The sequence below is a fragment of the Helianthus annuus genome, chromosome 12 (assembly GCF_002127325.2).
Source record: "Helianthus annuus cultivar XRQ/B chromosome 12, HanXRQr2.0-SUNRISE, whole genome shotgun sequence".
In the NCBI taxonomy this organism is placed as follows: domain Eukaryota; kingdom Viridiplantae; phylum Streptophyta; class Magnoliopsida; order Asterales; family Asteraceae; genus Helianthus; species Helianthus annuus.
The window spans coordinates 44668453-44812631 of NC_035444.2; the positions used below are offsets into that span (position 1 = coordinate 44668453).

Sequence of the window (144179 nt, forward strand, 5' to 3'; positions counted from 1 at the left end):
ACGCTTTGGGGTATTTTTTGGAAAACAACGCTGAATCACGCCCAAGGCGGTGGGGGCTTGGCGTTTTTGATCTAGGACCGCCATGTTGCGACGAACTTGTCATAAATGGAAAAATAGACGCGTTGCAATGGGTCTGTTAAACGGGAAAAATAGACGAAAAAACGTTGAACCCCACGGACACGTTCCGGGGTGTTAATTCGCAAAATTTTGAACAAAAAATAGAACGAAAAACTTGCAAAAGGTGAAAAGTATGGAGGAACAAAGTTGAAAATAGAAAATGTAAAGGTTAAATTGAAAAAGATAAAAACTTTTAGGTTAAAAGTGAAAAAATCAAAAGGGTTTTAATGTAAAAGTTGAAAACCTTTAACTTTAAAATGGAAAATCAATTTTTTTTGAAATACACCCAATGCTTGGTGTAGAACTCTTTATGCCTAAATTTGTTGCTTATTTATAGTAATATAATAAAATAAATTCAGTTTTTTCAATGATAAAACGTATAACAAGTCTTGTAAAAAAGGAATGTTTTTTTATTCAGGAACATGTGATAGTGCAACACGTCGTTGCACCTGCTACAAGAAGTGTTAAACTTGAAAACATACATCATTTTTGCTATGTATCTTATGTTTTTTGAAAGTTAGTCTCACATTTGTAAGCCTGAAAATATATTTAATATGATAAATGAAGTAAAATCTCCTTTTTAAGTTAACATGTTTAATTTGTAATATAATAATTTTTTGTTTGTTTTTTCAAAAAAACTACATAAAAATATAAAATTAAATACATTATATGAAAACTAAATACAAAATATATATAATGTTAGATATAAAAATCTTTTGCAAAGGCAAAGCCTTTAAAACACCTAGGTTGGGAAAAGGGAAGGTTTTGGGTTCAAGTCTCACAGACGACAGGGAATTAAATAAATTAGCCGTTAAAAAAAAGATATAACAATCTTTTGCACTAGTCAGGAAGGAAAACTGAAAACTAAGAATTTGAAACTAGATATCAATTTCCTAATTTCTACTTTTGGGAGATGGTGATATTTAACCGAAAATTTGGCCACCTAAGTTTGTTTGCAATTTTGATTACGGTAGGAGTGGTATATCCTAAATGTATAGTTTTTGAGACTTTCAAGATTCTTAATGTAATAAATGTGTCTAAATTTTTACATGTTGTATTTTAACTAGAATTGGCGTCCGTGCTTTGTGGCAGGGTTGTTGGAGGTTGCTGGCGAGTATGTACTTGTTTCATGATATATCGATGAGTTATTGTCTATGATGCAGAGATGGTAAAAGTAAGTAATAAACACGGTTAATTGAACATGTCCAGAGTTAAAAGTTAGCTTGAACTATAATAAGGTAAATAAAAAAAATTATATTTGTTACCTGGTGTATTAAATGGTTAATATAGATCATGTAAGCTTTAATCTAAACCACAGTAAAAATAAGCAAGTAACATGATTAAGTAAATATATCTAGAGTTGAAAGTTAAAAGTTAATTTTAATTATAATAAGTTAAATTAATAATAAGTAAAATAAAACATATAAAAGAACAAATATTTGTTAAAAAATGAAAAAAAAAAACTAACTTTATTAAACTTCAAGGGTCGTATGATAATTCTATTAAAGTTCGGGGGTCAAAACGTAATTTATTTATTGAAAAAAGAATTGTTATTAAACTTTCGTGTGACAAATATATTAAGGTACAAATGTATATGTAAATCGTTTATAAAAAATCCATTAGGGTTCAGGGGTCGGGGGTCATATGATAAATCTATTAAATTTTAGGGTTAGAAACGTAAATTAATTATAAAAAAATATATTATAATATTATAATTTTTAATTATTAAGAGTAAAGTTCCCGTATAAATAACTTTAACGTACTAAACGTACGGATTGCATGAAAAAGGCAAAAAAACGCGGTGGCATTTTCGTAACTATTTGCTCGTAGGGTAATTATCAAAATTACTCTACAAATGATCCTCTAGAGTAATTTTAATCTTGTAGAGTAATTTTGTAAAATGTTTTTGTAGAGTAATTTTAATCTTGTAGAGTAATTTTGTAAAATGTTATTATAGAGTAGTTTTGATAAAAAAACTATACCTCAGCAAAAAAAAAAAAAAAAAAAAAAAAAAAAAAAAAAAACCCAAAAACCTAACCCCCCAAAAATCTTAAAAAAAACCTAACCCCCCCCCCCAAACCAACACACACACACCCAAACTAAATGCTAAAAACTAAACCATAAATCCAAACCCCATAACTAAATGCTAAAAAAAATTTACAAAATTACTTTACAAGATCAAAATTACTCTACAGGAACATGTTACAAAAATTCACGCAATCACTTATCTATAATCTATAATACTATATAATACATTTCCCTAGGACTAAGATGTAATTTCACCCCTAATTTTTAAGACGTCAATTGGAGCGTCATAGCGACTTTCCCCGAGTTTCATCTCACGCTTCCAAATATGCCCCCATTCAATTTAGGTTTTAATGATTTCTTCATCATTAAATCAAAGGTTTATCGGTTATGCCAATGAAATTGTCAGTGGTTGATGATCAATTGAAACCTATAACAATTGATTGAAACCGTTGATTGAATGCTTGCAACAAATTGAAGAGGGAAATTGATAGGGAACAACCTTTCTTTCTCTCAGTTGTATAATTGAAAGTTAAAAGCTTTGATTTCATGATGAAGAAATCATTAAAACCTAAATTGAATGGTTAAAGAGGGTGATGAAGAAGGTGGAAGGATTGCAGAGTTGGTGTCGTCGACTGGGGCTTTGACTCGTCGTCGTCGGTTTACATGATGCTTAATTTCATGATCATTCAGCTTTCTTCAGCTTTCTTCAGCTCGGCTCGTTTGGTATGTAACAACGCGACTCAACCAAGTGACCCTATCACCACCTGCTTAAGTAAAATATTCACAGCCAAAGTAAAACTTCACTGAACTTGTTTAGATTAATCCCAAATTCACAAATTTATAAAACAATTGCTTATTACATGTGAAAACGGATACTTGAAATCACGAATTATTTAAAGAGAATACATTTTTTTATTTATTTAAACAATTATGGTTGATAATTTATAGGATCGTTTTTGGTTGTTTGCGTGTTATGCAGGTTGAGAGTGAGTATCTTCCTCTATACAAAAACCATGGCATCAGACTTACAACATGGAGTCCTCTTGCATTTGGAGTTCTGACTGGAAAATACAATTTCGGGGTTCCACCGGACAGTATATTTGTGGTGGAAAATTATAAGGTAATCTTGAAGTTTACTATCTAACATTCAAGCTCTTTGATTACTTATTCTTAAAGTTATATTCATTATGTTATAATTATGCTGACTTTGAAATCGTATTGTGATGTTAAACTGTTGCAGAATCTGTCGAGTCAATCATTGATGGATGACGTGCTGAAGAAAGTGAGGAAGCTACAACCGATTGCTGATGAACTAGATGTGCCAATGTCTCAACTTGCGATCGCTTGGTGTGCTGCAAACTGTCACACTCTTCCAGGATAAATTACGAATTTTATACAAAATTTCTTGCATTTATAAAGTTTATACAAGATTACATTAACAAACCATCAAGTTATCAAAAGTGTTAGTGCTTAAAGACAGTAACTAAACATTTACGGTGTTCGGTTTACGTAAAACCATTAAACAAAAAACGGAAGCTTCACTTCAATCGTGTTCGGTTTATGTTCGAGCTTGATCTTCATCCAAAGTGAGATTTAATATCACCTACAAATCAAAATTCTATTACATGTTAGTTAAACGGCAATTTAAAAGCAACCGGTAACTCGTATGGGTTATGGCAACTGATAGCCCAGATGACCAGATAACTCGTATGGGTTATGGCAACTGATAGCCCATACGACCAGATAACTTGTCTGGATTATGGCAACTGATAACCCAGATGACCAGATAACTCGTATGGGTTACAGAACTTGGCCATTTTTCCCTTTTTAGTAAATGCTGAGTAACTTCTCCGATATTTGTCCGTTTAGCTTGAAACTTGTTTCTAATTGATCGTAATACATTTGCCTACATTATTAAACCAGAATCCTCAACCCCGATTCATAACTTTCATGAATTACACAACCATTACCCGGTTTATGCGCATTTTCATTTTGACCCGTTATGGATTGTTTATGTGAAATCCATCACTTCGAGACAACCCAAACGTCGTCATCCATTATTGTTAGGCCGTTGTAAATCAGGATATGTTCATCTCGAACGTGGTTGGATCGATCAGGATCAAGGTGCGGAATCCCTTGATTGTGTCACAGAATCAACAACAACAGATTCAACGTTTAATCTCGTCTGGTTTTCTATTAGAATGATTGTGAAAGTATAATAGCACCAGTAGAATCTCAGACTGGCAGAGGTTCCTTACAAGATTAGCAAAAAGTTCTAAATGACAAGTCCTAGCTTGCTATTTATAGACAAACATCAGGGAGGGGAAGTGATGTGTTGCAAACGCATCTTATTTTCCTTATGTATTTTGTACATTATTTTAATAGTTTAGAGTCATCTTTATAATATTTGGATATATATTTTATTATTTGTTATTATTACAGGTCCCGGTGCGAAAAGAAATAAAAACGAGCTAACACGATTAATGAACAAGCATTGGGGGGTTTGGAATAGATTCAAGGGCTGAAACTGAAATTTATGGAAAACATAATTAATTAATGAAGTTGGAGGGCCTGATTTGCAATAAGCTAAAAGTAGAAAATTAGTTGTGATATTTACTAAAAGATGAGGGGCTAAAGTGCACATTTTTCAAACTTAATTAATTCATAACAAAGGAATCTACGAGAATATGTCAAAATCAAAAAGAATATAAAAGAAAAGATTTTGATGGCATATTAAGTTTGGCACAAGAAAGTCGTGATATTATTTTGGTCCTTTTTCTACGACAATAAATGAAAAGAATGGGGCACAAGAAACACTAAAGGCCAGCCCATAGGACTCACATTGTCAAAGATATGATAAAACCTAGGGGGTGTTTGGCCTAGCTTTTATTTTTTTGGTCTATGCTTATATTTTAAAGTAGCTTATGCTTATTTTCTTTCATTTGATAAGCTATTTTTAAGTGTTTGGATTAGCTTATATTCTACAAGTTGAGTTAATCCATTGTGTATTATGGGAAGGGGTATAATACCATTGTGTTTATCATATTCAAATGAGTTAATCCATCATTTGAGGGCAAATGAGTAAAAAACCTTCTTGTTCAAATAAGCTTATTCAAATAAGCTAAAAAAACCATCAACCCATAAGCTTCTTCAATTAGCTTATATAAGCTAATAAGCATAAGCTTAAAAAGCTCAACCAAACACCCACTAGTGCTTATTTTGTAAAAATAAGCTAAAAAGCTATAAGCTTAGATAAAAAAGCTAGGCCCAACACCCCTCTAGAGTACGAGGAATATATATTTGAACCCTACGGCAACAGAGGGGAGGAACGAACAGAAAACAACCATTTATATTCATTGGACGGCTGGAAAAGGCTACGAACAGAAGGAAAAAAAACACTAGAGAACAAGGTGGCGAATTTTGGTGTTTGAAGTCAAAGAGAAAGAGGAAGAAAGAAGCGATTAGCTTAAAGTTCATAGCTTGTTTGGTTAGACTTTGTTTTTATTGTTTTCAAGTTTATTTAGACTCGAATACTTGAACAATGTTTTCTGAATTTAATTGCTTTGAATATATTTGTGTTTCGTTCTTAAATATGATTGGCTAAATTTCTTTGTGCTACCTAGGCTATGGATAATTGTTAGTTTATTAGATAAATTACACTTTTCGTCCTTTATGTTTATACCGGATTGTAACAACGGATAGCCTTTAACTTTAATAATTACAGCCACAATCCTTTATTTACAAAACCCGTTACACTCTACGTCCTTTAGCACTAACCAGATTAAAATTTTCAGTTAAGTTTATTCATTTAAGGGTATTGTGGTCTATTCATGCTTTTATTTAAATGTTTAATAAATAAAACCTTGCACATACACATCATCTTCCCCAATTTACAAACCCTAAACCTTAACCACCACATCCTACCACCACCAGCTCATCCTGCTGCCACCACCTCATCTTGCCACCGTCTTCACAAACACATCGCAAATCTTGTCACCACCACCACCACTCATCATTCACGGATCTGCAACCCAGTTGCCCGCCATCATCAAATCTCGTCACCACCACCACTCCGGCCACTGTTCACCAGTCGGGCCATCACCACGTCACACCCATCGCCCCTAACCCTTCGCAGATCCTCAACCTAGTTGCTTCGCAGATCTGCAACCCATCTAATTTCAAAGAACATAACATATAAAACATCAATTTAGACACAAATAACACCAATCATCAACACCAGCAAACAACCTACATCAAACCACCACAACTAACTATTCTACAATCTGGAACTTTTAAACCCTCTCAAAATTTGAAAACCCTTCCTCTTACAATTGCCGCTGCTACCACTACGCACCACCACCAAATCTCCGGTTAAATCCACAACCCCCACCACCAGAAGCCTCCACCGTACCCGGAAAACACCACCACCACCAGAAACCTCCACTATATCCGAAATCCACAAGACCGGGTCTGAATTAAAAGACCAGGATAACGGCGGATCTGAATCCACAAGACTGGATCTGAAATCTGAATACGGCTAGGGTTCAGGCTGGATTTTTTGACTTACGTGTGCGTTTTTTAGTCAGTGGATTTAGATAGGTTCCAGGTAGCTGGAAATGATGTTGATTGTGGCCGGAAATGATGTTCTGGTACCGGTTGGTTGTTATGAAGAAGAGAGAGAGATATGTAGTGTGTTATGAGAGAGACGGAGAAACAAGGAATGCTTTTAAATCATGTATTATTTTGTTTAAATAAATGTTTTCTCAAATAATAAGGTTAAAAAGACAATTATACCCTCATGTGCAAGACATGTGATTTGATTTAACGTTAAAAACAAATCTGGTTAGTGCTAAAGGATTTAAGGTGTAATGAATTATACAAATAAAGGATTGTGACTGTAATTATTAAAGTTAAAGGCTATCCGTTGCAATCCGAGATAAACATAAAGGACGAAAAGTGTAATTTACCCTAGTTTATTTACGGTTTCTTGGTTGGTTAATTTATGTTTTGGCTTAGTGTGATGGTAAAAGTGTTCTAATCTAGGTTCTAAATGTATATGCATATTTAATAATTAATGGTTTATTTTTGTTCCACCTTTTCTTGGTTAAAAATTAATTGCGTATTAATTAAAGCTAGGGTTAGGTGATTTCGTTAACTTTGTGTTTTCGACTAAATCTCGTGGTTGCTAGACGTAGTAAACCCTAGGAACAAATTAATAAACTATTTGGTAATTAAATATTCTACCATCTTTGAGACCGAGAGGAGATTAGATGTCGGGTTGTCTTAATCATTAGACGGGTTAGGTGTTAATTGCACGAGAGTGAATTACCCTAGGTTTTCTTGTGATTTTTAGCAAACCGTGTTAGAACCTAATTAGAGTCACCACCCCGTACATCCCTTACACTTCTCGGATGTACCGTTTCTATTGAGACCGAGAGGTAATCTAGATTTAGGGTACCATAACCTAGTTAGAGAGACTGGGAGGTGATCTAACATTAACTGGTGAGTTTATACAATTTTCTTGACCCTAGATTGCGACCTGTTTGGAGAATGATCTGCCAGCCAGTTTAGGTCTTGTTTAGTGAACTTTAAGATCCCGGTAGCCAAAACTTAGTTATTCCATTCCAAGAACCGTGAGTGAATTGACATGCATCTTGCCTAGGTAGCCACTTTTCCATCATCTGAATTCACCTAAATTTGTTATCTGTTTGCTCTGCTTTTGTATTTGCTTTCTCATTTAATTTTAGTAGTTAATATAAATCAAAACACTCATTAAATATTATTAGACTAGGACTCAACAAAAGTTTAGTATCGAGAGCCACGCCATTGTGTCCACGGATTGATACTTGGTCATACCGACTTGACTACATAACAACCGATGCACTTTCCGATTATGTGTAATTAAGCTAGTTTGACCATTTAATTTGGTGTTTTAAAAATATATTAAACATTTTACATATCAAGTTTTTGATAAGTTTAAGGATGGTTTGTGGAATGCGATAGAGAAAGACAAGTGGGATGAGCTTTGTTTGGATATTGTGAAAGAAAATAAGTGTGGGGATGGTATTTTAGTGTGTAATTCGAGATATAAGTCCCCCACGAGTGAGTATAAGTTGAGTTTATTTGATAAAGATTTTTGGAAAAAGAAGAGTTTTGGTATGAGTGATCTTGATAGGGGACTGAGTGTTAGGTTCGGGAGAGAGCTGGATCTTAAGGATCCCCCGTAGAGTGTGGAGAGGATAAGAATACTTGGGGATTTGACCCAAGTTGTAGAGTTTGTATTTGATTACGTGTTTTTTTATTTTATCTATTTTGAGTCAGTTCGAGTCAGTTAGTTTTGAGTCGGTTTTTATTTTGAGTCAGTTTTACGCTTGGGTTTGTTTATGTTTATTTGTGCAGGTTTGTTTGACCCGTCCGTACTCAATCTCCATTCAGGCGGGGATTTCGAGCTTACATCATTATGTAAAAGACAACTCAAGTACACCAATTTGTCAGACGGTTGCGAATGAAATGCTATACAGTCGCGTCCGCTTTAGTTTGGAATTCGAAAACTTTTGCTACCAGGCGAGTTTGTTCCATTATATGTTTTTAGTTTATTTTTCTTTCTTTCTTATTTATTTTTAGTTGTCTTTCATCCTACATTGAGGACAATGTAAATTTTAAGTGTGGGGATGGGAGACTATGTCTTTGTAGGTAGATTTGATTAAAAAAAATAAAAAAAAAATAGAAAATAAAAAAATGTTCCAGAATTTTTTTTTTTTTTTTTTGCAAATAAATGGATAATGATAGAAAATTTGGGATTTTTGGTTTTCAAAATATTATATATAAAAATAAATTAGATAAAAGACGTATTTTCTAGGATGTACCGGTAGGCCCAGCCGACTTAGAGAGTTCCCTAGATTGCTTTTAATATACCTTATAAAAAAAATCATGATATCTTGTGGGTTCTCATCTTAGGAGAAATAGAAAAACTGAAACTGTTGAGAGTATAAAAGGTGCCACTATAAGTAAATAACCTATAAGTATTTTTAATTAAATTGGCACACCTTATCCTTTTTATGAGAATAAATCTGGATTCTGGTGGCGCCTACAAAAAAAATTCCATCATCCATTTAAATGAGCTAGTAAAAAAAACTGAAGCCTATGGTATTAACCACTGGGATGGTGACTCGGGTGGGGTATACCCGCTAGGTTGAAGTTAAAAGAGAAAAATGTGAGGCTCATGGTGTTTCCCACTGGGATAGCTACTTGGTGATAATGCCCTCTGAGTTAAACATGGAAAAAAATTGCTAAAGCTCATCTTCATCCATCATTCCATCAAAATTTAATTTTAAATACATAAGGGTTATTTATATAAAGTGGTAGATTTTTAATCTTTACCTTTTAAGTTTGATATGAGATTAGGTGGATTTGTGGATCTTAAGTGTGAGACCCTTAGATTGATTGTTAACTTGAACATAATGCTAGCTTGAAAAGGGCTTGATGGGTTGGCGGTTGGGTTTAAGTGGATAACAATACCGGTAATCATGGTTAAACATTTTTATATCTTTTAATTAAATAATCTAAAGTTTTTGAAACTATCTATCCTAGTTATGATTCCATTGCATATTTTTCGGGACGAAAAATGTTTAAGTGTGGGGATGTTTGATGTGTTGCAAACGCATCTTATTTTCCTTATGTATTTTGTACATTATTTTAATAGTTTAGAGTCATTTTTATAATATTTAGATATATATTTTATTATTTATTATTATTACAGGTCCCGGTGCGAAAAGGAATAAAAACAAGCTAACACGATTAATAAAAGAGCATTCGGGAGTTTGGAATAGAGTTCAAGGGCTGAAACTGCAATTTATGGAAAACAGAATTCATTAATGAAGTTGGAGGGCCTGTTTTGCAATAAGCTAAAAGTAGAAAATTAGTTGTGATATTTACTAAAAGATGAAGGGCTAAAGTGCACATTTTTCATTTTCAACATATACAATTCCCGTGGGCGGGAATAGTGCTTTGCAGCCATTGGCTGTAATGGGCGGCCGCCCCTTTCTTATTGGATCAACCAATTTATTATTTTATACACGCTTTAAAATTACGCTTTTGCCCTGGAATAGTGTTTTTTCTGCCATTGCTTCAAATAGGTGGCGAGCAATACCCATTTGACCAACCACTTTATTATTTTAAACCCACTTTAAATTTAAAGTTTTGCCCCCCGTCAAAAAATACGCTTTTGCCCCAGCTTCAAAATACATTTACCCTTTTGCCCCCAGCTAAAAAGTACGATTTCGCCCTCGGTAAAAAAATACGCTTTTACCCTCAGCCTAAATTACGTTTTCGCCCCGGTTAAAAATAAAATTTTGTTTTCCCCCAGCTCAAAATTACGAATTTACACCAGTTTATTATTTTATACTTACTTTAAAATTACGGTTTTTCCCATAGTTTAAAATTACGTATTTGCCCCCAGTGCAAAATAAATTTATGCTTTTGCCCCGAGCTAAAATTTACGAATTTCTACTCGGTTCAAAATTACGATATCACCCTCAATTCAAAATTACGTTTTTGCCCCACGTGAAAAATAAAAAAAATGATTTTTCCCTAGCTAAAAATTAGGATTTTACCCTCAGGAAAAAATGATTTTCCGCCAAGTAAAAATAAAAATATAACTTTGTCCTAGCTAAAAATCGTGTTAAAAAGCTGCTTAACACTCTTTTTACTTTTTATTTATATGAGAACTATAGTACTGTTTTTTTAATTGATTGAGAATTGTTCAGCCATCGCCCCGCAACGCGAGCGGGGCATCACCTAGTTCATAACAAAGGAATCTACGAGAATATGTCAAAATCAAAAAGAATATAAAAGAAAAGATTTTGACGGCATATATTTTTTTTTTGAACGGCAAATTAAGTTTGGCACAAGAAAGTCGTGATATTATTTTGGTTCTTTTTCTACAGCAATAAAGGAAAAGAATGGGGCACAAGAAACACTAAAGGCCAGCCCATAGGACTCACATTGTCAAGATATGATAAAACCTAGAGTACGAGGAATATATATTTGAACCCTACGGCAACAGAGGGGAGGAACGAACAGAAAACAACCATTTATATTCATTGGATTCATTGGACGGCTGGAAAAGGCTACGAACAGAAGGAAAAAAAACAGTAGAGAACAAGGTGGCGAATTTTGGTGTTTGAAGTCAAAGAGAAAGACGAAGAAAGAAGCGATTAGCTTAAAGTTCATAGCATGTTCGGTTTGACTTTGTTTTTATTTTTTTCAAGTTTATTTAGACTCGAATACTTGAACAATGTTTTCTGAATTTAATTGCTTTGAATATATTTGTGTTTCGTTCTTAAATATGCTTGGCTAAATTTCTTTGTGCTACCTAGGCTATGGATAATGGTTAGTTTATTTACGGTTTCTTATTGGTTAATTTATGTTTTGGCTTAGTGTTATGGTAAAAGTGTTCTAATCTAGGTTTATATGTATATGCATATTTAATAATTAATGGTTTATTTTTGTTCCACCTTTTCTTGGTTAAAAATTAATTGCGTATTAATTAAAGCTAGGGTTAGGTGATTTCGTTAACTTTGTGTTTCGACTAAATCTCGTGGTTGCTAGACGTAGTAAACCCTAGGAACAAATTAATAAACTATTTGGTAATTAAATATTATACCATCTTTGAGACTGAGAGGAGATTAGATGTCGGGTTGTCTTAATCATTAGACGGGTTAGGTGTTAATTGCACGAGAGTGAATTACCCTAGGTTTTCTTGTAATTTTTAGCAAACCGTGTTAGAACCTAATTAGAGTCAACACCCCGTACATCCCTTACACTTCCCGGATGTACCGTTTCTATTGAAACCGAGAGGTAATCTAGATTTAGGGTACCATAACCTAGTTAGAGAGACTAAGAGGTGATCTAACATTAACTAGTGAGTTTATACAATTTTCTTGACCCTAGATTGTGTCCTGTTTGGAGAATGATCTGCCAGCCAGTTTAGGTCTTGTTTAGTGCACTTTAAGATCCCGGTAACCAAAACTTAGTTATTCCATTCCTAGAACCGTGAGTGAATTGACATGCATCTTGCCTAGGTAGCCACTTTTCCATCATCTGAATTCACCTAAATTCGTTATCTGTTTGCTCTACTTTCGTATTTGCTTTCTCGTTTAATTTTAGTAGTTAATATAAATCAAAACACTCATTAAATATTATTAGACTAGGACTCGACAAGAGTTTAGTATCGAGAGCCGCGCCATTGTGTCCACGGATTGATACTCGGTCATACCGACTTGACTACATAACGACCGGTGCACTTGCGGATTATGTGTAATTAAGCTAGTTTGACCATTTAATTTGGTGTTTTAAAAATATATTAAACATTTTACACATCAGGAAGTGTCACCCAATCAGACGGTCATCCGATCGGATGGCCATCCGATCGGATGGCCATCCGATCGGATCGGATGACATCAGTCGTCCGTCGGATACACTTTTACATTATCGCACTGATCCCTGAGTTGTCGTTATACAAACTTACATACATTTACATACATATACACAAAAGACATACACAGTACAAAATAAGACTCAATGCTGACGGAAGCTACAGACATATGAACTAATAGACTCCCCATTGGATGTAGTTGTAGTTCCTTCCAGCATAGTCTTCAATCTTTCCTGCTGCGCCTTCGTTCTTTAGCTCTCTGCCTTCTCTGTTCAGCCTTCTCTTCAAGCATCTTTCTTCTGAGTGGCCTACCAACTTCATTCTAGTACTTTCTGTACTCTGGATCACCGTCACGCTTCCTATCCCATCGTGGGATATTGTTTTCTTCCTTCTCAATCGGTGTCTGGTCAGTTGGAGGAGGTTTCACAAGCTTATACCTTCCAAGCCTTGCAGCTTTCTCAGCAATAGCCTTGAATCTCTGTTCGTGCATGTACTTCTTCAAGAATTCATCAATCTCTAGATCTCTCCACTTAGATTTCCAATACCTTCCAGAGTTGATGTCTTTCGCGAAGCACACATCTACTATCTTCTGATACTGCATCGCTTGAACTTTGTCTCTCTTCTCGTACACAATCTTGCTATAGAATAAGCAGTCGATATCCTTTTTCGAGCAATTCACAAGCCACATAGGATCCAACACGCTGATCCTTTTTGATTTTCCAGTAGACTTGTCGAATAGAGAGATTACCGCTTCCGTTGTGCTTTCATTATACAACCAGCCATGAAATTCTTCATAGAAGTCTTGTTCCATTGCGCGTAGAGGCATATTCTTTAAGCACCTTGGAGGCTTGACATCCAAAGTAATATCTTTCTCACCATTCTCCAAGATAGTAACAATCTGCTTTGGATACTGAGGCTTCCAATCTGGATATCTTTCCTTTGCTTGTTGCTTTACATAATTCCACAAGTGTTGGTCGTGTTGTTTCACATCCAAACCATAATAAAACTGCTTGATGTTCTTTGTTTGGACCAATTCACCAACATCCCACCACGGAAAAGTCTTTGTCTTACAAGAACCCAAAATATTGTACCCCCTGCTCCCGTCTAATAGCATACACTTGTAAATCTTCCAGATAGCCCCAAGACAGTATATCTCCCCATGAAATATTTTCATCATGTGTAAAGTATTGTAGCGGTCTTATAAACTTTTTTTCTTTAGGCATCACTTTGAACCACTTCTTCCTTTCTTCAACAAGATTTTCTCGTGGAATGGTTCTCGATACACCTTCAGTTGTTATCTTCTCCACAATCTTCCTTCTAACTTCGTCTTCATTCTGATCTTTAAACAATTCAGCAAGTGAAGGAAACGTTTCATCAATACCAGCATAATGAAAATCCGTTTCTTCATCAGACGAATCAGATGCATCTTCAACAATCACATCATTATACTTATCAGCTTCTTGAGCATACTTAAACTCATACTCTCTTTCAGGTGACGAAGGTATCTCATCTTCTATATCAAACTTAAATCTGCCAAATTTAGCATGTAAGTATATGACAGTTGGTATATGACACCTCTAACTTTAGCATGTAAGTATATGACAGTTGGTTGTGTGAGGAATACCTGGTCGACATGTTTTCCTGACGAAGAAGACTCTTGATGATGATCCTCCTCCTGTTCGTTGATTTCATCATTCATAAGATCATCAATCTTCTGTTGAACTGAGGGGTTCATCATCATCTTTGTCATTCTGAGGATCGTAGTTTTCAATTTGATCCATCTAATAGTCCATCCCATCGTCCTCTTCTTCTTCTTTTTCTTCCTCTACAACTACTTTCTCTTCTTCTTTCCATCTTAACAATAGCACTTTATGTTCTTTCGACTTCTTTTTCCTTTGAGCAACTTGCACTCGGCGAACAATATCTTCATATTTGTAAGATAGATGAGTAGAATTACCAAGTACGAAGCTTTGATCATGATCAGCTTCAACATCAACCATATCAACATCAGCTTGACTCGAAGATCCACCAGCTTCTTGAGTCTCAACGATAACATCTTTCTTTCTTTGTGTAGCTTCTTCAGCCAACCTTCTTTCTCTTTTGATCCTTCGCTCTTCGGCCTTTTTGATCTCAATGTTGTTGCAGACAGAATGAACATCGATGCCCAAATGACTTTCCATCACTGTATATAACATTGTAAGTTGTTCATCCTTCATTGCTTTATCAGCCTTCATTGCTTCCATCTCAAGCTTCATTTCTTTCATGTCATTTGAGGTTGCTTAATGAAGATCACTTAATAAGCTATTCACTGTCTGATCACCTCTTGCAGCTTCTTCATTTTCACATGCATTTCAGGATTTTCTATTGATAAAAGCTCAAATAGTGAGTATTGTCATGAACATCATCTTCCATTTTCTTTAACTTCTTTGCTTGTTTAATCATGACGCTCTTTATCTCCTCATTTACTTTCGTCAACTCCTCAACTTTTTTCTTCAATGCATCACGATCTGCTTCAGCTTTCTCTTTTTCTTTCTGCCGGAAGCTCATTTTCTTTTTCAGCTCTTTCACCGAAGTATCATGAAACATATCAAATTCTTCACCAATAATAAAGTCATCTTTGAATTCACCTCGAATGTTAGGAAAACCTTCAAATATATCAGGAAGAACTGTATTCTTTGGCATTGAAGATTCAGGAATATCAAGGTTTTCTGGTGGTGGTGGTGGAGGAACATTCACTTCAACATAATCATCAATACTAGCTTTCTTTTGAACTTCAGCTTGAGGCTTATCAACGCTTTGCACCTCTGGTTCTTTAGGAACTTCAACATGTTGTTCTTTTATTGCTTCAGGACCTTTTGAAGATGCCATGTGCTTTTCAGTTTTTCCACTTTGACTTTTAGGCATCGAAGCACCTCCTTTTCTTGCCCTGATGTTCCTTGGAATGATGCCTGTTTGCACTGCTTTGCGCTTTATTCTCAACTTCTTTTTCTCTTCACCAGTTGGCATGTAAGTAGAATCTTCATCGTCAGATCCTTTCTTCTTCTTTTGAGGCTTCTTTTTCATTTGAACCTTTCCACGACCAAGTGTTGCCATATCAATTTATGTCTCAGTATCCGTTGATTCATCGTCAGCCTCACTTGAATCATCACGAACAACACCTTCAGGCTCTGTTTCTTTAACACCTTCACCTTGAATACTTGCACTTTGATCTTTCTGAGTAGACACTTCCTCATTTTTCTTTAGAAAACTTTCAAGTGAATGTTTCAATAAATCAGCTCCTTGTTGAATAACTTCTGATGGTTCCAACACTGGTTCATCAACTAACCTTTGTTGTGATTCTTTTGGAGGCCCTGCAAAACAGACATTGAAGTATTCATTAGAATAATAATCAATTTAAAGTTCTATCTTCTCTTATGACTCCCCCTTTCACTATACCCTTAAAGGTGTTGGCTCCTTAGGAATAGATACAATAGGAGATGTCTTCGGAGTTCTCTTTCTTTTGCCATCTTTCACAAACCAATAAAGAAGTTTCTTTTCAACCATTTCACTCATCTTGTCATCTTCATTCTCAGAGTTACTATTGTCATGTCTCCATGCGTCATTCTCTGGAGCAACATAAGCTGGATTGTCAATACTGCATATCATTCTCCTTGTTCTTGGTTTAGGACCATTAGCTAATCTGCTTATAGTATCAGCTGTCATGTTTCGCAGTCCTAGAATGTCATCATCATCCTTCTGAAGATCTTTGAATTGATCATCAATCATCATCTGTATAAACCTAGGATACATGATGTACTTTCCACTTCCAGCTCTCATATTGTCTACCAAGTGATCAAATATCACTTTAGATACATTGTAAGGCCTATTCAATACTAAACAAGCAATAATGTTCATGATATAATCAGAAGTTTCGTCATAAGCTCCCTTCCTATGAGATAAAGCATGCACTACACAGTGGATCATGAACTTATAAGGTTTGCTGAACATGGTTTTAATCATTTTCCCATTTAAGTGTCCTGTAAAACCCATTTTGCGCCATAAACCCTTGCACAAACGTTCAGGAATAATGGTAGGCTCATCATCACTGTCTCCTAACTCCAGAACACGTCTTAAATCACCAACTTTAAACTTAATTTCTAAGTCTACGTCCTGACCATTCTCGTCCTTCGTTCTAACAGCAAAACATATCATCTTTTCATTCTCCTCATATCTCACCAAACTCCAAAACCTTCTAACATGTGATTCATAAACAATGGTTCTATTGGTTAGTGCCTTATGAATCTTGCTTTCTCTTAAAAACTTTGCAATTACTTTGAAAGGAGTATTGTCTGTATAATGTTCGTCCAACGGACAATAGATGTTGTGAGATTTGTCCCAATCTGATGCTCTTCCCTACAATAGTATACAATATTAGCATTTGCACAAAGTTTGAGACATAAAGTGACAAGCATCAAAAATTTTGAAAATTTCAAAAATTTTTCAAACACTTTGAACTTCCACTCTATACAGCACTGAGGATCGGATGGTCATCCGATCGAGTGAACCATTACTCATAAAAAAAACTAAACATTCAAGTCATGTGCATGTGGATCGAATGCCCACCCGATCGGATTGCCATCCGATCGAGTTGCCACTCGATTCATGTGACAAGCAGGTAGTACCTTTGACAAGTCAACCTTTGAGAGTGAATGCCATGGATTGGATGACCACCCGATCGAGTTGTCACTCGATTCTTGACAAATTTGAAACAATTGAATTTTGGTTGTTTTGCGATGAAGATCGGATGGCGACCCGATCGGATTGCGATCCGATCAGATTGCCACTCGATTTATGACAAAGTAGCATATTTCCCAAAATATAGTGATGAGGATCGGATGGCCACCCGATCGGATTGCCACCCGATCGAGTTGCCAAACTTTCCAAACCACCTTGTGAACAGTAAAAGCACGGAAATCAAGGTAAATACTTAGAACTTTCTACAATTATGAAGTGTCATGGATCGGATGACCACCCAATCAGATAGCCACCCGATCGAGTTGCCAAACTATCCAAACAACACTGTTTAACAGGTAAGGCACAATAATCAAGACAAACACTTAGAAAAAGATTCAACATCTACCATGCAATGAATCGGATGCCCACTCGATCGGATTGCCACCTGATCGAGTTGCCACTCAATCCCTTAACAATGAAGAACAGTTTGAATGTTTTATGAACATCAAAATTTTTTCTAAGTTAAACATCAAATTGAACATAGATCCATGTAGAGAATTCTAAGGCGATCAAAACCCTATGTTCATTGTTCTCTAATTCGGCTTAATCTGGGTTTAATTTGACAATAACAGGTTCGAAAGCCGACACTTACATTCATCAAATCTATGAATTCTAACATATTATAGCACAAATTGAAACGGTAAATCTGTAGATCTAAGGCTCGTGAACGGAACCCTATGCTTGATTTCTATCAAAACATCCTAATATTACCTGGATCTAAGATTAAAGGACCGACAGTCACCGACACTTGAGCAATCATCAAAAACATCAAATGTGACAGTGAAAATCAGAAATCTTACCTTGCCCATTGTGAAGGTTGAGTATGCCAACAATCCAATGAAATGCGGAAGGAAAGATTGAAGAATCAAGATCAGAAAATTGAGTGTGTTTGAGAGAGTATCGGATGGTTGTCCGATCGAGTAAAAGCTTAACTAAAACCATTGACCATCTATTTATAGGGTGACCATGTATCGGATGGCCATCCTGTCACACCCCAACCGATGGCGGAAACATCGGAGTGAGACGAAAACTAGATTGCAAGAGACTTGATAACGCTATTTTGTGTCATGTATTTTAATAATTACATTTTACATGGTTTGAACTAGAATACCACAAGATTGAAATAAATAATGCACAATTAGTATTCAAATAATTTAAATTTCCTTTCATTGACAATTAATTATTACAAGTATTGAAAACAGAATACAACATGTTTGAAAATAAAGTACAGTCCAACAAGTATTAAAATCTAAATGCGTTTCTAGGCCATCCTACTAGATTCCTTGCATCATCCAAATCCTGCAATACATGTTAAAGCATAGATCAATACAAATAGTATTGGCGAGCATACAAGTTTGAGTATAAGTATAAAAATGTTTTAAATAGATTTTTTTTCATGGCAATAATTAAGTTAAGCATATAAATTTAAACACGTATGATTGCAAGTATAACACGTATGTTTGCAAGTATAACACGTATGTTTGCAAGTATAACATGTATCAGCATATATAGAGATTATTTGTATGAAATTCTAGCAAGTATGTGTATTTGATTCAAAGTACATGTATTGCATCCCAAAGATAATAAAGCGTAAAAAGGGATCGAGTATGCTCACATTGGTTGCGTATAGGAATCTCTTGAATTATCGCACGAGTAAAGATTGAGAAATCCAAGAGAACGAAACGGTTATCCTAAATATTTAAATAACACACAACGAACTTGTTATTAGAAATTAACTCGTTGTTAATATTAATATTACAAAATAAAATAAATAACGAAAAATAAAAGAGTTAAAATAATTTGCTAGTTACTTGGGTTCTAAATAACATTGAGGGATTTTATTAAAAGTAGAATGAATTATAAAAGAAAACTGGATTTTAAAAATTAACACTCAAAACCTATAACAACGTATTGTCTTAAATTATATAACTTTAAGACTTTGGCTTTATTTTATTATGAACTATATTTCAACAATAGAGCTATATATATTTTTTTAACTGTGATTTAATAATGTTCTCAAAATATACTTCAAATGTGGTTAAAATAAAATATGTCAATTACATTCATCACATGTTCTGTTAAAATAATAATTAACTAGTACATTAGTTCAATACTTTAGGCAAACCTAAAAAGTAATTTACATTACAATCAACCCAACATTTTTCTCAATAAGATATAAATATTTCATTTATGAAGTTGCAAAGCATTAGTAAGATAAGCGGTTAAGAAAACAAAATAATAATATACTTCAGTTTTATAAAAATAATGGATTTTATTACGTTTAATCATATATACTTTGATTAAATAACAATGTGTTTTGTCATAATATACTATATCAAAAAAACAATAAATGTAAAGAAAATGCTTAGTTGAGTCTCTGTTCAAAACCAACACATTCATATATCCCTTTTTTTAGAGGAAATCAGTTCAATCCGTACCGAACAAAATATTGGACAAATACAATCTCATAACCATTTAACACGGAATTATGCTTGAAATGTTTCTAAACCATTAATTAAACTTAAGTTTTATAAAAAAGGAAAAAATAAATAAAATAAATAAATAATTAAAAAAACACAAAAGTTCCATCCATCCCTACGTTTACACTCTACCATGTGATGTTATGTTTTTTTTATTCTTATTTGAACACAAACACCATAGTCATCTTCTTTATTAACTTCTTCAAATAAAAAAAAAAGCATCAATCGAACAGTATGATCAAGGAAATATAACTCAGTTATATGAACCATGATTTCTACTGATGTAAGTATACAAAATGAAAAAAAAGAAGATTGATATGACAGAAACGTATACCGAAATGAGGTGACGTGACGTGACTCCCGTCGTGAAACTCCGACGCGGTTCCGGCGACGTGCTCCAGCGTGTCGCTTGCTTTTCTTCGAATGGCCTAAAATTCTATGTTCATACCAGAACCCAGCCGTGACGGAACCAAAACCCCACACCAAAAACCATCACCTCTGCCGAGACCGGGTTTGACGAACCCGAGCCATGAACCACCACCTCTGTGCCCGTTGATCACCGCCGCAGACGGCGTCGACGTAGCCGCCGTCATCACCATCGGTTAAATTCATCGGACCGAGTCTCCGATTCACCACCGCCATAACCGCACCTCCGCTCCCCGTCCGTACACCGCCGAGCACCACCATCGCTGCAGACGGCTCCACCGACTTTGGTCGCCGGCCCTCTGTCGAGGGGGAGGGTGACCGAGAGGGTGTTTGGCTTGTGGAAGTGTATGTATAATTGAGAGATGAGTGTGATTTGGTTTTGGGTTTGTCTGTGAATATAATCGAGAGGATGGGTAAGGTACGGAAGATCCTTGTATGTGGGTTTAGAGATTGTAGACAAGGGATTGAGAGGGAAAGAATGGATAAAGTATTGGCTGATATCAAATGGTAGATTTTAGGGTTCTCTTTTCTATTTATATGTAGGTTAGATTTTGTTTTAGGTGGGCTTGGGCCCAAGGCCCACAAGCCCAATCCCATGTTTAAGTGGCCCGTAATTCCTACGAGACCCGTTATCAAAACTTAACATTTTGTAGCGTGTCGTGTAACATTATAGAAGTTAGAAATGTTGGTGTCGGTAGTCGATATAGGCGCGTTCGTCCTCGGTTGCGTTAAAAGTGCGTAAAATGCGCCGCTTGTTGTTTTAAATCTGTTTTTCGATCCGATTTCGACTGCGGATATTAAAATGGAAAGTGAATACGAATTTTCTAAAAAAACATGGAAATTCAAAAATACGAGGCGTTACAGTCTCCCCTACTTTAGGGTAACATGGTAGGAACACTTATATATAGGAAGTACCAGCGGCGTATCCACCATGTTCATACCATGTTACGTCCGTTTCGATATTCGGTGTCATGTTACGTTCCGTGTTATGATACAAAGTAGAACCTACTATGGTTTTCATGCATCTACCAATATAATCATGTATGCATCCGTGATTATTTTGGTTTGTGCATGATCTGAGTAGTTGGTATTAGTAGTGTATGGGTCAGGGTTTATTAACGTATTACGAGTGATAACGATAGCGTATAGAATTTTAAGTATGCATGCATGATTGTATTTAAGTATGGGAGTATAGAGTTTAAGTATGGGTATGATTAAAGTCTTTGAATAGTCCACACGAGATACTTAGTTAACTAGATTAACGCATTACTGGCATGTGATCTCACTGGTCAAACCATCGTGTCCGCAAGTATGTGTGAATGTCTTAACATGACCGCAAGTCCATGCGGCGGGCGTTACTCCTATAGCGCTACACAAGCGCTATATATGTTAAGGTGAGGCTTCATCCGAAGTTAATGACAAAATGTCAACCCAACGTTTAATGCAAGCGTCATCTAATCATAGCACATGTCATCATTTCGTTACTATGAAAAGATCCGTAAAAGTTTAACTTAACATGACCCCAAGTCCATGAGGCGGTGCGCTACTCCTATAGTGCTTCACAAGCACTATATATGTTAAGGTGAGGCTCGAACAAATCGAACCAACATGTCCGCTAGTATCATCTCTATAGCACATGTCATCATTTCGTTGCTATAAAGACCGTAAAAGTTTAACTTAATGTAACCACAAATCCATGTGGCGGTGCGCTACTCCTATAGTGCTTCACAAGCACTATATACGTTAAGGTGTGGCTTCTTACGAAGCTAATGGCCAGTTCATCACATAAAGAATGTCCAGTAATCCCGAATCAAGTATAACGTATAAGTATGCGTGTATTAATTTATTGTGTAAAAAAGATGATTAGGTAACAAGTATTAAATCGCATAAAAGTTAAGTTAATATAAAAGAGAGGCTTGATAAGTATTGGAGTGCTTCGGGTTTAGAAACTTCGACTATTCCAAAGTGAATCGCAAGTCCTTCCGAATTAGGGAGACACGCTTTGGCCTAATAGGTATAATACTCTCGTCGCCAGGCGATTAACGATATTTTACCCTTCCGGTTAGTACATGTCCCTAATTTGATTGAAAATACGAAACTTTGACGACATTGAAAATCGTAGGGCGGGACCAGTCACCAAGGTGTGGATTGTGACACTCTAGGTTTTTCCGAACGAACACCTTGTAATATTTTTGTGTATACATATGATATTAAATGAAAACGTGATCTTTGTGCATGATATGTGTGATATGTATGTAATATATATATATATGAGAGCCGAGACCATGACTCGCAACCACTCGGTTGCGAGTGGGCCACTCGGTCTCGAGTGGGCCTCTTGAGCCGAAACCGTTTGGGCCGAAACCCCCAAGCCCAACCCGAGCTCCCTTGTATATAAACCCAACCTCCCCCTCATTCTTCATTCTTTAGTTACCAAACACATCCACACACTTCTTCTATTCTCTCTCACTAGAAACCTTCAACAACATCCCATCTCTTCCAACTTTCGGTTCAAGCTCAAGGATCTCGGACAAGAATCTCGGTCAAGACCATCATCATTCGGACACTCTACTTTCTCGGTTCCTTTTCTTTGTTTTCGGCTCCTCCTTCTCAACCGGTTAGTGTTGTTATTATGTGCATAGGATTTATGTGGGTTAAATGAACTAGAAATGCTTGGTTAGTAGTGTTATACATGATTTTTGGGTGATTTGTGAAGTTGGACTATGTGTGTTAAACCTTATGTGTGAATACTTGCTAACATGCTTAAAGATGGCTAGATAATGGTAGTTTAAGAGTACTCATGGCTAACCATACTATGCTTCATTATTTCTTGCAAAATGATGATGTTAAACTTAAGATTTCGGATATATATTGTATGTTTCTTTATTCTTACATGTTGATCTTGATGAAATATGTGATTTTCGGTCCAAAATGTATGGCTATGTTGACATGAAAACCCTAGAAAAACTATGAACTTGTGATGAACTTGTTTGAATATGGTTTGAAGATTTCAAAAATGGCAAAGTTTGATCTATTTTTATTAATGGTCAGATTAGGAAAAATGTTAGTAAAACCTTATTGGCTATTACTTGATTTGGGCCTGATTACATAGTACAATGTGGACTGATGTATCTGAATCTACACGTGAACATGAAAGAGACAGCATTACGACTCGCAACCGCACCGTTGCGACTCGCAACCATGGCATGACAACTCGAGACCACGCAGTTGCGACTCGCAACCATAGTGTGACAACTCGAAACCACACGATTGCGACTCGAGACTACGACGGTTGCGACTCGCAACCACAACGTGACAACTCGAGACCACACGGTTGCGACTCGCAACCACAGCGTGACAAGCCGAGACCTCCTGGTTGCGACTCGAGACCATCTAGTTGCGACTGGGCTGTCCACTTTGGTTATTGGGCCATAGTATGCTTGATATGGGCTACCTGTTGACTGATCTGCGTGTTACTGTTTGACTGCTTAAATGCTAGGGCCGGCCCAATAACCCACTGTCTATATTTTTATGCATGCAACGTGATAGTTATGTGTAGATTTTACGTGATTGCTTGTACACCAAACCTGACCTATACCGGTAACCATGTTAGGACGTGGTGACCAACGTGTTTGACAAGTAACCCAATCTGCCGAGCAACCCAAGGTGAGTTCACACACTAAAAGCATGCGTCCCGCGGAGGGACACGAACAAACTACCAACTTTGGGAAAAATACTTTTGACCCATTACTCCGGGGGAAATCAGAATGAGTAATTACTATCTCCGGGGGAGATACGTTTGGATACTATTTATAAATCACAACTAGCCATGCTAAACGAAACTCTATCACCTTAAGTCCCTGCTTACAGTACCGATTAATCGCCGGGGGCGAACGGGTTATTAGTTGATAGCGCTATTAGGTTTGACAACCTCACACCGTGACCGGGGGAGATCGGGCGTGAACTAGTAGACCTTGCAACATGGTCAATGACGATAGACATTGACTCGGGGCACGAATTTATATTCCGTCAACAGTTTCGGTATCTACAGTTTAGTGAGCTTACAGATGGGGTAGCTCCCCACAACGTGATTATAAATGCTTTATCTAAACAACTTAAGTTTTTGGTAAACTAAAACTGGACAACTAGTGAACTCACTCAGCATTATTGTTGACCCCTTACTGCATGCTTTGCAGGTAACCAGTGACTCAGGAGCTGCTGCTTGGGGGATGTGTAGTGTTCGTCAAACCCGTGTGTTGGGTTAATTATTTTGAACTAAGAACTATCTTTAAAACTACTTTGGTTTATGCTTCCGCTGTTTTGTTAAACTAATTATCGAACTTAAACTACGATGTTGCTAACTACTTTGGATATTAAATATTTCTACTATTAATTCAATGCTCAGTATAATTGGTGGCTGGATCCTGGTCAGTCACGCCCTCAAAGCGGGTGTTATCCGCAGGTGGATTTTGGGGGTGTGACAGATTGGTATCAGAGCCATTGGTTATAGTGAACTTGGTTTTAAAAAGGGGAAAAATCTTTTTGAGAAAAACCAGACTATAACCTGTGACTCGCGACGACACCACACTCCAAGTGCAAGGCTCAACACTTTTGACCTCATAGCTCGGACCAGTGTTTACTTGTTTGCTTACCTTATGTTTCCTGTTTTACTATACGTACTGGTGTGCCTAAATTAGATAGATACACCTCTCTCTTCTATCTCATTCTCGCTACATTACGACATCACACTCATACTGTGTTTTCTGGTTATGAAGACAATGAGTGGACGTGGAAGAGGAAACATCAACATGACTCAGGCTCAGTTCACTAACCTGCTCAACACAGTGGCTGCAGCTTTCGCAGCTCACCCTATAGGTCAGCATGCACCTGCGCAACCACCCGTGTGTACTTTCAAAACTTTCATGGATTGCAAGCCTCTCCCTTTCAACGGCACTGAGGGTGCCATAGGTCTTCTGCATTGGATTGAGAAAGTTGAAGCTGTCTTTGCTGTCTGTGAGTGTCCCCCTGCGAATTGGGTGAAATTTGCTACTGCTACGCTTGAAGGAAACGCGCTTTCTTGGTGGAAGGCGCAAATTCAGATGTTTGGATTGGAAACTGCTAATGCTACGGCATGGGAGGATTTCAAGGACATGATTAAGGAGGAGTACTGTCACCGGGATGACATCCACAAACTTGAGAACGAGTACTATGCGCTTAAAATGGTTGGGTCAGAGATTGAGACCTACACCAAACTGTCCAATGACTATGCTGCTCTTTGCCCAAACATGTCTCGACCTATGTATCGAAGAATCGAACTGTACATCAAGGGTTTGGCTCCAGAAATTCGAAGCCATGTAACTTCAGCCAACCACACTACCATTCAGCCGATCGTTCGACTTGCTCACAAACTTACTGATCAGGCCGTAGAAGAGGGCAGGTTGCCCAAAAGGATCAGTGCTACTGTCGGAACTTCTAGTGACAACAAGCGTAAGTGGGAAGGAAATCAAAGCAAGGATGCTAACCCCACTCAGGCCCCAGCACAGCAAAGGAAAACTGAAAACAACAAGGGCACTTAACAACAGGGTGGCTATCGCGGTAACCACCCCAAGTGCAACAAGTGCAATCGACATCACAGCGGGCCGTGTGGGAAAGGTCAGTGTCAGCGATGTAACAAAATGGGGCATGAGGCCAAGGACTGTAGGAGTCCACGTCCCGTGGGGCAGAACCAGCAGCAACAACATCACGGGAATGCCAAGGGTTGTTTCCAGTGTGGAGCTGAGGGGCACTTTAAGAAGAATTGCCCTGAACTGAACCAGAACCGCAACAACAATCAGGGAGCTGGAAACAACGATCAGAACAACAATGCTGGGAATGGTGCTAGAGGAAGGGCTTTTGTGATTGGAGCTGGAGAAGCAAGGAATGACCCCAATGTCGTGGCGGGTAAGTTCCTACTCGATGATCGTTATGTTTCTATATTATTTGATTCTGGAGCCGATGCTAGTTATGTGTCCCTACGTATTAGTAAGAAGCTTAAGCATCCGCTTTCGTTACTAAGTTCGCATCATATCGTCGAGTTAGCTAATGGTAGAAACATCGAGGCCTCACATGTTATCAAAGGCTGTAAACTAGAGTTGTCCGGTCAGACATTTAGTATCGATCTTTTCCCTGTTACTCTTGGAAGCTTCGACGTCGTTATTGGTATGGATTGGTTATCCAAGCATCGCGCTGAGATCCTCTGTCAAGAGAAAGCAGTTCGTATTCCCCGTCGTTCTGGCAAACCCCTCATTGTACAAGGTGGCAAAGGCGGAGAAATCTCCGGCGTTATCTCTTTCTTGAAGGCCCAGAAGTGTTTACGAAAAGGGCACACCGCTATCTTAGCACTTGTCACCAACACGCAGGAAAAGGAAAAGAGGATTGAAGATTTTCCGGTAGTGCGTGACTACCCCGAGGTATTTCCTGAGGAATTACCTGGACTCCCTCCCCACCGTCAGGTCGAATTCCAAATCGAGCTAGCTCCCGGAGCAGCGCCTATAGCTCGAGCGCCTTATCGACTAGCCCCCGCAGAATTGAAGGAACTCTCTACTCAACTACAGGAACTATTGGATAAAGGGTTTATTCGCCCTAGTTCATCACCCTGGGGAGCACCGGTACTCTTTGTTAAGAAGAAGGATGGCACATTCCGAATGTGCATTGACTATCGTGAGCTGAACAAGGTTACCATCAAGAATCGTTACCCTCTCCCGCGAATCGACGACCTATTCGATCAGTTGCAAGGATCGAGCTACTATTCTAAAATTGACCTGCGATCAGGCTACCATCAGCTAAGGGTCCGTAATGAAGACATCTCCAAAACTGCATTCAGAACTCGTTATGGTCATTATGAATTCCTCGTTATGCCCTTTGGAATGACCAACGCGCCTGCGGTATTCATGGATCTCATGAACCGAGTATGCAAACCCTACCTCGACAAGTTTGTGATCGTGTTTATAGACGACATCCTGATCTACTCGAAAAGTCAGGAAGAGCATGAACAGCACCTGCGCCTTATCCTCGAACTCCTTCGCAATGAGCAACTGTATGCCAAGTTCTCGAAATGCGACTTCTGGCTTCGAGAAGTCCATTTCCTTGGGCACGTGGTTAACAAGGATGGAATTCACGTCGACCCTGCAAAGATCGACTCTATAAAGAATTGGCCTACCCCTAAGACTCCGACCGAAGTCCGCCAATTCTTGGGACTGGCGGGATACTATCGAAGATTTATCATGGGATTCTCCAAGATCGCTCAGCCTCTCACGGCTCTTACTCAGAAGGGTATGGTTTATAAATGGGGTGAAGCTCAGGAAACCGCGTTTCAGACACTAAAGGATAATCTCTGTAGTGCTCCTATTCTCTCGTTGCCTGAAGGCACTGACGACTTTGTGGTTTACTGCGATGCATCCATCCATGGGCTCGGTTGTGTGTTAATGCAACGCGACAAAGTTATTGCTTACGCCTCTCGACAACTTAAGACTCACGAAAGGAACTACACTACGCACGACTTGGAACTAGGAGCAGTGATTTTTGCGCTTAAGATATGGAGACATTACCTGTACGGTACCAAGTGCACCATTTACACCGATCACAGGAGTCTCGAGCATATCTTCAAGCAAAAGGAATTAAACATGCGACAACGTCGATGGGTCGAACTTCTGAATGATTATGAATGCGCCATCAAGTACCATCCGGGCAAGGCCAATGTCGTGGCAGACGCCCTCAGCCGAAAAGACACTACGCCCAAGCGCGTGCGAGCATTGCAACTTACCATCCAGTCTAATCTCCCTACCCAGATTCGAAATGCTCAGACCGAAGCTCTGAAACCGGAAAACATCAGGGCTGAGTCCCTGCGAGGATCGAGACAACGATTAGAGCAAAAAGAAGACGGCGCCTACTATGTGGCAGGGCGCATTTGGGTCCCACTTTACGGAGATCTACGAGAACTGGTGATGGACGAAGCCCATAAGTCCCGTTATTCAGTACATCCTGGTTCAGATAAGATGTACCACGACTTAAGGACCACTTACTGGTGGCCTGGCATGAAAGCCCACATAGCAGCATACGTTAGCAAATGTTTGACCTGCGCAAGAGTCAAGACTGAGTATCAGAAACCAGCAGGCCTACTCCAGCAACCCGAAATCCCGAAATGGAAATGGGAGCAGATTTCCATGGATTTTGTTACAGGGCTACCTAGATCCCAACGCGGGAATGACACTATTTGGGTGATAGTAGATCGATTGACTAAGTCTGCACACTTTCTGGCCATTAAGGAAACAGACAAGTTTTCTACCTTAGCAGAAATCTATTTAAAGGAAGTAGTCTCCAGGCACGGGGTGCCAACTTCTATTATTTCCGACCGAGACGCTCGTTTTACTTCCGAGTTGTGGCAAGCTATGCACAAATCCTTTGGCTCACGTTTGGACATGAGCACCGCTTACCACCCACAAACGGATGGGCAGTCTGAGCGCACCATCCAAACCCTGGAAGACATGCTTAGAGCATGTGTGATCGATTTTGGCAGGAACTGGGAGAAGCATCTACCGCTGGTGGAATTCTCCTACAATAACAGCTACCACACTAGCATTCAGGCGGCACCTTTTGAGGCATTGTACGGTCGTAAATGCCGATCACCTCTCTGCTGGGCGGAAGTCGGTGATAGTCAACTCACAGGCCTAGAACTGGTGGTAGATACAACGGAAAAGATTTCCCAGAAAAGGCAACGCATGGCGGCAGCTCGTGACCGTCAGAAAAGCTACGCTGACAAGCGTAGGAAACCGTTAGAATTCCAGGTCGGGGACCGGGTTCTACTTAAAGTCTCACCCTGGAAGGGTGTGGTTCGTTTCGGTAAACGAGGCAAGCTGAATCCACGATATGTTGGACCATTCGAAATTACCGAGAAAATCGGTAAGGTGGCTTATAGATTGAACCTGCCTGCAGAGCTGAGTGCAGTGCACAATGTCTTTCACGTGTCTAATCTGAAGAAGTGCCTGTCAGATGAAACACTCATAATTCCTTTCAAGGAACTCACTATTGATGAACAGCTACACTTCACTGAGGAATCGATTGAGATCACGGATCGAGAGATCAAAACCCTCAAACGTAGCCAGATACCTCTCGTGCGAGTTCGTTGGAACTCACGGCGTGGCCCAGAGTTTACCTGGGAGCGGGAAGACCAGATGAAGTCTAAGTATCCCCAGTTGTTCCCAAACGAAACCCCCAGCACTGAAGCTACAACTGAATTTCGGGACGAAATTCCAAACTAACGGGGGGATGATGTGACACCCCGTTGAAACACGCTAGCTTGGCAGTGGCTGCCTTAACTTTCGGGACGAAAGTTCTTAAAACTTTGGGATAATGTGACACTCTAGGTTTTTCCGAACGAACACCTTGTAATATTTTTGTGTATACATATGATATTAAATGAAAACGTGATCTTTGTGCATGATATGTGTGATATGTATGTAATATATATATATATGAGAGCCGAGACCATGACTCGCAACCACTCGGTTGCGAGTGGGCCACTCGGTCTCGAGTGGGCCTCTTGAGCCGAAACCGTTTGGGCCGAAACCCCCAAGCCCAACCCGAGCTCCCTTGTATATAAACCCAACCTCCCCCTCATTCTTCATTCTTTAGTTACCAAACACATCCACACACTTCTTCTATTCTCTCTCACTAGAAACCTTCAACAACATCCCATCTCTTCCAACTTTCGGTTCAAGCTCAAGGATCTCGGACAAGAATCTCGGTCAAGACCATCATCATTCGGACACTCTACTTTCTCGGTTCCTTTTCTTTGTTTTCGGCTCCTCCTTCTCAACCGGTTAGTGTTGTTATTATGTGCATAGGATTTATGTGGGTTAAATGAACTAGAAATGCTTGGTTAGTAGTGTTATACATGATTTTTGGGTGATTTGTGAAGTTGGACTATGTGTGTTAAACCTTATGTGTGAATACTTGCTAACATGCTTAAAGATGGCTAGATAATGGTAGTTTAAGAGTATTCATGGCTAACCATACTATGCTTCATTGTTTCTTGCAAAATGATGATGTTAAACTTAAGATTTCGGATATATATTGTATGTTTCTTTATTCTTACATGTTGATCTTGATGAAATATGTGATTTTCGGTCCAAAATGTATGGCTATGTTGACATGAAAACCCTAGAAAAACTATGAACTTGTGATGAACTTGTTTGAATATGGTTTGAAGATTTCAAAAATGGCAAAGTTTGATCTATTTTTATTAATGGTCAGATTAGGAAAAATGTTAGTAAAACCTTATTGGCTATTACTTGATTTGGGCCTGATTACATAGTACAATGTGGACTGATGTATCTGAATCTACACGTGAACATGAAAGAGACAACATTACGACTCGCAACCGCACCGTTGCGACTCGCAACCATGGCATGACAACTCGAGACCACGCAGTTGCGACTCGCAACCATAGTGTGACAACTCGAAACCACACGATTGCGACTCGAGACTACGACGGTTGCGACTCGCAACCACAACGTGACAACTCGAGACCACACGGTTGCGACTCGCAACCACAGCGTGACAAGCCGAGACCTCCTGGTTGCGACTCGAGACCATCTAGTTGCGACTGGGCTGTCCACTTTGGTTATTGGGCCATAGTATGCTTGATATGGGCTACCTGTTGACTGATCTGCGTGTTACTGTTTGACTGCTTAAATGCTAGGGCCGGCCCAATAACCCACTGTCTATATTTTTATGCATGCAACGTGATAGTTATGTGTAGATTTTACGTGATTGCTTGTACACCAAACCTGACCTATACCGGTAACCATGTTAGGACGTGGTGACCAACGTGTTTGACAAGTAACCCAATCTGCCGAGCAACCCAAGGTGAGTTCACACACTAAAAGCATGCGTCCCGCGGAGGGACACGAACAAACTACCAACTTTGGGAAAAATACTTTTGACCCATTACTCCGGGGGAAAACAGAATGAGTAATTACTATCTCCGGGGGAGATACGTTTGGATACTATTTATAAATCACAACTAGCCATGCTAAACGAAACTCTATCACCTTAAGTCCCTGCTTACAGTACCGATTAATCGCCGGGGGCGAACGGGTTATTAGTTGATAGCGCTATTAGGTTTGACAACCTCACACCGTGACCGGGGGAGATCGGGCGTGAACTAGTAGACCTTGCAACATGGTCAATGACGATAGACATTGACTCGGGGCACGAATTTATATTCCGTCAACAGTTTCGGTATCTACAGTTTAGTGAGCTTACAGATGGGGTAGCTCCCCACAACGTGATTATAAATGCTTTATCTAAACAACTTAAGTTTTTGGTAAACTAAAACTGGACAACTAGTGAACTCACTCAGCATTATTGTTGACCCCTTACTGCATGCTTTGCAGGTAACCAGTGACTCAGGAGCTGCTGCTTGGGGGATGTGTAGTGTTCGTCAAACCCGTGTGTTGGGTTAATTATTTTGAACTAAGAACTATCTTAAAACTACTTTGGTTTATGCTTCCGCTGTTTTGTTAAACTAATTATCGAACTTAAACTACGATGTTGCTAACTACTTTGGATATTAAATATTTCTACTATTAATTCAATGCTCAGTATAATTGGTGGCTGGATCCTGGTCAGTCACGCCCTCAAAGCGGGTGTTATCCGCAGGTGGATTTTGGGGGTGTGACATGGATATCAATCTTAGCTTGACAATTTCGTCCCCAAAATGTGGTTTAATGAACGAAACAAGATAAAATCTCGACTCGTCAATAAGGAACCACTAGAGTATGAAATGGAAATTCCCATTAAGATACGGGTATCACTCCTGACTTGATAGTGTAATCTCGTGCAAAATAACATGTATGGTGGATTGAAATTTGTCACCAAAGGCGGGAATCACCCCTATTATGGGGAGTCGTTTCGATTGTGTGATATGAGTATCTTCAAGTATATATTGTGTGAAATTTTTTAGAAAGGACACATTGTATATTTAGACAAAAGAAGAGGTAGAAGCAAATAGGAAGAATTACATATTAAGCAAGAATAAGGAATGGTCAAGTTTTGGCACTTAGACTATAGACTAGGTCGAACATGTCAATTCTACCTAATTCTCTATAGTTATGGCTCTGATACCAATCTGTCACACCCCAACCGATGGCGGAAACATCGGAGTGAGACGAAAACTAGATTGCAAGAGACTTCATAACGCTATTTTGTGTCATGTATTTATTAATTACATTTTACATGGTTTGAACTAGAATACCACAAGATTGAAATAAATAATGCACAATAAGTATTCAAATAATTTAAATTTCCTTTCATTGACAATTAACTATTACAAGTATTGAAAACAGAATACAACATGTTTGAAAATAAAGTACAGTCCAACAAGTATTAAAATCTAAATGCGTTTCTAGGCAATCCTACTAGATTCCTTGCTTCATCCAAATCCTGCAATACATGTTAAAGCAGAGATCAATACAAATAGTATTGGCGAGCATACAAGTTTGAGTATAAGTATAAAAATGTTCTAAATAGATTTTTTTTTCATGGCAATAATTAAGTTAAGCATATAAATTTAAACACGTATGATTGCAAGTATAACACGTATGTTGGCAAGTATAACACGTATGTTTGCAAGTATAACATGTATGAGCATATATAGAGATTATCTGTATAAAATTCTAGCATGTATGTGTATATGATTCAAAGTACATGTATTGCATCCCAAAGATAATAAAGCGTAAAAAGGGATCGAGTATGCTCACATTGGTTGCGTATAGGAATCCCTTGAATTATCGCACGAGTAAAGATTGAGAAATCCAAGAGAACGAAACGATTATCCTAAATATTTAAATAACACACAACGAACTTGTTAATAGTTATAGGTTAACATTAATAACCCTAATATTTAGGATTTGCATATTAGGTAATTATGTTATTAGAATTTAACTCGTTGTTAATATTAATATTACAAAATAAAATAAATAACGAAAAATAAAAGAGTTAAAATAATTTGCTAGTTAATTAGGTTCTAAATAATATTAAGTGATTTTATTAAAAGTAGAATGAATTATAAAAGAAAATTGGATTTTAAAAATTAACACTCAAAACCTATAACAACGTATTGTCTTAAGTTATATAACTTTAAGACTTTGGCTTTATTTTATTATGAACTATATTCCAACAATAGAGCTATATATATATTTTTTAACTGTGATTTAATAATGTTCTCAAAATATACTTCAAATGTGGTTAAAATAAAATACGTCAATTACATTCATCACATGTTCTGTTAAAATAATAATTAACTAGTACATTAGTTCAATACTTTAGGCAAACCTAAAAAGTAATTTACATTACAATCAACCCAACATCTTTCTCAATAAGATATAAATATTTCAATTATGAAATTGCAAAGCATTAGTAAGATAACCTGTTAAGAAAACAAAATAATAATATACTTCGGTTTTATAAAAATAATGGATTTTATTACGTTTAATCATATATACTTCGATTAAATAACAATATGTTTTGTCATAATATACTATATCAAAAAAACAATAAATGTAAAGAAAATGCTTAGTTGAGTCTCTGTTCAAAACCAACACATTCATATATCCCTTTTTTTTGAGGAAATCAGTTCAATCCGTACCGAATAAAATATTGGACAAATACAATCTCATAACCATTTGACGGAATTATGCTTGAAATGTTTCTAAACCATTCATTAAACTTAAGTTTTATAAAAAAAGGAAAAAATAAATAAAATAAATAAATAATTAAAAAAACACAAAAGTTCCATCTATCCCTACGTTTACATTCTGCCATGTGATGTTATGTTTTTTTTATTCTTGTTATTATCTACATATACAATTACAAGATGGGGGAATAGTGCCAGACAACTGCCTGACACTCCCCCATTGGACCAACCTAATTTTCAATTAATTTTATTTCCAGTTTAAAATTACGCTTTCGTCCTTTGTTTAAAATTACCGTTATGCCCCCAGCTCAAAATAAAATTATAATCTTGCCCCTAGCTCAAAATTACGCTTTTGCCCTCGGGTCAAAACCTAACTTTTACTTTTGTTCCCAGTTTCAAATTACGGTTTCGCCATCTGTTTAAAATTATGTTTTCCCCCAGCTAAAAATAAAATGTTGTTTTTCCCTCTAGCTCAATATTACGATTCTGCCCTTAGCTCAAAATTACGCCTCTGCCCACCGTTCAAAATGAAAATATGTTTCCCCCCAGCTAAAAATTATGATTTTCCTCTCAATTTAAAGTTTACCCAAATGGGGGAATAGTGTCAGCCAGCTGTCTCGCACTTTGCCATTGGACAAACCTATTTTTAAATTAATTTTATTCCCAGTTTAAAATTACACTTTCCTCCTTTGTTAAAAATTACCTTTTTACCCCCAGCTCAAAATAAAATTATACTCTTGCCCCCAGCTCAAAATTACACTTTTGCCCTTGATTGAAAACCTAACTTTTACTTTTGTTCCCGGTTTAAAATTACGGTTTCGCCCTTTGTTTAAAATTACGTTTTCCCCCAGCTAAAAATAAAATGTTGTTTTCCCCTCTAGCTCAAAATTACGGTTTTGCCCACCGTTCAAAATGAAAATATGTTTTTCCCCCTAGCTAAAAATTATGATTTTGCTATCAGTTTAAAATTATGATTTCGCCTCCGGTTCAAAATATATTTATGATTTTTCCCTATGTACAACCATACAGAGAGAGGCCCAAACGTTTTTTCCCCATAGAAAAATTATAGTAGTCTTTTTGTAATTGATTGAGAATTATTCGGCTATCGCCCCGCCTAATCGCCCCGCAACGCGGGCGGGGCATCTACTAGTTTGAACACAAACACCATAGTCATCTTCTTTATTAACTTCTTCAAATTAAAAAAAAGAGCATCAATCGAACAGTATGATCAAGGAAATATAACTCAGTTATATGAACCATGATTTCTACTGATGTAAGTATACAAAATGAAAAAAAGAAGATTGATATGACAGAAACGTATACCGAAACGAGGTGACGTGACTCCCGTCGTTAACCTCCGACGCGGTTCCGGCGACATGCTCCGGCGTGTCGCTTACTTTTCTTCGAATGGCCTAAAATTCTATGTTCATAGCAGAACCCAGCCGTGACGGAACCAAAACCCGACACCAAAAACCATCACCTCTGCCGAGACCGGACTTGAGTTGTACCAGGTTTGACGAACCCGAGCCATGAACCACCACCTCTGTGCCCGTTGTTCACCGCCGCAGACGGCGGCGACGTAGCCGCCGTCATCACCATCGGTTGAATTCGTCGGACCGAGTCTCCGTTCACCACACCTCCGCTCCCCGTCCGTACACCGCGGAGCACCACCGTCGCTGTAGATGGCTCCACCGCTGCCGCTAGTCTTTGTGCACCACCGACTTTGGTCGCCAGCCCTCTGTCGAGGGGGAGGGTGACCGAGAGGGTGTTTGGCTTGTGGAAGTGTATGTATAATTGAGAGATGAGTGTGATTTGGTTTTGGGTTTGTCTGTGAATATAATCGAGAGGATGGGTAAGAGCATTCACATTCTATCCATCAAAATATGCGAGGGAAGGTTTTTATATTTTAAAGGGTATAAAAAGTGGTTGTGAGTGGAGGAGAGAGAAAATGTTACTGTTCATCTGTATATTTGAGGGGACACTGTTCACCCACTATAATTTTTTTAATATATATTGAAAGTGGTTGTGAGTGAAGGAGAGAGAAAAATGTAATGATAATATTATTTAATTGAAAAGGAGAGAGAAAAATATTTGTTTTTAGTGAAAATATATTGATATAGGAGTTGTTTTTTAGTGGAATGTATGTATAATTTGATGGATTGGATGTGAATGCTCTAAGGTAGGGAAGATCCTTGTATGTGGGTTTAGAGATTGTAGACAAGGGATTGAGAGGGATAGAATGGATAAAGTAACGGCTGATATCAAATAGTAGATTTTAGGGTTCTCTTTTCTATTTATATGTAGGTTAGATTTTGTTTTAGGTGAGCTTTGGCTCAAGGCCCACAAGCCCAATCCCATGTTTAAGTGACACGTAATTCCTATGAGACCCGGTATCAAAACTTAACACTTTGTAGCGTGTCGTATAACATTATAGAAGTAAGAAATGTTGGTGCCAATAGTCGATATAGGCGTGTTCGTTTTCGGTTGCGTTAAAAGTGCGTAAAATGCACCGCTTGTTGTTTTAAATCTGTTTTTCGATCCGATTTCGACTGTGGATATTAAAATGGAAAGTGAATACCAATTTTCTAAAAAAACCATGGAAATTCGAAAATACGAGGCGTTACACATCCGATCGGATTGCCACTCCATCCAAACACTCCTCGTTGACTTTTTTGTGTTTTGATCTTTTGATCTTTTTGTTGTTTTAATCAATTTTGTCCAGTTTTAGAAATCCACTTAAGTATCAAGATACAAGTTAATGACCTAGGTACTTAATTTGTCTACCAAGTCCAAGTTAATGACCTTGATTGACCCGGAACGAATCAAACTGACATTTTGTTCAAATTTTTCAAACACATTTTCATGAAAAATGTTCAAGTATCAAATTAATGAAATTGATTTGACTTTTGAATTTCTCAAGATTTTTCAAGATTAGCTCCCAACCCAGTTGTCCAGTTCAGAAACTTCCCTGCTCCGCTTCACTTCTCAGAGTCTAAAGATCCACTTTCCACCTCGGTTTGTCGCAAAAACTAAAACAGAAATGTAAAATCTTTTTGGGATTTTGAAGAGAGTTAAAACTAGAAAACTATGAAATCTTTTTGGGATTTTGAAATTTAAACATAAAAGTAATGCAGTAAAGGTAAATGTAGTAAATGTAACTATTTACAAACATATTTTTGGTGAGCGTGTTAGGGGATCATATCAGCTACCGACAAATTACAAGTACCGTTGAGCTGATTACACACTAAGAATTAAACAATTCGCTTAGATTGCCGATATACTGATCCATTTTAAATTTTCACACAAATTTCAACTAATCAGGATACGATTTAGTGTTTTAACATCTTAACTTATACGTGTGTCCCACCTCAGAATATACTCTCGTATCCAGACTCCTATATTCAGTCTTACAGGTGAATGTACACTATTGATATCTGTAACGGGTAATGCGAGGCCATGAGAGCTCAGGTTAGAACTTCCGTTCAGACAAAGAGACAAAGAGATGATGGCTCGACTTTCGGTGTGTCCCGTTTGGGGATCTTTTCTTCAACAACACATGATTAGCATTTTGCAATGTTTCATCATTTTTTATGCTGAGGGTAGGCTTTAATATTAAAGCAGTGTAGAGTATTATACGAGGACTAGGCTATTGCTTCCGCAAAATCAGAAGTCCCGGTATAATACCCCAGATATCATCACGCACAAAGACCTAGTATGTTAGAAATAGAAAGCTGTCACACCCCGACCGTGTAAAACAACAAATCGCGGGGGAATCGTCGGGGAGTGTTGTAACAGAATCATTGTTTCATAACACATGGAAATTGAAGTTTTGTTTTATTTAATTAAAAAAGGTTACAATGTTTTAAAAACAAAGAGACATAACATAATTAACTAGTCTTGCATCTTTTATTGTCACTAAGGCCCAAGTCCGCCTAAGTGTATCTTGATCAATCCTATGCATCGGTTCCTGAAAACACATGTGAAAATAGGTACGTCAACATAAAAATGCCTGCGAGATACATAGGTTTTATTAAAATAGGATTCATGACTTGTAAGTTAAAAGAATGTTTAACAAAAGTTAGTCATGAACCTAAAAATGTTTTCTTTTATAAATCATACAAAAATTTCTAAGAAATAGATGATATAAAAGAATAATGCATAGTTAAGTAAATAACTAAGTAAAAATGAATTTGTATAAAATATGTTGTTTGTAAAACAATGTTTATGTGAAAATATGTTATCTGTGTAAAATGTAACATGTCTAATTTGAAATGGTTTAAATAACACTACGATATGTAATATCATAAAAGCACTTATATATAAGAAGTACAAGTGGTGTATCCACCATGCTTTTATCATATTACATGCGCCTCGTTATTTAAATCACTTACCCAAACAAACCACCAATGTAAAAATGTTCATGTATAACCAAATGTAATGTATAGTGAATAAAAGCATTTACTCAACCCTATAAGAAAGAAATGTACAAAACAATGTATTTGATAAATCATAATTTAAATCAAAAGTTATGTTTTGTAAAATAAATGCATGCTTTACTGATACAAACATCTATGCGGTAATGTTAAACGTCTACATCCAAGCCTTGCGACTGAAGAGACAAACCCTTAACAAGTTAAAGGTTTATCAAACTTATGAATATCGAATTCGGTCATTCCTTCCACCCAAACAAACCTAGGATTTCAGGAATGGGAGTTGTCAATTCCTATGGTACCACTACCTACTAACGGACGACATGATCGGTGTTAATGAATGTATTTATGACCCGTTAAACAAACCAAATGTCATACCAAATGTAAGCATGTTATATGAAAATAATGTACTAAATATGCTAAATGAACATACAAAGTAGAAATGCAAAACAATGTGTCCATATGCCGGGTGAACATATGCAACAGAAATGCAGTGTAAATCAATGTGTCCATATGCTGGGTGAACATATGCAACAAAAATGTAATATATAAAATTCAATGTGCTAGCATGCTAAGTGAACATACATAGCAAAACATAATGGAAATCATGTACTATATGTGTACTAATGAACATAGCAAGTATATGACATGAAAGCATGAAAAGCATGAAAAGCACGAAAGTAACAAGTGGGCACATGTGTTTCACCCCAAAACAGTTTAAAACAATAAAAGAGGGGAACTATGTACTCACTTGAGAATGCTTAGAAGTCTTGAATAACAACCAACCAAAGCTAGAGGGATCACGGAATCAAACGGCACCTAATATAGGTAACTATGTTAATAAACCAGACCTAAATCGGAAGATCGGATAGAATGAGTTTTCGTAAACCAAATGAGTATAGGAACTCATGTAATATGGTTTAACAAAGCCTACATTCTAAAACGAAACCTATCCTAAGTGCTTTCGACCCATTACGACTTGTTAAGGTAGCTTGTGCTACTTTAATGCGTCGTTCGCGTAAAACACGTTCGGATCGTCTAACTAGTCCTATGACAAGTATTATATGCCCCAACATGTCTAATAATCGGTTTATATGACAAAAATTAAGCTTCGTATGCTTAAAATGAAGTTATGCGCAAAAAGGGCATTTTGGTCATTTTCCTAAGGCATATAAATTACCTATCATACAACTAACTAAACGAAGTGATCATAAGGTATAACCTCGAAAGGTTATTCCCTATACAACTATGGTCATAAAACATGTTTGGTGGATCCTAAAGATCGACCAAACGAGTCGGGTTCGAAAGTCTAAGCAGTTGTTTAGACCGCTTATCTTACGACCCTATATAAGCACTAAACTAAAAGTGACGAGTTAAACATGTTAAAACATGTTTAACGAAGTTAGAAAACAAGTTTGATATCAAAACGAAGGGTTTTGATACCCAAGAATAGTTTGGTTGCAAAATACGCATAAACGTGCATTTTGACCGAAACTATGACTCATCACTATGCCTAAATAACGTGGTAATCAGTATGTATAGTCACAAAGGACTATGATCATTATGATTACGCTCACGTTGCGAAGTTCAAACGAACTTCGTGTTGACCATTGACTGGTCAAAGCAGAAAGTCAAACACTGTTTGACTTTTATGCTTGAAAATACATAAAAGCATGAAAGAAACTTACAAAAGGTCCAAGCTTGAAGATTTGAACTCAAATTGCTCAGGTATGAAGCTTGAGAGCTTCAACTTAGAGCAAAAATGAGAACAAATGTGAAGAACCAAATGAATCAAGGTGGGTATTTATAGGAATTCAAGAACCGTGATCGTTTCTCGAACTTTGAGCTTCAATCTTGGCCCTCCATGTGTGCCCACTGATTTACAATACTAGGGGAGTCCAAAACAAGTCCATAGATTGAAGGAAACCATGTACAAAACAAAGGAATAGCTGGGTTTTGCAGGAAATGATTTCTGCTAACCTGGGAGCTTCTTATGGACCGTAAAGGACCCCATACGGTCCGTATACCCTTTGTTGCTGGAAGGAACTTTCACTAATTGGCAGAACAGGCCCCTAAGACTCCAAACTTGATTTTTGATGCGTGTTGGCACTTCTAACACCCGTCAAACCCATTTTCAAGCTCCATAAGGATGTTAAAACATAGGGAACTTGAAATATGCTCAGAAATGTAATGAATGTCGGTTCGTTTGGCTGTACGGTTACGTTGTTCGGTTAATTACGACAGAAATCGTAACAGACGCGAAAACGATCCAAATTGCGAAACGAACGAAGTTTTAGCATTTAAATCACTAAAATAAAATATTTTTCTGTTTAAAATTTTTTTTGGATGTCCAGAACGTAAGATATGCGTGTAAATGCAAATTTATGCACTTTTTGACGCTTTTAGTCCCTATTTGACCAAATAAGTTCATTTTAGCATACCGAACCCCTCAAAGCCTATTTCTAAGCTATGTAAAGGATATTTAAGGTATGTGTAACTTATGATCATGTTCGAAAGATACGTTACTATTCGATTTTGATATACTTTTGTAGTTTGACGCAAATAGTCCCTACGATCGAATAAACTTGATTTCGACACACCAAACCTTCCAAAACTTATTTCTAAGTCATGTAAAGGTTATTTAGGGTATGTTAAGCCCATGTCACTGTTACGGAGTGTTTGTCGTGTTCAACTGATTATGTTTACGCATCAGTTCGCGTATAACTTTCCAGAAAGCGATTTAGAGCTCGAAATCGAACGAGAATTGATATGTGCGAATGATACACATATTTATACAAATCCCAAGTATGGAACACAGTATTTCATTGATTTTTGTATTTGTTTGATGGTCGAAGAGGCACAGATGTCACAAAAGCCCTTCAAACAAGATTTCAGGGGTTACCTATATATCCTGGAGATGTTCCCCACGGATTAAGCAAGTTGTGATTTAGGTTTATATCCCGAAAAATCTACTAAGTGTGCAAAAACCTATCAGCATATCATCGGCAAGACTGCTTAATGCTTTTAAAACATTACATATCTTTAGCATACCGTAACTTTCTAGCTGATTTACTATCATTTCCCCTTTTTACACAAACTCTTTTTGGGTTTCTATTGTTTTTGGATTTCTGAAAATATCTCATGTTTTTGGATTTTTTTCGTTTTTTATTGTTTTTGTATTTTCTGAAAATATTATCTATCTCCCCCTAAATACTAAAACAACTAAAAATGCGACAAACCAAAGCAGTCTGCTTCTCAACATCATCTGCCTCGGTTTCCTCATCAACACCAACAATTTTCTCCGCATCCGACAACAATTTCATACCATTTAGTTTTAAAGGTATTGAAAACGAGCTTTATCGAAAGCTTTGGTATGTAAATCTGCCTTTTGTTCGTCGGTGTGGATTTATCAATTCGTATCAACTTCTTTTCATAACAATCTCGTATGAAGTGATTACGAATTTCTATATGTTTCGTTTTAGCGTGATGTACCGGATTCTTTGTTATGTTTATTGCTGTCTCATTATCAACAAAAATAGGTGAAGTAAGAAATTGCAAACCGTAGTCGCGCATCTGTTGCTGAATCCACAGGATCTGCGAGCAGTAGCTGCTGGCAGATACGTACTCTGCTTCACATGCTGATAGAGCAACAGAGGTTTGCTTCTTACATTGCCATGTGACCAATCGGGGTCCAAAAAATTGGCATCGTGAAGTTGTTAATTTAGCATTAACTTTGCAGCAACCGAAGTCAGAATCAGAGTATCCTTCAAGCGTGAAGTCACCGTCTTTGGGATACCACAACCCAAGTGTCGGAGTTCCTTTCAGGTAGCATAGGATCCTCTTGACGATAGACATGTGTGAAGCTCTAGGACTCGATTGAAATTGGGCCACGAGGCAAGTTGGGTACATGATATCGGTTCTGGATGCAGTCAAATGCATCAGCGAACCTATCATTGAGCGGTAAAGCGTCTTGTCCACATTCTCTCTGGTGAGATCAGGGTTTATGCCATGATTAGTTGCTAATGGGGTGGATATTGGAGTAGTCTCAGACATCCCGAACTTCTCCAGAACATCATAAACATACCTTGTTTGATGAATGAAAGTTCCCTTGGGCATTTGGTTGACCTGGAGCCCTAAAAAGAATTTCATCTCACCCATTGCCGACATTTCGAACTTCTGCTTCATTACCTTCTCAAAGTCTTTGCAGAGTTCGTCATTTGTTGACCCAAAGATTATATCATCAACGTAAATCTGTACAATCAGTAAGTGCCCATCGACTTCTTTTGTGATGAGGGTTGCATCCACTTTTCCTCGGATAAAGCTGTTGGTAAGCAAATGTTAAGAGAGCGTCTCGTACCAGGCTCTCGGGGCCTGATGCAAACCATACAACGCTTTGTCAAGCAAGTAGACCTTGTCTTTGTGGAGTGGGTCGGTGAAGCCAGGTGGCTGACCGACATATACTTCCTCTTTCACCTTGCCGTATAGAAATGTCAATTTGATATCCAATTCCATGAAGCGAAAGCTAGGAAAATTCTCATAGCTTCAAGTCGAGCAACTGGAGCATACACCTTGGTAAAGTCTATCCCCTCCTGCTGACTGAAACCCTGGACCACGAGTCGAGCTTTGTTACGAACAATAACCCCTCGGTCGTCTCTCTTACACTTAAACACCCACTTCGTTTTTATTTTCCTATGTCCGTCAGGTAGGTCCACAAGCTTCCATACACCAAGCTTTTCAAACTGACTCAAATCCTCCTGCATTGCGTTGACCCATGAATCTTCAGTCATTGCTTCCTTATAGGTTTTCGGCTCAATCTGCGAAATGAAACAACTGAGTGAAAATTCAGTTTGTAAAGGAGCAATTTTAGTATAAAAACAAGTAAGGCCATGGTCAATCTGGCTTCTGGTGCGAACGCCTGACTGCAGCTCTCCTATTATCAACTCCTCTGGATGATATGAAAGAGTTCTCGACATCACTTCGCCAAGAACATCCACCTCGCCTTCCAAATTTGTAACGTTCTGATCCGCAACTTCTTCATTTTTAAGAATTGTCTGATCTGAAGATTGGATTTGCTCCCCCTCAGATTCTGAATCACCACGATCAAATGTTGGCTTATTATCAGAATCTGAATTATCATCATTGACCACCGTCTGATTTTCAGGAGTAGGTTCACGTTTCGAAGCAGTCGGAGTTTGCTGAACTTCATCATTATCTCCAGTGTGACTTGGACCAGCGTCATCATCATTGGAAGTTTGACGTTGACGTGTAGAAGACCTTTCTGGAAACCTTCCCTGAGATGCTTCATATTCTCTTAAAATATCCAAATCATCAAAGAACTCTAACTCTTCTTCTAACTCGAATGAATCCCATAAGGTATCGTAGTTAAATCGCCATGAGTCTGCGGGCTTTTGTGAAGGCATTGTATAACCTTGACATTCAACATGCTGTGCTTCGATGATCCTCTTCGTACTTGGAACAAAGTCTCTTCTGAGTGGACTTGGATACCCCACGAAGATATCTTCAATGCTCTTTGAACCAAATTTGCCATCAGGATCTAGAACGGTGCAGGGTGACCCGAACGGCTCTAAATACTCGAGATTAGGCTTGCGATTGTTGATCAACTCGAAACATGTCTTGTTGTGCTTCTTCACAGTAAGAACCCTATTGAGTGTATAGCAAGCGGCTGATACTGCTTTTGCCCAAAAATTTATCGGTAACTTGGAATCAGCTAGCATCATTCCCGCTATTTCGATCAGCGTTCTATTCTTTCTTTCTACGATTCCATTTTGTTGCAGAGTATAAGGTGCGCTGGACTCTTGCAGTATACCTCTTCTATCACAAAATTCTTCCATCTTGTTATTCTTGAATTCCGTATTGCTTTATAATCTACGAATTCGAGTTCGGTACAAATTCTCTATCTTTCTGAATAGTCTCAGCAAACTCTCAAATGTTTCGTCTTTTGACTTCAGGAACGTCACCCATGAGAATCTCGAATAGTCATCAGTTACCACTAGACAATAAAGATCTCTTGTTATGCTCTTGACATTCACAGGACCAAAGAGATCCATGTGAAGTCTCTCCAGCGGCCTTGAGATTGAGTTCATCTTTTTACCAGGATGGGATTTCTTTCGTTGTTTTCCTTTGATGCAATTAATACACTCCCCCTCAAGATGAAAACTCTTCTAGTGAACACCTTTTACCAAATCGTTATGCACCAGGTGATTCATCTTGCGTAGGTGAATGTGGCCCCTCTTCTGGTGCCATAATTGCGACTCCTTTTCAGTGGCTTTTGACATGAAGCAATGAGTTTAACCCGTGGTAGTCGTAGCTACGCTCATATCTAACACGTACAGATCATTAACTCGTGGTGCTCTCATGATGATCCACTCCTCGGGGATGACAAACCCCGGCTTCAAGATCAGACATTCCTTATCAGTGAAATGTGTCGAATACATTCTATCACAAATTTGAGAAATGCTAAGAAGATTATTCTCCAGCTCGGCAATGTAATTGACTCTTTCAAACATGATAACACCATTGGATAATGTTCCTTCACCAATGATACGTCCTCCCTGATTACCAGCAAAACCGACGTAACCACCGTTAAACCCTCTAACATCGTACAACCGGGTTTTTCTCCCCGTCATGTGCCTGGATGCTCCGCTATCTATAATCCAACGTGATATAAATCTTGGGAGCTCCTGCATATTTCAAAGTATTTAGTTAGAAAATGAAGCAACCCAAGCCTCCTTCGACTCAGGTAGCTTGATGTTTAGGTGTGTGATTTTGGTGTACAATGGCGGGAAATTCTTGTCATTCATTTTCAAGCTTTCTTCAGACCTAACCTCAACCTCTTTGTATAAGAAAAATTCTTCCTTTTGAGGTTGACCAGATGGTTGGTCTTTCTTTGGAACATACTTCTTCCCTGGTGGGGTCGAAGTTTGTTTCTCCAACTTCTCAAAATAATCCAAAGGTACATTCATCTTCTTAGTATAAGATGATTGTTTTGCAGATTCATAAACCTTTGGTTTTTGAACATTTGATGTCTTCTCTTCAGATTTTGGCTTCCACGTTTGTTGTGAAGAAGGGACCCATTTGTAAAATTTGTCAGTTTTAGTTACCGATTCTTTTACGGGTTCAGTTTTAACTTTGATGTTTTCCTTTTTCAAAGGTTTTTTCTCAACAAACATTGAAGCATGTGCGGGTGTCAGCTTCCCGACTTGTGCCTTCTGTCTGAGGATGTGAGGCCCTTTTCTCAAAGAATTCTTCATTTGATTTTGAAAAAATTTCAGATTCTTGCTCGGAATGTGAACTCGAGCTTTTCACAAACACTTTCTTTTCTATAAACTTTTTGTTTTGAAAATTCCTTTTTTGATTGTTCTTACCACCCTGATAACCTCCCAACCATTTCTTTTGGTTGTTGTTATTAAAACGTGGGGTTACAGTAGGTTTCTTGTAGTAAGATTTATCTTTTTCAAAGTTCAATTGCCTTTTGGACCTCTTTAAACCCTCAATTTCAGAAACATCGATTGTCACACCCCAACCGATGGCAGAAACATCGGGGTGCGAGCACTATTGCTCGTGAGATTCCATAACACTATTTGTTTCAATAGAAATTAGATCAAATTCATCATAACATTGTCTAAAAGCAAACACAACCAACACAAGTATCAAATACAGACCAAAATGAATATTGTTCAAATTGTTCAAAAGATTCTAAGTTTAACTAGGCAACGTTTCTAAGCATCTCCTAGCTGAATTCCATGCATTCCAAGCATCCTATCAGCCTGCAATATGTATTAAAATATCAATACAAAAGTATTGGCGAGTATACAAGTTTGATAATAGAGTAATAGATTAAAACAACTCATATCCATAGTGTAAGTAATAAAATAGTTTCAACTGTGCTAGTGTCGCAGTCCACACAGTGATAGCCCAAGTATCCCGATGCTTTAGTGTTTACCCAAGACTCAAGGTAAACTAGAATCCTCCTAACAATAACCCCCCCTCGAGAATAATGGGAGAGGTGCATCTCCTATAGCGCTACTATTGTTAAGGTGGAACTACACACTCTGGATTAAACGTCACATAGCACAAAGAGTCAAGAAAAATCACAAGTTTCATGTTCACGTAGGATACAGTATAAGTTTCAAACGTTCAAGTTTAAGTTTCATAGAATACATGTTACACCCCAAAACTTTAAAGTAAAAAGGGGATCGAGTATACTCACAGTGATTGCTTAATAGTATAAACTGCTATTGGATCAAAGGGAGCTCTTTTAGAATTAGCCTGATTAGATCATAATAGGATAAGGGTCGAGCAGAGTAACGAGATTGCATAAGTGTCAAGTTGGTCACTGGATCGGATGGCTGTCCGATCGGATGGTCAGCCGGTCGGGTGACTCATGAGTGTGAGAAGACAAATAGCTGCCCGATCGGATGGCCATCTGATCGGGTTGCTACTCGTGTAAAAAACATAAGTGAATAGGGTTGTTGTCCGATTGGATAGTAATTCGATCGGATTACCATTCGATCCGAATGGTTAGCACCCTGGGTCACCTCAATCGGACGGTTGCTCGTTCGGATGGCTGTCCGATCGGGTTGTCATCTGATCAAGACTTCCAAATTTTGAAAAGTTATCAAGTGTTTAAAGGATTCCAAAACAAGTGTCACCTGATAGGGTGGTTGTCCGATCGGACGACTGTCCGATCGGGTTGCCGCTCGATCGGGCGACCCTTGTTCTTGGCTACCAATTTTGTGAAAATTCTAAGTTTCAAGTTTAACGGTGACGGTACGACACGTATTAAGACAACGGTAAACCTATCAGTTCACAACCGTTCTGATCGGTAGGAACCACCCCTGTCCGGTCAGTCGCATGTCTCTAATGGGTTTATGTCGGAATTCGTGCTTTGCTTGTCTTTTCCGGTAAGGACTTAGATCAACACCAACTCTAGACTATTCATCAGATCTACAGTTAGTGTAGACCTGGTTCCCTCCGAATAAAGTAAAAGTTTTGAGGAAAAAATGATGATATTCAAGTTTTATAGGAAAAAGTCTGTATTTAGATTAGATTTAGTGTAAAACGCATGAATCATCTTAGATCTGAGCTAGATCTTGCTTAGAATGACATTACATGTTAGTTTGTACAAACCTCCATGATGACATCACCCTCAAGAACTCAATCCGAGATATTTCATGGTGAAAAGTGTGATTTCAAGTGAGAATCACGAAGTGAATGATGTGTAGATCAAGAAAGTACAAGAATCTAGCCTAAAACGTACTGAAATTAGCAAGAAAATGGGGGAGAAAGGTGTTTGCGTGTGTCTGGTCGAGCAGAGCTGTCACATCACTCAAAATGGTGATGTGACAGGTCTATTTATAGTGAGAAAGGGTGTTAAGGCAGTGCAAGGTGGATAGGGTGGTCAGTCGTTCGAGTGGTCACCCGATCGGATGGCCACTCTGGCCAATCCACCTTTTCCGCGTTCCCGATTTTGATTCCTTTTGCGCGTTAGGTTAGGCGTTGCGTTGAGTATAGCTTAGGTGAAGTATCTAGATTATATTACGAACCAAAAGTTTTCAAGTTTCATAGATTCTGCCAGTGACAAGGCTCCAGTCTCACGTTCAACCAAGAATCAAGTTTCACGAGTCTAAGGAGTCAAGCACCAATTTAAGTCTCAAGAGTCAAGAATCATCGTTTCTCAAGCATCAAGAATCAAGAGTCCAAGTATCAAGTATCATCAAGAATCAAGTATCTAGTTTAATCATCAAGAATCAAATGTGTAGATTAAGCATCAAGAGTCAAGTATCTAGATTAAGCATCAAGAGTCAAGTATCAATATTAATAAGATTCATGCCAAAAGTATCAAAGTATTAACATCAAATAACTACAGGGACCAAAGCTGACAACTAATTAGAAGTTTAGGGACTGATCTTGCCAAGTGTCTAAAGTTTAGGGACGCTGGGCGTTACAGTCTCCCCTCCTTTAGTAGATTTCGTCCCCGAAATCTTAGAAGAAGACTTCTCGAAGAGATGCGGGTACTCAGCCTTCATATCACTTTTCAATTCCAAAGTGAATTCGGCGCCACGCTTTCCTTCCCATTGAACCTTAACAATGGGAGTTTTGCTGCGCCTCAGACGCTTGACAATTTGATCCATGATTTCGACCAGTTTCTCCACCAACTGAATAGCTTCGTTTATTTGCAAGTCTTCAAGGGGAACATGCAGTCCCTCGTTGGCTAGGCATTTACGTAGATTGGATACGTGGAACACTGGATGCACGTTATTTAGTTCCTGTGGCAAGTCGAGTTCGTATGCTACCTTGCCAATCCTTTCAAGCATCACGAAAGGACCCACATAGCGAGGAGCAAGCTTTCCCTTCTTCCCAAAACGAACTACTCCCTTCCAAGGAGATACCTTGAGAAGAACTCGGTCACCAACAACAAATTCCAGAGGCTTTCGCCTATTATCAACATAGCTGTTTTGTCTGCTCCTAGCCTTGATCAAGTTATGACGGATCTGAAGAATCTTATCCGTTGTCTCTTGAACAATCTTAGGGCCAGTGAACTGCTTTTCCCCAACCTCATGCCAGCTGAGAGGAGATCGGCATATTCGCCCATATAAAGCTTTGAAAGGAGCCATCTGAATACTGGAATGGTAGCTATTATTGTACGAGAATTCTGTCAATGGTAAATGTACATCCTAGATACCACCAAAGTCGATGACACAAGAACGGAGCATATCCTCTAGGGTTTGAATAGTACGCTCAGTCTGTCCATCTGTTTGATGATGAAAGGCCGTGCTAAGATTCAAGTGTGAACCCATAGTGGACAGAAATGTTTGCCAAAGACGCGAAGTAAAACGACCATCACGGTCCGAGATTATGTCAAGAGGTATGCCATGACGGCATATAATCTCCTCAGTATAGACTCGAGCAAGTTTCTCCACTCTGTAATCTTCACGAATAGGAAGAAAGTGAGCGGATTTGGTTAAACAATCAATAATCACCCAGATACTATCTTGACCTTTAGAGGTATGGGGTAGTTTGGTAATAATGTCCATAGCAATGCTATCCCATTTCCAAATAGGGATCTTGTGACAACTCGAGTTTCCGACTTTCACTTTCGCATTAAATGCACGTTGACTTTGACTGTTTAGTTGTTTGACTTATAATGTACACATTGTGTTATGATAAACGTATTGTATTGCATGCTTATGTGTTTGGTATTATAATGTGGAACTTGTTGAGAAAGGTAGAATATTAAACCACGTATAGGCTCGACGAAACACAAGAATGTGTTTCGCCAATAACCGTTCGACGAAACACAATGTGTCTCGTCACCACACTTCGACGAAACAAAGTGTTTCGCCGGCCCGTTAGTTTCGCCAAGCTCAGTAAGGGCCCAAAACACTTAGACGCATATAAGTTATACGTAACCACTCCATTTGTCACACTTTAGCAAACACAGAAAAACCCTAGAGCTTCCCCTTTGTGCGACGACAGCTTTGCATCCTTCCAGACTTCACATAGCGACCGAACCATTCTTGTTAATATTCCGGTTAGTGTGATTAGTTCCGTAATTGTTTTGTGTGTTTATGTTATTGATGACATGATAAAGTGTGTATGATTGATGACGTTCTTGTGAATCGGTTATGAATGATAATGATCGGCTATCATGTCTTGTTTTCGGATTGATTGCATGATGTGTTAGTGATATCTTGTAACTGAGTGTGGATTAAATCATTAGTCATTGGTGTGTATGAAATCGGCAAGCATATGTGAACCAGATAGCGTATTCTGTTAATTGGCTAAACTAGGGTTCGGGATAGACACGAATAACAAATCGTAACATGATGATTAGGTGGTTATATGTTGAACGATTTCTGTATGAATACCGTGTGATGATTACTGTGTGGTGATGATGAATGATCGATAATATTCATGACGGCTGATTAGGGTTTCCTGTGATTTCTGTGTAACTAAATAATTGACGTAACTGAATTAATGACGAAACGTATGGTTTGACGAATCGGATGTTAGACGAAACGGAATTGTTGACGAAACAGATGGGGTGTTTCGCCAAGGGGTAACTGACGAAACAGGATAGTGTTTCGCCAAGGGGTAGTTGACGAAACAGAACATGTTTCGCCAATCTGTGTTTCGCCGACTTGGATGATTTGCACAGTAACCTGAATTAACTCGGTTAGAAGTTAACTGGATTGATTAACTGCTGTTAATTGTTATGCCTGACTCCTATATGATATTGAATACATGTTTAGTACTTCTGTGATTATACTTACGTGCCAACTTCATGAATACAAACTGATTATGTATACGTGCGTACCATAGGACGTGATTGATTAACTGTGAGCACATACTTAACATACCGAGCAAACCAAGGTGAGTTCACACAGCCAAGGCATGGGTTTCCAGGGTGGGAATGGGTTGGATTATTTACTGGTACCTACCTAGCTTATGGAATTGAGTAATTTAGTCCTCGGGCGAGGAAGGGTTAATGATGAGATACAACTGGACTAGTGATACCTGATTGAACTGATCTTCGCACACATGCCAGGGGTAGGCCGCGATAATATGACTAATCTTCGCACACATGCCCGGGGTCAGCCGCGAACTATACACTAACTATCGCACACATGCCGGGTGGCCGCGATACGAATATACCTAGTCTAGAATACTTGGGGAAAACCTCCCCTAGTCATCGCACACATGCTTAGAGGGCCGCGATATGAACTAATACGATACATGACCTAACGAACGAACACAAGGCTTACCTACTATTACTATTACTGAACTGTTTACTGTGAACTCGCTCAACTAGTTGTTGACTCTCTACTGCATGCCTTGCAGGACCTTAGGTACATTTGGAGCTTGCACAGGGAGGAGCAAGTCATTGTGGAGTATGGATCGTGGATGCCATGTTAAACGTTTAAACAATTGAACTTATGATTTACTTTGGGTTTACGTTATGCTTCCGCTACACTTTAAAACTATACTTATGTTTTGAACACTTATGGTATCGAATGATTGGTTTGCATTTACTATTACTTGTTATTAATTACATGTTCGATATGATTGGTGGCTTGATCCTGGTCATGTCACGCCTCCTAGCGGTGGTACTCCGCAGTGTGGGAGTTTGGGGGTGTGACAGATTGGTATCAGAGCCATTGGTTATAGAGAACTTGGTTTTAATATGGGAAAAAACGTTTTTATTAAAACCAGACTATAACCAGAACAATGCTCTCAACGATCCACAACGACGCTTCGCTCCACGTGCAAGACTCAACATTCTAGGTAATAAGGTTTATGTTTATTGCCTACATGCTAGAACTACATAGAACTTTGCTCGTAGTATGCTTAGATTACATTGCTTACTATTCGTTATTACATGAGAACACCTACGTGCTTACACTCTTCTGTCATCGCACTACTTGCGAACCATTCTCACTTATTCTACTTGTACTATGAAGATCATGTCTGGACGTGTGAACATGACTCAAGCCCAGTTGACGGCTCTCATTGTAGAACAAGTAGCTGCGGCACTTGCAGCTGCACAAGCAGGTAGTATATCCTGCGGATGGAATACACATTAGGATCTTTGAATCCTACATTCCTAACTCAACCTTTGTATTTAATATTGTCCTATTCTATGCACAATAGGTCAACACGCACCGCAACCTGTCTGCACATTCAAGAACTTCATGGACTGTCGTCCAAGCACTTTCGGTGGCACCGAGGGGGCAGTGGGACTCCTCCATTGGTTTGAGAAGCTAGAGTCAGTATTTGAAATGTGTGAATGCCCTGAGGCTCGCAGGGTCAAGTATGCCACTGGCACGTTGGAAGGGATTGCGCTAACCCGGTGGAACGCGCAAGTACAGATCTTAGGGTTGGCCGCTGCTAACGCCACACCTTGGGAGGATTTCAAAGAACTGATCAAACGAGAATACTGCACGCGTGATGACATCCACAAGTTGGAGGTGGAACTGTATCATCTGAAAATGACGGGGTCAGAAATCGAAGCTTATACGAAATGGTCAAACGAACTGGCCATCTTGTGTCCAACGATGGTGGACCCTCCAGTTAAGCGCATTGAGTTGTATCTCAAGGGGCTTGCGCCAGAGATTCAGAGCCACGTGACATCGGCTAACCTCAACAACATCCAAGACATTCAGCGTCTTGCTCATCGGCTCACCGATCAGGCAGTGGAACAGAACAAGCTGCCAAAATGCATCAATGCTACCACTACTGCTGTCACTACTTCTGCTACTCCCAGTGACAACAAGAGAAAATGGGATGGGGATTCCAGCAAGGGATCAGTTTCTGTTCAGTCTCAAGCACAGAAGCGCAAGACGAATGACTACCAGAGTCCGAGTCAGCAATCGTCTGGCAGTCAGGGGCAGGGTGGATATCGGGGAAATCACCCACTATGTAACAGGTGCAACAAACACCACAGTGGGCGGTGTCGCAAAGAACGTTGTCAGAGATGTCTCAAACTAGGGAATGAAGCTAAAGACTGCAGGAGTGTGCGACCTGCGAATCAGAATCAGCAACTCCCACTACCAGCTCCTCAGAACCCGCAGCAGCAGCCACAGCGCGGAAACCGGGGGTGTTTCCAGTGTGGGGCTGAAGGTCATTTCAAACGTGATTGCCCTCAATTGAACCAGAACCAAAACTGCAACAACAACAATCACCAGGGAAATGGGAACAACAACAACGGGGGAAATAACAACAACAACGGCAACGAAGCTCGGGGTCGTGCTTTTGTGCTAGGTCAGGGCGACGCAAGGAATGATCCCAATGTGGTTATGGGTAAGTTTCTTCTCGACGATATTTATGTTACTGTTTTGTTTGATTCGGGCGCAGATACAAGTTATATGTCTTTGAACATGAGTAAATTGTTAAAACGTACACCAACACCCCTAAACACCAAACATGTCGTAGAGTTAGAAAATGGTAAAAGTGTAGAAGCCACGCATGTAGTCAAGAGTTGTAACCTCGTTCTAGCGGGTCAAACCTTCCCGATTGATCTCATTCCCATAGTTTTGGGTAGCTTCGATATAGTCATTGGGATGGATTAGTTATCCCAACAGCAAGCAGAAATCGTATGCAAGGAGAAGATAATTCGCATTCCTCGTTCTGGCAGAGAACCTCTTAAAGTTCAAGGTGACAAGAGTGGTGCTGTGGTTGGCATCATCTCTTTCTTGAAGGCGCAAAAATGTTTACGTAAGGGCCACGCTGCCATTTTGGCACTTGTTACCGATGCATCTGCAAGAGAAAAGAAATTGGAAGATATCCCAGTAGTTCGCGATTATCCTCAAGTGTTTCCTGAAGATTTACCTGGCCTACCGCCTCATCGCCAGGTCGAGTTTCAAATCGAGCTAGCTCCAGGAGCAACACCCATAGCTCGAGCACCGTATCGTTTAGCTCCAACTGAACTGTAGGAACTGTCAAAGCAGCTACAAGAGCTCTTGGAAAAGGGCTTTATTCGTTCAAGCTCTTCGCCTTGGGGAGCTCCAGTACTATTCGTGAAAAAGAAGGATGGCACCTTCAGGATGTGCATTGATTACCGTGAACTTAACAAGGTGACGGTGAAGAATCGTTATCCTCTTCCGCGAATAGACGACCTATTCGACCAGTTGCAAGGGTCGAGCTACTACTCCAAGATGGACCTGAGGTCAGGCTACCATCAGCTGAGAGTCCGGGATGAGGACGTCTCCAAAACAGCATTTAGAACTCGCTACGGTCACTACGAGTTTCTAGTCATGCCATTTGGACTAACAAACGCACCGGCAGTTTTCATGGACCTTATGAACAGGGTGTGCAAGCCGTACTTAGACAAGTTCGTCATCGTTTTCATCGACGACATTCTGATTTACTCCAAGAGTCAGGAGGAACACGAGCAACATTTACGATTGATTTTGGAACTCCTTCGAACAGAGCAGTTGTACGCCAAGTTTTCAAAATGCGACTTCTGGCTTCGTGAAGTTCATTTCCTAGGCCACGTGGTAAACAAGGATGGGATCCATGTTGATCCATCCAAGGTAGATTCGATCAGGAACTGGCCTGCACCGCGTACACCAACGGAAATACGCCAATTCTTGGGTTTGGCGGGTTACTACAGGCGATTCATCAAAGACTTTTCGAAGATGCACAACCGCTTACGTTACTGACACAGAAAGGTGTCACCTACCGTTGGGGAGATTCCCAGGAAACCGCTTTTCAGTACTTAAAGGATAGACTATGCAGCGCACCTATCCTCTTATTGCCAGAAGGCACGAATGATTTTGTGGTCTATTGTGACGCATCGATACAGGGACTTGGGTGTGTATTGATGCAACGAGATAAAGTTATTGCCTACGCTTCTCGTCAACTCAAGATTCACGAACGGAACTATACGACGCACGGTTTAGAGCTGGGAGTTATTGTTTTCGCGCTTAAGATATGGCAACACTACCTGTACGGTACCAAGTGCACTATTTACACCGATCACAGGAGTCTCGAGCATATTCTTAAGCAAAAGGATTTGAACATGCGTCAACGAAGATGGGTCGAACTACTGAATGATTTTGAATGCGCCATCAAGTACCATCCAGGCAAAGCCAATGTTGTGGCTGACGCTCTCAGCCGGAAAGATATTACACCTAGGCGTGTATGAGCATTACAGCTCACGATCCAGTCTAGTCTTCCTGCACAGATACGAGATGCTCAGGTGGAAGCATTGAAACTAGAAAATGTCAAGGCTGAAGCCTTACGCGGTTCAAGGCAACGATTAGAACAAAAGGAAGACGGTGCTTACTATGTAACGGGGCGTATTTGGGTCCCACTTTATGGCGGTCTACGCGAACTTGTGATAGACGAAGCGCACAAGTCTCGCTACTCAGTACATCCAGGGTCGGATAAAATGTACCACGATCTCAGAGCAACGTATTGGTGGCCAAACATGAAAGCTCTTATCGCAACTTACGTCGGCAAGTGTTTGACTTGTGCGAGAGTCAAAGTTGAATACCTGAAACCTTCAGGCCTACTTCAGCAACCCAAAATACCGCAATGGAAATGGGAAGAAATTTCCATGGATTTCGTTACAGGCCTACCTAGATCCCAGCGTGGGAACGACACTATTTGGGTGATCGTGGATCGACTCACCAAGTCTGCTTACTTCCTGGCAATAAAAGAAACAGACAAGTTCTCCACCTTAGCAGACCTATACGTAAAGGAAGTAGTCTCGAGGCACAGGGTGCCCACATCTATCATTTCGGATCGCGATGCACTATTCACATACGAACTATGGCAAGCAATGCACAAGGATTTTGGCTCTCGGTTAGATATGAGCACGGCTTATCACCCTCAGACGGATGGGCAGTCTGAACGCACGATTCAAATCCTAGAAGACATGCTTCGGGCATGTGTCATCGATTTTGGCAACAGCTGGGAAAAACATCTCCCTTTAGTGGAGTTTTCGTACAACAACAGTTATCACACAAGCATACAAGTCGCTCCATTCGAGGCATTGTACGGGCGTAAATGTCGGTCACCTCTTTGTTGGGCAGAGGTGGGGGATAGTCAGATCACGGGTCCAGAACTTATAGTGGACACCATGGAAAAGATTGCACAAATAAGGCAACGCATGGCGGCAGCACGCGGCCGTCAGAAAAGCTACACGGATAAGCGTAGGAAGCCATTGGAATTTCAGGTCGGGGACCGGGTTTTACTCAAAGTCTCACACTGGAAGGGTGTAGTTCGCTTTGGCAAGCGGGGCAAACTCAATCCGCGGTATGTCGGACCATTCGAAATCGCAGAAAGAATAGGCACCGTGGCCTACAAACTGAACTTACCAGCAGAACTCGGGGCAGTTCACAATGTCTTTCACGTGTCGAATCTGAAGAAGTGCCTGTCAGATGAGACGCTCATCATTCCTTTGAAGGAACTCACTATTGACGAGCGGTTGCAGTTCGTCGAAGAACCTGTTGAAATCACGGACCGGGATGTTAAGGTCCTAAAAAACAAGAGAATCCCTCTTGTTCGAGTTCGTTGGTACTCCCGTCGCGGCCCAGAGTTCACCTGGGAGCGTGAAGATCAAATGAAACTCAAGTATCCCCAGTTATTCGGAACCAATGCAACCACTACTGAGGCTGAAGCTACTACTGAATTTCGGGACGAAATTCCAACTCAACGGGGGGATGATGTGACACCCCAGGAAAACCAGTAAACGATACAACTTACCTAGCTTCCCCAGTAATCGCATGCTAAATTTCGGGACGAAATTTCTTTCAAGTTGGGGATAATGTGACAACTCGAGTTTCCGACTTTCACTTTCGCATTAAATGCACATTGACTTTGACTGTTTAGTTGTTTGACTTGTAATGTACACATTGTGTTATGATAAATGTATTGTATTGCATGCTTATGTGTTTGGTATTATAATGTGGAACTTGTTGAGAAAGGTAGAATATTAAACCACGTATAGGCTCTACGAAACACAAGAATGTGTTTCGCCAATAACCGTTCGACGAAACACAATGTGTCTCGTCACCACACTTCGATGAAACAAAGTGTTTCGCCGGCCCGTCAGTTTCGCCAAGCCCAGTAAGGGGCCAAAACACATAGATGCATATAAGTTAAACGTAACCACTCCATTTGTCACACTTTAGCAAACACAGAAAAACCCTAGAGCTTCCCCTTTGTGCGACAGCAGCTTTGCATCCTTCCAGACTTCACATAGCGACCGAACCATTCTTGTTAATATTCCGGTTAGTGTGATTAGTTCCGTAATTGTTTTGTGTGTTTATGTTATTGATGACATGATAAAGTGTGTATGATTGATGACGTTCTTGTGAATCTGTTATGAATGATAATGATCGGCTATCATGTCTTGTTTTCGGATTGATTGCATGATGTGTTAGTGATATCTTGTAACTGAGTGTGGATTAAATCATTAGTCATTGGTGTGTATGAAATCGGCAAGCATATGTGAACCGGATAGCGTATTCTGTTAATTGGCTAAACTAGGGTTCGGGATAGACATGAATAACAAATCGTAACATGATGATTAGGTGGTTATATGTTGAACGATTTCTGTAAGAATACCGTGTGATGATTACTGTGTGGTGATGATGAATGATCGATAATATTCATGACGGCTGATTAGGGTTTCCTGTGATTTCTGTGTAACTGAATAATTGACGTAACTGAATTAATGACGAAACGTATGGTTTGACAAATCGGATGTTAGACGAAACGGAATTGTTGACGAAACAGATGGGGTGTTTCGCCAAGGGGTAACTGACGAAACAGGATAGTGTTTCGCCAAGGGGTAGTTGACGAAACAGAACATGTTTCGCAAATCTGTGTTTCGCCGACTTGGATGATTTGCACAGTAACCTGAATTAACTCGGTTAGAAGTTAACTGGATTGATTAACTGCTGTTAAGTGTTATGCGTGACTCCTATATGATATTGAATACATGTTTAGTACTTCTGTGATTATACTTACGTGCCAACTTCATGAATACAAACTAATTATGTATACGTGCGTACCATAGGACGTGATTGATTAACTGTGAGCACATACTTAGCATACCGAGCAAACCAAGGTGAGTTCACACAACCAAGGCATGGGTTCCCAGGGTGGGAATGGGTTGGATTATTTACTGGTACCTACCTAGCTTATGGAACTGAGTAATATAGTCCTCGGGCGAGGAAGGGTTAATGATGAGATACAACTAGACTAGTGATACCTGATTGAACTGATCTTCGCACACATGCCAGGGGTAGGCCGCGATAATATGACTAATCTTCGCACACATGCCCGGGGTAGGCCGCGAACTATACACTAACTATCGCACACATGCCGGGTTGCCGCAATACGAATATACCTAGTCTAGAATACTTGGGGAAAACCTCCCCTAGTCATCGCACACATGCCTAGAGGGCTGCGATATGAACTAATACGATACATGACCTAACGAACGAACACAAGGCTTACCTACTATTACTATTACTGAACTGTTTACTGTGAACTCGCTCAACTAGTTGTTGACTCTCTGCTGCATGCCTTGCAGGACCTTAGGTACATTTGGAGCTTGCACAGGGAGGAGCAGGTCGTTGTGGAGTATGGATCGTGGATGCCATGTTAAACGTTTAAACAATTGAACTTATGATTTACTTTGGGTTTACGTTATGCTTCCGCTACACTTTAAAACTATACTTATGTTTTGAACACTTATGGTATCGAATGATTGGTTTGCATTTACTATTACTTGTTATTAATTACATGTTCGATATGATTGGTGGCTTGATCCTGGTCATGTTACGCCTCCTAGCGGTGGTACTCCGCAGTGTGGGAGTTTGGGGGTGTGACAGATCTTAGGTTGTTTCGAGAGTCTAGAAGGACGTTGGTGTTCATCCTTTACCTTCGAGCAGGTAAGGCACTTAGACACATATGTAGCAATGTCCCTCTTCATACCAGGCCACCAATAAGTCGCACGCAGATCCTGGTACATCTTATCGGCGCCTGGATGGATAGAGTAACGGGATTTGTGGGCCTCGGTCATAATGAGCTCACGGAGATTATCGCGATCTAGCACCCAGATGCGATTTAGATAGGACTGAAGACCATCAGATTTAGTTTCGAGCTGATTCACATTAGCGCCATGTACATCAACAGTTAGACTTCCTTCATTTGCTGACGAAAACTAGAGATACGAATAGCCTTGAAATGGGTCTTACGACTAAGGGCGTCGGCTACTGCATTCGCCTTGCTAGGATGATAACGAATTTCGCAGTCATAGTCCTTAAGAAATTCCACCCAACATCTCTGTCACATGTTCAGCTCTTTTTGGTCAAAGATATGCTGAAGGCTCCTATGTTCGGTGAAGACCACACACTTAGTACCATAAAGGTAGCGTCGCCATATCTTTAACGCAAAAATAACCACACCAAGCTCCAGATCGTGAGTAGTGTAGTTTTTCTCGTGTGCTTTGAGCTGACGAGAGGCCTAAGCAATCACCTTGTCTCGTTGCATGAGCACACAACCCAATCCACGGTTTGAGGCATCACAATATACCACAAAATCGTCGTTGCCGTTAGGTAGAGTTAACACAGGAGCATTACACAAAAGGGTCTTAAGAGTTTGAAAGGATTCCTCTTATTCGGGACCCCAAACGAAAGGTTTCTCTTTTTGGGTTAGCGTAGTAAGAGGAACAGCGATTTTAGAAAAATCCGCGATGAATCGGCGGTAATAACCCGCCAATCCTAGAAAAGAACGAATCTCAAACACGGATTTAGGAGTACACCAGTTCTTAACTGCCTCAATCTTAGAAGGGTCAACATGAATACCCTGACTACTAACAATATGACAAAGAAATTGTACTTCATCAATCCAAAACTCACACTTAGAAAATTTAGCATACAAACGTTCACCACGCACGAGTTCAAGCATAAGACGTAAGTGACGAGCATGATCAGCTTTAGACTTAGAATAAATAAGAATATCATCAATAAAGACTATCACAAAATGATCTAAATAGGGTTTACAAACACGGTTCATAAGGTCCATGAACACTGCAGGTGCATTGGTCAGGCCAAAAGGCATGACTATGAACTCGTAGTGCCCATATCGAGTACGAAACGCAGTCTAAGGAATATCATCTTCGAGGACATGTAGTTGATGATATCCAGAGCGAAGGTCAATCTTAGAGAAGCAGGACGCACCTTGTAGTTGGTCAAATAGATCATCAATACGAGGGAGCGGATAACGATTCTTCACGGTAAGCTTATTCAGTTCGCGGTAGTCGATACACATACGAAACGAACCATCCGTCTTCTTGACGAATAAAACGGGAGCACCCCACGGAGAGGTACTTGGATGGATAAAACCCTTATCGAGTAGTTCCTGCAGTTGGCTAGATAACTCTTGCATCTCAGAAGGTGCAAGACGGTAAGGAGCCCTGACGACGTGAGTCGCACCAGGTATGAGATCAATACGAAACTCAACAGATCTGGGAGGAGGAAGACCAGGAAGATCTTCAGGAAAGACATCAGTGAAGTCGCACACCACAGGAACGTCGCTTATATTCTTCCCCTAGCCTTTTTGTTCCACCACGTGGGCCAAGAAGGCAGGGTTCCGTTTATGTAAGCTTCTGTTCTCTTGTGTGCATGACATCAATCTCAGTCCTTTTGAAGGTCGGTCCCCATAGACGATCAAAGTATCACCAAAGGAAAGAGGAAGATGAACAAGTTTCTCGTGACACACAATTTCCGCTTGGTTCTTACGCAACCAATCCATACCGATGATAACATCAAAACTACCCAAACGCATGGGTATGAGATCAATAGAGAACACGTGATCGTTAAGAATCAAGGAACAGTCACGCACAATAGAATTTACAAAAATCGACTTACCGTTAGCGACCTCAACAGAGAACGACTTAGGTAACTTGAAGCGTGTACACTTTATCAAAAACTCAAATTCCACGGACACAAAGCTTCTATCGGCCCCAGTATCAAATAGAATCTAAGCATATAGGTTATTAACAAGGAACATACCATTGACAACGTCATTGTCATTACAAGCCTGATTCGCGTTAAGGTTGAACGCTCGTCCACGAGCGGCTGGATGCTGGTCCTGGTTCAGCTGAGGACACTGGTTACGGAGGTGGGTAGTATCTCCACACTTATATCATGCATGAACAGCATTGACTGGCCTAGGATTCTACAGAGGTGCTGGAGGTGCTGCTAGAGCTGCCTGAACCGGGGCTTGCTAAGCTTGTTGTGCAGGGTTAGCTTGACGACAGTAAGGAGTCGTGTGACCATAGCGATTACAGTTGGTGCACAGACGACATGTAGAAGCAGCAGGATGATGGTAGTAGCAAGTTGCACACTTGGGATGAGACCCAGTGTATTGCTTCTTAGCCTCTGGGACAGCAGGGTTAGCAGCAGCAGTAGCAGGAGCAGGTATAACAGCAGGGTTTGCAGCAGGACTAATAGCATTACATCTGGAACCCTGAGCTTTCCTTTTCTTGTTCTTGTTGCCGCCTGTCTGCTAGGTAACTTGATTCGCAGACTTAGAGGGAGTAGGAGTAGTGAACTGTTTATCACGCACACGGTTGTTGTTCAAACTTGCTGCCAAACGATAGACTTCTTCAATAGTTTCCAGTTGAGCTGCTGCAATAGAATCACGCATTGCAGGAGGTAGACCATTGATGTACTTGGTTATCATTCGCTTAGGAGTCGAAATCAAGTGTGGAACGATAAGACTCAGCTGCTTAAAACGGGTAGTATAAGCCAGATTGTCATCACCAATCTGCTTCAGATGCCAAAACTCTTCTTCAAGCTTCAGTTATTCATGAGGAGGGCAGAACTCAAGCATCATTAGTTCTCGCACCTCAGCCCATGGAAGAGCATAGGCTTCTTCATTAGAACGGATGTTTCTCTCATTCGACCACCACTCCAATGCTATGCCTTGGAACATTCCAGTTGCACTCCTAGTCTTTAAGTGATCTGGGCACTCACTGTTAATGAAGGTAACCTCGATGCTGTCGAACCACTCGAGCATAGCAGTCACCCCATCACTGCCCGTGAAAGACTTAGGGTTGCAAGAGATGAAATGCTTATAGTTAAACTTTGTAGGCTTTTGCTTCTCGGCCTTTGAGTCCATAGAGGATGGAGGAGTGTTTGATCCTTGGAGCTCAGAGACCATCTTTGGCACGACTCGAGCAATCTGGTCGGCCATAAATGACATCATCTTTTTCTTTTTCTGAGACTTCTCCCTGGATTTCCTGAGAGTGTTGGATAGCTTTCGAGAAGACATCTTAAAGATCCAATAAGAGGATCGTATAAGTCTAAATTCACTAAGCCTCACAATATAGATTTACACACAATAGACTAAAACTTAACAAGATTCACAAGATTCAAGTTTCCACATAGATTTCAATACCGCAAAACCCACGACCTTCACATGGCACGTTGTACGAAGTTTGGCAACATGCCTGAAACACTTATATATAGGAAGTACCATCAGCGTATCCACCACGCTTCAGGCACATTGCTTCCACCCCGCATTCGGGGTCATGTTACGTGTCGCAATCGCCAAACAATACACTCATCATTATCACAATACACACGTAGACTAAACCAATAGATTCCAATAGATTACACACTACAATCCACTACCCTCACATGGCATGTTGTACGAAGCTTGGCAGTATGTCAGAAGTGCTTATATATAGGAAGTACCAGCGGCGTATCCACCACGCTTCGGACACAATACTTCCACCTCGTACTCGATGTCATGTTCACATGTCGATATCCACACTTATCCAAGATCAATCCAAATAGATTCAAATAGTCTCAAGTAGATTCCAATAAATTTCAATAGTTTCAATAGATCCCCTTAGATTCAATAGATTCAATAGGTTCAATAGATTCACATAGTTTCACATAGACTCATGCTAACAACCCACAACCAACGAAATCCCGCATGGCACGTGTTATGAAAGTTCGACAACATGACGGAAGCACTTATATATAGGAAGTACCAGCGGCGTATCCACCATGCTTCAATCACGCCACGTCCGTCTCGTTATCGGTGTCATGCCTCGTTAACCACTGCTTTCAATTTCACCATTTCTCAAAACATAGTTTAACCAGATAGATTCAACCATATAGATTATCAAGGGAGATCCAATATCTCAAACCTGAGCCTACAAAACTACGAATTTCACATAGCGCGTGGTACGAAGGTTTGGTAGCATGCTAGAAACGCTTATATATAGGAAGTTCCAGCAGCGTATCCACCACGCTTCGGACATGCCACTTTCCCCCTCGTCTTTGGTGCTAGGCTACATTTCGTATTTTGTTTCTCCATCTATACATACGTACGGCTTACACGTAGATTACACATAGATTACACATACGTAGCTTACACATAGATTTTATGAGAGTATACGACAGATCTCACATAAGTTTCTCATAGAATACACGAATAGACCTTCTATAGCTTTAGAATTCCACATCGGACACTAAATTTCGCATGGCACTTGGTACGCAATTTGGTAACATGCCAGAAACACTTATATATAGGAAGTACCATGTTTGTGCATATTTAGTGACAACAGCTTAGATTTGGTCTTTGGATATCTTGTAATTAGTTAAACGATAAACAGTTAGCGGGTTTAGCTTTGTAATAGTTAGTTGTAATATTTTGGCTAACCAAACCCACACATATTGGGTGTATGGGGGCGGATTGGGCTTTGACCAATTCACAGTCCATGAGGTTTTAACCTTGCCCAAGTAGCAAACCTTGTGTTATATAAACAAGGTTATGCTTTAGGGTTTAGGTTAATCAGCCAAAGCAGAGTTTGTGAGAGATTTTGTGAGAGCATTACAGCTTGGACGAATTGGAGAGAGTTAGGGTTTTGATTGATTGTAATTCTTGTGATTGATAATCAATAAAAACCTGGTTGATAAGTAATTTCTGTTTCTACTCATACTGTGATATTCTGATCAAGAGGATTCCGCACTCTTGATTGGATTGACAATTCTGTGAAAGATCCATACATCAAGGGGACCTACAATTGGTATCAGAGCATTAGGCTCTCGAAGGCTCGGTGAAGAATTGTGCTTGGCAGAAACAGGGAGTTTTTTTCGAATATTTTTTTTGAAATCTGACAATTAGGGTTTCGAAATTATTGGCTGGTTTGATAAAAATTTTCGAAATTTTTTGGCTGTTTTTGATCTTCTACATTGATTGTTTGCTATTTTGCAGGTTTTAGGGTTTCCAGGACAGTTTTTGGTTGATTGTTTTGAAGAATTTTGGCTGAAAGACTTGAAGATTTGAAGACTGTACTTCGTGTTCTTTGTGGTTTTCCATCTGTTCTTCATATTTTTCGAAAATTTTGAGCTGATTAGGTTGTCTGATTTTGCAGATTTGTGTTGGAGAAGGGATAAAATCTTCAAGAATTACGAACAGATTAAGTTTCCAAAGTTACTTGAACAACGAATTTGACTATAGGCGATTTTAATAAATTCGCAGACTGGACTAGCATAATTATCTGATCAGCGAATTTGGGACTTGATATCTCGGTGACCGGCGAAGTTAAATCCAAAGGCGACTTTGGTAACCGTATAATTTTCCTTAGCGAAATTATTACGGTTTTCGGCGACTTTACTGGTCGTCGTAATTGCGAAATTAACCAGCGAAATTAACTGATCAGCGAACTTGAACTTGCCAGCGAAATAAACCAGCAAAATTAACTAACTGACCCAGCGAAATTAACGAAGGAATTAAAACCAGCGAAATTGACCTGTAATTAATAGCATAATTAAAGTGGTGGAAGATTTTTTGGCAAGCGTAAGGAAAAATTAACGTTTTCGTGAATAGAAAGTGATCTGTAGCTCGTTAGACAAAACCGTTTGCACCGTTGAAATCCTTGCATTTGCTCGTTAGACTCTGGAAAATTCTGAATTCGGTTTTCGACATTATATATCATTGGATTCGTCTTTTCGAGACGATTCTAACGGTGTAATTTGGTAACCACTGTTTTCGGAGATATTTTGTGTGACAACCCGGATAATTAAGGTTACGCTTACTTGAAATCCCACAACCTTTAGCGTGTGCCTCTATGTTTATTCGCCTATCTCGTGCACCACTAGAGGTTCGCGTGTGTTTGACTGATTAACTATGCAAGAAATTATTAAACGCTTTTATATGTCGTTCAACTAATTTAGAGAAACAACTTGGTTGGGCCACAAACTCGCTTAACACTCATACACGCTTGGGCCTGAGGCCCAACCCAAAATTGCATACACTTATTTGTATCATAACTGTTCATGGGTTAAGTGAAGCCCAAGAAGGAGATGAGCTTGGGCCGGCCAATGGTGAGGTGGTTTATGTGCGCACACTTATAGGCAGATTGTACGTGGATTTCATAACTAGCAATCACATAACCACAAACCCTAAACCACCCTCATTAACCCTTGAAGGCGACGACAATTTCATCCGGGATGAAGCTCTCTCCTTGTTCGCCGTCCCTCCCTCTCTCGCGAATACGGTACGTGTTGCGGTTATGATAGGGTATGTGATCATGTGCTTAGCGATTAGGTTGTACATGATGGATATGTGTTCGATGTGTATGTGTGTTAACAAGATCCATGATGACTAGTTATGATTACGTAAAGTGTTATTTCAACCATGATATGTCTGATTATGTGCAATGCTTATTAGATTATAATTAATCTGAAATTTCGTGGGAACCATATTTGATTGGATATGTTATGAAAACAACACAAAACCTAGGAACTGTTGGTGATAGTAAATCGATGATGTTGTATTGTTTGTATGATGTTGTGTGACCTTGTATGATGATATGTAATCAATTAACCAGTCGATATGATGTTAATGATTAGTGTTACATGATGATTATGATACGAAACAGTAGGGTTTGCCGGCCAAGTCTCCGCGACGAAACAGTGGGATCTCGTCACTAGCTGGCCACGACTCGTCACCAATTAGCTTCCACGAAACCTTGGGGTTTCGTCACATAGGAAATTCACGGGGAGGCTGCATGGGCCTTTTGTCGAGGCGGAGAGCATGTGGCCGATGTGTTGTAAGCAAAGATAAACTAAGATGGTGAATCAAGGATATAGCTGACAACATATAAATGCTTCTATGAATATTGCAACTAAAAGGAATATTATTGGGGCGATTAATGTTTAAACGTGAAATAGCGGCTGCATGGAGTATGGGTTGTGGTGATGGAGAGTTTGACACTTGGACATGTCGTGGCATTAGAGTAGACAAGACACCATTTGTTTTGACTTTTCGGTAGTAGCATTTGGTATTCATTTCCTTTTTGTAGTATTCAATATTTGGTTTGGCTTTTCGGCAGTAGCTTATGTCAGTACAATATATGTATGTATGTAATCGGTCATGTGATATTAGGATTTATGTTTATTATGATGATAAGCTAGAACCTTGATTGTGTGTGATTAAATAATGATTGTTGTGAACGTATGTAGGCATCGCATGATATGAGCTTATGGTTGGATCTGAATGGTAGTTAAATAGGGTGTTAACTTTTGCTAAACGAATTGGTGGAGTAACTCAGTTAACTGTTGTGTGTAATACTCAACTGTTGTAGTATGATACGCATAGGATGTGAATACAAGTGTGAACTGAATAACTGTTTATGTGCTACTTGCTAATTGTTGCTTGAACACAATATGATTACAATTTATACGCAAGTCATGCGAATGTAAACTGATTACGTGTACCTGAACATCATAGGCTTTGATTAACTAAGTGTGAACAAGTAATATAACATACCGAGCAATCTCAGGTGAGTTCACTGCACTTTTCTAAGCATGCGTCCCGGTGGTTTGGGACATCTGGTAAACATTTCTGAAGGGAATACTGGGTAAACTGTTATCTGGGATGTTGGTTATTGAACACAGTGTAAATCATGTAAGACCCCATACATCTACCGTGTTGCTGAAGAAGCAACGAGGTACTTAGTTGATAGCGCTATTAGGTTTGGCACCCTCACACCGGGCCGAAAGGACGGGCGTGAACTAATTACCTGGACCTCATGACCAATGCCTAATTAGAGGCATTGGGGTTGGGCATTCACATCGTGTATAGATATAAGACCCCTTACATCTATTCAAGGTTGTTTGATACCTTGGCAACATGACCAATGCCTAATTGGAGGCATTGGGGTTGGGCATTCACATCTAGTCGCCACATACGGTAATCGAGTAATAACAACATCAAATCAAATTGTTAAATTGTTTTACACATGTATCTGGTAATCAAACTCGGTAACAAAACTTTGAACTCACCAGCGTTGTCTGACACACTTGTTTGCATGCTTGTAGGTCGTTAGCTGTTTTGTATTGGAACTTGCTGTTTGGAGTAGCTGGAGTGGTCATGGGTCGTCTGGAAGGATTTATTTTTGATACTATACATTGGTTTTGAAACTGTTTAATTTTGCTTCCGCTGAATACTTTGGTTTTCACTTAAACTTGTTGATGGTATTTTATTAACAATTAAGGACTTGTACGCGTTCAATGTAATTAGTGGCTCATTATTGGTATGTCGCACGCCTAACAGGGACATTCCCTAGGTGGTATTGTGGGGGTGTGACAGTTTGGTATCAGAGCCACTGGTTATAGTGAACTTGGTTTTAAAACGTTTTTAAAACCAGACTATAACCGAACAGTTTTGACAACAAAGAATACGACCATGACACTCAGCTCCAGATTGCAAGGTTCGTCTCTCGTATACCCATTGTACTGCGTAACTAGAGAACACTTACATATGATATTGCATGTGATTGCACGTTTAACACAACAGTATGAACTTACGTATTACTTCCACGTGTTATATGACTGATAGGGTGGTATTTCCCTAAACATTCGTGACTCACGTTTTCTGATGCTCTTTGTTTGCTACTCGAGTTTGAGGAACCATTTGACATGAGTTAGGAGGAGCTGAGATGAGCATGCAAATCACAATATTATTGTGGGTGCACACATAATAATAATGTGGGGTGCATGTGAGTCCCAGTGAGGCTTAACAAGTGAAAAAGGGGTTCCGCTCTGTTATTTGATTGATGTGACACACAATAGCCTATAGGATTCATAGCAGTGATTGACTTTTACTTGAACATGAACTTTTCACTTCTCACTGAACCCTTACGAATCCCGATGTTATTGTATATTACCCGAACACCCATCAGAACGCCTAGCAAACTGTGTAGAATGTTAGGTGCTTGTACGAACGTCCCTAAGTTGGATGTTGTAGCATCGAATTATTGGTTATTACCTACCTCACTTATCTTTGTTTGTTGGAACCTAACACTAACACCCTAAATCCCGATGTGCGATCACTTCTGCAACACTCTTGAAACATACTGTGTATTACCCGAACAACTTGCTGGAATGATGGACAAGAGGATGAGTGTAGTACCTTACTGACTTCAGTATTTGGACGACCCCGATTACCGGCAACGAACACCAGCAAATTGACTCAATCGAATTTTTAACCCTAGTCAGCGTGGGAGTCAACTTTTATGAATCAATCGGGACATTAGCAATGATAACATATTATAGTATGGAATGTGTGACCACCGACACAATGGACGGCACCTTAGGACGTGGCACAGAAATGTGAAGAGGTGAACCCTGTTGTTGAAAGATCGCAGGGCTCCGTTTTAAGCAACGATAGTAGGGGCAACAGTCACGCAACATCAAGGAACTCACAATCGTAGCTTTCACTATGGAAACAAAGGTAACTTCGGTATGGATGGATTGTTATTAAGCCCAAAATGTCAACAATCAAGGGAACGACGACAGAACTGGAAATCCTGGTAACGGAAACAACAACACAGGAAACAATGCTCATGGGAGTGCATATAGGATTGACGTGAGCAACGCCAGGAGTATAGCAGCATGGTAGCTTGGATAGTTCGCATCGTCTCTACCCTGTTTAACTTGGATGCTTTTTGAAACCGAACCTGCTGTGGAATCGACTGATGGCAAGATAAATAGAACCGCATATGTTAGTTGAGATGCAAACTCGACCTTGTGGGGGCAGGCATTTGACACCGATCTTCTTTCTAATATCCTTGGTGGTTACAATACAGTAGTTAGTGCGGATGGGTTATCCAGAAACCACACGGACATACCCTGTAAGGAGAAAATCTTGTGTGGAGAAACATTATTTGTTCCAAAGCATCAGAATGGCACAAGGGTTAGCGCCATCTCAGCTGTGAAAGTTTGGAAGCATCTACGAAAAGATTACCCCGCTATGTTGGCAGCCGTTATTAATATTAAGGATAAGGAAAGGAGGATCAAGGATCCACCAATGGTTCGTGACCCATCTCAGTGTATTATTCGAGGGACCTTCAGGTTTACTTCCACAACTGCTAGTCGGAATCTCAGTTGATCTCACGCCAGAGGCAACTACGAACACTCATACTCTTACCGTCTTGCACCAGGAGGGTTGCTAGAATTGTCAAATCAACTACAGGAATTGCAGGGCAGGAGCTTTGTCGGACCTAGATTTCTTTTCGCTTTGGGGAGCCCTAGTTATAACCGTGAAGATAGGCCTTTTTCCCGTATGTGTAATGACTATCAAGAACTCAACAAGGTGGTAGTCAAGAACTGTTTGCTTCGACCATGTATTGTCAGCCTGTCGACCAGTAGTGAGGGTCAAGCTCTCATTCGAGGATTGATTTTTTTCGAACGAACTATTATCAGATGGAAGTCCAAGGGGAGAATGTTCTTAAGGCGGCTTATCAAACGCAATTCGGCCATACGACTTTGCATTCCAAGACCTTCGGGATAATCAACACACCAACAACTTTATGGATCAAATGAATCGACCGTGTTTATTGATGGCATTTTGAATCATTCCAGGAGAAGGGAACGTCATGGGTGGTATTTACATTCTATTTAGAGCTCCTGGGGGAAGGAGCCACTCCGCGCGAAGTCTTGTTAAAAGTAACTTCTGGATTCGAGAGGTACCTTTTCGGGCATATAAACAACGAAGTGGGAATACGCGTGGATCTCGCCAAGATCCATTTTGTTAGAAACTGATCAACACCAAAGATCCCTTTGAGGATACATCATTTTTTTTTGGTCTTGCTAGATGCTATCGTAGACTCATCACTTGATTTTCGAAGATCGCGCAGCTTGAATCTCTTTAACACAGTAAGGTGCTGTGTTCGTGGAAGACAAAACAGGAAAACGTCTTTTCAGCTCTCGAATCCCAACTCTACAATGCACTGAGCATCGTCTTTACCCGAGGGTGCGGGTGATTCAGTGGTATACCATGATGACTCGAATCAGAGTCCCATTTACACGCCGATACAATGCGAGAAAGTGATGGCTTACGTAGTGGAATTACAAGAAGAGTTGCACAAACCACAACCTGCGATGGAAACCATGGTCTTTGGATTTAAGATTGGAGGCGTTACTTGGACGGTACCTGATGCGCTACTTAGACCGATCACAAGGGCCTCCAATGTACTGTTGTTTCGAAGGAGCTAAAACATGTAATGACATCGCTGGATGGAACCTTGAATGATTTCAACTGTGAAACCTAGACATGTATGAGCCTCACAGCACACCATCGACTTTAACCTACCTGATCAGATTTACCCTGCTCAAACCGAAGCATTAAAGGGAGAAGAATTACGAGTTGGGTCCATGCGGGGCATGGAAGAGCAACTTTTGGCAAGTTGAATGATATTCGCTACTTCATGGAACGAATGTGGACCGCATTATACGACAATTTTAGGAAATTTGTGTTGAGCAAGCGCATCGGCTTCGATATTCTAGTCGTCTGGATTTCGGTGAGAGATATTAGAATATATAAATCTTGCACTAGTAATCGGGCATGAAGGCCTACCTAGCTATGCATGTGAATGATGTTTGACTTGTGGGAAAGTCAAGGGGAAGTATCAGCAACCAGAATCAACCATATGGAAATGAGAACAGACTGCCATGGGTTCTGTCACTAGCCTACTTACAACTTGGAACGGAAACAATATCACCTGGGTGATTGTTGATCGTCTCACACAACCATCACACACTCTCTTGCAATCAAGGAAACTGACGAGTCTTCCCAAACTGTGAATGTTCCTCTGAGAGAGGCGGTCTTAGGCACGAGGTGCCAACTCCCGTTACCTCCGATTCTGAACTATACCTGATTATTGCAGACAAAACACAACACCCTTGGCCCACGTCTAGTCACGAGCATTACTTATCACCGTAGGACAACCGGACGAAGCAACGAACCATTTTGACACACGAAGACATGCTGCGAGCATGTGCGTGATTGACTGTAGCAAACATTGGAAAGGACACTTATCTTTAGGCATACAACTGTTACTGTTTTAGGATGCATACGGCTCTGTTTGAGGCATTGCATGGATGATAATGCCCACCTTCTTGTTGGACTGAGGTAGATGACAACCTAATCGCAGATCCAGGACTTGTACTCGAAACTCTTGAAGATTGCTTGGATCGGAAATTGTTTGACGGCAACGCGTGACTGCCAGGAAAACTGATAAGCTTAGGAAACACTGGGAGTTCGCTGTAGGCGTACGTTTCATGTTGAGAATCTCACCCTGGGAGGGTGTGGTACGCTTGGGAAGTGTGGCAAGCTTAATTTTTGTTACATTGAGTTATTCAGGATTCTGGAAGGAGTCGGCATGAGGTGTACAAACTCGAATCACCTGACGAATTAGGTACGTTCACGATGTCCTTTATGGCCCGAGCCTAAAGAAGCGCTTGTTCGATGAAACGCTTGAGGTACCTGGTTGAGGAACACATCGTTAACAAATTCGACTTTCAATCGTGAGAGTTCGCTGGAACTCAAGACGTGGACCGGAGTCCACGTGGGAACGTAAAGATCTGATAAAGCTTTGGTATCCTCAATCATTCATGCGGTTGAACCAACCTTTGCTATCACTAGCGAATTTCGGGACGAAATTCCCTTTCAAGTTGGGGATGATGTAGTACCTGCAGAAAATCCACAGTCATCCTGAGTTAATAATTTGCTATTTTGGATTACATGCCAAATTTCGGGACGAAATTTCTTTCAAGTTGGGGATGATGTGACAACCCGGATAATTAAGGTTACGCTTACTTGAAATCCCACAACCTTTAGCGTGTGCCTCTATGTTTATTCGCCTATCTCGTGCACCACTAGAGGTTCGCGTGTGTTTGACTGATTAACTATGCAAGAAATTATTAAACGCTTTTATATGTCGTTCAACTAATGAGAAACAACTTGGTTGGGCCACAAACTCGCTTAACACTCATACACGCTTGGGCCTGAGGCCCAACCCCCAACCCAAAATTGCATACACTTATTTGTATCATAACTGTTCATGGGTTAAGTGAAGCCCAAGAAGGAGATGAGCTTGGGCCGGCCAATGGTGAGGTGGTTTATGTGCGCACACTTATAGGCAGATTGTACGTGGATTTCATAACTAGCAATCACATAACCACAAACCCTAAACCACCCTCATTAACCCTTGAAGGCGACGACAATTTCATCCGGGACGAAGCTCTCTCCTTGTTCGCCGTCCCTCCCTCTCTCGCGAATACGGTACGTGTTGCGGTTATGATAGGGTATGTGATCATGTGCTTAGCGATTAGGTTGTACATGATGGATATGTGTTCGATGTGTATGTGTGTTAACAAGATCCATGATGACTAGTTATGATTACGTAAAGTGTTATTTCAACCATGATATGTCTGATTATGTGCAATGCTTATTAGATTATAATTAATCTGAAATTTCATGGGAACCATATTTGATTGGATATGTTATGAAAACAACACAAAACCTAGGAACTGTTGGTGATAGTAAATCGATGATGTTGTATGGTTTGTATGATGTTGTGTGACCTTGTATGATGATATGTAATCAATTAACCAGTCGATATGATGTTAATGATTAGTGTTACATGATGATTATGATACGAAACAGTAGGGTTTGCCGGCCAAGTCTCCGCGACGAAACAGTGGGATCTCGTCACTAGCTGGCCACGACTCGTCACCAATTAGCTTCGACGAAACCTTGGGGTTTCGTCACATAGGAAATTCACGGGGAGGCTGCATGGGCCTTTTGTCGAGGCGGAGAGCATGTGGCCGATGTGTTGTAAGCAAAGATAAACTAAGATGGTGAATCAAGGATATAGCTGACAACATATAAATGCTTCTATGAATATTGCAACTAAAAGGAATATTATTGGGGCGATTAATGTTTAAACGTGAAATAGGGGCTGCATGGAGTATGGGTTGTGGTGATGGAGAGTTTGACACTTGGACATGTCGTGGCATTAGAGTAGACAAGACACCATTTGTTTTGACTTTTCGGTAGTAGCATTTGGTATTCATTTCCTTTTTGTAGTATTCAATATTTGCTTTGGCTTTTCGGCAGTAGCTTATGTCAGTACAATATATGTATGTATGTAATCGGTCATGTGATATTAGGATTTATGTTTATTATGATGATAAGCTAGAACCTTGATTGTGTGTGATTAAATAATGATTGTTGTGAACGTTTGTAGGCATCGCATGATATGAGCTTATGGTTGGATCTGAATGGTAGTTAAATAGGGTGTTAACTTTTGCTAAACGAATTGGTGGAGTAACTCAGTTAACTGTTGTGTGTAATACTCAACTGTTGTAGTATGATACGCATAGGATGTGAATACAAGTGTGAACTGAATAACTGTTTATGTGCTACTTGCTAATTGTTGCTTGAACACAATATGATTACAATTTATACGCAAGTCATGCGAATGTAAACTGATTACGTGTACCTGAACATCATAGGCTTTGATTAACTAAGTGTGAACAAGTAATATAACATACCGAGCAATCTCAGGTGAGTTCACTGCACTTTTCTAAGCATGCGTCCCGGTGGTTTGGGACATCTGGTAAACATTTCTGAAGGGAATACTGGGTAAACTGTTATCTGGGATGTTGGTTATTGAACACAGTGTAAATCATGTAAGACCCCATACATCTACCGTGTTGCTGAAGAAGCAACGAGGTACTTAGTTGATAGCGCTATTAGGTTTGGCACCCTCACACCGGGCCGAAAGGACGGGCGTGAACTAATTACCTGGACCTCATGACCAATGCCTAATTAGAGGCATTGGGGTTGGGCATTCACATCGTGTATAGATATAAGACCCCTTACATCTATTCAAGGTTGTTTGATACCTTGGCAACATGACCAATGCCTAATTGGAGGCATTGGGGTTGGGCATTCACATCTAGTCGCCACATACGGTAATCGAGTAATAACAACATCAAATCAAATTGTTAAATTGTTTTACACATGTATCTGGTAATCAAACTCGGTAACAAAACTTTGAACTCACTAGCGTTGTCTGACACACTTGTTTGCATGCTTGTAGGTCGTTAGCTGTTTTGTATTGGAACTTGCTGTTTGGAGTAGCTGGAGTGGTCATGGGTCGTCTGGAAGGATTTATTTTTGATACTATACATTGGTTTTGAAACTGTTTAATTTTGCTTCCGCTGAATACTTTGGTTTTCACTTAAACTTGTTGATGGTATTTTATTAACAATTAAGGACTTGTACGCGTTCAATGTAATTAGTGGCTCATTATTGGTATGTCGCACGCCTAACAGGGACATTCCCTAGGTGGTATTGTGGGGGTGTGACATTTTGTACGGTTTTCTCATTCTGCAACGTTTAAAACGTCGAACATGTCTACTTTGAATGAGCTTTTGAAAATGAAGCATGAGGTTGGCAATACCAACAAACCGCCTAAGATGATGAAAGTGGAAAATTATTTGACTTGGAAGGATCGCTTTCAATCCTTCATTGAATATCAGGATACTCACATGTGGATATGTATTGAAGATGGGTACACAAACCCAACACACGAATTTGAGGGCATACCACGTAGAACAGCCTATGTGAACATGCAAGAGGCTGATAAAAAGATGTATGAGGCTGAAAAGAGAGCCATGGCTGCTATAAAAATGTCATTACCTGATAGCATCAAGCATACCTTCAAGAAGTATACTAATTCAAAGGATATGTGGGATGCATTAGAGAAAAGATACGCAGGAAATGCAGATGTCAAGAAGAGCAAGATTGATCTACTGAAGAAGCCGTTTGCTGTTTTCAAGTACATGAAACATGAGTCACTTGAGGACATCATCACTCGTTACTACCATCTGATGTCAGAAATGGAAAATTATGAGATCGATTGCTATTCTGACGTAGAGAAGAATGACAAGTTGCTCGATGCCTTACCTACTAAGTGGGATATCTACACTCTCATGATCAAAGGAGAAGCAGATTATGAGATAAAGGAGTTGGAAGAAGTAGTTGGCAAGCTGGGAGCTTATGAGCTTAGTATGAAGAAGAAAGACACTGGATATGATCAGGTTCAAGATCCAGCGATTTAAAATGGGCTTACATCTTCTTCATCTCACAACGCTTCTAGCGACTCTGCTACTGCGTTTCTATCGTGTGAGAATGAGCATGTCACAGTAAATGAGGATGGTGATGTGTGTTTTGTAGCTACTTCAGGAGGATCAACAGGAGCAAAGAGAACATCAGCTTCTAAGCAGAGTAGTAGTGCTAATCGATGCCTATGAGTGTGAAGTCTGCTGAAGAACATCTTGCTCTACTTGCCTCATTTGTTGCTTCTTATGAGAACTACATTCAGGGGAAGATATCTAATCCTGCTACTTTAGATGAAGATTATGATCAGATTGACCCTGATGATCTTGAAGATATGGATTTGCAATGGCAAATGGCCATGATTTCTAGGCGAGTGAAGAGATTCATGAACGGAACAGGAAGAAAGTTTGTAGGGAGGACTGTTGGTTTCGACAAGACAAAAGTAAGGTGCTTTAACTGTCAAAGTTATGGGCATTTCGCTAGGGAATGTCAAAAACAAAAGCAAGAGACTTCGAGTCAGAGTTCAAACAACAGGAATGCATCAAACAATTCTAGCTCAAAGGCTTTGATCTTTATAGCAAGAGAAGGTTCATATGATTGGAGTATTCATCTAGAAGATAATGAAAATGCCACACAGGCATTCATGGCCGAGATAGTGCCAGTTGATGATGTTGAAGCTACTTGGGGAGATGCTGAAGTGAAAGTGGGTGTTGAGGTGAAGATAGAGAATAAAGCTGAAGAAGAGAAGGGTGATCAGACAACAGAAGCTGAAGAAGAAAAGCAAAAGTCTGATCATGAAAGGGAAGCTGAAGAAAAGGATGCTAAATACAAAAGAATGGAAGCAAACAGGAGATGTAAAGTCTAATTCTGTGTGTTTAAAATGTCGTGAACTACAGGGTGAGGTTGACATGTTGTCAACACAAAATCAAAGTTTGGTAAGTGAGATGTCTAACATTAAAGAATCAAACTTTTTTGCTAAAAGAAATGAACCCCCCTATACTTGAAGAAAATAAAAGGTTATGAAAGTGAAATTGAAGCTGTAACCTGCAAATTAAATGAAAAACTTCAAGTCATAAACTTAGCTCATGACATGATGGCTGAGAAAACAAAAGAGATTTCTGAAAAATGCAAAGAGTAGATGCACAACTCAAAATTGTTGAACTTGAAAAGAAATTAAGTCAATTCAGAGATTCGTCTTTTGTAATGAAACACATGATGGGTGGGTTAAAGAAGAGTAATGACAAGACTAGTGTGGGATTCAAGGGCTTTAATGAAGTCGCACCTCCTCTTAGTCATGATTATTCATTCCTACCTAATGAAGATGAGCTAACAAATTTTATGTCAAAAACACCAAGTAGTTCCACATCACGTCAAGGAAACGTGTTTGAGAGAGATGATGCTAAGAAGGATAATAACAGCAAACCTGTTTTGAAAAAGAAAACTTCACATCCTAAGAATAACAATCCAACTTTTGTTAAAAAGATTAATTTTGTTCAAGGAAGTGACATGAAAAATGAAACAGATGTTACTGAAGACGAATCTAATATAGAGTTTGCTAAAAACAAGAACATAGAAAAATTTGAAATTAAGCAAACTGAAGAAAATCCTAACAAGTCATCATCATCATCATCTGATGAGGAATCTGGTTCAAAGAATTTCAGCTAAGAAGTCTTCGAAAAGGAGATCGTGCTTCAAGTGTCACACAAAGGGACATGTAGCTAGTTGTTGTCCTAACAAAAAGAATGAAGCACAAGGGAGTGAAAAACAGAGAGGGGAATCACCTGAAAAGAAAGGTGATAATGAGGATAAAGTTGCAAATTCTCCAAAGAAATCTACTCCTAAGCAACCGGAGAATGTTGTTGTTGGTGTAGATAAGGCTGAAAAAGGAACTCCACAAGTTCCCCGTTTTCAAAGAAATCAACCAAGATTTCAGCCTAAGTCTCCACCAGGCATATATGAGAGACCTAGAAGCAGTTCACCAAGAATGAACAATAATAATTCAAATAATTTCAGGAGTCAAGGTCAATATCAAAATCGATACCAAAATAACGGTGGTCGAACTTTTTATAACAATGGCTTTAGAAATTATAATAATCAAGCTTCTTGGAATCAAAATTAAAGGTATCAAAATCAAAATTTTCAAAGGTCAAATAGTCCAAACACATATAGGAACCCTCAGGACCATAGACCTAGTGGAAATCAAAATCAAATTCCATCAACAGGTCTGAGATCCAAGACTCCAGTTAGTAGTAAAGGATATTGGATGGATGTTCCAGTAGTTGGTGAATTTGGACGACCCAAGACCATTAAGGCTTGGGTCCCCCAATCTAACTAATTTCTTGGTTGGTGTGTGCAGGAGTTGCTAAGGAGGATTATCAACTTATGGTATGTTGATAGTGGTTGCTCCAGGCACATGACGGGGGATGCGAGATTGTTAACTGAGTTTGAAGATTATGATGGTGGACATGTGAATTTTGCGGGTGCTAAAGGTGGTAGAAATACAGGACGAGGAAAAGTGACCAATGGGAAGATCACACTCGACAAAGTGAACTATGTGGAGCAGCTTAAACACAATCTGATGAGCGTGTCACAAGTCTGCGACAAGGGTCACTCGGTGCATTTTACCAAGAATGAAGCATTAGTGTTGAAACCAGGTTTGGTGATTTCGGACGTTTGGATAGTGATGAGAGCGCCAAGGAGAAATGACACTTATGTCATGGACATGGGTGCTAAGGATCCGACTGCTGTGGTGGCGTGTTTACTATCAAAAGCATCTGAAGCTGAATCGATGTTGTGGCACAGACGCATGGCCCATATTCACTATCGCAAAATGAATTATATTATTAAAAATGAGCTAGTGAAAGGGGTTCCAATGCAGAGGTTTCATGTGGAAGATAAATGTCTTCCATGTCAAAAGGGAAAACAACATAAGAAACCTCACAAATCAAAAACAGTAAATTCCATAGATACCCTTATGAATTACTTCACATGGATTTATTCGGTCCAGTGAACGTGAGGAGCATAGGTGGAAAGTACTATTGTTTAGTTGTCACAGATGATTACTCTCGTTACTCATGGGTTTTCTTTTTAGGTACAAAAGATGAGACAACAAAAATGTTGATAGATCTTTTTACAAAATTAGAAAACGTCTATGATGCATCAAAGATCAAGAGGATAAGGAGTGATAATGGCACGGAGTTCAAGAATCGGATTCTGGATCTCTATTGTCTTCGCAAGGGAATTGAACATCAATATTCTGCTCCTTATACGCCTCAACAGAATGGAGTAGATGAGAGGAAAAACAGGACGTTGATTGAAGCCGCTAGGACTATGCTTTCAGATTCAAAGCTACTAGTTCTTTTCTGGGGAGAAGCTGTGAATAAAGCTTGTTATGTCCTAAACAAAGTTTTGACCGTTAAACGTTTTAACAAAACTTGTCATGAATTAATGTTTAATGAAAAACCTAACTTGAAAGGCTTTGAACCATTTGGATTACCCTGCACCATTGTGCGAAACAAAGATAAACAAAAATTCGACGAGGTGGCTGACGAAGGCTACTTTCTAGGTTACGTACCTGGCACACCGAATAAAAAGGTTCTTAATCTAAAAACTGGTAAAATTGAGGTTGTGTTTTATGTTGAAATTACTACATACACCTCAACAATCAACGAATGGACCAGCTATATTATATGATTATGAAAGCATTTTTAAATCATTTAATATTCCTGAGTTTTCTGATGCAGATGATTCTCAGTTGATTCAAACAGTGATAAGTGAAGACGATGAAGGCGAGTTCATGCCTAGATCGAATGTTGATATGGCAGATGCTCCGAAACTTCCCAAGGTGCTGTTGATCCTGATTCAAGCGATAGTGACTCTGAACCCATTCAGGGGGAGGATTTCATTAATCCGTTTGCAAATCAAAATATTCAGGGGGAGATTGGATCAAACCTGGGTGATAACTTAGAAGTGGATACTGTTGCTACTACACGAGCAAATAGAGATCATCCAGTTGACATGATACTTGGAGATCCTACTGCAGGTGTTCAGACTAGAAGAAGCATAGCAGCGAATACAGGTTTATTTGTGTCGATTGAGAAGACTGGGATTGTGAACGAGTGCTTGTATAGTTGCTTTATTTCCCAAGAGGAGCCGAAGAACATTCATATGGCTTTTAAAGACAATTCATGGGTTGAAGCTATGCAAGAGGAATTGGCCCAGTTTGCAAAGTTGAAGGTTTGGGAGTTAGTTGACCTTCCTAAAGGTGAAAGAGAGATTGGCACGAAATGGGTATTTAGGTGCAAGAAGGATGAAAGAGGAATAGTGACGCGAAACAAGGCTCGATTGGTTGTCAAAGGTTTCAATCAGCAAGAAGGGATTGATTACAATGAAGTGTTTACACCAGTGGCAAGGTTGGAAGCAATTCGTTTATTCCTAGCCTTCGCAACATTCAAGGGCTTTAAAGTTTACCAACTAGACGTGAAGAGTGCATTTCTTTACGGGAAAGTCCAAGAAGTGGTGTATGTCTCACAACCAGATGGGTTCATTGATCCAGATTATCCAGATCGTGTGTACAAGCTTGATAAGGCTTTGTATGGATTACATCAAGCTCCCAGAGCGTTGTACGAGACACTGTCTACACATCCGATTAAGAATGGTTTTGAAAGAGGTCAGATTGACAGTACACTATTCATCAAGAGAAAGAAGGAAGATTTTCTGTTGGTACAGGTGTACGTGGATGACATCATCTTTGGGTCATCTGATGAAAACATGTGTAAAGAGTTTGAGAAGGTGATGAAGAGCAAGTTCGAAATGAGCGCTATGGGTGAGCTGTCTTACTTTCTGGGATTACAAGTTGAACAGAAGGGGGATGGGATGTTTATTCATCAAACAAAGTATGTGTATGACATTTTGAGTCGGTTTAAAATGAATGATTGCTCTACTTTCAACACACCCATTTGCGAAAATCACAATCTTGGCCCAGATCATGAAAGTACTGAAGATGTTGATCCAACTCAATACAGGGCAATGATTGGTTCTCTAATGTACTTGAATGCTTCAAGACCCGACATCATGTTTGCCGTATGCTTGTGTGCCAGATATCAGGCTAATCCGAAAGAGTCACACACGAAAGCAGTGAAGCGTATTCTTCGTTACTTGAAGGGGAAACCTAAACTTGGGTTGCGGTATCCAGCTGATAGTGATATGAATTTTGTTGCTTACACTGACTCAGACTTTGGAGGATGCAAGTCAAACAGAAAGTCTACAACAGGTGGTTGTCAGTTCTTAGGAGGCAGGATTGTCTCTTGGCAATGCAAGAAGCAATCTTGTGTGTCTACCTCTACGTGTGAAGCTGAATATATTGCTGCTGGTTGCTGCTGCTCTCAGGTTCTCTGGATACAACAGCAGATGCGCGATTACGGTTTGGATTTCACTCGTACTCCTATTATGATAGACAATAATGCCACAATTCCAATGACAAATAATCCCGTGAAACACAGTCGCACAAAACATATTGACATACGTCATCATTTTATACGGGATTGTGCTGAAAAGATACTAATTGAATTACATCGAGTCGACACACTAGATAACCTGGCAGATCTTTATACTAAAGCATTTGACAGGGCTCGCTTTGAACATTTAGTCGAACTCAACGGGATGAGGAATCCTGAATAACTGGTTTTTCATAAGAATTTTGTAAATAGTTTACCGTTTTCTTAAAAATCAAAAATAAAAAAATAGAAAACCACAAATATACAAAAACATTTAAAAATCAAAAATAAAAAAATAGAAAACCACAAAAATACAAAACATTGAAAAATCAAAAACATAAAAAATAGAAAATCAAAAATGAGATTTCATTGTGTGAAAAAGAAGAAATGATAGTACATCAGCAAGTTAGACTGTCACACTCAAATGAATTAAATTGCTTAAAGTGTGATAGTAGCTTCATCATATGATGTACCAGTAGGCAAAAAGCATGAAATAATCAACTTACCAATGTGATATAAACCTAAATAAACTGTGTATGAATGGGGAACACATCAGTGGTGTATGGTTTAATGACCTTAAATCTTGCGTTGATAGATTGCCAAAATCTGAGGTTTTGGGTCTTTATACTATTATTTCATCTGGGGATATCAGGGTTGTCCTTCTGCTGAATCCAGATACATGTTGACCTAGGCACAACCAGGATATCTTAAAAGGGCAAAAAATGCCAAATCCCATAAATGAAGAAGCTCTCCTAGAGAGTCATTCAAAAAGTGCTAAATGCATAATTCGTACCAAAAAATGGTATTTGTCATAGCCCTCGTTAGATATTTTGGTCTCTTTGTTGTACGGAAGTACTGACCTGATCACCAATTATCTAAACGTTGAAAAACAAAACGGATGAATTCAGTATACTCACCTACTACGGTGAATCTTTGTGCATACCTTGATCGCCGGGGTATATCCTGAAGTGGGACACACTAGTATATCAGTAATAAAATTACTTTAACGTATCATATGGTAATGGTACTTGAAATGTTCATGCATATTGTTTAAGTGGACAAACAATACTGGTAATCGTCTTGGACTGCTTTTCACGAGAAATTAAATAAAGAATAATCTAATAGTGTGAAAACAGTTTGATTGTGCTGATATGATCTTCTTACTAGTGATTCTCACAAAAATAGAGTGTTTATTGCTTTTGTTATTTGCTTTTGTTATTTACTTGCTTTCAGAAAATATAAAAATCCAAAAATGGTGTCTTTTTCTGTTTAAAATTCTTAACGTACGGAAAACTGTTATTCTTGGAGGAATTGTTACTGATAGGGGGAGACGGTGTTAGAAAGTGAGTTCAAAATTTTAAATCATGCTGGTTCTTGTGTGTTGGACAAAAAGTTTTGCGTGTTGGTGATAAGTTGAAAATGCTTAATCTGTGTTACAGTTTAACTATCTCTTGAATAATAATAATTTATTTAACTTTGTTGAAAAATTCTTATGGTTTCTCGAGATGTTTGTTTTATAGTATACAGATTGAAGCGGTATGATGCTGAGAAGTAGCTGAGAAGATGAGAGTTTGATTGGATGCATGGTAGAACCTCCTTTCTACATTGCAAACAAAGTTGAAGAGTTTGAAGATTACTATGCAAATGCTGAACTAGAGTTTACTCAAGTGCTAACGTTTTGAAGATTTGGTGATTGGATGCATCAGCTTAGGGGGAGTCTGTTGCTGACAGAAGCTATTGAAGCTGAAGCTGTCCAGAGATTACATGAAGATTGCAAGATGACTGAAGACAAAGTTATTTTATGAAGCTATTGTCAAGGGGGAGTTTGTTGGTGCATATTTAGTGACAACAACTTAGATTTGGTCTTTGGATATCTTGTTAGTGCATATTTAGTGACAACAGCTTAGATTTGGTCTTTGGATATCTTGTAATTAGTTAAACGATAAACAGTTAGCGGGTTTAGCTTTGTAATAGTTAGTTGTAATGTTTGGGCTAACCAAACCCACACATATTCGGTGTATAGGGGCGGATTGGGCTTTGACCAATTCGCAATCCATGAGCTTTTAACCTAGCCCAAGTAGCAAACCTTGTGTTATATAAACAAGGTTATGCTTTAGGGTTTAGGTTAATCAGCCAAAACAGAGTTTGTGAGAGATTTCGTGAGAGCATTACAGCTTGGACGAATTGGAGAGAGTTAGGGTTTTGATTGATTGTAATTCTTGTGATTGATAATCAATAAAAACCCGGTTGATAAGTAATTTCTGTTTCTACTCATTCTGTGATATTCTGATCAAGAGGATTCCGCACTCTTGATTGGATTGACAATTCTGTGAAAGATCCATACATCAAGGGGACCTACATACCATCGGCGTATCCACCACGCTTCGGACACGTCACTTTCCCCTCGTATTCAATGCCATGTTACATCTAGTGTCTTACAATCACATTATCACATAGATTGCTCATAGAATAAAGCTTCATAAATTTATTCTGATCTGAGATTAGAATTTTCGTTTCTGATTACGGACATCGTTTGATTCATGTAAAAGCGTACCAAATGATCGAAGAATCGAGTTTAAAACCACATGCATAAAATCGAGATAACATAAAAGCAAAAAATAGGCTCATAAAACATAGGATTGTTCTGGGTAGAGGAATGGCGACTAACCAAAGTGATTCGAACCCATTTCGAATTGAGGTAACGTGTCTTGACTTACTTAGACAAATACGTCATCGATGTTAGGCCTACGATATTCGTCCTTTTAATCATTCCATATCCCTAATTGATTGGAACTTCGAGACTTTGGCGAGACATATAAAAATCAAGGAGTGGGACTAGTTATCAAGGTATAAGCTTCACCTCTAACTAGACAACATCGTACCCTGAATAGCATCGGTACTTATCTGCATAAGACCTATTAGAATAGTATGGAGATTCCCCATCAAGGTTTGGATGTCACTCCTGACTTGAGGGCAAATCTCATGCAAAATACAAACACTGATTAACAGCGTGTCCAAAGCATCAAGTGTATATTATGTTAGTCTTAGGAAAGGCATGTAAGTTTAACAGAAACAAGTGTTGTTAGGAAGCAGATTCGGTAGAATACATAACTCTTAAAGAACAAATAAGAGTCAAGATTCCTAGAACTATAGACTAGGGCAAGTATTCCTACTTATCCTAATTCCCTATAGTTATGGCTCTGATACCAATCTGTCACACCCCAACCGATGGCGGAAATATCGGGGTGCGAGCACTAAGCGTTCAGATTGCTCATGAGATTCCATAACACTATTTGTTTCAATAGAAATTAGATCAAATTCTTCATAACATTGTCTAAAAGCAAACACAACCAACACAAGTATCGAATACAGACCAAAACGAATATTGTTCAAATTGTTCAAAAGATTCTAAGTTTAGCTAGGCGACATTTCTAAGCATCTCCTAGCTGAATTCCATGCATTCCAAGCATCCTATCAGCCTGCAACATGTATTAAAATATCAATGCAAAAGTATTGGCGAGTATACAAGTTTGATAATAGAGTAATAGATTAAAACAACTCATATCCATAGTGTAAGCAATAAAATAGTTTCAGCCGTGCTAGTGTCGCAGTCCACGCAGTGATAGCCCAAGTATCCCGATGCTTTAGTGTTTACCCAAGACTCAAGGTAAACTAGAATCCTCCTAACAATACCCCCAAAGAATAATAGGAGAGGTGCATCTCCTATTGCGCTACTATTGTTAAGGTGGAACTACACACTCTGGATTAAACGTCACATAGCACAAAGAGTCAAGAATCAAGAATCACAAGTTTCATGTTCACGTAGGATATAGTATAAGTTTCAAAGGTTGAAGTTTAAGATTCATAGAATACATGTTACACCCCAAAAGTTTAAAGTAAAAAAGGGGATCGAGTATACTCACAGTGATTGCTTAATAGTATAAACTTCTATTGGATCAAAGGGAGCTCTTTTAGAATTAGCCTGGTTAGATCATAATAGGATAAGGGTCGAGCAGAGTAACGAGATTGCGTAAATGTCAAGTTGGTCACTAGATTAGATGGCTGTCCGATCGGAGAGTCAGCCGGTCAGGTGACTCATGAGTGTGAGAAGATAAATAGCTGCCCGATCGAATGGGCATCCGATCGGGTTGCTACACGTGTGGAAAACATAAGTGAATAGGGTGGCTGTCCGATCGGATTACCATTCGATCCGAATGGTTAGCACCCTGGGTCACCCAATCAGATGGTTGCTCGTTCGGACGTCTGTCCGATCGGGTTGTCATCCGATCAAGACTTCCAAATTTTGAAAAGTTATCAAGTGTTTAAAGGATTCCAAAATAATGATATTCAAGTTTTATAGGAAAAAGTATGGATTTAGATTAGATTTTGGTTAGATTTAGAGTAAAACGCATGAATCATCTTAGATCTGAGCTAGATCTTGCTTAGAATGACATCACATGTTAGTTTGTACAAACCTCCATGATGACATCACCCTCAAGAACTCAAATCCGAGAGATTTCATGGTGAAAAGTGTGATTTCAAGTGAGAATCATGTAGAGAATTGTAGATCAAGAAAGTACAAGAATCTAGCCTAAAACGTATCGAAATCAGCAAGAAAATGGGGGAGAAAGGTGTTTGCGCGTGTCTGGTCGAGCAGAGCTATCACATCACTCAAAATGGTGATGTGACAGGTCTATTTATAGTGAGAAAGGGTGTTAAGGCGGTGCAAGGTGGATAGGGTGGTCAGTCGTTCGAGTGGTCACCCGATCGGGTGGTCATCCGATCGGATGGCCACTCTGGCCAATCCACCTTTTCCGCGTTCCCGATTTTGATTCATTTTGCGCGTTAGGTTAGGCGTTGCGTTGCGTATATCTTAGTTAGAGTATCTAGATTATATTACGAACCAAAAGTTTCTAAGTTTCATAGATTCCGCCAGTGACAAGGCTCTAGTCTCTCGTTCAACCAAGAATCAAGTTTCACGAGTCTAAGGAGTCAAGCACCAATTTAAGTCTCAAGAGTCAAGAATCATCGTTTCTCAAGCATCAAAAATCAAGAGTCCAAGTATCAAGTATCTAGTTTAATCATCAAGAATCAAGTGTCTAGATTAAGCATCAAGAGTCAAGTATCTAGATTAAGCATCAAGAGTCAAGTATCAATATTAATAAGATTCATGCCAAAAGTATCAAAGTATTAACATCACATAACTACAGGGACCAAAGCTGACAACTAATTAGAAGTTCAGGGACTAATCTTGCCAAGTGTCTAAAGTTTAGGGACGCTGGGCGTTACATCGATTTCTACCAATTTGAAAACATTCTTCAACTTGTCAACATTCACGTTCTTAAGTGGAAAGTCAAGATCCGAATACAACTTATCAGAACCAGACATCTTGTACATCACAAGAGTAGGTCCATCACTTGAGTTGTTTTGGGATTTTGATTTTGGAATGTAGTTATTCAGAAAACACTCTTCGTCTTTAGTCGAATCACTGTCAGATTTTAAACCATTTTCAATCACATTTTTACGACTTCAGACTGAATACTATCTCCATCTGATGATGAAGTGAATATGACATCCATTGTTTCTGGAAGTTTCTCAACATCTGATTCATTTGTCTCAGAAATTTTATCCAACCCGGACTGTTTCTTTGAAAAATTGTTTAACACGGGCGGTGGAACTTGATGATACCCAACCCCTATTCCGTCTGAGTATACATCTTCACCAGCTTTGTTCTTTCCAATGGGTTTAGGAACTATGTGTTGAAGACAAAGCTCGCGGAGCTGTAACTGTTCAGTTTCAAAGTGATTCTTTCATTTTCAATCTTAGCTTCCTGAAACTGAAGCTTAAGATTTGCAATCTCATCCAACTGCTGGTTTATTTGTCTTTCTTTTGCCTGAAGTACTCCAGACAATTAAAGATTTTCTTTCAATGTTTTACCATTTCGCTCGTCAGAATCTTTCACTGTTCTTTTTAACTTTTCAAAATTTTTAGAAATGTTTCTATTTTTATGAATTAACTTTTCATTTTCTTTCTTAAATCATTCTACGTCAGTTTTATCTTTTTCAATCTTCTCAGTTAATTCTTTTATTCTCTCATTTGAAGCTCTTATTAGTTTATCTCTACTTAAAACTTGATTTTCAACCATTTTGACTTTCTCAACCAGTTCTTCGATTTTTTTCGTTGTGAGATATGCATTTGTGATGCAAACTTTGCATTGTTTCATGCAATTTTTGCAATCACTTTCTATTTTAACTCCATCAGACTTACCTGATTCATTTGTTGTACCACTACAACTGACCTTGTTGTTGACTTAGACGCAGATTTGGAATCTACCTCTAGTTCCTTTGCCATAAGCACTTTGTCTGCCATCTTGGTTAAGTTTTCAGCGGTCATTTCTTTTGTTGTGTCGATTATCCCATCGTCGACTTTTCTTGACTTTAACTCTTCCTCTTCAGCTTTCTTTGCTAGATCTCTCTCTCTGTTCATCTTCTTGCTTTATGGATTCAATGAGAGTCTCAACTAAGAGTGTTGATGGTTCAACAAGTATGTTTCCTTTTGGGTCCAAATAGCACTCACTAACAGGATCCCATCTGTTTGCCTTCTTGGCTTCTTTCCATGCTCGATAGTGTCTATCCTTCATGGTTTGAGCTATCAACTTTCGATAAGTGTATTTTTGCTTTTCGGTTCGTGTATCTTTGTATGGTTCCACTTTTGCCATGAGAGCAAAACCTACAACATCATCTTCTAGTAAAAACTCACTCCAGTTTGAGCTAAGCCCCTTGATTTCTCCTTAGGAGTCTCTTCGATTTGTTTCATTCTTGGCGGTTCTTCACAATTCTTGTGATAAACAACAACCTTTTTATAGTAGTCGTCATGAAACGGATTTGTTGTTTCGTCTGATGTTGCGTTCCTGCATTCCCTCTTGAAATGCCCTTTCTGTTTGCACTTAAAGCAGATAACCTTTGACTTATCGAAACCCAGCTTCGTCGAAGGTCCACCGATAGAATTTCTTCCAGTTATCTCCATAAACCTTTGCGTTCTCCTGATTACGCTAGCCATGCACCAGCATATATCAATTAATTCCATCTCTTCGAGGTCAATCTGATCATTGTCTTCCTTTGTCAGATTCGTATTCCCGATTTTCCCAGTGACTAGGCTTTCATATGATTCCAAGATTGAAGCGAGAAACACCATCTGTTGTTTTGCAGTTTCTTCATTGAAGTTCTGAGCATTGTTCAAATTCACTGCAATGTTACATTGAAACACGTTTTTAGGAACGGTTTGCTGTTGTTGGCTTGGTGCGGATGAAGAAGAACCCCCGTGATAACCACTACTCGGTGTTGAACTGCTGCTTTGTCTTTCTTGAGTGACTGTGTTCGAGCTCTCAGCTGAGAATGCAGTCTTTGGTGAAGTAGTTTTCGGAATCATGCTTCCCTTGTAGTAAAGATCAAAGTTTTGTTGATACGGGGTGTTGTTGGCTTTGTTTATATTTTTAATTTCAATCTCATGGATCTCAATCCATTTAATCAGCCAATCAACATTCATGTCCGACATTTTGATGGTGTTCTTCAGAACCAACCCATAATACTGCCAATCCTTTTCTTCAGGTAAAGATTCAAGCAGTTTCTTGACCATTTCTTCTTCAGTCACTGCGATACCGTATCTTGCAAGTTCTATCTTCAGGTGCAGAACCTCTCGACCATCTTCAACACATTCTCATTCTTCATGCATGCAAACAAATCAAACTCTTTCTTCAGCAAACGTTTATTGTTCTTAACGATATCTGCTCCTCCAATACATTTCTTCTCTAACTTGGCCCACAAATCTTTTGCATTTATGTAACTAATCAACGAAATAATATCATCTCTAACAGATTGAGGCAACAAAGCTATACATTTTTGTTCGGCCACAAATGTTTCTTGTTCAGTATCACTTAGATTTTCATAATCATGTTTTCCAATATCGAAACCGTTTCTCATACATTTCCAGCTTTGATACGCAAACGCTTTCAACCAATCCTCGAATCTGCTCGCCCACCTGTTGTAGTCTTCGATCTCCATAAGCTTCAGCGGCTTGTTGTAAGTACCGTAAGCGTTGTCTACACTGAGCGAATCAGCGATCGCCTTCTTCGGGTTTGGATTTGCGTTGGAAGTATTTGTTGATGTGTCCCCGGTTTTGTATGCAAACACATCACTGAACGGATTAAGGAATTTGTCTCCCATTGTTGAGTACCTGAAAAAGTTTCAAACACTTAGAAAAATTTTCACAAGTTTAAAAATTTTCAAACTGATGCACTTAGATCGGATGGTGATCCGATCGAGTGGTGATCCAATCGGGTGGTGATCCGATCGGACAGCACAACCAAGTACAATCAACAGACAAGCTCAAGTATCGGATGGCGACTCGATCGGATGGTGATCCGATCGAGTGGTCATCAATCAAGTGACACAAGAGCTATGAAAACTTTAAACCTCAACACTTCACCGATCGGATGGTGATCCGATCGAGTGACATTGATGACATCAGCAACTAAAGTTTCAAATAACAATGCTACACCGATTGGATGGTGATCCGATCGAGTGACACTGATGACGACAGCAAGCAGTTATCTAGAACAGTCTATGCCAATCCATCGGATAGCTATCCGATCGGGTGGATGACGTCAGCTAGAACGAAACTTTCAACATGGTTTTTTGCTTGATTTGATTCAGTTTTAGTTGGAATTTTTCTATGAAAATTTGAAGGATTGATCTTTGAACAATTCTGATTCTAATGATATGATTTTTAGCCAATTGTATCCGTGAATTCAGGTTCAATTTTGAGTTTTCTCAGTTTTAGATGTGAAAAAGCAAGAACAGCAAGAAATGAGGTAGAAGATGAGAGATTTGTCAAAAATTCCGGTGAATTTTCACAGAAATCGGCTGAAAAGTGTTGAAATTCCGGTGAATTTGCAGTTGTCGTCTCCGATTCAACCTCCTGTGGCTCTGATACCACTTGTTAGGCCGTTGTAAATCAGGATCTGTTCGTCTCGAACGTGGTTGGATCGATCAGGATTAAGGTGCGGAATCCCTTGATCGTGTCAGAGAATCAACAACAACAGATTCAACGTTTAATCTCATCTGATTTTCTATTAGAATGATTGTGAAAGTACAGTAGCATCGGTAGAATCTCAGACTAGCAGAGGTTCCTTACAAGATCAGCAAAAAGTTCTAAATTGATAAGTCTTAGCTTGCTATTTATAGACAAACATCAGGGAAGGGAAGTGTCACCCGATCGGATGGTGATCCGATCAGATGGCATCAGTCGTCCGTTGGATACACTTTTACATTATCGCACCGATCCCTGAGTTGCCGTTATACATACCATTTTTTTTTTTTGCTTTTTATGTCATTTTGTTATCTTTAATTGTTATTATTATTATTAGTATTTATTTTTAAAACGTTATTTTTAGTTAAAAAATAAAAAATGGTTATTTGAAAAAGTCGTTCTTATTTAAACTGAAACAAGTCATTTTAATTTTGAAGTGGGATTTTTTGTGCATAACGACTTGAAGTGGGTATTCGAATGCAGTTTGTATAACCAATAATACACAAAAATTTAAATGAAGCTTTAAAGCCAGCCAAGTTAATATAGTTTTTGGAGTTAAAAGAAGAGAAATATATTTGAGAATCGCCACTGTCAACAATTTGTAGATAATGATTTTGATTAGTCAATAACATACCCTCACAATAATTAAATTTTAACTTATATTGATTATTAATTGATATTACATGCTTTGATCAAATCATTTTACTACCTAATGTGCTAGTTAACGTTTTATTTTCTTTTTGCATTTTATTACTTTTAATAAATAAAAATTGTTAATTATATTTGAAGACTCAAATATCAGCTGCTCGAGCTAAATGGAAACAGAGTCTCAGAGTGTTGAGCTGCAGCCTATAAAGATCACAATAGATAGAAACACCGTTAGCCTTGTCACAGGGAAGGGGGCCTTTGTTAGGATCTGAGTTTAACTGTTTGTGTTTGTTTTATAAGATGATTAATGAAAGAAGATAATCAGAAGAACAATTGCAGCGGAATGAAGAAAACTTATAACACAAACAATGGTAGAACAACTTTCATCATAAATACTTTAAGTTGAATGATTGTATTACACAATGATTCAATCGCGTATGCATGAATTGCTATCTCCCCCTCAGCCTAAGATCACAAGTGATTGTTCGTACAAATGTAAGTGTGTGAGAAGTGATCTAATAGAACAGTATAAACACTGTCTATTTATAGTACAGACCTAACTACTGGGGTATCTTTGCTGAAATCACCAAGACAATGACATCTAACAGTACTAACTGACTCAAAACATTGCTAATACTAAAACACTGTTACATTATTATTACAAACTCTGTTGATGCTATCCTCTGATGAGCTCAACCGCTGATGAAGCTTTAGAAGTGCTTTACTCAAACGGTGATTAGACCTTTGACTTCCAGCAGATCTTTGACTTCTTTAGTGGTTTAGTCTTCAATAGTCTTTACAATCCAGCAGTTGAAGCAGCAGTTGTTAGATATCTTGCCATTGAAGGGAGTAGGAATCCAAAGCACTGTTATTGATGATCAGTTGTTGCAGAAACTGTTTTGGCTTTGTATCACCTGTTCTCAAGGAAGTTTCACATGAGCCAACAATCTCCTGTAACACCCGTCTCAATTAATCAAGATTTTAATAATAGAATACGCATTTTAATGCTAAAAATGCGACTTTACAAAAACTTGTCATGCCTACTGTGACACCTGTGTCACTTCAGCCATCAAACAAATACCAAACCAATGAAATATTGTATTTCATACTTGGGATTTGTATAAATATGTGTATCGTTTGCACATATTGATTCTTGTTCGATTTCGGGCTTTAAATCACTTTCTGGAAGGTTATACGCGATCTGATTCGTAAATATAACCAGTTTAATGCAACAAACACTCCGGAATAGTGACATAGGCTTAACATACCTTAAACAACCCTTACATAACTTAGAAATAAGTTTTGGATGGTTTGGTATGCCGAAATCAAGTTTATTCGCTTACAGGGACTAATTTCGACAAACTGCGAAAGTATGCCGATTCGTACTGTAACAAACATTCCAGAACTTGATCATAAGTTAAACATACCTTAAATATCCTTTACAAAGCTTAGAAATAGGCTTTGAGGTGTTTTGTGTGCTAAAACAAACTTTATGCTCATTTAGGGACTAAAAGCGTCAAAAAGTGCATAAGTTTGCATTTCCACGCATATCTTACGTTCTGAATACCTCCGGACATCCAAAAATTTATGTAAGCATTAAAATATTATGTTTTAATGTTTGGCATGAGAAAAATCCATTCGTCGCGCAATTTGGATCGTTTTTCGCGCTTATGCGCATTCCGTCATAATTAAGCGAACATCGCGATCGTACGACCAAACGAACCGACATCCGAGATATTTTTGAGCATGTTTTGAGTTCCCTATACTTTAACTTCATCTTAGAGGCTTGAAATGAGGTTAACGGGCCATAAACGTGTCAAAAATGGGCTTAAAAGCATGCAGGGGCTGAAACTGCCATTTCTGAAAAGATAGGCTGATCAGACAACCTCAGGCGGCCCGCCTGAGTTTTTGTAGATCCTGATGCGGGCCGCATGGCCTCCCCAGATACACAAAAATGTTTCAAACAGCTGTTTGCAGCTGTTTAGCACCTCCAAACCACTTGCAAATTGTTTTTATCAATCCTAGGGGCTCCCATGGGTTTATATTTTCAGTGGGTATGTGTTGTACGGCCAAGATCGAAGCACGTTTGTCGAGGAACGATCCTAACGGTCTTGGTTTTCCTTTAAATACCCATCCATCCCCATTGCAAAACCCACTTGAATTCTGAGGTTGTTCTCTAAGTTGGGGTGCTTTGACACTTCATACCTGAGAATACTCGGAAGTTCAATCTTGCGGGGACCCTTTGTAAGTATTCCTTGGTTCTTTTATTGCTTTTCGAGTTCGAAAGTCAAACTTTGTTTGACTTTCTGCATTGACCAGTTTATGGTCAGTGCGAAGTTCATTTGAACTTCATAACATGAGCGTAATCGCGATGGTTATAGTTCCTAGTAACTATACCTACTGATTACCACGTTATCTAGGCTCAGTGACGAGTCGTAGTTTCGGCCAAAATGCGTTTTCTCGCGTATTTTGTAACCAAACTACTCTAGGGTATTAAAACCGTTTGTTTTAATACCAAACCTGTTTTCTAACATTACTAAACATGTTCTAGCATGTTTAGCTCGTCGCTTTTAGATTTGTGCTTGTTTAGGGTCGTAAAGGTAAGCCATCTAATCAATCGCTTATGCTTACGAACCCGACCCATTTGGTCGATCATTAGGATCCGACCAAACACTTTAGGTGACCATAGTTGTTTAGGGAATAACCTTCTGAGGTTATGCCTTATGGTCACGTCGTTTAAGTAGTTGTATGATAAGTAATTCTTATGCCTTAGGAAAATTTCCAAAATGCCCTTTTCACGCATAAATTCATTTTAAGCATATGTAACCTAAATTTTGACATCTAAACTGATTAGACAATAATATTAGACATGTTAAGGCATATAGTACTTGTCATAGGACTAGTTAGGCGTTCCGAATGCGTTTTACGCAAACGACGCGTTAAAGTAGCGTAAGCTACCTAAACGGGTCATAATGGGTCGTAAGCACTTAGGTTAAGTTTCATTTTAGTATATAGGCTTTGTTAAACCATATCATATGAGTTCCAATACTCATTTGGTTTACGAAACCTCATACTATCCAATCCCCCGATTTAGATCCGGTTATTTATGTAGTTATCTATATAGGGTGCCGTTTGATTCCGTGATCCCTCTAGCTTTGCTTGATTGTTGTTCAAGACTTCTAAGCACCCTCAAGTGAGTATATAGACCCCTCTTTTACTGTTTTTCAAACATTTTGGGGTGAAACACATGTGCCTACTTGTTACTTTCATGATTTCATGCTTTTATATCATATACTTGCTATGTTCATTAGTACATCGTTCTACATGACATTTTATGCTACGTATGTTCGTTTAGCGCATACTTAGTACATTGTTTTACATTATCTTTTCACGCTATGTATGTTCATCATACTTAGTGCATTTGTTTTACATGACATTTTCATGCTATGTATGTTCATCATACTTAGTACATTTTCATTTCATCACATGTTTATATTTTGGGTATGACATTTGGTTTGTTTAAGTGGGACCATATACATTCATTAACTTTGATCACGCCGCTCGTTAGTAGGTAATGGTACCATAGGAATTGACAACTCCCGTTCCTGACATCCTGGGTATGTTTGGATGGAAGGAATGACCGAATTCGATTAAAAACATTTAGACAGATAGACCTTTAATTTGTTTAAAGGTTTATCACCACAGTCGCAAGGCTTGGATGTATGCATTTTAACAATACCGCATAAATGTTTGTATTCAGTATAGCATGCATTTCCACAAAACATAACATTGATTTAAACCAAGTTTTACTTCAATACATTGTTTTGTGCATTTTTACCTATGGTTTAGTTGATACATATATCACTTGCCATACATGACATTTTGTTTACATATTACATGATTGACATTTGACATATACATTTCACATTCTGACATAAACATTTTGACATGGTTTTCACAAAGACATTTGACAAATGGTTTAGATATGGGCAATTTACACTGGTGGTTTGTTTGGGTAAGTGATTTGAGTAACGAGACGAGTGTAATGTGATACAAGCATGGTGGATACGCCGCTGGTACTTCCTATATATAAGTGCTTGTATTATATTACATGGTGTAGCGTTATTTAAATCATTCAATTTGGACCTATACATTTTATACAAATAACATATTTTTCACAAGACATTGTTTTACAAAACAGTTTGTTTTATACAAATTCATTTTACTTGGTTATTCGTTTAACCTTACATTATTCTTTTAAATATATATATATCTATCATCGCTTTTCAAATGATTTGTAAAACAAAACGTTTTACAAGGATCATGACTAACTTTTTGTTAAACAACTTTTTCTAAACCTATAAGTCATGAATCCTAAATCAATAAAACCTATGTACTCGCCGGCATTTTTATGCTGACGTACCTATTTTCACATGTGTTTCAGGAGATGATGCATAGGATTGGTCAAGATACACATAGGCGGACTTGGGCCTTAGTGACAATAAAAGATGCAAGACTAGTTAATTATGTTATACTTATTTGGTTGTTAAGACATTGTAACTCTTTTAATCAATAAAACAATATTTCAATTTTCCGTGTGTTATGAAACAATGATTCTGTTACTACACTCCCCGACGATTCCGCCACGTTTTGTTGTTTTACGTGGTCGGGGTGTGACAGAAAAGTTGGTATCAGAGCCCATGGCTATAGGGAATTAGGTTATTAGTAATGCTTTGACCTAGACTATAACCTTCCTAGGACCCTAACGTGAGTTTACTTGCGTTTAGTCATAAAACAATACCGTCACTTATCCTTAGGTGACAACCACAACAAGAACATAAATTTGATCCGCTTTGAAAACTAATCATCTGTTCTAGGATGATTGATTACTAGGTTTTGAACCCTTTGTTATAAGGTTTTGAACCCTTCCAGTTTAACTCATATTTGGCTTAGTGCCTTTCGAGTTTTCAAACTCCCGTCAAAGTTTGGGTCTAAATGATGTGAACACGTGCAAACTGGAAGAGTGAATGCCTGTACTCTGAGTTTTCTGTCTAAGGCTAGAGTGTTCGTATAAATCCGCAGTATCGGACCAGTCACTCTTACCTGGGAACTCTTGGGGTGAGTGTTCACTTATAGGCGAGCATGTCTTCAGCGATACATTATTATGACCCGCTTACTTTGATTCTTCACCATCTCATTTGTTTGCCTTAGGTAACAAACAAATGATCGCAATTTCTATGCGTTGTCATTTTGTTTTGATCATCCGATAACCTTTCACTTGATTCTTCCTATGTCTTTCATTTTCTTCTAGAATGTCTCTTTATCTCAGCAACGGTCAGATGTCCGAGCAAACAGCCAAATTTGCCCAGCAAATAGGCGAGGTAATCTTGAAGTCTGTGGATTTAGGTATCGCCATGTCTCGTCTCAAAAATGGAGCCACTCAAGAGTCACCAAAGGAAGCAGAAGTCAAGCCTACACCAAAATCAAGGAAGCGCAAGGCTTCAAGGAAAACCGCAGCAGTTACACCTAATCAAGCGGGACCTGGCCAAGTGGCAGCACCACCAGCTAGGAAGCCGTACACAGGAACTGCCCCATGGTGCAAACGATGCAACCGTCATCATTCAAACCCCACACCCTGCTCCAAATGTACCAACTGTGGACGGTTAGGACATTTGATTAACATATGCCGCTTTGTTATCCAGAACAAAGCTGTTGCAAATCTTGCTGCTACCCAACTCCAAGTCAACCCTACTCAAGCTCGTTTTCCGTCTGGTACTTGCTACAACTATGGCGAAACGAGCCATTTCAGGAGCAAATGCCCGAAGATTGTCAATGCAAATCCAACCCTTGGATGAGCATTTGACTGAGCAAAAGATATTGCTGTCTTATGCGTTTGTTTCTTTTGTTTTCTTGTACTGTGAAACAATCTGCCTTATTCATAAATAAAAGTTGTTATTTGCAATTCTGATGTACAAATGTAGTTACATGTGTGTATGGCATTTTCCTATGATACCTACATCAAGGAACTATGTTCCTTACAAACTACTCTTGTGATTCTCCCTTTCAAGTGATCGCTCATGATTTCCTCAAAATTTTAAGTACTCGTTTCATTCTAGGAGACAAAGTACAAGAAATAAAGCAAAATTACGAGTAATCGTGCTTCTGCACATTTGTGCCTTTGAAACCCTGGTTAGATAACTAAGGGTATTTTCAAATCTCATACTCGTTACATTCTGATTTTTTTCAACATGCATAACATGAGTTTTCAAAACAACCTTCATGATTTCAAAAAAAAAAAAACATTTTATATATAGTTCAAAAACGTTTTTAATATAGTGTATTTACTTAACATATCATATGCATGATTTCAAAAACAATGTCTACGTTTTAAAAAACGACCTTCATGATTTCAAAATATTATTAATACAGTATAATTACTTATATCAAGTGCATGATTTCAAAAGCATCACTCATGTTTTCAAAAACCTTATACATAATTTCAAAATTCATCCCGCATGATTTTTAAACATTTTTATAAATATACCTACCTAATACACCTACTTTATGATTTCATAAGTATTATATATAAGGTTTCAAAAACATTGAACACATTTTTTTAGAACCTCATGCATAGTTTTCAAAAATATTTTCTTCATTCATTGACTTAACCTTCAAATCCTGCTTCATATGTCGCCTTGACATATCCAGCATCTCAACTTCATAAGCATTTTTACTTCATGTTTTGACTTAAAGCACATCCAGTGCAAGGTTTCAAAACATATTCAACTTCTAAAATCCATATCGGATCTTTTTATCTTTACAATTAGACCCTTGTGGTTAATTATCATTCAAATCAGAGTCCTTAATTGGATTCCTTGTGTATCTTAATTCGAACATTTCGGTTCCTTACAATCGAAATCGAATTTCCTATTTAAGATCTTTCTATCTTCATAGTTGGATTCTTGATAATGTTTAAAGCACCAATCAAAATCCACTGATTGGATACCTGGTGTGCTTTAAATGCATGTGCTCAGTTAGCAGAACAAATTAAATCATGACAAATTTAAAATCAAGATAAACAATTTTGTGGTTATGAGACTATGTGTTTATGCATTTTGTGTTTCCTTTTATGCATTTTTGTGATTTTGTATACTCTGGATAATTCGTTATCCAAATCCTCATAAGAACCTTTCGTATTTTTATATGAGGGATTCGTAGTAGGATATTCAAAAAGGTACTATCTCAAATCCTTAATTGGGTTTCTACGTGATAGTTAAGACCCATGGATTTTATAGTGCCATTCCTTGATTCAAAGAGACCCCTTTAGTGGTCTAGGTCAAGCGATTGATTCAGTATCTGGTTGAGAATGACATGTGATGATATAAGCTGAAAAGACTCCTTGGCGGTCTGGAGATCATTTATTGACTCAATTAAAAAGGACCCCAGTATGGTCAAATCACAATCATCACAGGCTCGTTCATCGTTTTCCTCCCCTACACATTATAAGATGCACTACGTGACTATGCAAGGAATTACGTAATTATGGATGCATACATAATTATGAAGTTCAGTGCACAGAAACCGCGGTAAGACTTATTATGTGTAAGAACCAATAGTGGCAACCATAACAAAATGTGAACAATGTAATAGAGGTACGGTGGACGCACCAATAACGCTTTATATACTTGTATATAAGTGACCCTCTCACGTTGCAAGCATGATGTTATTTAAAGTTACTAGAAGTTCAGAACTCTAACCAGTGTCGTTTGATCTTTTCAAGCTCTCACAAGTTTCCTCTAAATAAATTTCGGGACGAAATTTCCTGAAGTAGGGGAGACTGTGACACCTGTGTCACTTCAGCCATCAAACAAATACCAAACCAATGAAATATTGTATTTTATACTTGGGATTTGTATAAATATGTGTATCGTTTGCACATATTGATTCTTGTTCGATTTCGGGCTTTAAATCACTTTCTGGAAGGTTATACGCGATCTGATTCGTAAATATAACCAGTTTAATGCAACAAACACTCCGGAATAGTGACATAGGCTTAACATACCTTAAACAACCCTTACATAACTTAGAAATAAGTTTTGGATGGTTTGGTATGCCGAAATCAAGTTTATTCGCTTACAAGGACTAATTTCGACAAACTGCGAAAGTATGCCGATTCGTACTGTAACAAACATTCCGGAACTTGATCATAAGTTAAACATACCTTAAATATCCTTTACAAAGCTTAGAAATAGGCTTTGAGGTGTTTTGTGTGCTAAAACAAACTTTATGCTCATTCAGGGACTAAAAGCGTCAAAAAGTGCATAAGTTTGCATTTCCGCGCATATCTTACGTTCTGAATACCTCCGGACATCCAAAAATTTATTTAAGCATTAAAATATTATGTTTTAATGTTTGGCATGAGAAAAATCCATTCGTCGCGCAATTTGGATCGTTTTTCGCGCTTATGCGCATTCCGTCGTAATTAAGCGAACATCGCGATCGTACGACCAAACGAACCGACATCCGAGATATTTTTGAGCATGTTTTGAGTTCCCTATACTTTAGCTTCATTTTAGAGGCTTGAAATGAGGTTAACGGGCCTTAAACGTGTCAAAAATGGGCTTAAAAGCATGCAGGGGCTGAAACTGCCATTTCTGAAAAGATAGGCTGATCAGACAACCTCAGGCGGCCCGCCTGAGTTTTTGTAGATCCTGATGCGGGCCGCATGGCCTCCCCAGATACACAAAAATGTTGCAAACAGCTGTTTGCAGCTGTTTAGCACCTCCAAACCACTTGCAAATGGTTTTTATCAATCCTAGGGGCTCCCATGGGTTTATATTTTCAGTGGGTATGTGTTGTACGGCCAAGATCAAAGCACGTTTGTCGAGGAACGATCCTAACGGTCTTGGTTTTCCTATAAATACCCATCCATCCCCATTGCAAAACCCACTTGAATTCTGAGGTTGTTCTCTAAGTTGGGTGCTTTGACACTTCACACCTGAGAATACTCGGAAGTTCAATCTTGCGGGGACCCTTTGTAAGTATTCCTTCGTTCTTTTATTGCTTTTCGAGTCCGAAAGTTAAACTTTGTTTGACTTTCTGCATTGACCAGTTTATGGTCAATGCGAAGTTCATTTGAACTTCATAACGTGAGCGTAATCACGATGGTTATAGTTCCTAGTAACTATACCTACTGATTACCACGTTATCTAGGCTCAGTGACGAGTCGTAGTTTCGGCCAAAATGCGTTTTCTCGCGTATTTTGTAACCAAACTACTCTAGGGTATTAAAACCGTTTGTTTTAATACCAAACCTGTTTTCTAACATTAATAAACATGTTCTAGCATGTTTAGCTCGTCGCTTTTAGATTTGTGCTTGTTTAGGGTCGTAAAGGTAAGCCATCTAATCAATCGCTTATGCTTACGAACCCGACCCATTTGGTCGATCATTAGGATCCGACCAAACACTTTAGGTGACCATAGTTGTTTAGGGAATAACCTTCCGAGGTTATGCCTTATGGTCACGTCGTTTAAGTAGTTGTATGATAAGTAATTCTTATGCCTTAGGAAAATTTCCAAAATGCCCTTTTCACGCATAAATTCATTTTAAGCATATGTAACCTAAATTTTGACATCTAAACTGATTAGACAATAATATTAGACATGTTAAGGCATATAGTACTTGTCATAGGACTAGTTAGGCGTTCCGAATGCGACACCTGTGTCACCCCCACCATTAAACAAATACCAAGCCAATGAAATATTGTATTTCATACTTGGGATTTGTATAAATATGTGTATCGTTTGCACATATTGATTCTTGTTCGATTTCGGGCTTTAAATCGCTTTCTGAAAGGTTATACGCGATCTGATTCGTAAATATAACCAGTTTAATGCAAAAAACACTCCGGAATAGTGACATAGGCTTAACATACCTTAAATAACCCTTACATAACTTAGAAATAAGTTTTGGATGGTTTGGTATGCCGAAATCAAGTTTATTCGCTTACAGGGACTAAATTCGACAAACTGCGAAAGTATGCCAATTTAAACTATAACGAACATTCCGGAACTTGGCCATAAGTTAAACATACCCAAAATATCCTTTACATAGCTTAGAAATAGGCTTTGAGGTGTTCGGTGTGCTAAAATAAACTTTTTGGTCATTCAGGGACTAAAAGCGTCAAAAAGTGCATAAGTTTGCATTTTCGCGCATAACTTACGTTCTGAATACTTCCGGACATCCAAAAATTTATGTAAGCATTAAAATATTTTATCTTAGTGTTTGGCATAAGAAAAATCCATTCGTCGCGCAATTTGGATCGTCTTTCGCGCTTATGCGCATTCCGTCGTAATTAAGCGAACATCGCGATCGTACGACCAAACGAACCGACATCCGAGATATTTTTGAGCATGTTTTGAGTTCCCTATAATTTAACTTCATTATAGAGGCTTGAAATGAGGTTAACGGGCCTTAAACGTGTCAAAAATGGACTTAAAAGCATGCAGGGGCTGAAACTGTCATTTTTCAAAGTTGCTGCTGATCTGACATGGCCAGGCGGCCCGCCTACACTTCTGGTAACTCCCAAGCGGGCCGCATCAGGCTCCCAGTTCTGCAAAATTATTGCAAACAGCTGATTACAGCTGTTTAGCACCTCAAAACCACTTGCAACTGGTTTCTAGCAATCCTAGGGGCTCCCATGGGTTTGTAATTCAGTGGGTGTGTGTTGTACGGCCAAGATCGAAGCACGTTTGTCGAGGAACGATCCTAACGGTCTTGGTTTTCCTATAAATACCCCTCATCCCCATTTGCAAAACCCACTTGAATTCTGAGGTTGTTCTCTAAGTTGGGGTGCTTTGACACTTCATACCTGAGAATACTCGGAAGTTCAATCTTGCGGGGACCCTTTGTAAGTATTCCTTCGTTCTTTTATTGCTTTTCGACTCTGAAAGTCGAACTTTGTTTGACTTTCTGCATTGACCAGTTTATGGTCAATGCTAAGTTCATTTGAACTTCATAACGTGAGCGTAATCACGATGGTTATAGTTCCTAGTAACTATACCTACTGATTACCACGTTATCTAGGCTCAGTGACGAGTCGTAGTTTCGGCCAAAATGCGTTTTCTCGCGTATTTTGTAACCAAACTACTCTAGGGTATTAAAACCGTTTGTTTTAATACCAAACCTGTTTTCTAACTTTACTAAACATGTTCTAGCATGTTTAGCTCGTCGCTTTTAGATTTGTGCTTGTTTAGGGTCGTAAAGGTAAGCGATCTAATCAATCGCTTATGCTTACGAACCCGACCCATTTGGTCGATCATTAGGATCCGACCAAACACTTTAGGTGACCATAGTTGTTTAGGGAATAACCTTCCGAGGTTATGCCTTATGGTCATGTCGTTTAAGTAGTTATATGATAAGTAGTTCTTATGCCTTAGGTAAATTACCAAAATACCCTTTTTACGCCAAAATTCATTTTAAACATATGTAACATAATTTTTGACAACTAAACTGATTTAGCAACAATATTAAGTATGTTAAGGCATATCTTGCTTGTCATAGGGCTAGTTAGGCGTTTCAAACGTGTTTTAAGCGAACGACGCGTTAAAGTAGCATAAGCTACCTAAACGGGTCGTAGTGGGTCATAAGCACTAAGGTTAGGTTTCATTTTAGTATGTAGGCTATGTTTAACCATATCATATGAGTTCCAATACTCATTTGGTTCACGAAACCTCATACTATCCAATCTCCCGATTTAGGTCCGGTTATTTATGTAGTTACCTATATTAGGTGCCGTTTGATTCCGTGATCTTCTAGCTTTGCTTGGTGATTATCCTAAGACTCCTAAGCACCCTCAAGTGAGTACATAGACCCCTCTTTTACTGTTTTTCAAACATTTTGGGGTGAAACACATGTGCCTACTTGTTACTTTCATGATTTCATGCTTTTATATCATATACTTGCTATGTTCATTAGTACATCGTTCTACATGACATTTTATGCTACGTATGTTCGTTTAGCGCATACTTAGTACATTGTTTTACATTACCTTTTCACGCTATGTATGTTCATCATACTTAGTGCATTTGTTTTACATGACATTTTCATGCTATGTATATTCATCATACTTAGTACATTTTCATTTCATCACATGTTTATATTTTGGGTATGACATTTGGTTTGTTTAAGTGGGACCATATACATTCATTAACTTTGATCACGCCGCTCGTTAGTAGGTAATGGTACCATAGGAATTGACAACTCCCGTTCCTGACATCCTGGGTATGTTTGGATGTAAGGAATGACCGAATTCGATTAAAAACATTTAGACAGATAGACCTTTAATTTGTTTAAAGGTTTATCACCACAGTCGCAAGGCTTGGATGTATGCATTTTAACAATACCGCATAAATGTTTGTATTCAGTATAGCATGCATTTCCACAAAACATAACATTGATTTAAACCAAGTTTTACTTCAATACATTGTTTTGTGCATTTTTACCTATGGTTTAGTTGATACATATATCACTTGCCATACATGACATTTTGTTTACACATTACATGATTGACATTTGACATATACATTTCATAAACATTCTGACATAAACATTTTGACATGGTTTTCACAAAGACATTTGACAAATGGTTTAGACATGGGCAATTTACACTGGTGGTTTGTTTGGGTAAGTGATTTGAGTAACGAGACGAGTGTAATGTGATACAAGCATGGTGGATACGCCGCTGGTACTTCCTATATATAAGTGCTTGTATTATATTACATGGCGTAGCGTTATTTAAATCATTCAATTTGGACCTATACATTTTATACAAATAACATATTTTTTCACAAGACATTGTTTTACAAAACGGTTTGTTTTATACAAATTCATTTTACTTGGTTATTCGTTTAACCTTACATTATTCTTTTAAATATACATATCTATCATCGCTTTTCAAATGATTTATAAAACAAAACGTTTTACAAGGATCATGACTAACTTTTTGTTAAACAACTTTTTCTAAACCTATAAGTCATGAATCCTAAATCAATAAAACCTATGTACTCGCCGGCATTTTTATGTTGACGTACCTATTTTCACATGTGTTTCAGGAGATGATGCATAGGATTGGTCAAGATACACATAGGCGGACTTGGGCCTTAGTGACAATAAAAGATGCAAGACTAGTTAATTATGTTATACTTATTTGTTTGTTAAGACATTGTAACTCTTTTAATCAATAAAACAATATTTCAATTTTCCGTGTGTTATGAAACAATGATTCTGTTACAACACTCCCCGACGATTCCGCCACGTTTTGTTGTTTTACGTGGTCGGGGTGTGACACCTACATTCCCATATGTTTTACTTTTCAAGACATAGTTGTAAGTGTTTACATAATTTATTTATAACAAAATAAAACAAGGTTTAACGCGGAAGCTTCATTTAATGTGTGTTCAGTTCTTGTTCGTCACTTGATCTTCATCCGGGACTCTCGACATTCACCTATGATCAGAACCAACTTAAAAGTTAGTTTTGATGGTTAAATAACAAGTACAACAAGGCAATTGGGTCAAATAATCAAAATAAACAAAAATTTCAAGATTTTACCCCGTCGCCGCGTGTGATGGTAAAGCCCTTTGGGCGTCGCGCGACGCCACGCCTCCAATTCGACAGAATGTGTTGATGCTGGTGTTGCATATGCCCAGCTATAGTTTTAATCGAAAAACGAACTTCAAAGTGTCATAACTTTTTGTCTACTTATCCGTTTTATGCGATTCTTTTTTCCTACGCGATCGTAATTTAATTCTCCATCTCATGGAGTAAAACCCGACATTTTATTTCAAAAAATTTTAGATTTCAAGCTCTCGGCTTGAAATTCAATTTTAACACTTTTTGACCCGTTTGTGTTTTAATCAAACAAACTTGTTGGTTACCTTTAAAAATGTTAGGCAAATCACCTTATATCAGTTTACTAATATTCACGGTTCAAGTTACGGGTTCTTTTGCATTCTTAACCCGTTTTTACTTGAAATCTTATTTTGACCCGTTAAGGTATTTATGCACTCCTTAGCTTAAATTACGCTCATTCCTTGTATGCATCATAAGTCTACCCATTCATATTGATTAGTCTTCCACCACAATTATAATTGTGGTGGATTTAACGTACTTGACTACTTATTCCGAGTTCCATCTCTCGGTTTATCTTTTTATGACAAAAATACATTTTAATGCATTTGAGTCGCTAGGATCATGCCTTTCGTTTTTATACTTATCCTAATGATCCATTTGATCGAAAAGACTATTTCTAAAAAACCCGTAAGGGTCTTTTGTTTGATTTGACAAGCAAGGGCGTTTCGGTCAACTTTAACTCTTCTTTTACGACGAAGGCGTTTAAGAAGGCATTTGACCAAAATCACGCAATTGTCTAGAATTTCAAATATGCGTACCTGGCTCGGGTCAAAGCTTAAACCCGTTTTATTACCATGTCTTTTACGTAGCTAATTCATAGCAATTGCAATTTCCATAAGCCGTTTCACCCTGGAGCATTAGACTCGACAAGCACTTGTTAGTCATTAAGTGTTAAATAGTATTGACATTACCATTTGACCCGTTTGGCTTAAACGGCCAAACATTTTGCACTTATATTCGAATGGTATTTATTTACCATTTTGTTAACTACTAATCTCGGATCTCTCACCTCATAGTTATGTCTTTTAACCCTTTTTCCTACTCGTCTAACCCAACATGGCTTATGCCATATGATGTCGTTTTAAACTTTAACTCTTTTTCCATCTACACGTGACTAAATCACCGTTTTGCTCTTTTTATTCGGCTAGGCTTACCCTAATAATAGCCGTTCAAAAACTCATTATATATATACGCCATCTCATGACCAATTACCATTTCGCCCAATTTACCATTTAACTTGGTTTATCATTATTTTATATGTCCGACTCGTTTCAATTCGTGTCGGAACCATATTTCGGATATAACTTTTGTCGTAGTTACAACCTATGAATAATTACATAACTTACAAAAGAGGGTGTAAGCTTTACTTACCTCTCCTCCGTATTTTACGCTTTTTTCCTCATACTTGATTCTCTCGACCCGTTTTCTCCCCAAGCTTCCACCTAGCTTAATAAGCACCAAACTATTATTCATAATTCGTAAGATGGTTAGATTAGTCATTAACAAATAAGACTATCCCACCTTACGTATTTTCTATGTCGAAATCACTATTCGACTTTATCATTGATTAATTTATCTTTCTTCTAGTTAACTACCTCTAATCGTATGATATGTGAAATCAATTAAAATCCACATTATGATTAGAATCTGTATCATCACATATGACCCCTAATTAATCAAATTAGGAATTTACGTGTTTCGTTCAAATTTTTGACATACGAACATTCGTTTAGGCATTTTAACAAACACCTTGCAGGCAAGATTTTTATACTTCTTTTGTCAAGTTCATATCTAATCATGTAGTCAAAATTAATCATCCATTAAGCAAGTTCATGTAAATTTTTCACATCACATTCTGAAATCACTTCATAGAACTCAAATTTCATCACTAGAATAACTATCAAAATCCTAGTGTTTATCATGCTTCTACAAAACCCACTTAACACCTTCAATGGTGATTATGGAATTCTCAAGCATTGAGCATAATTTTAACAATCTAATGACTAGGGTTTATTCCTAGACACTATTTCATTCTAATTTCATCCAAACAACATTCATGCAACACTAATTTGGGATTATAATTGTTCATCCAGAATTTTGAATGAAATCAAATAACGAATTTTTGCATACCTTATGATCCCTTTGCGAAGGAGATCACTAATCTTTGCTTGGATTTCGATTTGGGTCGGATTTGTGCCTTCAATTGATCAATTTTAGCATGAACTAGGGTTAAGAGCAAGCTCCTAGCCGCCCCTGTGTTTGATCGACCAGACACACACACACTAATGTGTGTGTTTGGTTTTTAATTTTATTGTTTTAATCAAACTTATTTCAATTTTGACACCTTTAACCCTCCAACTATCATTAGGTTTTTATTTTAGGTGTTTTAACTCAGTAGCATGTTACTACAAGACTTGTGATTAACTAGGTTATATATATTCCTAGTTATTTCATCTCATTTATATCCGACATTAAGTTATATAATATAAAGATTTATATCTTCGGGTACGACTCAGATTATTTTAAGTCCCATTATCTCGGGCCGTTTATAAACTTTAATTTCCTCAAAAGTTTTCATTTAACTTTTATTTAATATTAGGTTTATTTATTTAAATCCTAATATTTACCGAGTTACTTTTACCATTAACGGTACTTTACCCGTCTTTTAGTATTAACGTGGTTTGATTACCAAACCCGTTTTCGGGGTGTTACATCTCCCCCTTGAACAGATGATGCCAAAACCCTTCGTTATTTCTGATCTTCATTTCCTCATCAGTAATTCTCGGATTTTCCCTTTGAACTAAAGTTCAAAGTCCAAAGAATCCGTGTCTTCTTCATCACTTTCAAGTTAAAGGTTCAAAAGATCTTGAAGGTCATCTGCATTCAGACCGTATGCATCCTTCCTTGTAATCCTTTCAACATTACCATCTGATCTGAGCAAAGTCAATATGTGGGTGTCTGGGGATGACTTCCACTTTATTATTTTTGGATCAGATGGTGGTTTTCTGGGGATAAGAGTTATTTGTGATGAGTTTGGTGAATGAGGCCTACTTGCCAACTGTTTAATTGTTTCAGCTAATTGAGTAGAGAGTTGGTTAGCAGCATCATCCATTTGAAATACAATCTGGCATCTAATCCCCTCTTTTCTAATTTCTTCAAACTTCTTCTCATCTTCTTTATCAGTCTCCCTTTGCCTTTTTAATTGATTCAAGGCAGTTGTGGATAGGGCAGATGATGAGAGAGACTTTTTGGAAGCTTGGGTCTGTTGAGGTCTGCCAGCAGTGGTTGGAGGATAAACTGGCTTTTGAGGAATTTTAGGTTCTTTGGCTCTAAGTGCTTCTAGCCTTTTGTAGGTCTCTTCAACATTCAATTTTGACCATCTGGCTATTGACCTTGCAGACCCATAATCAGCAGCAACAAGCTCTGCTCTCATTCTCTTGAACCTTAATGCATCATCTGAATCAACCTGCTTGGATTTCTTCCAATTTGGTGCAGTTTTCTTGATCAGAGGATCATTGTTCATCATAGTAATTCTATCAATTTCTTCTTTGAGAGCATTGATGTCTGTCGTAACGAACATGCAAAAACCAACTAACCCTGTAGATAGGGTAAGTCGGGTATCAATCCAGGGGAGTCTGGTGGGAAGTGTCATGAATTAAGAACTAATACTAACTACAAAAACGGAAAATCTTGGTTGTTTGAGAGTTGATTAACTAGAAATTTACCAAAACAAGGTTGTGATCAATGGGAGAAACAATGGTTCCTCCAGATTTTAGATTTAAGGTGAATTCCGTTTATGTTTAACTGTTACAGTTACATAGACATAACTGTATAATCCGATTAATTGGTTGTGATAAAAGAGGAGTAAGTACTTTGATTGGTTAACAACGAGAAGTTATCACACGATTTTCAATTGCAATTACCAACCCTAATCCTATAGCAAATATATCCCTATTACTAGAACTCTCGGGAATTGAATGATTAAGAATCAAGGTTTAAGTAAAAACAACTGTTTACAAATCAATCAATTCAAACTAACCGGTAACAAGCATCGAATGCTTAGATTACCGGGTTTAACAATTGTTCAAACATAAAACAAAGTTCACCTAGACGAAACCTCCACCCGGAGGAAACCACGAAGGAATTAGCCGCTCATTACACACAAACAATCTTCACAAGCTTGAATGAGTGCTTGATTCATGATCTTGATCTTGGAATTGTGGAAAGAATGATGAATGATCATGAAACTTGGTGCCCAAAGGTGTTTCTTATCCCCAAAATTCATCCCCAAAGCAGCCCCCTTCGAAATTAGGGTTAAAAACCCTTTTAAACCCATCAAAAACCATAATTACGCACCGAACCGTAGCCTACGGTCTACACCGTAGGTTACGGTATAGAGTTGCTGTTGTAGGCAGAACCTCCGAACCGTGGGTCATAGTTCAAACCGTGGGTGAGGTCTAGCCTTGCTGTTTAAACCGTGGGTGAAAACGTGAATAACCTAACTTCCTTCCAATAATTGCATAACTTTCATCAAATGGCAAGATTGGTCCCCCCAACTTTACTTCCATTGTTTTCTTCACATATACTCATCATATAACTTTCGTTTAATGACCAGAAGACCTCTTAACTCTACAAATTCTTGTTTCTTCATATTTCAACCATCATTAACTTTCTATTAATTACCAAATGGCCCCTATACTTTGTAAAATCTTGTTTCTTGCACATTTAGGCATATAGCAACTTCCCATTAAGTACCAAATAGTCCCTCAACTTTGTTCTTTCGTGCTTCTTGTATTCTCAAGTTGTTTTCCCAACCGAATAAGTTCCGAACTCATACCGAAAGCTGCAATAACCATTCTAATGCATTCCACGCCATCTTTAACTGTCATAACTTCACCGAATTACGTGTTTAACCTGCAAAACAACAAATACTCGTAGTTAACCTATTCAAGGCCAGTAAACACATAAAAAACATATAAAACTCACGAAATAGGCACTTTAAAGCTCGGGTTTCACCCTCTCCATCAAGCATCTGCTGACCATTCCTTGAATTGGGCCCTGGTTGCTTTATAAGGCTTGTGCTTCATGATATGATCCAAGTAATCAACCTTTAAATCCTCTTCAAGCTCAGTATCAAATGGCTGCTCAGACATGGACTTACTGACGTCTTTAGCAAAGTCTTCAAGTTTTCTGACTTTGTTAAGCCCATGTGAAAATAGACCTTGGTAAGTCCTGTCACCTAACCCTTTACTTTCTTCTCTGGCTGTAACCTCTGTTTGTTTTGCCTTTACTTTCAAGTACTCATCTAGGTTCTGAGGTTGTCTAAAGCCATAGAGAGATGGGAAGGTTCTTTTAGATGGATCATCTATCTTATAAAAAGATTCCATTTCACTTTGAACTGCAAGAAGTTCTAGATGATATTGAGCAGCTAGTGGGATGACAGATGACATGTAACCTGTGGGTGGATGGTTAATTGAATTTTGTAAGTGGAGATGATGAGGGTGTTGTGATTTGGATGGGGGCAAATGATAAGGGGATTGGTGATGGAATCTCCTTATCATCATCAAGCACAACAATTTTTCTTTTGCGTGCATAAGCAAATTTGGGTGGTGGAGGAACTTTTGGTGGAGAAGATGGTTTACGTGAAGAATGTGGTTGTGAAGGGAATCCTTGGGGTGTTGGTGGTGGTTGTGTTGACGGTGGTGTGTTGAATTGAATGGAAGCAGTGGATTGGCTAACAACTGTTGAAACCACATGTGATTATTCGGATTAGATGTGCCATTGTAATATTTCAACGAAGGAGGCATTTTCAGCTCCGAAGAAGTGGACCATTTGCAATCCTTAGAGTGAACTTTGATTGAGAAATCATGGAAATTGGCCGATACGGTACAATAAACTCGTCATCATGAGGATTGTGACAACCCGAAACCTAGAACCTTTCGTTGTAACTTGCTTGTACGTTATGTGACTAGTTAAAATGATAACGTGAACCCTTTTATGTGATAAGTGCTTTGTTGTGAGTGCATTTGTATATATATGTGTACGTGTTTTATGTGAACCGAGAACCCGACACGAAACAACGGACCCGACTCGAGACCAAGAGGTCTCGAGTGAATAGTGACCGAATAGGCCTTTGGGCCGAGAACCTTGTGGCCGGTTGGGCCATTGGGCCGTGAACCCCCACTCGAAACCCATAAGGGTGCAACACTTGGAACTTGGCTATAAATACACCACCCCTAGTTACTTGTTACCACTTTGTTGAACATTAGAACACACACACACTTCTATCTTCTCTCCCACTAGAACTCTAGCACACAAACACATCTCCAAGACTCTCGGATCCACTCGGTTGACACAAGAAACTCTCGGATTTGGACTTTGGATCGGCACACACACACACACATCACCAACCGGTTAGTATTTTTATGGTTAATTTTTGTTGTGTTTGTGCTTGAATGGATGTATGCATGAGATGATGTCTATAGTTAGAGATTACATGATGTTCTTGATGTTTATGATGATTCTAATATGCACCATGTTGATAACCGGTTAACATATATTATATGGCAAGATGTGATATGTTGTGTCTAAATGAAGTTTGAACCACTTATGTTGATGAACATGAAATCGGGTTACATATGTCATGAAATCGGACTTGTATGAAAACCGGGTTATGTGTTATGCTTAGTGTTTTGATGCTTGTTCATAGTGTTGATTGAATAAGTGGTTAAAATGTTATGAACTTGATGAAGATGGGTTTGAATATTTGAAGAACACTTTGAATGATAGTTGAAGATTGAAAACCCTTGTGATTTTGATCCACATTTGACTAATAGCCTGATTAGGAAATATGTTAGTGAAATTCTATTGGTCATTTCCGGATTTGGGCCTGATTATATTGTACTATTTGGCTGATTACACCTGCATCAACACGTGAACGTGAAAATGACAGCTTACCGACTCGCAATCACCCGTTGCGACTCGCAACCACAGCGTGATGACTCGAGACCACGCGGTTGCGACTCGCAACCATATCAGGACAAGCCGAAACCACAGGTTACGAGTCCGGTTGCGACTCGAGACCTTAGCATGATGAACCGAGACTACGGTTGCGACACCGGTTGCGACTCGCAACCATCCATGATCAACACACAGCATGACTCGAGACCATGCTTGCGAGTCCGGTTGCGACTCGAGACCACACTTTGGGCCTTAGTTAGTGGGCCGGACTTATGAACTTCTGTGCTACTGTTGATGAGTTATTTGGGCCTGTTATCACGAGCCCAACTGTTTGGACTTTGAACTTGTGATTGACTGTTACCTGTGAACTGTGAACTGTTACTGATTATACGTGATTTCCATGCGTGTTGAACATTTGTACACTACTTGGTTCGAATCTGATTATACGTGATATCCGTGTTAGGACGTTATTGACTACTTGCGACTTGATTGACTTTCTGTGATTAACTGCCGAGCAAACCGAGGTGAGTTCACACCCTTTACAAAGCATGGGATTCCCTGGGTTGGGAACGGGGTTAAGGAACGTGGTTCCCCGTCTACCTTGGGTAGGACGTCAGTGGTTCAGGAATGTGATTCCTCGTCCGGATGGACGGATAAACGTACTAGACTAAAACTCTATCACGAAGTCCCTCCTTTTTGTATCGACTAATCGCCGGGCCAATGGCGAGCGGGTCATTAGTTAGATAGCGCTATTTAGGTCTGACAAGCCTCACACCATGCCGCAGAGGACGGGCGTGAACTAATGGATCTGGGGCACGTCAATGATGATAGACATTGATGTTTTCAGGGCACATAAACATGACTACAGTCAGCAATCGATACGGTAACGAGTCTAGTATACACATGGGGTAGCCCCCACGGCTGGAGAGCCAGATGATGTACATGGGGTAGCCCCCACGGCCGAAATGCCTGATAACTACATGGGGTAGCCCCCACGGCCGGAGTGCCGGAGTAACTGGGAATGAACTGGTCACGTCTTTTTAAACAATGGGGTAACCCCCACGGCAGGATGCCAGATAAAGTAAACTGTTTTCGAAACAACTAAAACGAACGCCCACCCGTGAACTCACTCAACTAGTTGTTGACTCGTTACTACATGCTTTGCAGGACCATAGGTACTCAACTGGAGCTTGCATGGAGGAGGATCGTTGTGGGACAGGGATTGCTACAAGACTATGTTAAACTTGAAACTTTTGGAACTTATGTTATAACTTTAAACTTATGCTTCCGCCTGCAACTTAAACTTATTTGTTTTGGAACACCAATCGTGAATGGTTAAACTTTTATAACTATTTATATGCTTGTTCAGTATGATTGGTGGCTGGATCCTGGTCAGTCACGCCTCCAAGCGGTAGTACCCCGCAGGTGGGATTTTGGGGGTGTGACAGATTGGTATCAGAGCCATTGGTTATAGTGAACTTGGTTTTAATAAAGGAGAAACGTTTTTGTTAAAACCAGACTATAACCGGTTTAGTGCTCAACGGTCCACAACGACACTTCGCTCCTCATGCAAGGCTCGACGTTCTAGGTAATATAATGTATGTATGTTGCCTACTTGTTAGTTACGTAGTACATTGCTCATGGTATGCTTGATTAGTATAACTACTGTTGTTTGAACACGTGCGTGCTTACTCTGTCCTACTATCGTGCTTTCGCGAACCTCTCTCACACGTATTACTCTTGTTATGAAGAACCATGTCTGGACGCGTTAACATGACACAAGCCCAGTTGACGGCTTTGATCAACGAACGAGTTGCCGCAGCGCTCGCAGCTGCACACGCAGGAGGTATATCCTGCAGTCCGAAATTGTCCTAGGATCATTTGGATCCTACTCTCGTGAACCAACCTTTGTGTTAAACTCTGTCTTTTCTTTCACCTACCTTAGGTCAGTATGCTCAGGCACCGGTGTGCACTTTTAAGACCTTTATGGACTGTCGACCCACTACTTTTAGCGGAACTGAAGGAGCAGTAGGTCTCCTACACTGGTTTGAGAAACTGGAATCTGTGTTCGAAATGTGTGAATGCCCTGAAGCGCGCAGGGTGAAGTATGCTACTGGTACTCTCGAGGGTTTGGCTCTCACGTGGTGGAATGCTCAAGTGCAGATGTTAGGGTTGGTTGCTGCCAACGCCACCCCATGGGAAACTTTCAAGGAAATGATCAGGGAGGAATACTGCAGTCGTGACGACATTCACAAACTGGAGGATGAGTTTTACAATCTCAAGATGTCAGGATCAGAAATTGAGGCATACACTAAGAGATCGCATGAGCTAGCCTTGTTGTGTCCTACTATGGTGGATCCTCCCTACAAGCGAATCGAACTCTATCTCAAGGGCTTGGTGCCAGAGATCCAAAGTCATGTGACTTCAGCAAGGTTGACTACTATCCAGCAGGTTGTACAGTTGGCTCACCGTCTTACTGACCAAGCGGTGGAGCAGAACAAGTTACCGAAGCGTATAGGTGCTGCAACTACTTCTGGTGCTTCTAGTGGGGATAAACGGAAATGGGATGGAACTTCAAGCAGGGGTTCAACTTCAGTGCAAACTCAGTCTCAGCAGAGAAAGACAGATGATCACAAGAGCCCCAGTCAGCAGTCGTCTGGTGGTCAAAGTCATGGTGGATACAAAGGAAATCACCCCAAGTGCAATCGTTGTAGCCTACACCACAGTGGGCCATGCACCAGGGGCAACTGTCATCGATGCAACAAGCCTGGTCATGTTGCAAAGGATTGCAGAAGCGCATACCCCGTCAATCAGAATCGTCAGCAACCTCAGCAGAACCAGCGACAGCAGCAGGGTAACAACAAAGGATGCTTTCAGTGTGGAGCTGAGGGCCACTTCAAGAAAGATTGTCCCCAACTGAACCAGAACAACAACAACAATCAGGGGAATGGTAACAATGGGAACAACAACAACAATGGTGCTAGGGGACGAGTGTTCGTGATTGGTCAAGGTGAAGCAAGGAATGATCCCAACGTGGTGACGGGTAAGTTCCTTCTCGACGACTTTTATGTTACAGTCTTATTTGATTCAGGTGCCGATACTAGCTATGTGTCACTAGAAGTTAGTAAGATGCTTAAGCGTACTCCTACACCCCTGAGCGACAAGCACACTGTAGAGCTAGCTAATGGTAAGAGTTTGGAAGCCTCACACGTAGTCAAGGGTTGCCAGCTTATTCTCGCTAACCAGACCTTCTCTATCGATCTTATTCCTATCGTCTTGGGTAGTTTCGACGTTGTCATTGGGATGGATTGGTTATCCCAACACCGAGCAGAGATTCTTTGCAACGAGAAGATCGTCCGTATTCCTGGTCTAGGTAGTGAACCTCTCATGATTCGTGGCGACAAGAGAAGTGCTGTTGAGAACATTATCTCTCTTCTTAAGGCTCAGAAATGCTTACGAAAGGGCCACACTGCGATTTTGGCTTTAGTTACTGATACCACAGAGAAGGAGAAGAAGCTAGAAGATTTTCCGGTTGTACGCGACTATCCTGAGGTATTCCCTGAGGAATTACCTGGTCTTCCGCCCCATCGCCAAGTCGAGTTTCAGATTGATCTAGCTCCTGGAGCCGCGCCTGTAGCCCGTGCACCTTATCGTTTAGCGCCATCAGAGTTGGAAGAACTCTCCACACAACTACAAGAACTCTTGGATAAGGGTTTTATTCGTCCTAGCTCATCGCCTTGGGGAGCTCCAGTGTTATTTGTGAAGAAGAAGGATGGTACCTTCAGAATGTGTATCGACTATCGAGAACTCAACAAGGTGACTGTGAAGAATCGTTATCCTCTACCGCGTATTGACGACTTGTTCGACCAGTTGCAGGGGTCGAGCTACTATTCAAAGATCGATCTGAGGTCGGGATATCACCAGCTGAGAGTCCGAGAAGAGGATGTCCCTAAGACGGCTTTTAGGACTCGATATGGGCACTATGAGTTTCTGGTCATGCCGTTTGGGTTGACGAACGCACCGGCAGTTTTTATGGATTTGATGAATCGAGTGTGCAAACCGTATCTGGACAAGTTTGTTATAGTCTTTATCGACGACATCCTGATCTATTCTAAGAGCAAAGAGGAACACGAACAACATCTACGACTTATTCTGGAACTCCTTCGGAAGGAACAGCTTTACGCGAAATTCTCGAAATGCGACTTCTGGCTTCGAGAGGTCCATTTCCTAGGGCATGTGGTGAACAAGGATGGGATTCACGTTGATCCATCCAAAGTGGAATCTATTAAGAACTGGCCTGCGCCTCGCACACCAAAGGAAATTCGCCAATTTTTGGGATTGGCAGGTTACTACAGGAGATTCATTAAGGATTTTTCTAAGATCGCGCAGCCTCTCACCTTACTAACGCAGAAAGGCGTTGTTTATCATTGGGGAAATGCACAAGAGTTAGCTTTTCAACATCTAAAGGATAGACTTTGTAGTGCACCTATCCTTTCATTGCCAGAAGGCACAGATGATTTTGTGGTTTACTGTGATGCATCAATTCAAGGTCTTGGTTGTGTATTGATGCAACGAGATAAAGTCATAGCCTACGCCTCACGACAACTTAAAGTTCACGAGAAGAACTACACGACACATGATTTAGAGCTGGGAGCGGTTGTTTTTGCACTTAAGTTATGGCGGCATTACCTTTACGGAACAAAGTGCGCCATCTACACCGACCACAGAAGTTTAGAACACATATTCAAACAGAAGGAACTGAATATGCGGCAGCGACGATGGGTCGAGCTGCTGAATGATTACGAGTGCTCTATCAGGTATCACCCGGGCAAGGCCAATGTAGTGGCGGACGCCCTGAGTCGAAAGGACACTACGCCTAAGCGTGTAAGAGCTTTACAACTCACGATACATTCTAGTCTACCTTCGCAAATACGAGCTGCTCAGATAGAAGCACTGAAACCAGAAAACGTTAGAGCAGAAGCTCTACGCGGGTCAAGGCAACGCTTAGAACGGAAGGAAGACGGTGCTTATTATGTAACAGGACGCATTTGGGTCCCACTCTATGGCGATTTACGAGAACTTGTGATGGATGAAGCGCACAAATCTCGCTACTCGGTACACCCTGGTTCGGACAAGATGTACCACGATATTAAAACTACGTATTGGTGGCCTAGCATGAAGGCCCACATAGCAACTTACGTCAGCAAGTGTTTGACTTGTGCGCGAGTCAAGACGGAATATCAGAAACCTTCAGGCCTACTTCAGCAACCAGAGATACCACAATGGAAATGGGAGCAAATTTCCATGGATTTTGTTACTGGCCTACCTAGATCACAGCGCGGAAACGATACTATCTGGGTGATCGTGGATCGACTCACAAAATCCGCACACTTTTTGGCAATCAAGGAAACGGATAAGTTCTCCACTCTGGCGGAAATATACCTCAAGGAAGTTGTTTCGAGGCACGGGGTGCCCACTTCTATCATCTCTGATCGAGATGCACGTTTTACTTCGGAACTGTGGCAGGCAATGCACAAGTCTTTTGGCTCACGTCTTGATATGAGCACAGCGTATCACCCACAGACGGACGGGCAGTCCGAGCGAACTATTCAGACTTTAGAAGACATGCTTCGCGCTTGTGTAATCGACTTTGGCAACAGCTGGGAAAGGCATCTGCCACTTGTAGAATTTTCGTATAATAACAGCTACCACACCAGCATTAAAGCTGCTCCGTTTGAGGCATTGTACGGACGTAAATGCCGGTCACCCCTCTGTTGGGCAGAGGTGGGGGATAGTCAAATCACTGGTCCAGAACATGTGGTAGACACTACTGAGCGGATTGCTCAAATACGACAACGCATGGCGGCCGCTCGTGACCGTCAGAAGGCATACGCCGATAAGGGCAGGAAACCACTTGAGCTCCAGGTTGGGGAGCGGGTATTACTCAAAGTTTCACCCTGGAAGGGTGTGGTTCGTTTTGGTAAACGCGGCAAACTCAACCCACGATACGTTGGACCTTTCGAAATTCTTGAGAAAATAGGCAAGGTGGCCTACAGACTGAAATTACCAACAGAACTCGGTGCAGTTCACAACGTTTTCCATGTGTCGAATCTGAAGAAGTGTCTGTCAGATGAGACGCACGTAGTTCCTCTGAAGGAACTCACGATCGACGAACAGTTGAAATTCGTCGAAGAACCTGTCGAGATCACGGACCGGGATGTTAAGGTCCTCAAGAGCACTAGAATACCTCTTGTTCGAGTTCGTTGGAACTCACGTCGCGGCCCAGAGTTTACCTGGGAGCGCGAAGATCGGATGAAACAAAAGTATCCCCAACTGTTTGAGAACAGTACAAACGCTACTGAGGCTGAAGCTACGGAATTTCGGGACGAAATTCCAGATCAACGGGGGGTGGATGTGACACCCCAGGAAAACCGGGAAAACCTTACAACTTGACTAGCTTCCTCAGTGAGTGCCGTCAAATTTCGGGACGAAATTTCTTTCAACTTGGGGATGATGTGACAACCCGAAACCTAGAACCTTTCGTTGTAACTTGCTTGTACGTTATGTGACTAGTTAAAATGATAACGTGAACCCTTTTATGTGATAAGTGCTTTGTTGTGAGTGCATTTGTATATATATGTGTACGTGTTTTATGTGAACCGAGAACCCGACACGAAACAACGGACCCGACTCGAGACCAAGAGGTCTCGAGTGAATAGTGACCGAATAGGCCTTTGGGCCGAGAACCTTGTGGCCGGTTGGGCCATTGGGCCGTGAACCCCCACTCGAAACCCATAAGGGTGCAACACTTGGAACTTGGCTATAAATACACCACCCCTAGTTACTTGTTACCACTTTGTTGAACATTAGAACACACACACACTTCTATCTTCTCTCCCACTAGAACTCTAGCACACAAACACATCTCCAAGACTCTCGGATCCACTCGGTTGACACAAGAAACTCTCGGATTTGGACTTTGGATCGGCACACACACACACACATCACCAACCGGTTAGTATTTTTATGGTTAATTTTTGTTGTGTTTGTGCTTGAATGGATGTATGCATGAGATGATGTCTATAGTTAGAGATTACATGATGTTCTTGATGTTTATGATGATTCTAATATGCACCATGTTGATAACCGGTTAACATATATTATATGGCAAGATGTGATATGTTGTGTCTAAATGAAGTTTGAACCACTTATGTTGATGAACATGAAATCGGGTTACATATGTCATGAAATCGGACTTGTATGAAAACCGGGTTATGTGTTATGCTTAGTGTTTTGATGCTTGTTCATAGTGTTGATTGAATAAGTGGTTAAAATGTTATGAACTTGATGAAGATGGGTTTGAATATTTGAAGAACACTTTGAATGATAGTTGAAGATTGAAAACCCTTGTGATTTTGATCCACATTTGACTAATAGCCTGATTAGGAAATATGTTAGTGAAATTCTATTGGTCATTTCCGGATTTGGGCCTGATTATATTGTACTATTTGGCTGATTACACCTGCATCAACACGTGAACGTGAAAATGACAGCTTACCGACTCGCAATCACCCGTTGCGACTCGCAACCACAGCGTGATGACTCGAGACCACGCGGTTGCGACTCGCAACCATATCAGGACAAGCCGAAACCACAGGTTACGAGTCCGGTTGCGACTCGAGACCTTAGCATGATGAACCGAGACTACGGTTGCGACACCGGTTGCGACTCGCAACCATCCATGATCAACACACATCATGACTCGAGACCATGCTTGCGAGTCCGGTTGCGACTCGAGACCACACTTTGGGCCTTAGTTAGTGGGCCGGACTTATGAACTTCTGTGCTACTGTTGATGAGTTATTTGGGCCTGTTATCACGAGCCCAACTGTTTGGACTTTGAACTTGTGATTGACTGTTACCTGTGAACTGTGAACTGTTACTGATTATACGTGATTTCCATGCGTGTTGAACATTTGTACACTACTTGGTTCGAATCTGATTATACGTGATATCCGTGTTAGGACGTTATTGACTACTTGCGACTTGATTGACTTTCTGTGATTAACTGCCGAGCAAACCGAGGTGAGTTCACACCCTTTACAAAGCATGGGATTCCCTGGGTTGGGAACGGGGTTAAGGAACGTGGTTCCTCGTCTACCTTGGGTAGGACGTCAGTGGTTCAGGAATGTGATTCCTCGTCCGGATGGACGGATAAACGTACTAGACTAAAACTCTATCACGAAGTCCCTCCTTTTTGTATCGACTAATCGCCGGGCCAATGGCGAGCGGGTCATTAGTTAGATAGCGCTATTTAGGTCTGACAAGCCTCACACCGTGCCGCAGAGGACGGGCGTGAACTAATGGATCTGGGGCACGTCAATGATGATAGACATTGATGTTTTCAGGGCACATAAACATGACTACAGTCAGCAATCGATACGGTAACGAGTCTAGTATACACATGGGGTAGCCCCCACGGCTGGAGAGCCAGATGATGTACATGGGGTAGCCCCCACGGCCGAAATGCCTGATAACTACATGGGGTAGCCCCCACGGCCGGAGTGCCGGAGTAACTGGGAATGAACTGGTCACGTCTTTTTAAACAATGGGGTAACCCCCACGGCAGGATGCCAGATAAAGTAAACTGTTTTCGAAACAACTAAAACGAACGCCCACCCGTGAACTCACTCAACTAGTTGTTGACTCGTTACTACATGCTTTGCAGGACCATAGGTACTCAACTGGAGCTTGCATGGAGGAGGATCGTTGTGGGACAGGGATTGCTACAAGACTATGTTAAACTTGAAACTTTTGGAACTTATGTTATAACTTTAAACTTATGCTTCCGCCTGCAACTTAAACTTATTTGTTTTGGAACACCAATCGTGAATGGTTAAACTTTTATAACTATTTATATGCTTGTTCAGTATGATTGGTGGCTGGATCCTGGTCAGTCACGCCTCCAAGCGGTAGTACCCCGCAGGTGGGATTTTGGGGGTGTGACAAGGATCTAGTCCAAGAGATCCCTGGCGAAATAAGCCATGTAGGTCGTTACTAATGGGTACATATGAGGGAGTAAGACCCTGTGAAGTGAAATATGTAACGGCATGGAGGTGGTGATAGTGGAACTTACCAGTGGCCTGGAGGAAAAAGTTCCCACAGAAGCAGAACTGGATCCTGGGTAGGAGCCTCCGAATAAGTTCGTACGTAAATTCTACAGCATTTCTACACGTTGCTGCTGTTGATTGAGTTGTTGTAGGAGATTCGTGTTTCGCTGTAAGAAAGCGTCGTCGAACTCAGACATGGCTGAGGAAACGGGAGCAACGACTGTAGCAGAGACTACTGAACTTATAGTCGGGGGAGCGACCTGTGTGTCATGAGAGACAGTGGAGCCTTAGGAGACTACAGAAGCAGTTGTCGCAGAAGTGGTATTTCCTACCACGATGTCATTAAAAGATGAAAAAGATGAAGCCATGGTTTGTAGAAAATGAACTCGAGGATTGTGTTTGGTGAATTAGAGAGGATGGCGCCACTGAAGACTCAAATATCAGCTGCTCGAGTTAAATGGAAACTGTGACAACTCGTATTCCGAACCAATTTTTGTGTGATGTCCGTCATTAAGGACATGCAAAAACCGAAATAAACTAGTAGCTAGAGTAAGTCGGATATCGAACCAGAGGAGGATTGTGGAAAGTGTTGTAATGAAAAGTTTCAATTAACTACTACAGAATTAGAAAATCGGTTTGTTTGATTTTGAGAAATAGCTAAATTAACGAATAAAAATTGTGTTTTAAATCAATGGAAGAAAAGATGGTTCCTCCAGATTTCAGGTTTTCCAGTTAACTTCAATTATGTGTTTAATTGTTACCTACATAGACATAGGTGTTAAACCTGATTAACTAATTGTGATAATCAACGACTAAGTACTCCGGTCAATACATAACGGGAGGTTATCGAATGATTATCAATTACAATTTACAAACCCTAACCCCATGTCAAATATATCCCAATTACTAGAACTCTCGGGAACTGAATGCTTAGAAATTAAGGTTTAAATAAATGCAATTGGTTACAATCAAGAAATCAAATCACTGGTGAAAAGCATCGAATGCTTAGATCACCAAGTCAAAACAATTGTATCAACACATAATATTCATTAACTTACAAAAACCCTCCATCCGGAGGAAACCATAAAAAGTTTAGCCGCTCATCTTGCACGAAGAATCTTCAAAAGCTTGATTTGATGAAGAAATCATGGTTGATTCGGTGATTGAATGGAGAATCTTGATGGATTAGAGTGAAAGAAACCTTCAATTTTAAGTGTCTTTGTGCCTTGGATCGACCTCCCTTGATAGATGATAATATCCCACTTTTCAAACCCTAATATATCCCACAAGGGCCTTAATTCGCGTTTCTTAACATTACCGGGTCGTAAGCTACGGTTCAGAAACCGTAGCTTACAGTTTTAGAACTCTGATCTCCCATTTGACCCAACCGTAAGCTACGAAAAAGGATTCGTAAGCTACGGTCGCGTGTAAGTTGGCTATTCCTTGCTGCATGTACTGACTCGTAAGCTACAGATCAGAACTGTAGCTTACGAGTTGAAAATTCTGATCCAAAAACCACACCACATAACAAACTCGTAAGCTACAGTTTAAAAACTGTAGCTTACGAGATATAAATTCTGTCCAAACAACTACACAATCACAGCAACTTGTAAGCTATGGTTTTGAAACCACAGCCTACGATCGTATCCCACTTGAGAAGTTCCTCTTCAATTCCAACTTTCAGCAATTTTCAATCAGACCCCTGCACTTTATATCTTCTATTCCTCTCATATTCAAACACATATTAACTTTCCATTAACTACCCAAATGGCCCCTCAACTTTAATTCTTCCAATTTCTTGCACAACTAAGTATAAAATAACTTTCCATAAATTGCCAAACGCCCCCTGAACTTCACTCTTTCACACTTCATCCACTCGTGAGCCTTTGTATCACCCGAACAAGCTTCGACATTCATTCTTGAGCTGCAACATCCCGTCCAATGCTTGTAACTTCATCTTTAACCCTCGTAAATGCACTGAATTACGTACTTTACCTGCGAATCACCAAAATCTCATAGTTACTTCATTCTAAGCGAATAAACACATCAAACGCACATAAGACATGATAATTAGACACTCTAACGCTCGGGTTTCACCCTCTCCATCAAACGTTACGTGATTACGTGGACTCTATCTGAATAATATGTTATGATAATACGTGCTTTGTGTAAATTGTGAAATGCATGAATGTATACAAATGACCCGATCGTACATGACCCACTCGATTACACAAACCCATTCGGTCCATGTTGTTGGACTCGAGACCTTTAGGGCGGCCCAAGTGAGGGTTCGGCCCATCCCCCTCTTAACCGAATTGCACCTAGAATGTTAGTAACATCCTCACAACTTGCAACATTGGAAATCACACAAACCCTAGAACACACACACACTCTCTCTCTCTCTCTCTCAACCGGAATCAAGACAACCGAACACCCTCCACTATCGAAGATCTCCTTGTTCGGATTATTCTCTTTCTTAACCGGTTAGTGTTTGATTATTCGTAAATGATGATTTGATTGTATATGATTATGTGTTAGAATTCATGAGTAGGGATGTTTACATGATAATCGGATATCTTGCAATATGTTGTTCGGATTCTTGTTAAGTTGATTTTTGAACCGAATGCTTGTTAAGTCGGACATGTTTATGTTAAACGTATGTTGCCATGATTCGGGTTACATGTCATTGATTTAGAACCGTGTAGTTGTTAATCAAATGATCCGGTTGCATATTATGTTGATATTGAATTACTGTTCTTGTTGATGATGATTTGAATGAGTGAAACTGTTGAACATGGTGTTTGATCCGATTGGTGAAACTGATAAATTGTTAGCTGGATTTACGGAGTGATTGTTGCTGTTTAATTAAGGAAATCAGTTACACGCCTTGTCTCGACAAGTGATTGCGAGTCGAGAACCCACTGTCTCGACTCGAGACCAACACACCGGCACATAACAACACAACTCGAGACCACGGTTGCGGGTCCGGTTGCCACTCGAGACCGTGTAGTCTCGACTAGAACGTGACAACTCGAGACCACCCTGTGGCGACTCGAGACTTTGAAACCAGAACAACACGAGACCACTTAGTCTCAACTCGAGAGTTTAGTCTCGACCCGATTACGTGGTGATTACGTGGACTCTATCTGAATAATATGTTATGATAATACGTGCTTTGTGTAAATTGTGAAATGCATGAATGTATACAAATGACCCGATCGTACATGACCCACTCGATTACACAAACCCATTCGGTCCATGTTGTTGGACTCGAGACCTTTAGGGCGGCCCAAGTGAGGGTTCGGCCCATCCCCCTCTTAACCGAATTGCACCTAGAATGTTAGTAACATCCTCACAACTTGCAACATTGGAAATCACACAAACCCTAGAACACACACACTCTCTCTCTCTCTCTCAACCGGAATCAAGGCAACCGAACACCCTCCACTATCGAAGATCTCCTTGTTCGGATTATTCTCTTTCTTAACCGGTTAGTGCTTGATTATTCGTAAATGATAATTTGATTGTATATGATTATGTGTTAGAATTCATGAGTAGGGATGTTTACATGATAATCGGATATTTTGCAATATGTTGTTCGGATTCTTGTTAAGTTTATTTTTGAACCGAATGCTTGTTAAGTCGGACATGTTTATGTTAAACGTATGTTGCCATGATTCGGGTTACATGTCATTAATTTAGAACCGTGTAGTTGTTAATCAAATGATCCGGTTGCATATTATGTTGATATTGAATTACTGTTCTTGTTGATGATGATTTGAATGAGTGAAACTGTTGAACATGGTGTTTGATCCGATTGGTGAAACTGATAAATTGTTAGCTGGATTTACGGAGTTATTGTTGCTGTTTAATTAAGGAAATCAGTTACACGCCTTGTCTCGACAAGTGATTGCGAGTCGAGAACCCACTGTCTCGACTCGAGACCAACACACCGGTACATAACAACACAACTCGAGACCACGGTTGCGGGTCCGGTTGCGACTCGAGACCGTGTAGTCTCGACTAGAATGTGACAACTCGAGACCACCCTGTGGCGACTCTAGACTTTGAAACCAGAACAACATGAGACCACTTAGTCTCAACTCAAGAGTTTAGTCTCGACCCGAGACCATTTCCACGTACACTTTGTCATTGGGCCTGCACACTGCTACGAGCCCATCTGATTGGGCCGTATATTTGGACTTTGTTTATGTGAAGCTACTGTTGAACTGCTATGCTTATACGTGAATACAATGGTCAATACTTGTACACAACTTGTTACGAGACGTGTAGAACATACGTGAAATACTTGTATACAAACCTGACTTGTATGATAAACATGCTAGGACGTGGTTGATCACATTGTAGCTTAACTGAACCTTTTCGTGTATCATACCGAGCAACCCCAGGTGAGTTCATTGCATTTCTCAAGCATGCGTCCCGGTGGTTTGGGACAACTAAGAAACATTTGGAAGGGAAACCTTGGGTAAACAATTAAATCAGTTTTGGGTATTGAACATGGAATCTATCATTGTCTGGGCATCATTACCAATGCTTGGTTAGGAGCATTGGGGTCGTTAAGGGGCACACTCCCCGGATACATATGGGCACACTCCCTAGGGTATCTAGCATGTTATGAGTAACATCGTATCGCAACGTTGAATCGCATTAATATACAACTGGTAACAAAACACGTTAACAAAACTTTGAACTCACCAGCGTAGTCTGACACACTTGTCTGCATGCCTGCAGGTCGTTAGAATTTGTGACATGGGCTTGCTATCTGGGAGTGCTGGAGTGGTCATGGATCGAGGCTCTTGGATTAACTTATATTTGATACATTGGTTTTGAGTATTATTATGAAACAGTTGTTAAACGATTTACAACATGCTTCTGCTATACAACATTTAAAGAATTGATGTCATGTTTGACATTTCTATTGGTAATTAATAACATGTTTTATTTAAATATTTATTATTGGTTCAATGTGATTGGTGGCTCGAACTCTGATGCGTAACACGCCCCGCGGGTTCCCGCAGGTGGTATTTTGGGGGTGTTACAGTTTGGTATCAGAGCCACTGGTTATAGTGAACTAGGTTTTTAAAACGTTTTATAAAACCATACTATAACCAAATACCTCCGAAGAATCGATCATGACACTCAGCTCCAGATCGCAAGGTTCGTCTTCTGTTTAGTTTATGCATTACATCCTTAGTAGTCACGCACTCATAGCTTGTATGACACGACACACTTGATACTAGGGTGACTTGATAGTGTGACACTACTCTCCGACTCATGTGAATAGTAAACCTGTGACACCATTCGTTGTGTTGTGTGAACGGGGGAAACTTCGAGCGTTAGCTAAGAGGCACTGAGATAAGCATGCAAATTGCCTTATTATTATGGGTGCACACTTAATAATAACGTGGGGTGCATGCAAGTCCCAGTGAGGCTTATCGAGCGTGAGAAGGGTTCTGCCTTATTATGTGTAAACTTGGTAGTACGTAGATCTCAACGTGATACGTGATTTCCATCTCGTTTCGATTTCCTGAATCGGTTCATTTCCCAACTTTAGAATCATGAGTGGACGAGGACACGGACGAGGCAACATCAACATGACTCAGGCTGAGTTGACTGACCTAATCAACACTCGTGTAGCTGAGGCTTTAGCAGCCTATCAAGCTGGTACGGAATGTACCAAGTATTTTTCCTCTTATACCGCGTACACGTCTTTTCCTTCCTATAATGTGTTTCCTTTCGTCATTTAGGTCAGCAAGTGCAACCTCAACCTAACCAGCCTACGTGTACATTCAAAATGTTTATGGACTGTAAGCCACAGACCTTCACCGGGACTGAAGGGGCCGTGGGACTTCTGAGATGGTTCGAGAAAGCAGAGTCCGTGTTTGCTATCTGTAACTGTCCCGCTGGGGACAGGGTGAAATATGCTACGGGTACCTTGGCGGATGGTGCCCTAACGTGGTGGAATGCCTAGGTGCAATTGTTAGGCATCGAGGCAGCGAATGCCACAACTTGGGATGACTTTAAAGAACTGATCAGAGAGGAGTACTGTCCACGGGATGAGGTGCAGAAGTTGGAAAACAAGTACTATGACCTGAAGATGGTTGGATCTGAGGTCGAAACATATGTGAAGCGATCGTATGAATTGGCAGACATGTGCCCGAACTTGTCTCGGCCTATGTCTCGGAGGATTGAGTTGTTCATCAAGGGGCTGCCTCCGCGTGTGAAGAGTTTGGTCACTGCAGCCCATCTCAATGATTTGACACAGATTGTTCGATTAACCCACAAGATTGTGGATCAAGAGGTAGAGAGTGGCTCGTTACCGCCGCGTGTTTCAACAACTACTGCTGCTGCACCCACCGCCACTGCATCCGCTAATGATAACAAACGAAAGTGGAACGATTACGATAAAGCATCTAGTGCGGGCCAGACTCAGAAAAGGCCAGATAACAATAGCAATCGCAGCATCAGCCAGTCGTCTTCTGTCAATCAAGGCCAGGGAAGTGGCCAAAGTCAGGGTTCCTATGCAGGAAGGAAGCCACGATGTAACAAATGTGGCTATCATCACTTCGGGCCGTGTGGGCGAACATGTAATAGGTGTGGTAAAGCAGGCCACGAGGCCAAGGATTGTAGGGCCCCACAGCCCAAACATCAGCAGCAACAGAACCAGCAGAATCAGGGCTTCAGAAAGGGGTGCTATCAGTGTGGGGACGAGGGTCACTTTAAGCGGGATTGCCCTCAGCTGAACCAGAATGCTAACGACAACAACCGCTCGAATAACAACAATGCTGGGAATAACAACAACAATGGCAACAATGGGGAAAATGGTGCTCGAGGCAGAGTGTTTCAGCTTGGGGCAGGGGATGCTAGGAATGACGGCAATGTTGTCACCGGTACGTTTCCTGTAAACAATCATATTGCTTCTGTGTTATTTGATTCTGGTGCCGATTGGAGTTATGTGTCCCTAGAGTTTAGTCAGCAATTGGGGACAACCCCAACGCCTTTTGAAGTTAAGCAAGTAGTAGAACTAGCAGACGGTAAAACAATAGAAGCCTCGAATGTCCTTTTCGGATGTAAACTAGATCTCGTGGGTCACGTGTTTGATATTGATCTCTTTCCCGTTACGCTCGGTAGTTTCAATATAGTGGTAGGCATGGATTGGTTGTCCAAGCACCAAGCGGAGATTTTGTGCAAGGAAAAAGTTGTGCGTATTCCTCTCCCAGATGGGGAGTCATTATTAGTTCAAGGACATCGTAGTGGGACGATGGTTGGCATTATCTCGGCCATGCATGCGTAGAAGTATCTACAAAAGGGGTATCCTGCAATGTTAGCGTTAGTTACCAATGCTCAGTCTGAAGAGAGAAAGATCGAGGATCTACCAGTGGTGCGAGAATTCGCTGATGTGTTCCCAAAGGAGCTACCAGGGCTACCTCCTCACAGTCAAGTAGAATTTCAGATTGATCTTGCGCCGGGAGCGGCCCCAATTGCTCGAGCTCCATACCGGTTGGCCCCTGGGGAGCTACAGGAATTGTCTAATCAGCTACAGGAAGTATTGGATAGGGGTTTCATTCGACCCAGTTCTTCGCCCTGGGGAGCCCCAGTTCTGTTCGTAAAGAAGAAAGACGGGTCATTCCGTATGTGTATCGATTATCGGGAGCTCAACAAGGTAACCATTAAGAACCGCTATCCGTTACCCCGCATCGACGACCTGTTTGACCAGCTACAAGGGTCAAGTTTTTATTCAAAGATCGATTTAAGGTCGGGTTACCACCAGGTAAGGGTTAGAGAAGAGGATGTTCCCAAGACTGCCTTTCGAACACGCTACGGACACTACGAGTTTTTGGTTATGCCGTTTGGATTGAAAAATGCACCAGCGGTCTTCATGGACCTCATGAACCGCGTATGTAAGCCATACCTCGACGAGTTTGTTATAGTGTTCATTGATGACATCTTGGTTTATTCAAAGAACAAGGAGGATCACGAGCGTCACCTACGCCTTATATTGGAACTTTTGAGGAAGGAACAATTGTATGCAAAGTTTTCCAAGTGCGATTTTTGGATTCGAGAAGTACATTTCCTCGGCCACGTCGTTAATGAAAAAGGGATACATGTGGATCCTGCGAAAGTGGACGCAGCTAAGAATTGGGCGGCACCAAAGACTCCTTCGGAGGTGCGCCAATTTCTTGGTCTCGCTGGATACTATCGAAGGTTTATTAGAGACTTCTCGAAAATCGCGCAACCTCTCAGCTCGCTGACACAGAAGAACACGGTATATTCTTGGGGAACGAAGCAGGAAGAGGCCTTCCAGTTGTTAAAGCAGAAACTTTGCAGTGCACCGATCTTGTCCTTGCCAGAGGGTACCGAAGATTTCGTGGTCTACTGTGATGCATCAATTCAAGGTCTCGGCTGTGTGTTAATGCAACGCGAGAAGGTGATTGCCTATGCCTCGCGACAGTTGAAGATTCACGAGAAAAACTACACGACACATGACTTGGAATTAGGAGCGGTGATATTTGCGTTGAAGATCTGGAGGCACTATCTGTACGGTACCAAATGCACCATCTATACCGACCATAGGAGTCTTCAGCATATCTTCGACCAGAGAGAGTTGAATATGCGGCAACGACGATGGGTTGAACTGTTGAATGATTATGAATGTGCCATCAAGTATCATCCAGGCAAGGCGAACGTCGTAGCTGACGCCCTCAGCAGAAAGAATAGTGCACCAAGGCGTGTACGAGCGTTGCAACTCACGATTCAATCCAATCTTCCTTCCCGGATACGAAACACTCAGTTAGAAGCATTGAAACCAGAGAACGTTCGAGCTGAAGCTTTACGCGGCTCAAGGCAACGACTAGAACAAAAGGGAGACGGTGCTTACTACGTAACCGGACGCATCTGGGTTCCACTCTATGGTGACTTACGAGAACTTGTAATGGATGAGGCACATAAGTCGCGTTACTCCGTACATCCTGGATCAGATAAGATGTACCACGACCTGAAAACTACATACTGGTGGCCTAGCATGAAAGCTCATATAGCAACTTACGTCAGCAAATGTTTGACTTGTGCGAAAGTCAAAGCAGAACATCAAAAGCCCTCGGGCCAATTGCAACAACCAGAGATACCCACATGGAAGTGGGAACAGATCGCCATGGATTTCGTGACAGGGTTACCAAGAACTCAGACTGGAAACGATACCATTTGGGTGATTGTTGATCGCCTCACGAAGTCAGCCCATTTCTTAGCAATCAAGGAGACAGACAAGTTTTCGCATCTAGCAGCAGTTTATCTTAAAGAGGTCGTCTCTAGACATGGGGTACCAACTTCTATCATCTCAGATCGAGATCCACGTTTCACTTCTGATCTTTGGCAAGCAATGCATAAGTCGTTCGGTTCACGACTCGACATGAGTACCGCTTATCACCCGCAGATGGATGGTCAAAGCGAGCGCACCATCCAGACACTTGAAGATATGCTTCGGGCATGCGTACTCGACTTTGGGAAGGGATGGGAGAAGCATTTCCGTTGATAGAATTCTCCTACAACAACAGCTACCATACAAGTATTAAGGCAGCTCCGTTCGAAGCACTGTACGGACGAAAATGTCGTTCACCTCTCTGTTGGCTTGAGGTGGGTGATAGTCAGATCACAGGCCCTGAGTTTGTGCTTGAGGCGTCAGAAAGCATTGTGCAGATCCGAAACCATATGGCCGCAGCTCGCGACCGCCAGAAAAGCTACGCTGACAAGCGTAGTAAACCGTTGGAATTTGAAGTTAATGATCGCGTTATGTTAAAGGTTTCACCCTGGAAGGGTGTGGTGCGTTTTGGAAAACGTGGCAAACTAAACCCTCGTTATGTGGGACCATTCAAAATTCTGGAACGAATTGGAAAGGTGGCCTACAGGTTGGAATTACCTGCTGAGTTGGGTAATGTCCATGATGTATTTCACGTATCGCAGTTAAAGAAGTGTTTGGTTGATGAAACACTAGTTGTACCATTTCAAGAGCTGAAGATAGACGACAAGTTACAGTTTGTCGAAGAACCAGTTGAGATTATGGATCGGGAAGTTAAAATTCGTAAGCACAGCCGTATACCGATTGTGAGAGTTCGTTGGAACTCAAGACGTGGTCCGGAGTTCACATGGGAACGCGAGGACCAGATGGAACTTAAGTATCCGCATTTGTTCCCTAAAGACAAGACAAAACCTAGCGAATCTAATGTTAATACAACTAGTGAATTTCGGGACGAAATTCCCATTCAAGTTGGGGATGATGTGACACCCGCGGAAAATGCACAGCCATCTTGATTTAGCATTGCACCGTTTTGTGATTTACTTCTGTTTGTGATGTACTTATCAAATTTCGGGACGAAATTTCTTTCAAGTTGGGGATGATGTGACAACTCGTATTCCGAACCAATTTTTGTGTAACGTTACGTGATTACGTGGACTCTATCTGAATAATATGTTATGATAATACGTGCTTTGTGTAAATTGTGAAATGCATGAATGTATACAAATGACCCGATCGTACATGACCCACTCGATTACACAAACCCATTCGGTCCATGTTGTTGGACTCGAGACCTTTAGGGCGGCCCAAGTGAGGGTTCGGCCCATCCCCCTCTTAACCGAATTGCACCTAGAATGTTAGTAACATCCTCACAACTTGCAACATTGGAAATCACACAAACCCTAGAACACACACACTCTCTCTCTCTCTCTCAACCGGAATCAAGGCAACCGAACACCCTCCACTATCGAAGATCTCCTTGTTCGGATTATTCTCTTTCTTAACCGGTTAGTGCTTGATTATTCGTAAATGATAATTTGATTGTATATGATTATGTGTTAGAATTCATGAGTAGGGATGTTTACATGATAATCGGATATTTTGCAATATGTTGTTCGGATTCTTGTTAAGTTTATTTTTGAACCGAATGCTTGTTAAGTCGGACATGTTTATGTTAAACGTATGTTGCCATGATTCGGGTTACATGTCATTAATTTAGAACCGTGTAGTTGTTAATCAAATGATCCGGTTGCATATTATGTTGATATTGAATTACTGTTCTTGTTGATGATGATTTGAATGAGTGAAACTGTTGAACATGGTGTTTGATCCGATTGGTGAAACTGATAAATTGTTAGCTGGATTTACGGAGTTATTGTTGCTGTTTAATTAAGGAAATCAGTTACACGCCTTGTCTCGACAAGTGATTGCGAGTCGAGAACCCACTGTCTCGACTCGAGACCAACACACCGGTACATAACAACACAACTCGAGACCACGGTTGCGGGTCCGGTTGCGACTCGAGACCGTGTAGTCTCGACTAGAATGTGACAACTCGAGACCACCCTGTGGCGACTCTAGACTTTGAAACCAGAACAACATGAGACCACTTAGTCTCAACTCAAGAGTTTAGTCTCGACCCGAGACCATTTCCACGTACACTTTGTCATTGGGCCTGCACACTGCTACGAGCCCATCTGATTGGGCCGTATATTTGGACTTTGTTTATGTGAAGCTACTGTTGAACTGCTATGCTTATACGTGAATACAATGGTCAATACTTGTACACAACTTGTTACGAGACGTGTAGAACATACGTGAAATACTTGTATACAAACCTGACTTGTATGATAAACATGCTAGGACGTGGTTGATCACATTGTAGCTTAACTGAACCTTTTCGTGTATCATACCGAGCAACCCCAGGTGAGTTCATTGCATTTCTCAAGCATGCGTCCCGGTGGTTTGGGACAACTAAGAAACATTTGGAAGGGAAACCTTGGGTAAACAATTAAATCAGTTTTGGGTATTGAACATGGAATCTATCATTGTCTGGGCATCATTACCAATGCATGGTTAGGAGCATTGGGGTCGTTAAGGGGCACACTCCCCGGATACATATGGGCACACTCCCTAGATTATCTAGCATGTTATGAGCAACATCGTATCGCAACGTTGAATCACATTAATATACATCTGGTAACAAAACACGTTAACAAAACTTTGAACTCACCAGCGTAGTCTGACACACTTGTCTGCATGCCTGCAGGTCGTTAGAATTTGTGACATGGGCTTGCTATCTGGGAGTGCTGGAGTGGTCATGGATCGAGGCTCTTGGATTAACTTATATTTGATACATTGGTTTTGAGTATTATTATGAAACAGTTGTTAAACGATTTACAACATGCTTCCGCTATACAGCATTTAAAGAATTGATGTCATGTTTGACATTTCTATTGGTAATTAATAACATGTTTTATTTAAATATTTATTATTGGTTCAATGTGATTGGTGGCTCGAACTCTGATGCGTAACACGCCCCGCGGGTGGTATTTTGGGGGTGTTACAGAAACAGAGTCTCATAGTTATGAGTTGCAACCTGTAAAGATCACAACAAATAGAAACACCGTTAGCCTCATCACAGGGAGGGGAGCCTATCTGTGACCAATCTCGGGCGTGAGGATAAGTACATGAAGTATAGAGCAATGGTCAGCGAGAGAGTTGGAGATAATAGAGAGAGAAAGTACAGATTACCCGTCTTTGGAGATTTAAGTGAGGTATTTATACTTATGGATAAGCTGACGTGGCGTGGGGTTTTTTGGCCGGACTAGTCACTATCAGGCGGTTAGGATTGTGGGCCCCCAGTTAGTTAGGGAAGATTCTTTAAGTCGGGCGCCTTTTATGAGCCGGAGCATGTTCGTGCGGGCTTTGTCATGTGGTGTTTGGTCCGGTGAGTTATACGTCACCTGATCAATTTTGTAAAAACATTTTAATATAATAATAGTACTAATAAAATTAGAAATAGAAAGATAAGAGAACTAAAATACCAAATAAATAAAAATATAAAATCAGTTGTTTTTTCAAAAAAAATAAAAGTTTTTAAACTTTATATTGTTTAAAAATATTTTTTTATTAATTTGTAATGACGTTTTATAGAAATATAATAAAACACTAGTTAGAGAAAGTGTCTTTAAAAACAATATTTGAATTCTATAAAGGGTGAAATTTGACAACTTTTAAACTTTACTTTTAGAAAGAGGGTATGACTAGTAAAAAAGGGGGTGATGATTGTTTTATCAATAGAAATTGAGGTACAAATACAATGGAAAATAAAAAAAGATGGATAATATAGTTAGGGTATCATAGTTGTCACATCTAGATTTTTGGGTGGTGGGTTACGATGAGACCGGGAGGTGATCCAGTCCTAGAACATCTTTAGTTTCTTTGCAATTATGAGTTATAAACCTGATGGTTAGACTACTCCTTGCATCCCTTACACTTTTGGATGTATTGTTTCTATTGGACTAGAAGGTTATCCAAATTTCGAGTACTTAGCATTCCTAATTTAGTGATCTAAACCCATACACCAATGAGTTTCACGCGTCCTTTAGGGTTCATCGAGTCATGTTAGTTGAAACAAGGGGAGATCTAGCATCGCATAGTGTTCCTTGAGTCTGTCATACCTTTAGAATCCGGTAGCCGGACAGTTATTCAATTTATGAGAGTTGTGTGTTTATTGATATGAATCTTTAAGTAGGTAATCGCCATCCCACATCTGATTTTAGTTGTGTCCAAGTTTTCATCATCGTGGTTATTTCTTTTGCTTTCTTCTTTAATTCTTTGGTGGTTGTTAGATAAAACCAAACCATTTTTACTAAATACAGACTAAGAGTCGATATTAGTTCAGTTCAGTATTAGTATTGAAAGTTTGCCCATAGTCTCCATGGATTGATATCCAGTCTTGCCTACTTGCTACACTGCACCGATACACTTGCCAATTGTGTGTGGTTTTGTTGGTGATTCCCTTTAAAACTTGTTTTCGAACATATATACATATTTTCACACGTCAAGTATGTACTTATATTTAAAAAATAATCAAGTTAATAAAGAGTAAATTACAAAAATTGTCCTTTATTTTTATACCAAATTTCAAAGATTGTCCTTTTTCTTTAAGATTGATGGGATTCGTACTTTATTACTTTATGCTTACAAATCTTGCACATTACGCCCTTTGACCCTAACTAAGTTAAGCTTTTTCATTAAATGAGGTCACACAAGGGTATTTTAGTCTTTTTACCTTTTTGTTTATAAATAATTTAATACAATTTTAAACTTAATATATATAGGGAAAGGTTAAAATGAGAACCACCTTGAGAACTAAGCCTTCCAAAAGGTTTTTCCAAAAACAATTCTCAAAAATCTTTAAAAAAATCACTTGTTTCAGCAAAAACAATAAAAAATTAAAAATTAAAAGATAAAAATTAAAAAAAAATCTCGCATGCAAAAATTTATATCAGGAGTAAAAAAAATTCATCGTCGTAAAAACATTTACAACAGCATGTAAACAAAACTTACATGAGACGTAACTACCGACTCAACAATTTTTTTTTCAGATGTGTTTATAATATTTTCATTTAGGTTTGGGCAAAAAATTGTAGTCCAACACGTGCGGGAAATAGGAGTTCTCATGGTTCTTAGAACTCGTGGTGGTTCTTAATTAAGAGAAGCCTATATATATAAATACAAAATCACTCTTTTGATTCTTCACACTCCTCTTTTTTCTCTGGTTGTTTTCCACCACCTTCCGCCGCCACCACCACCAACCCAACACCCTCAAAAATCCTTCGATTAAAAAGGTAGTATGAAATGTGTTTGTAGTAAACTTAGACCATTGATTTGGATAAATCAAGAGGTAAGATATATAGGATAACAATTTTATAATTAGCGGGGAAATAAAAGTAAAAAGGAAAAAGTCATAATTATTGGTCTTTTATCATGCTTCTCTATTTTTTACCACTCGTATTTTTTTTAAATCCTAGAATCGAATATTTTATTCTCTTTGACACGAGTATGATATTTGCTGGAAAAACAATTTCTTTTTTGAAAACCTTTCTGTATAATATGTAAGCCTGCATTATTATACATATTAGGTTATTTAATTCTATGTATGAGGTTGCGTAATATGTTTAAAGGTTAGGTATTATAAATAATACATAACTGTGACCGATTGTTATACATACGTTACATGATTATACTCACTTCATACGAGCCAGAGGTTTTACCATAGTGGGCTTTCTGCCGATGGATTTCCTTTGGAATTGAATACGAGTGGTGTCACTATTGATGTCAATGACAATGATTGCGGGTATAGGTGGCATTTTTCCTATGGGTGTACTCGGATGATTAGGTTTTGTTGGACGTTAAAAAAAAGTAAGCAAATTGGAAATAAATAATTCCACCTAACTCAATTTGGCCAATAATAATATCAAGTCAGTTATTGGCCGATAATAATCCGAAATGTTCAAATTTTTTTTGTATAATAGTCCGCCGTTAAAATAGCTTAACAGTCGTTAAAATAGGTTAAAATAGCTTAACGGAGTTAATTATTTTTCCGAATTACAAAACGATGTTTTTGGGCTTTTGATCAGAACGAGGATACGAGTCGAGTGATGTAAAACTTACCTCGAAATACTGCCCAACCCACGAAAAAAGTGCTTCAATTCGGGTGTTTAGACTTTCAATTAACAAAAAATAAAGCCATTTCGAGCACAATTTCGAGGTAAGTTTTACATCAATCGACTCGTATCCTCGTTCTGATCAAAAGGCCTGAAAACATCGGTTGGTAATTCGGAAAAAAAAAAGTTAACTCCGTTAAGCTATTTTAACGTAGAACTATTTAAAAAAAATTGACCAGTTTGGATTATTATCGGCCAATAACTGAGTTGGGAATATTATCGGCCAAATTGAGAAAAATGAGATTATTTAAATCCAATTTGCCAAAAAATTATAGTAAGAAGTAACTAAGATACTTTATTTATTACATTAAGTACATGTAGTAAAAGTAAATCAATTTTTTTTCACTTGTAGCATTGGCACATTTTCTTTTTCACTCCAGATCCCTTAGAATCTCCATATATGGATCCTTTTTTCAAACAGCGCCCGAGACAATCCAGCGCAGACTCACAAAAAGGATCTTCAATCACTTACCTGCAACCTCTTAGGTATCGGTCAGAGAACAACGCAGCGGAACCCACTTTCACACACGCACACGAAAGCAATAAACAACACACGAGAATTTACGTGGTTCGGATTCGGTGTGAATCCTACGTCCACGGGCTGCAACTAGATATATTTTTATTATGCTGAGAACCAAGATTACAATACAATGAATAGGTATATATATAGAGACAGAACTAGGGTTTTTTTTCATGGCCCCAAGAAACCTAACATAGGCTAAAAATTGAACCCAAAATCTCTAAGCCTTCACAAACCCAACAATCTCCCACTTGAAGGCATGCGATAATCTCCACGCCCTCCAAGCACAAAGCAACCCAGTCATCCAGTAATCTTCAAATCCTCTAGTTGCAGCCGCCCCTCATCATCAAGTACCAGAAGGGCCTGTTGAAGCTCCCCCGAGCTCCAACTCAGGAGTAGCTAAATCCGCTAACGACCCATCCTCTGTCTCAACTGGTTTGGACACTCCACCGGATCCAGAGATACACCAAGTATCACCAACACTCTCCAAACTCAGCAAACAATCCACAGGAAAGAGTTTTTTAGTCTTAGTCTTCAAAACCCAACAGTTCTTCGTAACTGTACCCGGAACACGCCCCATGCTCCCACTGTCACTAAATCCCCTGAATGGTTTAGACTTTCAAACTCATTCAGCTAACATCCCTGTTCCAGACTTCACGTTTGCAAAATGAACTCTCTTAGCAACAGATTTAGCGAACCAGATTTTATCATGCTTAACCGGGGTGGTCATACTTCCCTCAGCAGGTACCTCAACCATGATGTATAATGACCCACGCGTCATACCATGAGCAATAACCAGATTACCATTACCATTACCATTGACCACCTTCCATTTACCACCACCAAACCTTACTTCTAGTTCTTGTTCATCCAGCTAAGCTGACTAACAGAAATCAGTTTCCTCTTCAGACCCGGAATCACCCTAACATTCTTTAGGTTCCATGTAGTTCCTAATGGAGTAACCAACTAAATATCAGCCATGCTCGTAACCTCAAGAATCTCATCATTGGCTAATCGTACCTTTCCAAAATCACCTTGTTTCAGATTCACCATCGTTTCTCCGTTGTCCATAGCGTGAAATGAAGCCCCTGAATCCATGACCCAAGAGTCCACAGAGCTCTCCACACTAAGTAACAATGCCTCATCATCAGAGACATCCCCAACAACACTGTTAATCTCCTTCTTCTTGGAGTTCGGACAATCACTCTTAATGTGTCATGTCTCATTGCAGCCCCAATACCTCACATTCTTCCGAGTTCTAAATGAACTCCTTCTTCGACTCCCACTGTTCCTATTATTTCCCTGACCTCTACCAACATTCAGTAACTCACTATTTAATGATTCACTCGGACTTCTCCTTCTGACATCCTCACTCGGAATGAGATCCCGAATACCTTCAAATGTGAAACCAGTTGTCCCTGAAGAACTTGAAATTGCAGTCACAGTTCCAGACCAACTGTCAGGCAGCGATGATAACAACAATAGAGCCTGAACCTCATCCTCGAACTTAATCCCAATTTATACAAGTCTTGCCAAGATTGAATTGAGGTTGTTAATGTGAGCAGTCACTGAGCTTCCTTCTCGCATCCTCGTGTTCACAAGCTCTCGAATTAGAAATACTTTGTAAGCAGCTGAAGGCTTTTCATACATATTTGAGAGTGCATTCATCTTACCATACGCAGTCGTCTCCTTCGTGATATTGAACGCCGCACTTTTAGTCAGTGCCAATGTAATAACAGCCCTCGCTCTTTTGTCTTTCAATTCCCAATCAACTTGTTCCATCTTCGCAGGCTTATCCTTCACCATAACCATGTCCAGATCCTTTTGGCATAACAAAGCCTCTACTTGCATCTTCCACCACCAACTGAAATCGGTTCCATTGAACTTCTCAATCTGAAATTTCCCATCTTCAGCCATAGCAAACGAGATAAAACCAATAATCAAAGTGGATGATCACAGTAAAAAAAGCGGACAAACAAACCGAATCCGGTACTCCGTTCAACAAATACCCAACCACACAATCAAAGCAAACCCAAACAAAAAAACCCGAATAACACCCGAAACTTGAACACCCTAACCCGAATCGAACAACCCAATCAGAAAAAAAAATTGAAACGACATGACCTATGTGCTCCCAATCGGCGGCAAGTTTATAATGTTCGACAACACTAGTAGTGGCGGCGTTTTCAAAAAAAGAAAAGGTGGAACCCAATTTCGCAGAACTTGAATATGAACAACCTTTTTCTTTGTTGACACACAATTGCAGTTACAAGTTTAAAAAAACAAAACTTAATAGCAAATCCCAAGAAAAAAAAAATAGGGAAGATAGTGTCTTTTGGTTTTGGCAAGTCACGACAAAAAAAGAAACAAATATATATATTTTGGGGTGTGATAAATACACCCAAAATATGGATTAGTATACCCATTATTCAAAGTTGGTAATAATTAATCACTTTATTACATTATTTTATTATAAAAGTCAAAAGTAATAATTATGTTTTTTAAGTTATTTACTTTATTACATTATTTTATTATAAAAGTTAAAAGTAATAATTATGTTTTTATGTTATTTTATTTAACTAAAAATAATTCAATTTTAACCCTAATATAACCGCTGCTAATGTAAAATTCCTAATTAACTAAAAATAATTCAATTTTAAATAATATTTTTATATTAAAACGCTTTTAAAAATCTCAAAAATTCTATTAATACAAGACCCACATATACCCTTTTTTTAAACGGTTTAAATTATCTTCAATAAATCGTTTAGAATTATTTAATTATATTGAAAAACTCATTTAAATTTCAAATACCCCGAAACGTGGATGGATATACCAGAATACCTTCTTTTTCATTTGATTATATTTTACCTTTATATATAGTTATTAATTAATTAATCCATTTATGTATTTGCTTTTCTTTCTTAATAGCATCTAATTTCAAGCATCAACTATATAGTAATATAGCATAAAAAGACCGTCTGGAAAAAAAGACTCGGTTCAACCATCATCATTTAAATAGATACAGGTTAGAAATTTGGTTACATAATTATATTTATATATGTATTAAAATTAAATAAGTGTTTTGTTTTCTATTAATTTTTATTTTTTACCTCTCGTGTCCTCTGACAAGTTTTGACACTAGATTTTACTATTATAGTGTATTGAAAATTATACCATCAATTATTTTTAATAAGTTATTATAAAAGTTGAAAACTATTATGTGAATTTAACAATTAAGAAAAAATTTAATTAAGTTCTAAATCCAAGCCAAACACAAAATTTTGATTTTCCAAATTAAAACAAAAAAAATGTAAATGACGTGGGCATAGGATGGGGTGTGGTAGGGTGGGGTTGGTGGGGTTAATGATGGATTTATTTGTTTAATGCAATTTGTTTGACTACTCTCCCTTGGTAGGAGAGCCTATATAGGTCTTTTGATTTATTATGTGAAACAAAGGTTGACTTATCAGTGTATTTAACAACACCCTATATTTTTTTAATCCACCAATACCAAAAGTCAAACCCACAAATCCCAAAACGAATCAAAATAGCACAGGTTAATTATGCCTAAAAATTCGTGCAACAATATGCTTCCATGGGAGTTTATTTTTTTTCTTCGTAACAACCTTCCTTCGGTTATCGTAACACCCTTCCGATGATGATTCCGCTCTCATCTCAATGCACCCGTGTGTGACAGGACCCGAGCTCTGATAGGTATCGGTCAGAGCAACACGCAGTGGAACACACTATCACACACGCACACGAAAGCAATAAACACACGAGAATTTACGTGGTTCGGATTCGGTGTGAATCCAACGTCCACAGGCTACAACTAGATATATTTTTATTATGCTCAGAACCAAGATTACAATACAATGAATAGGTGGTATATATAGAGACAGAACTAGGGTTTTTTTCATGGGCCGCAAGAAACCTAACATAGGCTAAAAAATGAACCCAACGTCTCTAAGCCTTCACAAACCCAACACAACCTGGTTCTACCTCTTGCACCATCCTCTCTTCTGCAACTATTTCAAAATTGACAATCTAGTCTCACATGTTTTTAAACGGTCGTTTGTAGGTTAAGGCGTCCGTGGTAGACTTCACACTTAAATGACTCTTTGAAGGTTAGGACTGTGTCATAGTTCTTACCTTTAGACAATCGTTTAATTTAAGAGGGTAGCGTATTTTAGTACGGCCCTTAATCCCTTACTAAGACCATAACAAATAACTGTTTTCCTTATATTTTAGAAGAACATTAATAGATTAATATATCAATGCTTTTAATACAACAAAATCATGTCTATATAATGCTTTTTGTGTGTAAATATGTAATAAAGAATATCAAATCATAGTAAGATTTTGGGTATAAAGATTCAGTTGTGTAAAACTATAATCTTACAAAACAAATTACCCTCTTTTCACTTGCTCTATACACAAGGATTAGGACCAAAATAATAATAATAATATTGAATAAGATTGTCACCAATCGGTCTATAAGCATGTCTGTTTACACTTAGACATTCTTGTTCATAAAAAATACCTACACACCCTTCCCTTCATGAGACCTCATTGTTCTGCCTCAAAAATTATATTTGTGTACACTTTAAACTTATTGTATTTAACTTACAAAGCATACGTGAAGCGAACAGAACGAGCACTAGCATAATCATGAACAAACTTTTTTCCCATCTCAAACTTGATAACGAATTTATAAGTAATCAATACAAATGGAAATAGGTGACATATATAATGTAAAATATAGGTGGATGTCTTTATGTGTTATATAAAGAAGAGTTTAACAAAATTTGTTCTAGCTAGTTACCTGAATTATTGACTAAATTATAGAAGACATCATTTATGTTTATACCAAATGTGCCCTTTACCTTAAAATAATATAGAAAACTTACTTTATGTTTGAAAACCCTTTATGAGGGTAATTTGGTAATTTTACCTTATTTAATCAAATAAATAAACGTAACAAATAATGAACAAAACAATTTTTTGAAAAAAAAAATTAAAAAATATAAATAAATACAAAATCCACCCACCTTTCTATCTCTAACTTCTGGTAGCACCACCCGCTAACACCCCATCTCTATGCTTTCTCTCTCACACACACACACAACTCACCCTCTCTTCAAACCACCAATCACAAGATCCGAAGACCGTAATCACAACCAATGGGTTCCCCATTGTTAGTGGTTTCCCTATAAACACACCCCTTATATACATACATATACATTCATATATATATATATATATATATATATATATATATGGGTTGGGTTCGGCTACAAAGTCTATTTTTCCTACAAAGTGTACAAAGTCATAAAACACTACAATTTCAGCTATAAAACACACTCAAAACCCATAAATAACATAGCGAAGATCACTAAAACACAATATCTAAACCATAAACAGTTCTTAAATACTTCAAACACGCCATCATACAACTGTGAATATAAAAGACAACATGATAATCAACATAGAACACACTAATGTTTGTCATTCGATGATCAAATCCTTATCATTCCAAACACAACACAAAACCCACAAATAAGGTGTTTTCGTAATCTCCACTGTGTTATTTGTTGGTTTTGAGTGTGTTTTATTATTAAGATTATGGTGTTTTATGACTTTTTACATTTTGTAGGAAAAAAGAACTTTGTAGCTAACTCCCACCCATATATATATATATATATATATATATATATATATATATATATATATATATATATATATATATATATATATATATATATATATATATGGTCGAGATTTAGAGGAAACGATCAAAAGTGTGAGAACGGTGAGAACGCTTAACGATGGTCCGATCAAAACAATCTATGGACTAGATTGGCGCGGTGGCGTTTTCGTAAATAATATCAATTTTATTACGTGGACGCGCTTCATTAAGGGTAAAAGGGTCTTTTGACTACTCCACATAAAACGCCAAATCATGAAATAAAACGCCAAAAACAAAAATCACAGACTATTCTAAGTAAAACGCCATTAAATATAAAACACCAAACTTAATTATAGTAAAATCCCGTCTTAAAAAACCGCCAAAAAATCCTATATATACAACATCTCACACCTTCAGTTAAAACACACACACAAAAACCCAAACGTCATATTTCATATAACCCATTCACCTTAGAAACGCCAAAAAACCCAAACATCAAATATCTTCAACCCCAAAAACGTTTTTTTTTTAACTTTAGTTTGGCTGTCAGTAAGATTTCGCTCAATGAAATAGACAAAATCCTAAAGTGAGGATATAGTTCATTTCATTTAGTAAAATCTCATTGACTTATCCTAAACTTCCATCAAATTTATAACGCCAAAACATACCAAAACATTATTGAGGTTTGTTGTCAATAAAGTTTAGCTGTATGGGGTGGACAACATTGTCAGTTATCTTTCTTAACCGAGTATTAACAATGTTTTCCATCTCATACAGCAAAACATTATTGATTTTAGTATGATCAAAATTTGAGGTTTAAGGTGATCTTATTTCGTGGCGTTCTTTTTATCGGTAAAACGCCAAAAAAGTTAAAAAATCAAACATCGTTGATTGAAAAAATTCAAGATTGTTGGCTGAAGGATATAAACTCAATAACATTTTGCTGCATGAGATGGACAAATATTCAAGAAAAAGATGCTGATGTCAGACTATGTGCTTCCAAACAGCAACACAAAAAACTACTTGAAAAACAAAAAAACAAAATGAATCATACGAAAGTCTAACCAGCCAGTTAACATGATTCAAAAAAGAGAAAGAAAGAGACCGGATATAGAGAAGATTTGGAAGATCAATTGTTTATGTATTCTTTTTTTTATTTTCCTTTTCAGTTAATTGTTATATAATCAAAACGCCATATATAATAAAAACGCCAAAACAGCCAAAGTGCTTGTTTAAAACGATATCATCTAGTTAAACGCCACCAAAAAACTGCCAAACTATAATAAAATTACTTTGAAAAATTATTATAAAAAACCAAAATAAAAAATTAAAAATAAGAAAAAAAATAAAAAGCAAACTTGAAAATCTAACTAGAAACAGTAAATACAAAATCATTAAATACTGAAGAATCTAAAACGCCAAACTTGAAAGATGGGACGTGTTACAGACTTCAGAGATAAAAGCTTATCAAAAACATTAATTACAAAAAAGTAACTGAAAAGACAAAATACTTTATTATAATAATGCACCGCCTAATTTAGGCGCCAAAAAGACATCCTATAAAATGATACATCTCAGTAACTTCCATTTGATCAGCCCAAAAAAACAAACGCCAAATACTACTAAATACCACTCACTGTAAAACGCCAATAAATAAATTGAATGAATTATTAACAGAGGGAAGTACCTCAGAAAAGATTTTGCTGCATGAGATGGACAAAATTTCAGGAAAAAGATATTGATGCCAGTCATATGGCATTTTGTATTTTTTGTTCTTGAAGAAGATTTGGATGAGGAGAATTGGTCAATGACACTGAAGAGTGGGTTCACTATAAATATGAAGATCCAGATAAAGAAAAAGCGAAAAACCCACTCACACGCCATAGATCTATGTCCCGAAACATCCACACAAAAACACAGTTCAAAAGACGAGCAGGCAAAAAAAATCAAACCCATGGGTTTGTTAAGTTTTACATAAAATGCCATATATTTGGTGACAGTTCTTGTACTATTAAAGAAAAGAGAGA

The 144179-nt window shown here is 39.3% G+C and overlaps 1 protein-coding gene across 1 annotated transcript; it reads left to right on the forward strand.

Moving 5' to 3' along the window:
- The first annotated feature begins 2722 nt into the window (after positions 1–2722).
- LOC110892800 (probable voltage-gated potassium channel subunit beta) lies at positions 2723–3526 on the forward strand. Its single transcript, XM_022139947.1, has 3 exons — positions 2723–2802; positions 3094–3265; positions 3386–3526. Exons 1-3 carry the CDS (start codon positions 2723–2725, stop codon positions 3524–3526), a joined length of 393 nt encoding a protein of 130 aa, XP_021995639.1.
- The last annotated feature ends 140653 nt before the right edge of the window (positions 3527–144179 follow it).

Coding starts and splice junctions, on each gene's coding strand:
- LOC110892800 (XM_022139947.1), top strand. CDS start 2,723: ATGGTTAAAGAGGGTGATGAAGAAGGTGGAAGGATTGCAGAGTTGGTG. Junction 2,803..3,093: donor GCTTTGACTCGTCGTCGTCG/GTTTACATGATG, acceptor GATAATTTATAG/GATCGTTTTTGGTTGTTTGC. Junction 3,266..3,385: donor TTGTGGTGGAAAATTATAAG/GTAATCTTGAAG, acceptor AAACTGTTGCAG/AATCTGTCGAGTCAATCATT.